A 144,179-nucleotide genomic window follows, 5' to 3' on the forward strand; every position below is an offset into this window, starting at 1 on the left:
ACTCCAGCTCCCAGGTATAGGCATACAAACTGGGGAGCAAATAATGGACATTAGGGAGAGCAAGGGCTATATGACCGAGTCAGACTTGGATACGATCTCCCAACTTCGAGTAACAAGGGGTCTCTTATCAAGGCTGGACTTCAGACCAAATGAAGGTGGCCCAAATATTCGGCCACCACCTCAGTCCCAAGTCAGGCATGGTGAGATGTTAAACATGGCACACATTGCCCCACAGGGCACACCATCCCAAGTACAAGGCCAATCTGCATTTAGGCAAGAAGCATGGCACCAGGGGCAAAGTCCCGGGCCCTTGGAAGGGCCCAGCCAGAGGGACTCTACCTTCCTTGAATATAGTCCATATCCTGGGGATGCTAATGCTAGACCTGAACCCACAGGGAATTGGGATGAGGGCTACAGGGAACCGTTACAGAAAAAAAAGTGGAGTCCCCATGATATTGGTGACCCAAACCAAGGTAGTCCCCCTCACCACATGTACAGGGGTAGTATTGGGAACAAGCCTGATTGGCCAGGTAAAAACAGTGTGTGGGACAAACGTACCCCAAACTATTGGGGCACACCTTCACAACCCATGGGTCACGCATGCAACTATGCAGGTCAGGGGTCAGCACCCTGTACCCAACCAGCTTACACTGGTGGGGGACAGTATGAGATGGCCTGTAGTAAGTATGGCAAGAGACAAGACAATAGGGGTGCAGACACAAGGCAGACCCCATCTCATGAGTATGGGGATAGGCAACCCAATAACCAGTATAATCAAGGATATACAGCGGTGCCCCCACAAGGGGTCACCGCAGGGGTGAGCTATGGACAACAGGCCTACCCAGTACCATATAATGAGGACAGGCCTATAAAAAACCCAAGGGCACCTGACAACAGAGATGGGGCACACGGAACTTTAGGTGGCGTCTCTAGAGTTACCAGTGCCCCAAAAAATATTAAGTATGACGGAAAGGGTAACTGGCAGGCCTTTTTCACAAAATTTGCTAGATACGCAGAGGTTTGTGAATGGGGTCCCCAGGAATGTAAAGACCAACTTTGCTGGTGCCTTGAGGGGAAGGCCAGCGAATATTATGCCCTCATAACGGAAAGGGACAGGGAGGTAAGTTATAGGGAGCTTGTGGAAAAGCTTCACAAGCGCTTTGGTTTCAAGGCACTCCCCGAGACCGCCCGGGTTCAGTTTAACAATGCTCGGCAAGCCCCTGAGGAGTCTCTTGAGGACTGGGCTGATCGGGTGTTATCCTTGGCCACCAGGGCATTTAGAAACCTCCCTGATGACTATATGTATGAGCAAGCCGTAATGCGGCTGTGCCAGGGTATTGAAAACAAACAGTTGGGAGTGCAAGTCTCTAACCTTCAGCCCCAAAGTATTGAGGAGGCCGTAGATAAAATACGGCTGTTCCAACACAACACACAGGCAATATATGGCAAGCCAAACAGGCGTGAGGTTAGGCAAGTAACTGATGGGCAGTATGAAGCCCACCATGAGGCCTTCCACGAGTATCAGGGGCCCCATGTAAGGGATACAATGGCCATCGAGGGGGCCCCAGCCAGTACATGGAAAGTGGAGTTAGAAAAGTCTAATAAGAAGTTTGAAAACAAACTTAGTCAAGTCAACGAAAAATTAGACGACATGATGGACCAATTCAAGCAACTCCTTACAAGCCCCATTGCAGGAAGTTGTTCACCTGGCAGACAGTCAGGGACAGAAAGTTGCCACCACTGTGGGGAGAGGGGCCATTCCAAAATGGAATGCCCAAACTTAAGAGGCAAGTCCGTCTCAGGGAGTCCCTCCACTGATAGAGGGCCTCCATTGGAGAGAGTGTGCTACCACGGTTTAAAGCCTGGACATGTTAGGAAGGACTGTCTTTATTTACAGGGGAGGAATAAAACTGTTTCCTTCATAAATCAGTCAAGCAGAACTGCAACAGTACCATTAAACTTAAACGGGACTACTCAGGAGGCCAGAGTGAGTCCCCGCAAATGAAGTTAGGCCTCTCGGTAGTTGAGTCTGTACCCCAAGGCAGAGTAGTGGAGGTAGCTATAGGGAGCCCAGGGGTATGTGCAAGAAACAGAGAGGGAAACAGAGAACCCCGTGTGTCGGTACAGGTTAAAGCACAGATTGAGTCAGAGCAGTGCTCCGATTCTGACAAAGAGGCAACTCCTGCAGGCGGCTTGGACTGCTACTTATTAAGATGTCTCACGAACATATTGAGGCATTGTGCACCAGAGTTTAACCACAGCTTTCTTCCAGGTGGGTATTTGTTGGTTGAGGAAATCCTTAAAAGGGACCCAGGCTTTGCGAAGTACTCCTTACTTGATATTCATCAACTGATTAAGGTTGATGTGGACAGTAGGTTCACTTTAATAAAGGACACAGACAGTGACTGTTGGAAAATAAGGGTCAACCAGGGGTATTCCTTGATGGTGGATACCCCAGCTACACCATCATTTGAGAAATATGAGGTGCCCCAAGGCAATTTAGTTGCTCCAGCATTGCTCACATCGGACCAAGAGGGTCCAGTGGCCAATATAATGAGAAAACCCATAGGAGCTGCTATTTTGGCCATTGAGAATAATAGTGACATTCAAAAGGTTGCTGCCCCAACAGAGACAACTTTGGTAAGTGATGCGGAGGCCCAAGAAAGTTGGGACTCCACCTCCGACGGTGAGGCTCCTACCACTTTGGTAGAAGGGGCCAGTGATGAGAAGATAGTCACAGTTTTTCCTACTCCTGTTGTTGACGGAGGAATGACTGACAATACCGAAAACAGTCATACATCCCTCACTTTTGATGACCCTTCCTCAACAGGAGGAACTGACAGAAAAGCCGCAACAGAAAGCAACAGTTGGCTCAACAATGAAAAAGTTATAACTTTCAAATCATCTGTCAACCAGGAATCTGTATACATTAATCCAGAAAGCCCTGATTCGGGATTAGGGCTACTTTTTAAAACAGATAATGTTGGCACTAGGTATTTCAATCTGCAGCAGCCACCACCAGTAGACAGTGGGACGTCAGCCTTTTGTGTGAGCACAGTTAGATCGGGTCCCAACAGAAGACAATGGGATCCTGGAATTCCCTACCCAAACAAAGGTATAAATCCATTGCAAGTGAGGAAAAATGAAACAAGACTCTTCACGACGGAGAATGGATCAGCACAACCTCCTGGGTCCAACTATGTAGTGGACACGCAGCTTCTAAATGGCCTGTTTCTAGTTGGTATAAAGATGGTGAAAAGTTGGCATACGGTCCAGACTAGAACAATTCACAGTTTTCTGGGTTCCCAATTTGTAGGGAACCCATTGTACTAAATTTTAGTTAATCAGTAGACCCATGGATACAAAGGGTCGTTTTGGGGGATAGGTTTTATACTTTTTAAAAATTGTTAGGGGGATAGGGTGTATACTTTAAAATCGATGCTTATTTTTTCAAAATTTGGTATTATTTCAGTATTTTATTGATTTTGGGCGAAAAACACAGGGCCCCCATCATTAGAGGGGGCCTTATTAATAAAACTGGGGGGAGTGTAGTATTCGTAGGGTTAGTTTTAGGTCATCAGACAGACCATCGAGAGATGTCCGAAGAACTACCCAGAAAGCATCCTCTTCCGGTTGAAACTACTAATGGCTACAGACGCTAATATTCACTAGAAGAGCAATCGGCCGTTCCTGACTGCAGGAACGACCATCCAAGGTATTTATCGGTCTCGAGATATACTCGGGGTCACAACACTCATTTCTAAATACAAAACTGAAAGTCACTTAGGTTTATATCTATATAGTGTTCACATTTTAGATGTCCATGTATCAATATGGACATTGGCAATTCAGATGTTCTGAAAAATAGTGAAAAGTCATTTAATACCTGTATTAATCTGTATCGAGCGTATTTACCTGTAATATTAGCGCAAATGAAAGGTTTAATTATTGGCGCAAATGAAAGATTTTTTTGGCGCAAATGAAATGTCAATTTGCGCAAAAGCAAAGCACCGACCAGCTCATAGTAGCCTAAATGATATAATTATGATCTACTGCTCTATTTTTTTTTGTTTTTTTTTTATCTTTTCACCAGTTTTCGTGAGTGTCAACATGAAAGGTTTTAAATCAAAACGTTGTAATATGCTGTACGATATATAACTACTAAAACAAAACATGAAGCAAGTGAGTAATTCTCATCGTACAGGTCAACTTATCCGTTAAGGCGACCATAATACCTATTTCGTTTATTCTCGTACATGTAGCTCTATTTTGTTGTTGTTTTTTTTGGGTTTTTTTTGTTTTACGTCATAAGTATCATTTTACTTATATGACAAAAAAGAATCATTTACTAATGTTGACAATGACGTCGTCCTGGTTGTGAACATGCATGACCGTTATGTATCAATATTAATATATATATAGGCCATACGATGGGGCAGAGGGTATTTAACTGTAGAAAAATAAGAAGTTGAAAACAGATTATAGTTTAAAATTGACCATTTTGACTACTGCATCAAATTTAACATTAAAAATTATGCATCTGACATTGAAATTAAAGAACTTTGTTAGATGCTTTGTTTTTCTTTATTTTTCTTTGCAGAGGCTCTGAATGAATTCTGCTTCATATGAATAAGAGATCAAGTCGGCTAAAACGGATGCACAATCAATTATAACCATTGGAGTACTGCTTGTCTGATAACATATTAGTCTTAGGCCGTGTTCACATTGACCTAAATTCGGTGTTGTGTTAGTGTAACTCACACGTAAACTAAACACAATTGCGTTCCCATTGATAAAACTCAATGTTTACATGAAGTTTAAATCATGTTTTACCTACACACAGTCGATAGTCAATGTAGGCCTTGTGTAGGTTAAGCGTACACAAAACTAGACATTTAGGACATTAGTTTTATCGTGTATATATTTTTGGAGGAAACTATTTTTGAGTAAAATTGATATTTTTGATAATTATTAGTTGTCTAAATTTTACAGATTTTTTTTTGTTAAAAAAAAAATTAACGTACTTTATTAACTCCTAATCAAGACTCAAAGCAGCATCATTGCCGAACGCATAAGGCATTTTCGGGGGGGGGGGGGGGGGCTATTATAGTTGAGTATAAAACATAAAGACAAGGGGTGGGTTGGTGAGCTATGTTTCCAGTTTTTTGGCCCTAAAATTTTTTTTGTTTGTTTCACCCTCAGCTGCCACTATATATAATGCTAAAATTGATTTCGACTTGTCACCAAAATTTGTCCTGAAAAAAATCAATAGCTCACGCCCCCTCCCCCTCCACAAAAAATGAAGTAAATAATTGCTGCCTAATTCATTTGAAAAGGTCTTCCAGAACCGACTTGACGTACACAGAAATATTCGCCACTGGTCTTTACTCAAAAAACGATTCACGCATAAATGCATGACTAAAAAAGTGTGAGGTAAATGATATGTTTGTCTAGTATCTTTGATCCGTTAAATGACACGTAAAATAAATTAAAAAAACCGTTACCCTATTCCTTTACCAAATACTCCTTGGAGAAGAAAAACCATTTGAAACGAACAGAAAAGTTAAAATGTAGTGATCCCTAATATCTCAATCCTTTTTTTTTTCGGCTGTAAGCACGCTGTTGCAGCTATCGTTTTCGAATGCGTTATCGAGACATCCCTAGTATATCCAAACTACTGCAAATTATAAAAATGGCTTTCATAAAGTAGCAACCACTTGACTTAAAAAAAGGGGGAGGGTTATTTTTTTTTTTTTTTATCTAAGTCCCATTTTTTTTCGCGCATACGTTTTTATTCCTTTTTTTTTCGATGCTGGTGACCAAATACTTTTTTATCAATATTCAACACTATAATGTATGGGGAAACTCTTGATTCAGAATAATTTTTTTTATCATCTGTATGATCATTTTTTTTTATTATCAAATTGGGGATCGGAATATTTCCATTCCCATCCCCCACCCCCCTTTTGAAGTCAAATGGTTGTTCCCTTACCGCTAGAAATATTTTCCAAAAATTTTGAAGTCAGTTCTACGTAATGAACATTTAAATGACATATAGTTTACAAGTGGGAACAAATCCTATGTACAGGTAGCTAAACAAGGTGTATAGATGTGAACAAATGTAATGGGAAACCAGTGTACACTACACTAAACTAATTGTAAACATGTTTACTCTACACGGCGTTTGGTGTGAACACGGCCTTAGACTAGTACATTTAACACATAATTTGTGTAAAATAAAAAGATCAACAAAAGTGGTTAAAATAAAATTGTCCCTTTAAATTAACCATTCTTATATTTAAGATTTTAGTATTGTAGCAAGATTCAAAATATTGCGTTAATTATTACTTAATTAATAAACTTATTTTTGAACAGTTTAATTATATTACTAAATTTGTACGATCATACATCATTCAGTAACTTTATTTCTAAGACTTATATTCTGGCCTTTGTTTTGGTTCCTTTGTTCTCAGACAGTATATGTGCTTTTCTGGTTTCCTAAATCCAATGTTTGAGTATTGTTTGAAATTCAGAGGGTTTATTTTCGAGCAAGTTTAACCCAGTCGTTGTCGTTTGTTTTCTGCTATGTTGTTTTTTGCGTTCAATTTTGTGATATTTATCTGGCTGATTGTTTTTCTAGTTTAACATTTTGTTATACAAGGGCTTTTATAGCAGAACTTACGGGACGACCTGTAATTATCCACATCTTCGTCTTTTGGTCTTTATGGATAATTGTCTGGTTTGCAATCATACCACGGCTTATCTTTAAAAGAAAGAAAAAACTTGTTATTTGTGTTATTAACAGATTAGTCACGATATATAAATTAAACAAATGAGATATCAAAGATGTTATATATGACAACACAGCTGTGTTGACAAAAATTAACCTCTCATTACATTATTTAAAGGTTATAAACTGTATTAAAACATATAAACATAATACAAAGAAGGCGTTCACCAAAATCTATGTCAACTTCGTAAAAACATACAGCATTCATTTTCCAATGATGGAACACAACAAGTTCAAGTTAATGAGGAGAGATATTTACAATAATAACAACTTAATACCCACGCATCATGTTATATTATGTTTATTATAAAACCACAAAGGTTATAAAAAGTGCATGTTATCATTTATTAAGTAAAACAAACAGTTTTTTGCAATTAAATCATATAAAGATAGGATGTACAAGTGATTCATTTATGTCCATAGACCAAGCTGTGGGAAGGTACAGATAATGTTTAAATCAATCAATTTGGTGACAGAAACATGTGAACAGCAGAATTTTCCGCCCAAACAGTTTGCATCTTTAGTGATCATCAGTTAAATATCAATACTGATATTCATGCTGACTAAAAGGTGCGTTCGAATCCAATCGTAATCGACCGGGATTTCGTGCCGACTGTTGATTGTTCGTCTTCCGCTTATTTAAATGGTGTTAACTTCTTACAATAGAACAGTTTTCTATAAAAGAACGGCGAAAGATACCAGAGGGACGGTCAAACTCATAGATTTAAAATAAAAATATGATCTAAGTTTACTTCTACATTTGTTGCATCAAAACTGATTTATGAAGTTTACACGCCACAGACAATTGTTTCTATACATTGGAAGACCCACTATCAACGTAAATGTACGTTAAAAGTGTGTCTTCCAATGGAAAGAAACAATTGTCTGTGTTACACGATACCGGTATTGAAATTTTATGTAATATTGGAGAAAAAGAAACGTTATATTGGTTTTTAAATTAAAAGAAAACCCATATAAATTAATTTGTATTTTCAAGGTTAAAACTAGTGACCTAATTTATAAAACAGTCACTTTATTTGTAAAAAATTCAGAATTGATGTTTCGTCTTTTTCTGATATCAAACAAATACCCAATTTAAAAAAAAATAACTACTTGTAAAGAAGTGAAATCGAGTTGTTCTTTTAGTCGTTAATTGTGTCGAACACTATTGTAATCAAATAGTCGAATACAAATTGTAAGAAAATAATCGCCTCGTCTACGTCAAAATGAAAGAGAACGAGCTATTTGGATGTTGGCAGGAGGAATGACTCAAATGTAGATTGAAATCATTTTAATGTCTCTAATGACGATATTTAAAAATACGGACCTGAAACGGGAAAGAGGGAAGGGGCAAACTTGTGGAATCAAATATATAGAAACTGAATTCAAATATAACAACATAAATCCGAGTCTGAAATAGAAGGTTGTGTGACGTATTTCAATGCTTCTATATAGTGGGTGTCACTGTGTATTACTACATAGGTATTGTTGAGTGCAGGTGTATTGTTTGCGCAAGGTTTCCACATGTACTGAGTTTAAAAATCTGATACTAGGTTCTAAAGTTAAAAAGCTGATCCAAAATAGAAGAGGGTAGGCATAATCGAGATATTTTAGAGAAAAAATAATGAGGTGTAATTGAGCATGAGTATTCAACTTAATTTATACAATAATTATTGCTTTTAGTCAAGTTATTTCTATTTATCCGATCAACAATATTCACGGCATTAGGTATGTCTATTGTAAATCTCTATAAAACATAATTTATCTACCGTCGCTACCCTAGAACGACGTGCATTTATAGCAGCGCTTAGACGCATACACTTCTTACTGAAGAAATGTAATACCACTCACCTCGAATTTTTCAAACTTGCTGGACTTGGTCAGAGAAATGGTTTCACTTAACATAGTAAAGTGCTTTTGACCAATGAAATGCAAGACTTTCACCTTCTTAATGGTAAAGAATTAATGACACACAGTATGCTCTTAAAAGCTAATTACCTTAATGTTCTGTAAAATATACAAATGACCATTTACTGTTGCAAAAATTGCACTGGGACATTTGGTCAGGAAAGAGTGTTGAAAGAAGATTTTATAACCCCTGGCTATCTGAATAGACATTAATTATTTGTATAATTATAAACAAAGATAAGTAAATTTTTAATACACAAGAAGTTCAAATTTCCAAACTACATCTTTTTCCCTTTTAGATAATAACAACTTTGTTGATTGAATTTGGCACATTCATTGGCATTGTATTGTCATCGTTTTCTTTATTCTCACCTTCATTTTGATCATTTCCGGGAACAGACAACTCAGTTTCCTTCTTTCTATGCTTATTTACGGACGGCGTCTGTGATGCCTTGCTTACATTATCTTGTAATGCTTCTAAAGGACGCTTATATATATATCAAGGACCGACGTACGATTACCACTCCTAGACTTTACAGTCGAATCAGAAAATATTCATTAAAGAGTGTAGTGCATCATGTAACTTTTCAAGAATGATTAGATATATTTCGATCGGTCATAGAATGTATAGTAGCCTTGAATAATGCCTTCAATTTAATAGATAGTGTTTATTTCTAAAGTCTGTAAACTGAATCGGATGGAACCTTTTTAAGTTTTATGGGGTAAAGGCTTACGGTAAAAACTACCCTCATGAAGAATTAATGATACATACTTTTCAAAAATCTTTACTAAGTATCTAGGACTTGATGGATACTTTTTCTGCTTTATGCATTTAACATCAATATTTCTATTGTGAAGCCAAACTGGTACATTCTTGCACAGTCTCCCGGTATAATCAAGTAACTTTTTTTAACATTCTATCATTCGTATCAACGGAAATGCGATACTGACTAGCGTCAAGTTCTTTGTGTTTTTGTAATTATAGAAAAAAAACAAAGTTTGTAAGGACTACCGTTTCACAATTGAAAACCCCACTATCCCGCATGGTTTCCTCGTCCGATATCAATATAAGGTCTGCTCTTTTTACATCGGTGCCAATACTTTTATTTGTAAGTTCGTTCATTTTACTATCTAAACATATTTTAAAACACGAAAATGGAACGGAATCTATTTGAAATAGGTTTATGTTATTTCTGTTACAGTCTGTTCTCAGATACCTACAAAAATATGCGGATTTGTAATTCTTGTAGCTATATAATAAATCGTAAGCAGTGTTTGTCTTTTCATTTGCTGTTTGTTTACTGTCACAATAACAAAGACATTATATCTCATTTTTTATTGCAAATCGGTAAAATTAATATAAAAAAACACCAAAAAAATTTAACCAAATTAAAACAAATAACCGATTTGAGTTAAATAAGTTTATAATATATTTTTTAACTATCCTAATTATGCACTTAATCATATAGAAACATCAGGAGCATAAGGCTAAAACATAACAAACAGGGTTTTATCTCTATAAAAACAGTAGGAAGTAGGTGCATTTAAACAGGTACCCCTCCCCTTTTTTCCCGCCATTTCCACCCACCATTGAAGTTTTAAAATGTTATCATACCTTTAAATGCCTGATGCAATCTCGGTCAATACATCTGGTGGATAAGGGCTGCTATTCATGCGTCTACATTCTTGTATATAGTGTGCCCTCCAATAATTTCAAAGTTCATTTGAAAGGCAGTTTAGAATATAAGGATTTTGCTGATATCCTGTATCGGAAATTATGATTTCCACTCTATTTTCATCTGTGTCATTTGTTCTCTAGCACGGATTGATTTACACAGTAAAGTTCCGTGTGGTCTCGTTTCAAGAGAACCGTTTCACAAAAGGTCAGGGTACTGAACTAAAATTCGGGACTTGGAAATTTTGCGGACAATCTTTTAAGACATGACCGTTATCACCACAAGAGTAACACCTTTTTCCTGTGGTTAACCGTCATATATAGTTGAAACTGACTGACCTTAAATTAATAAAGTTTTTTCATTCGCACAATTCTAACTCCCGATTGTATTTTAGGGAACTCTTTGAAGGTCGGAGAAATAGGTTTTTGGATTTCTCCATAAAGTCAATTACATGAATGTAAACTTTCTGACCTAGGTTCAGAGGTTCTGCACGCCTTGCTCTAAAAGTAGTGTCATTAACTAAGAAAGTATGAAATTCATTTAAGAAAGTTTCTAAAGAATGTTCGTCTCGACATATTGCGAGGTAGCTACTTGTCCTGAGTTTTGAAAGCATATAATGAGGTCTGTAATGTTAACAGAAGATTAGAGTGTGAACAAGACATCATTTGTATTTATTAACTCAACAGTTTCCCTCTGGAAATCAGTATTGGACTCATTGGTCAACATATATGACTAAGGTGGTATTTCTTGTTATTGTGGTATCATTTTCCATATATTTACTCAATAAAACATCATTTTCAGAAACCGTTATAATCTTTTTTTTTCTTTTTGTAGCACTCAGATTTTTGTTGACTTTGTAGAATAATACCGATCATATGTAAAACAATAGACTGAACACAATTTAACAAAAGAATATACAAAGTAGCGGGTTATAAAGTTTAGTTGGAATTACATATGCCAAGAAGGAAGTCAAAGGATAGAGTTAAAAATAGACAAGTAATCCTGTGTTAGGATGCTAACACAAAAGTCACCAAAACGGACCCCACATCATTGTTCTGCGGTATCATTGATGCCAAATAATGTGTGTGTAAAGTTTAATTCAATATGAAGAATTACATTTTTTTTGACATTTTTGCTGTTTCCATGGCAACGGCGGCCATTTTGAAAATTTCAAACTCAAAATTAAAGGCTACACAAGTTAGGCAACATTTGTTATAAGTTTCATTAAATTTGAAGCATTTTGATTTTTTTAATATTTTTGCTGTTTCCATGGTAACGGCGGCCATTTTGAAAATTCCAAACTCAAAAGTCAATTCTACACAAGTTAGTCAACATTAGTTATAAGTTTCATTAAATTTGAAGCATTTTGAAGTTTTTCATATTTTTGCTGTTTCCATGGTAACGGCGGCCATTTTGAATATTCCAAAGAGAAAGTGCTGCTGCAAATTGTTCTCTCCATAATTATATACCATCATATACCATTAAATGTGTCTAGAATAAATTAAACTTTGATGTTCTGGAATGTTCTATGAAAATTCACCCCCCTAAAAATATGCCAGGAGACCCCCTACTGAAATAAAAAAAGTTCCATGTTGAAGCAGACATGTGTCTCTATATATTCATAGAAGTAATCATTATTCCATCTACTCTACATACAGTAGGAAATTTAAGAAATGTAAAAAAAAATTGACCCCACCCATCTTTGAGCCCCCCTAATTATGCCAAGATGACACCCTGGTATCACCGACATTGGGTTCTGCAACCCCCATGATGCAGACCCATACCCAGAAAAAATATAAAGTTTCCATCCTCTACTGCTTCCCAGAAAATGGTACGACAGTTTAAGGGGTCAGAAAGAGAAGAATAAGAATAATAATAATAAGAAACGATACAAAAACAATAAGTCCCCAAAACTCCGTTTTGGTGACTTAATTACAACTTTAATATAATAAAATTCCTATAGCAAAACACATTTTAACATCACTTCGATCACCTATACTAGGGATACTGATGTTTTTATGGTAAACTTTCTCATCAATGGGCTTTTTTTTTAATTTAAATTGTATTTTTGTAAAAATAAACTACTGTACAATAATATTCAAATGTTTGTATAAAAGTTAATCTTTAAAGCATGTTAACATAAATATTTCTGATAAGTGTTCTTGTTTTGGCATATATCTACAAGCCCGAATACTATGTACATATCCATAAATATATGGAAACAAGTCTATATCAATATCAAATAGTATACATGTATTTGTATTCATACTAAAATTTGGGAAATTTTTCTCATTTTTTATGATACTTCAAACTAAAGTTCTGAAATATGTCAAAGTTACACATTTTGTAAATAAATGTTCTAACGTCTCAACATGTTGATTACAAAATCTACATTTATATGTTTGTCTGTAAAAAAAAATTCCCTGAGAGCCACGCCCGTGTTGGCAGTATCATATGTACAACTTAAGGGATAAAATATCTTATTTACAACATTGTTAACCCTTTATAAGTTAATTCATATATATTTCAATCTTGTTTATAACTTTGTTAATTGTTTAATTCTAACAGCTGTAAATACATGTCTTTAAAACTATTCTTATTAAGTGATATTTAAGATATATGCATCTTAATCTTTCATAGTGACCACAGTATGTCTATACATATGTTCTGCTAATTTTGGAAGTATGGATCTTGTAGTGATTCCTATGAAGTATATATGTAATGATGTCCATAGACATGGATTTCCAGTTAAAACTTGAGACAAAAGTAAGGCTTCACATTTCATTCTGATATCTTTATATTGTTAGATAATTGTTGTACCGTTTTAACAGCTCAATGTTGTCCCAGAAAAAATCATAAATCACTTTATTTTTTTTCTTTATATAAAATTCACAAGGTGGATATATTATTGCAGTATACAATAATTTACTAATCATTTAAGTGTTGAGAACTAAAACTTTATGTTTATATCGGGGTTTTTTCATATGTCTTTATGTTGTATTAGTCCAAAATATTTCCTTTTCCAATTAATTTCCACTGCATTTTCTCCATACCATATTCCAAGGACTTTAATTTCGTCTTTGAATATTTTGTTGATGAGCCAAACCAAACCAAAGTGTTAAAATTCGTCGAGTAATTTTTCAGTCTGTAAGATTCGTCGATATTATAGAACAATCGTCGGCGTGCTGAAAAAGTTTTTACATTCGTGTTATGATTAGGAATTTGTATTCCCTGTATATTATTGTTTTTGCGAACTTATGAGGCTAATGTTCCTATTAGAGGTTTCTCAACATCTTACGAACGATTGAAAATCGACCTAACTTGCCGTAACGAAAAATGAGGGAGCGCTTATTTATTCATTAATTTTGGACTATCGGCTGTGAACTTCCGTAAGAAATGTCTTCCGCATAATCAAAACAAAACCAAACAAAAACTTACATGCAGGTTTTTTTTTAAAGCATTCTGAGTTTTAGAAATATTTTATTGACTGCAAATAGTCTCAGATCTGTACTTTAGAGTATTTTTGTTGGAATGGGAAAGGCAATAAATATTTTTGAAAACTTATTTAAGCTCAAATTAAAGGTGACAATTTCAGGGCAAAAAAGGGGTAAAATAGATCCCGTACGCCTCTATGAATGAGCCGGTTTTTAATTTGAAAAAAAACATCCTCGCATCCGAGATAACTTTGTTGCCCCAAACCTCTTAAATCCAAAATGTGCACTTCTTCGCCTTAAAGGATTTATTTTGAAGCTAAATTTGCAAGAAAATAAATATAGGAAAATGTTGAAATAAATGTTTGAATAAACAAAGCCAGCTGACTTGTAACAGTTGACTTGTAAATGGTGTTTAGTAATGTATATTGATTGGCCTTTGGTTTGTGTTGATTTCATGGCCATTCTTATTTCTCTATTTGTATGATTTTATTCACATTAGTTTTAATATATTTCTCAGGCTGCCGAAATATTTCGGGCAGATGCAAGAGAAAAAAGGAGAATGAGAAAATTTAATAGACTACACAAGAGCAGGCGTGTTTATGTTAAGCATGTCATCAAAGAATTGAAAACATTTAGGGTCATTGGTTCCTTGTACCGTCACCCAAGATGGCAACTGTCAAGTATTGTAGAACTGTGTGCTGGGTTAGCGCAAAGACGTGTTGATATAATAAATAAAACATACTAAAGTTTTATCATCTCAATCACTAATCAATTCTTTAACAAAGTGAAACTAAATGCTTATATCGTCGTGATATACATTGAGTTCATGTCACTGAGCGTTAAACATCCAACAATCAATTAATCAAATGCTTAAATTAAGTGGCACACTTTGTGCTCCATTTATAATAATCTTGCTTGATATGTCAGTGTAAATGATCTCAATCCATCTTATAAATTTTGACGGCAAATTCATCGCTCTTTACACTTGTATGATAAATTCATGCTCCGCCCCATCACAAGCCCCTGTTTCGATTTTTATCTTATAATTTGAAAATACAAAATATTGCCGGGATAAAGAATTCCCAACAGAATTGTGGTGCTGATTGAAAACACACTAGAAAAGGCAATTAAGAGACATCATATTGTATTTCTGGTCAGGAAACTGTGACTTTACTACCAAACATGGAAACAAGTTTGTAATTTCTTAATGTCTTTATTTATATTGCAGAGGAATCCACATTCTAGGAAATGAGAAAACAATCAGAGAACAACCTAAATTGACAGCCTTAAGGTTCATCAGAACAAATGGACAAATATAGCCGTATTTTCATCTCAAAATCTAATCTGCGTACAGACTTACATTTGCAGTTTGGAAAGTTTTAAGGCCTGATATTTTGGAGGATGTAAACCAGCTACAGGCTTCTAATGCAACAAGGTAGAATTCACAGTTGTACATGTACATGCTACAATCAATTCTGAGAGTACCTGAAGAATATATATATCAAATATGAAAAGGCAACGTTACTTGTCCAGACGGAACTAACTGTTAATGACAGTTTGACCATACTAGTAATGCTTGGGTTAAAACATCAGGTCAACCAAATTTCAGTGGGGTATAGCTCAAAAATGGTTACTACTTTGAGTAATTCGATTAATTTTCGATTACCTCAGTTTGAAAGTGAGGAATGTTATATACTTGCTCCATCATAGGTGGTGTGAAACAAAAGAAAAAGTTGACAAGTTGTGTGCTCTATGGTCGGGTTGTTGTCTCTTTGACACATTCCCTATTTCCATTCTCAATTTTAAATATGTTGATATTTCGAAGAAAAAAGAGTAAATCAGTTGGTGCTAAGATGCATGTACTTCTTACTGGAGACAGAAATGCCACACACCTCAAATTTTGCATACTTGCTGCACTTGGTCAGAAAAATGGCTGCACTTTTGTGGACGCACTGAATGACGAAGGTAGGGCGAAGTACCAGTCTCAACGAGCAGTACATGAGATAATTTGGTGTTGAGGTAATTATAATTATTTATTTATTCTTTATTTTGAATTCAAGAAGTCGGTTTGAGATGACTCTACAATTCAGTAGCATGTTCAAATAACACTAGACTTCTTGTACAGTCGGCTATCAATACCAGGAAGATACTTCAATGAAAGTGAAGGTATGATAAGCATTTTATAGAGGAAAATGGCTTCTCCGTTACTGGGAGAGGAATTCATGATAAAGATGAATTCAAACAAAAGGTAGGCAGTTTTATTTTTTCTTTCCTATACTTCACAATTAAATATAATCAGTCATTGTAACAACTTGGACAAATATGAGCTAGACTTTTATGCAGAGGAAACAATTATTTCGTTTCCTTTTACAATATATTTCATTCCAAATACTAAATAATATAAATACCAATAAATTGATGTAATAATGATCTTCATAGACACTTGGAGCTCATTTCAACCAACTGATTGATGAAAAACTGTAGTTCGATAGTACCAGTCCTTCAATATGGCAATACACAATAACAAAGAGAAGACAACACAATTTGTACTTCAAAACTTTATGACGAAATACAAATCTGACAAAAAACTACCAGAGATGTCCATGCTCATTCTAGCCCTTACAACAATCAAGTATCTTCTTTTTATCTGCAGTGGCATATTTATATATATTGTTTAACTGCATTACATCCAAATTTTTAAAATATACACGTTTCTATTAAACAGGTAAAATACTTAGTTTACATTTTTTCTTGTTACTTTTCATGTTGTGAAAAGAGGATTTAGTGTCCTTAACAGATCGGGGACTAGGACCAGGAACAGAATAAAAAGTAAAATCATAAAAATACTGAACTTAGAGGAAAATCAATTCGGAAAGTCCATTATCACATGGCAAAATCAAATAACAAAACGCATCAAAAACGAATGGACAAGAACTGTCATATTCTTGACTTGGTAGAGGCATTTTCAAATGTAGAAAATGGTTTATGACAAAAGCAATTTTTTAGGCATGTAAATTTGATTTTGATCGCATTCACGATCGCGCCACTGCTTTGTTTCTGACTGAACTTTTCTCCATCGTTCAATTTCATCTATGGAGATCCCTGTATTGTAAAACAGATAGAGGCGCATTGCATGTGCAAGATTTCCTGAGGCGCCATGTACCAAAATCTAAAAATAAGGGTCGAAAAAACTAAAGGCTCTTAAGAGCCTGTGTTGCTCACCTTGGTCTATGTGCATATTCAACAAAAGACACAGATGGATTAATGACAAAATTGTGTTGTGTTTTGGTGATGGTGATGTGTTTGTATATCTTACTTTACTGAACATTCTTGCTATCTACAATTATCTTCATCTTTAATGAACTTGGCCCATTAGTAACAGAGGAAAATATTTTGTTAAAAAGGTATTAAAAGGCTATAACTCCTTAAGAGGTCAACTGACCATTTTTGTCATGTTGATTTTACTTTGCTGAACGTTATTGCTGTTTACAGTTTATCTCTATCTACAATAATATTCAAGATAATAACCAAAAAACGGCAAAATTTCCTTAACAACTACCAATTCAGGGGCAGCAACCCAACAACGGATTGTCTGATTCATCTGAAAATTTCAGGGCCGATAGATCTTGACCTTTAAACAATTTAACCCCATGTCAGATTTGCTCTAAATGCTTTGGTTTTTGAGTTATAAGCCAACAACTGCATTTTACCCCTATGTTCTATTTTTAGCCGTGGCGACCATCTTGGTTAATCGGCTGGGTCACGCCACACATTTTTTTAAGCTAGATACCGCAATGATGAATAAGACCAGGTTTGGTTTAATTTGGCCCAGTAGTTTCAGAGGAGAAGATTTTTGTAAAAGTTAACAGACGACGCCGGACGCAAAGCTAAAAATCGAACACATATAGGATTATAAGACATTACAAGGATAATTTGGACCCATAGAATCGTGCCAGCCCACTTATACTAATAGCCCTTTATACACTTGAAAGTGGTTTGGAAACCGAGCTCCATAATTAGTCAAGACGAGAAAAGTTGAATGATGTATATATTTTAGGGCCCTGACGTCATTCTCATCTCAATAATCCACCTTAAACAAACTTAAAAATGATTTTTGATCCCACACCAGCTCATACATTTTGTTATTCATCATAAAGAGAAGGGTGATATTGGTAAATTAGTTGGACTTGGTGACTGTTCTCACACCTTCATACCAAATACCTTTAGTAATCTTGAAAGTGGTGACCCAAACCATATATTTTCTTATTGGTTATGAAGAGACAAAATGTATCCTCAATTAATTGCTAATGTTTGTTTGATAACAGGAAAAGGGGGTTCTTCTTATTTTTAGAGAAAATCCAAGCTGTAAACCGTTCTTATCAATCGACCAAAACGTTTTTCAAAGCAGGAATTATTAAAAGCTATGTACTAGATGGTATTTTGTTTAGAAGACGCCACTATTTCAAAACTGTAGTTTTTGTTTAGATTTAAATTGAATACTTTGTCCGAGTTTCTTTTATTTTTGATGTCATTCCACCAGTGGCTATGTATTTTGTTAATATATTATAAATTTCCAGTTTAAGGATTGATTTCCATTATTTTTTTTTTTTAGGTTTGTGGATATGTATTAAACTGTATTGATCGCAACTCAAATGGCCAGAACATCCACAAGTAAATTGGTACGGTTTAATCAGACGTTGAAAGTTATCATTAAGAATACAACCTCTTGACCATTCACAAGACTCGGAGCGGAAAATGTCTATTCAAAAACAAATAACATAACCTATCATCATTCCACCAAACTCAAACCACTGTGTGTAATGTATCTAGGACAGGTGGTACTGCCGAACGAGTCACTATACAATTACGTGGACATTTTAGGGGATGGAATAATACAAAAGGCATATAACATACGTCATTATGCTGATACTAAATTTTACGTAATTAGTCAGTATGTCCTGCTTAAAAACATCCGACCTCACTCTGGTATGGTTTTTATTGAAGAAAGGAAATATGTTGATCCGTAGAAACTTTCACAAATTGAAGCTAGAGGAAACTTTGTTCTTTGAAATAATGACCAATCATAATATAGATTGTGGTCATAATCAAAAGAATATTTTACTAGTTACCCTGAAAGTGGCAGTGATAATACAGCTGGATATGAGCAAAAGTATGCGAGAGGCTTCATAGTACAATATCCCGGTTTGAAATGGGAGAGATCATATCAGACCATGGAGGGGTACAGGAATTTAATTAATTACATTTGTGATACATTGAGGATAAAGCACATTACTACATCTCCATACCATTCACAAGAAAATGGTAAGGCTCAGAAGACAATCTCAGACCAATCACAAGACTGAGATAATCACATACCAGAACATCTTCAGTTTTACCATGTCCAGCCTGTGTGGATCATCCCAGTAAGACAAGAACGGAATTGAGGAAACAGCTGTGCCATCGTCACCACTACACCGTGTTCGCCGCAAAAAGAACTGCTGATGGTACAACTAGAAGGACCCTCATGAATCCCATATATATGTCGCCAGGACTACATATTCCACCAATTAAGGAGGAAATATATATAACAGAAGAAATAGTTGGTGTTGTGGAAGTGGATGATAATATAACTAGAGAAATGGACACAGATATGGTGGAACAGGATGGGAAACTTGTGATAGTTGTCAAGAACCAAAACTAAGATGAACAGTTAGTTGTGACATTTGTATTGTGACATTTGTTTAATTTGATATATTTTATAGTTATGTTTAATATTGTTCATCTGATTAATTCATTTCTTGATTATTTTATATATGTTTTTGGTATGAACCAATACATTTATATATTGGTTTAGGTGGGGGGAATGTTGCGAAGACGCAATTGTTTTTTTTTTATAATCTCGACTTAGTTTTCAAAATAGACCGAGGTTACTTACTCTGTGTCCTGTCAATTTCCCGTTTCACTTTTATGAAAATTAATTTACCCGGACACTGCTTGTCGCTTTGTAATACTTTTTAAAAAACTTATTTGCCACAATTTACTGTATTTTCATGAAATTATTTAGAAATTCTTCTCGTGTGTAAATGGCTGCTATTTAGAGAGGTTCCGAATGTCGTATCTCGGAATTTTACATTTTAATAACAAATAAGTAAAGGTAAATTTAATTGGTTTGATTTCTAAACTTAAATCCTATTGGATACCATTATGTTACTAAATTTAGGTGCTCCTGCACTATATAAACAATCATTTACCGAAACATTTATCAAAGTGCTTAATCATTGAGAGAGCTACAGTCTGTTAAAGAGACTAACAAGGTAGGTGCAATTAGATGTAAGGGAGATAATTTTGTAGGATTTGATATAAAGATAGGAATAGGATTTAACGTTACAATTAAATAAGAATTAAGATTATAATTTTGAAAATATAACTTAGGGGAAGTTATTTAAGGGAATAATTTATTGTGAATATTGTATGTTGTCTTGTGTAGATATACTTGCGCAAATATATATGATATAGTGTAAATGGAAGTAGTTGTTGTTATGTGGTCTTGGCATCTTTCAGTTAAGTAACTTGGTTTGACTTCAAATCTGAACTACCATATTGTTATATTGAATGTATTTTAAATATATGGGCATTACTTAGGCATCACACATGATTACCTCCGATTACAAAATGATGTAAAAGTGACTGCAATATGTTGTACAATTCTGGATCATGATTTAACAAGTAACATCAGAAATCATCTCACTAATAATAATATATGAAATGACAGCCAACATGGGTTAAGGATCAAAACGTCTTGCGTGACCCAACTTATTATCAGTCAACAAGATCTAGCAAAACCATTGTCAAATTGTTATCAAATAGATGCTGTACGTTTAGATTTTCTAAAGCATTTGATAAAGTCTAAAATTTGGATTTTTACGGTATTAGGAATTAAACCTTTCATGATTTTTTTAGCTGACAGGCAACATCAGGTAACGTGACGGTACCCAAATTGCACCTATTTTGACAGTTTTTTCACCTACGTTTTTTTATGATCCGGAGAAAAATGTCCATACTGTGTTTATTTTGTAGCCCTATCCTTCTTTGTCATATAGGTACACCAATTTAATTTTTAGTCCATATTGAGTCATTAAAAAATGGGTTTGAATCAACCTCCAAACTATCTGTATCATGATTCTGTAATGAGGAGTACCCAAATTGCATCCATGCTTAAATTTACATCATCAAAAGTCTAATAACCGAGCTTTTGTTTAATTTCTTCAAATATTTTGAACAATTGGATATTTGTCCATGCTTACTATTCATATTTTACGAAATGGATACTTATAATATATTGTATTTGCCAATTTTAAAAAGATGACGTTTTGATGACGTCGCATGGTGACGTTTTCGTACATTTTGTTTTTTTCAGTAAACAGTCCATCTGTTGATAAATACTGTGAACGTTTTCTGTATGACTAAATATGTTTACCTATGTTGAAAGACGGGCATAATATCAAATCATAAAAATACAACTTGTTTAGTCTCTAGGAAATCTTGTAAGATTTTTATTGCTATTTTTTTCTAAATAGGTGCAATTTGGGTACTCGGTGCAATTTGGGTACCATTACGTTACTCTTAAATGGTGTTAAATCTTCTAAATAAGCTGTTGACTCTGGTGTCCCGCAGGAAACAGTACTAGGCCCAACATTATGTCTTGCTTTTTATTTATGACTTACAGACATCGCTGTGCATGTAACGGAACTACCATATCTATTTTGCTTTTCCAAATATATGTTATAATATTTTTACAGTTATCAATGGTAACACTATTAGACTTTATTATATATGTTGTAGTAAAAAGACATGGTAGTTATATATATATATTAGATAATGTTTACTCTTTCTGTCATCTGTAATGTTACTGTATTATGTAAAATTGTAGCGCAGTAACTGCCTCTAAATATAAAATTGTAAAGAGCGTACAACAGTTTTGCAGGAACACTTTGATACTGTTGGTTCAAATGTAAATCGTAAATTTCAACCTTTAATCCGTTTTTATGAATCGTAGAAGGTGAATTTGAAATCAGGAATTATTGAAAGCTATGTAGATGTTATTTTGTTAGAAGACGCCTCTATTTCATAACTAATTTTTGTTTAGATATTACTTGTAATGAATACTTTTCCTTAGTTATATTAATTTTTTTTAATTTCATATCACAAGTGTCTAGGAATTTGTAAATGTGCGATAATTTCAGTTTTAGGTTTGTTGTCTATTATTTTTTTATTAAATTTATTTTGTTTTGTAGATTTGTATCAAGCTGTATGGATTGCACCTCCCTTAGGCCAGATGCATTTCCAGTATACTCTAAATCTATAGCAAAATATGTGACAGACTACACAGTACAATATGCCGGTTTGTAGTAATGAAAGAGATCGTATCAGACCAAGACGGAGATTTCAACAGACAAGTTTATCAATTACATAAAAAAATTGTGATATATGGAAGATAAAAGCACAACACCATCTCTCCAAAGCCTGCACAAGGAAATTGGTTTGTTGAAAAATGTAATAAGACTGTAAAAGGTTTGTTAAGTAGACAATATCAGGCCATTCACACGACTTGGATAAAACATTTCTATTTTAATTATATTTACTGATACCCCATTCCATCAAAATTGCACCATTGTGTAAAATGTATTGACGACAAGTGATACTGCCGAATAAGACACATACAATTATATGTAAAATTAAGGGGATGGAGTAATAGAGACGAATACTGAAAATGTATCAAATTTAGAATCTATTCGACAACGGTTACAGCTCACTGAAAAAATAAATCAAAATGTACAAAAGAGGCAGAAAGAGCATATAACAGACGTCACAATGCTGATACTAAATCATACGAATTGGTCAGTATATGTCCTGTTAAAAGAAAATCCGACCGCATCTGGTATGGCTACTATTGAACAAAGGAAATATGTTGATCCGTAGAAACTTTCACAATACGAAGCCAAAGGAAAAACTGTTCTTTGGAAAAATGAACAATTGAAGAACCTTTGGATTAGTAATCCAGAAAGTGGCAGCTGATTATACCACTGGATATACCGAGCTTGTTTATCATACTGTTGAAACTGATATCAGTTCAGACCAGGATGAAGATTTTGTAAATGTTTGTACAAAAATGTAGACGCATTGGAAGCTGGATGGCGTATTAATGATAAGTGAGTTTCAGACTCGGAACAAATTCACTGATAAATATGATGTACACTCAGATGATAATACCTTAATTAATTATTTTTATTAAGTGGACACTGCTATTCTCAGATTTGGGTCGTTTGCTGAGCGAATATGTATCTTGCCACGATAATATTCATAACATTGTAATTTGTGAAAATCATTCAGTGGAAATTTACAATCCCAAATACAATAAACAGCAATAGACAGTAAAATGTTTAATAACTTCATGCTTAGCAATTCGCAACAATTTCAGAAAACATAAACGCCGTTTGACTGAGCAACAGGCTCAACAGATTTTTATGCAACATGCGTTTTGCAACTTTTGGACTAGTTTAAATCTCGGTCTATTTCTGAAATTTATTCTTACAAACTTTTGATCTTTTACATTTTTGGCTTACATTGCCTATGTAAATTTTAAAATTGTTTGTATGCACATTGAACGACAAATTTATGTGACGTCAGACACTAAAATCAATCAATGTGTTCGTAGATAGTAGATGCTTTTGTGTTCTGGACTGGGTTGCACAAAGGTCTTTTAAATTTAAACGTGGTTTAAAGTTAAACAGTACTTAAAACTGTAATTCCAAATTAGTTAAAGAAGACTTTAAAAACCGTTGCACAAAGCGTAATTAGTCCCACGTTTAACTAAATGTAAATTAAAATGATAATTCGTACTTAAACCATGTTTAATTTACAATTTCCCAATATGCAACAAAATGGCCGAGTTTCCAGACGACGCTGAGAAGAAAAAAAAATCTCATATGCAACTATTACAGTCATAATTACGTTCGATAACTCTGCATGTGACTGGTTCAATTAGGATTTTTTACTGGTTACCTGATGAATTATTTAAAGAAAATTGAAAAATATATTTAGTTCACCTCGGTTTATATCCATTCGATTTCTTCTTTTATCAATATAAAATAATATTGCAAAGAATTTCTCTGATAATCGGACAACACATTCCGGCATAGGTGTTGTCAAAACATGCATTTACATGGGTATTGTCAAAACTTACATCGTGATTAGGTGCCTTGTTTGTTTTCTTTGATCATGTTAATGTTATGACTTGATTAATATCTCCTTAATCTAGCTATGTCTAAGGCTATTCTTATAGTTACAATAACGTGTCATATTTAATTGCAATATAAACAGTGCAAATAAATTGAGTTATGTGCATTAACAAAATAAGTGTCGAACATCCTCTACGTTTGAAAATCATTTGTTCGCCATTTTCAAAATTTTATAAAAATAACAACAGCATGTTTAAGCTTGATAAAAGGGAACCAATGTTCGATAACATGCTGCTTTGAGGTAAGACAATGACTGAAAACGCGAGCATCAAACAGTTATTTAATTTTCATTGTAAAAATCGTACAAATTATATTTTTACCATGTCGCCCCACGCTGTCAATCTGGTCGCCATCTTGAAAAATAATAGCAGATTTTCTGAAAATAGCTTATTTTCAAATCAATTTGGAAGGGACATAATAGAAAATTAAACTATTCTATATACGATATTTCAAATATTTATGAGTATAATAATAAGCACAAAGACCCACAATTATTCCATCTGTTTTGTTTAAATCGCAATTTAAGGTTAAAGACGACAGAAAATCCAATATTTATCGTAGTTGTATGATTTAACAGTGTGAATTATCGAGACAACAAGACAAATTTTCAAAAGCATTTGGAAGGGAGAAGATCAAAATTTAAACTATTCCAAAAGGAATATTTATATTTTTAAATATATGAGGAATTACTATATAGACCCACACTTTTAGTATCATGAACTTAAAGTAATGTATTTCATCGATTCTAGAAAGCCCCTATGCATTTCTATACATTTTACTTGGGCTTGATACGGGGATGTGTGACGTCACCAAAGTCACGTGATGACTGCTATAGTTGGATATGTCAAACTAGGATTCAGCGGAGATGACCATGCTGCAACAGTTGGTCAATGACAATATTACTGTTATAATGTATACGGAGAAAATTGACTAATTCAATTACAAATTCCAAGAAAAACGGCATTTGGAAAGACATTTCGTCCAAAATAAATGCTCTTGGTTTGCATTCTCGTTCAGATAAAGAAGTCAAAACAAAAATTTAAAAAACTTACAAACAAAAGCAAAAAGGAGTATGCGGAAAGTATGAAATATAGAGCCCAAACTGTGGCACTGCTCCCAAAGCCTTGACAAGTGAGACAGAGAATATTGTGGAAATGATGAAGGATTGTTCAAGTTTTGTTGGTTTAAAAGGAAGCGAGTCTTCAATGGTCACAGTAAACCTTGAAGGTATAAAGCCGTGTATGCCGTTAAGAGTATATGAAATGGAATCGTATTTGAATAAAACATAAATGCCTACCTTGATCATGTTTATGCATAATGATATCCGTGCTCTGACATTCAGACAATGTTGCATAATGTCCTAAGCGAACCCAAAGTTACTTTCAGATTTAACAAAATTGTGAAATCAAAACTAAAAGTATCTAGGATATGGTTAGGTTTGAGAAAACTCCCCTGAAACTCCTTGAAATGTATTCTTTTCGACAGTTTCCCACCACCTCCAATCATGCAGACAAAGTTCGGCCTTCCTGTGTATTAAGCACACACTATCGCACGCCAGCACAGTGCGCGTCATAATGCATCGGCCCCATAAAGGGTTTCCAAAAGACAATTACTCCCACATTATAACATTACTAAAACACGGACCTTTTGATTGGGGGTTTGGGTTATAAATTTCCGAACTTAAATTTCTAGCAATCATGCATAATGCTAAGGAATCGACTACCAAAATTCCAATGAAGGAAAAAAAGGGGCTTGGGTATATGTTGTCGGGCATGATGGTTTTTTTTATAACCTTTACGTCCCTTACAGTACCAGTAAATTATGTGGCCAAGCAAGTGAACAAAAACAAACAATCTTATTCTAAATTATCCCCGTACGCTTCAGAGCTATTTAACATTTTTTTTTAAATAAATAATAGTTAAAACATCAGTGTGTACATCATTGTAGTAAAATATAACATGCTTTGATACTCGTCATAAAAAAATAGGGGAAAGCTCGAACAATATTTAGATTAAAGCTTGTACAAATAAATTTTTTTTTTTCCGACAATAACCGATTTTTGTATTTGCAACTGGCAACTTTAAGGGGATATTTTTACATTAATAGGCTGTGTAAACGGCAAGCTACATCCAATACGCCCCTCGTCCTCAACATTCAAGAAATATTTGCCACTGAACGAAATCCAACAATCAATCCAATACGCCCGAATTGTTAAAAATTTCATTTACAAAAAGACTTGTGTTTAACACTAGTGCCCTTGAACTGTCTCTTTTGTTCCATCGCACTTTATATTAATAGTGTATTAATTTGCGTTTTTTAATTGAGTTAAGTCTTCCAATTGATAATTTATCGTGCGTTTTTCTATATTGTGATGATAAGTTATTGTTTCAGAAAAAGGGAGAAGGTTTGGATACCATTAAAACGTTTAATATCGCTGCAAATGTTTGCACTTGTCCTAAGTCAGGAATATGATGTACAGTAGTTGTCGTTTGTGTACGTAATTTATACGTGTTTCTCGTTTCTAGTTCTTACACTAGTAATTTTGGGACTCTTTATAGCTTTTTGTTCATATCTTACATACATTTAATTTCTCCTGTGTTTTTTTAAGATTGAAGACTAATTAAAAAATGAAGTCTACATGTTAATCTTTTAACTGCTAAACGGAGGAGAGGGTGTATGGGTGGCCCTCATATCTTTTTTGTATGGTAGGACAGGGAGGATCATGTAAATTATCATAAAACTATACAGGAGAAACAAATCTAATCTACTACTAAACGAGCGATCAAGGCAACATTTAAATAGTCAATTCAGACAGTCAGAGATTTTGGGCCTTGCTTATAAATAATAATTGTCTGAGATAGGAGGCGTCGTACAGGGCGGGCGATGGTACGGGGATAGAGGTAGTAGGTGGAGAGGTCGAGAAGCGGGGTAAAGGGGCGAGATTGGTGCATGGAGAATTATCGAAATGTTCAACGGGCAAATTGAAAAAGGGGGAGGTCCGGGGAAACGGGGTTTAGGGTGCCGGGAGTAATGATGGAAGGGATGGGAAAGTAGGGTTAAGGAACGTCCCTGCCGCCGACAGTTCAATTGAACTATACAAGTAGATTGACGGTATTTGTTTTTAAAAATCTCAAAAGGAACCTCATTTACCATACCATAGGAGTTATTTCCCTGTATACATTCGCTTGTGTGTGGAAAAAAGAAAAACAAAGAAAGATTTGTGTGAAACGATACTTTTTGAAATATCCTTGGATTGTCATGTGTTCGTCAACCAAGAACATTACATTTCTGTTACAATAATCTGTAAAATATGTAGGATACTTCTTTGCGTAGTGAAATGTGTTAAAACTTTGAGAAATATCACACTGCATGCAAAGTTATTTTGTTTTCTACCTGCATCTCTGCACCAAGAGACTGACTTCTCTGGGTAGGATGTTCGATGTTCTTCCGCACTATGTCGGTAATTCTTATGATTGAATTTCTCCCGAACCTGTACCTTGCTCGGACGGGGCTCCTTGTCTGTGCGGTAATCTAATATAAGTAGCCTTTTATATATTTTCTGGGTGGCTTTGGATCGTGCAATATATTTCTAAACAACAACATTTCCTCCATTTTTAATTCCCTATTTAAAATTTAAAAGTGCCCCCTTACCACTTTTAACTTTAAGTAACGTTAAGTCACATTTAAACGTTATTTAACTCTAATAAACCTTTGTGCAACAGACATAACGCTCATTTAATTTTAATTGAGGTTTAAAATATATTTAACTAGTACTTAAAGTTAAATTGTTCCTTTTAAAATTGTTATACGATGATGACTGATACCCATATTTTGACTATTTTATTTATTGTATCTTTTTGTTTAATGCATCAATGTAAATACAATGGAATTTGACGAGACTGTCATTAAAGTGAGAGGGTTAGCGCTATGGAACCAGATATAATCCACCACATTTGAAAATGCCTGTACCAAGTCAGGAATATGACAGTTCTTGTCTGTTCGTTTTTGATGCGTTTTGTTATTTTTGCAATGTGATTATGGACTTGCCGAATTGATTTTCCTCTAAGTTCAGTATTTATGTGATTTTACTTTGTACTTCCCTTTGACACAGTTAAATATAAGTTGCATTCATAATTTGTCCATCTCTCCTGTCATCCCCTCAAAATAGCAACCAAATAAAACAGTTTGTAATTATCTTGATTTGATTGTAACGATATGTAAAGGTACATGCAATACATATGCATGCGAAGTTGTGAAAAGGCTTTACAAATACCCCAAAAGGTATAATGCATAGACATCAGAACTTACCATGTTTTGCTCAACCTATTTAATGCTGAAATACCTTTATTTTAAATTATTTTTAGGATCATTTCTGGTTTAAATGTATCCAACTTAAAAGCAGTAGAATTTGCGCCTAATAATTTGTAATATCAATTCTATTACTTACAATTAATTTGTGACTGGTTTTACATAATGTCCTGATATTTGCTATATTCACAAATTTTTTTTAATTTATCAGTACATGGGCTTGTACAGATATACAGAAACAACAGATATAATAGTTTATATTTTTATTGCACGCTGTGTTTAATATTTTCCATATGATTAAATTCAGGCCATTTAATTGCACTACTATATTGAATAAGTTGGTTTTGATTGCCCTTTTTTTTTTTAAATCAATTGATTGTTTTTTCCGTGTTAGTTTTTAACATACAGTTTTACATTATCATTTGTGGAGAAACAACAAATGTAAGAAACACTGTTATTGTTACCTTTTGTTGTCTTAGCCCTCTGCGGTTCTTAAAATCATTGCACCAGGAGCTAGCTTTTATTTATAAAGGTATCGTTATTTTTTTTAAATTTCCAAATGATTTGCTTACATAGAAAATTACATGCAGGTCTTGAAAGAAATTCATGTAATTTCACAGGTGATTATATGCATACAAGAACTAATTTTTTCATATTAAGTTTTCTTACATTAGGAATATGTCATAGCTGACGACAGGAAGAAAGGTGAAACAACAGAAAAAGCTTTAACTGATATTATGATTGTTTGTTAATATACACGTGTTACAACTATTGCAATTTTTGGGATTAATGAAAATGTTATATTGATGTCGGAATTTGTTAATTTAAATATATCGATGCAAGTTGGTAGAAAAATAAAATTGAAAAGTAGAAAATATCAAAGCTAGAGACGACAACCAATCCGCCCACCAATAGAGTGTCAACACAACAAGATACAATTGTAACACACAAAAGAGTAAAAGATGTAATTTTGAAAACTAAAAGTCTTCTTTACAATTTTGGTTGACATTTACACACGAGAGAAGTGCACCAGACATACAAGACGAAGGAGGCCACAATAAGGATGTTGATTGTACAATACCTAAGACCAAAGTAACGATGTTTGCTTTAAGTATACTTGACGGATGAACGTTCTTCTAGTGATGAAGTTGAGCATACTATTATACTCAATTTATCGATTATCGAAAGAATTTGGACAACCAATTCAAGTATAAGTATTTCGCCCTCGACGTTCCCAGTGGATTATTGTATTCGACAGTAAATCAATGGATCGAAATAAATGATTGAAAAGTGAGGTGTTTGAACAGATGCTGGTAACAGTGATCAATGTCATTGATAACACACATCTATGAATTAGCTGAGTTTGTTTCATCGTCAGACAAAATTCCATGCCTATCCGATTAAATGTACCCACAGTGAAATGGTAGAGAAGATGTTCAAATACGGACAAAAGCCATATAAACATTATCTGAATAAATTATGTAGCTGCCAATGTTTCTAATTTTAGCAATTTATTAGAAACCTTTCAGAAAGTTGCAAATGATTCAAAATATAAAAACAAAATAAAGAAGTCAGCATTAGTCATTTTGTCACGGAGCTGTTCTAAGGCACTGGCTTTTAAGACTGTGTTCAGATATATACAAATTTATTATAGACAAGTTCACTATATATATACTTTCATTAAATTACATTGTTAATCCAGAGACACGTCCATTCTCTTTCACTAACTCTCTCCAATCCTCTCGCATCTCAACATTTACCAAATTATATTCACGTGAAGGCCTTCACTTCTTTCATCACTTTCTCACACATAAAATCGTCAAACCTCCCCAGACCACACAACCAAAGGGACAGAATATAAACAAACAGAGACATAAATTTTACGGCTTCGAATTATAAATGATACAGTTAAAACACAGTTGCATTATACATTAAATTTAATGGTCAATCAGACGGTCTGCGAAAGTTCACTAAAGTAATAAATTTACAAATACTTTAGACTCTTTACTATAGGAAATTAATGTAGTCAATTAAATACTGATCTGAGATAACAATAAATATTGCAAAGTTTTCACCCTATGACAATTTTTAGCTGAAAATAATCAGAAGAGAACTATGTTACAGGAACACTTCCAAGGTTTATAGGATACATAACCATTTTACCTCCATATATGTTGTATATTTGACACAATTAGGAGTTTGTCTTGCATGACATTGCAAAAGAAAGTGTGTATTAATTTAACGCTACTGGGACAATTGTAATTTCGAGAGTTTATCGTACGTTATTATTTAGACATGTTACAATTCGATTCCCGGATAATCAGCGCTGATTACTTTTCGATTGGCGGACTAACGTAGAACATTATAGTTAAATAGTTGGTCATCAAAATGCTTTCGTTCTTCAAAAATTGACTAGTGATAGAAGTATGACATTAAGTCAGGCGATATTATCTACATTTCCCAACGAATCTTTGAACGGTTTTCGTAGCAAAGAATATCAACATTATATTTAACGTGAAACAAGGTTGAACCATTTCATTGACGGATTCGACCAACACAAATAAACCATTCTAAAAAAATAGTTTTATTAGCTCACTTGGCCCAAAGGGCCCTTATTAAAGGAGTTTTTGCCCTTTAGAGTTATTTTTTTTCACAAGGTGGCCGCCACGGTGGGGGAATTATAGATTTTGGCTTATAATTCTGAATCCAATGCATTTAGAGAAAATCTCTCAATTGATTAAATGGTTTATGAAGTCAATATATATCTGCCGTGAAATTTTCAGATGAATTGGACAACTGGTTGTTGGGTTATTATCTTGAATACTATTATAGATACGAGATAAACTGTAGACAACAATAATGTTCCGCAAAGTAAAATCTACAAATAAGTCACACATGAACAAAATGGTCAGTTGACTTCTCAAGGAGTTATTGCACTTCATAGTCATTTTTAAACAATTTTCATTATGAGATAAATATTTGAAAATTTTACAAAATATTTTCCTGTCTACCTTAAGAGCTAACTTTATTATAGATAGAGAAAATTGGAAACAGCAAGCATTTTTAATGTTCCGTTAAGCAAGATCTACGAACACATCACCATCACCAAAACACAATTTTGTCATCAACCCATCTGTGTCCTTTGTTTAATAAGCACATAGACTAGGGTGAGCGACACAGACTAATAAAAGCCCCTAGTTGAAAATGTCCTCAGATGGTTGTTCTAGGATTCTTAATTATCAAATATAAGCCTGGTACACAATTTAACTCTTTTTAACTTGCGTAGCAATCAATCAACACTGGGCATCGAATTTAATGTCGATTTAGTAATTTTGAACAGCGGTATACTACTGTTGCCCCTATTTTTTATTTCACTCTTATCGGCACGTGGCTGTGTACTTGTACATCCCGTACAAATGACCATATTTTATTCCCCAGTCAACCTGGACAATATACAACTGAAGGCTCTTCTGACTCAACTTTGTTATTGAAAATCATGTAAAATAGATAAAAAAAAAACTTAAACGATACCTAAATAATGATGATTGCGACCAAATGTGGTTTAATATTAGCCCCGAAATATAAAATAAAAAATCCTGGTAGCCATCTAGGACAGTAAATCGGAAACAAAGTAACAACACTTCATCGTCACATAAAAAGGAACGTTCGTGTCATGTTTGGTTTCATTCCGTTCATCGGATCTCTAAAAGAAGACTTTGTTCAACGAAGTACTAGAACCCCACTGGCGGCAATCCTGGAGATGGATCGCCTTTAAAGTAGCAAAACTGGGTCCGCACATTGTAAGAAACATTCATTTCATATTTGGTTTCATTCCGTTCAGTGATTCATGCAATGCCAAATAGTTATCAAAGGTACCATGATTATAATTGAGTACGCCAGACGCGCGTTTCGTCTACATAAGACTCATCAGTGACGCTCATATTAAAATATGTATAAAGCCAAACTGGTTCAAAGTTGAAGAGCATTGAGGATCCAATATCCAAAAAAAAATTGCCAAATACGGCTAAGGTAATCTATGCCTGGGATAAAAAAAATCTTTGTCTTTCGAAAAATCCAAAGTTTTGTGAACAGAAACTTTATACAGGTGACCAAACTCGCAAATTCTTTTATTCAGTAGACCATGAAATTGAGATTTTAAACTGCATTAAAAATTAGAAAGATCATATCATATCAAATTGAACATGTATGCTAGGTTGCAAGTTGATTGAACTACAAAAACTAACTTTACTAAAATCTGTTTTACCTAAAGCGGGATACTCTTTTTGAGTGCTATGGAACAACCAACTGTCTTAGGGGTCTGTTGGTGCCCTAATGCAATGCAACCTACAGTCATTGCCTAACAATAACCCCATTCCCCAACCCATTATCAATAGCTTTAGGCATTCAGGTCACTGAGTGTGATGGTGAAGTGAATATTGCTATTCCGTAGTGAACAATTATATAGGAGTTATAATTATGGCACCCTCAACGGAGTTGGGGTGGCATATTGTTATTCTACGTTTCTTTTTTATGTCACCCCTTTGAAAAAGGGGGGATATATTGTTATTCTACGAATTTTTTCTTCCACACTTTTTGTCCAGCCGATTTCTCGGAGATGCCTATTGTTATTCTACGTTTCTTTTTTTTCTTATTATGGCACCCTCAACGGAGTTGGGGTGACGTATTGTTATTCTACGTTTCTTTTTTTTTCTTATTTTTCTTGCAACAGATTTTGTCCGCGCGATTTCTCGAAATCCAATGGACCAAAGTTGATGGAACTTTACTATATTAAGGACCCCCATGTGCAGTGTTGCAGGAAGCATGGAATGGTTCAAGATGGCTACCGTTACCATGGAAACAGAACAAATGTGAAAAATTCCAGTTTTAGGTTTTGGTGAACTACTTGGATGTGCTTTAACTCAGAATCATTATATTTTAATACAATGTAGGTGCCCACTATATACAGGTGTTGGATGATTTTGGCACTCATTGGAACTACTATGTTGCCATGGAAACTACACCAAAAATTTCTAAAATATCAAAATGCTCCAAACTTCATGAAACTTCACAGTAACGATGAGCAACATTGGAAGATGAAGTATTTGGAGTTGGAATTTCCAAAATATCTGTAGTTACCATGGAAACAATGCGTAAAGGTCAAAATTTCAAAAAAAAAATCAAAATGCTGCAAACTGGTTGAAACTTTACAGAAATGGTCACTGGCATCCGCAGAGTTGACTTTTGAAGTTGGAATTATCAAAATGGCCGCCGTAACCATGGAAACAGCAAAAATGTCCAAAATTTCAAAATGCTCCCAACTACATGAAACTTTACAAAAATGATAATTTGCATGTGTAGATGCACTCTTTTACCTTAGAATTTCCTAAATTTGCATGTTCAGATGCACTCTTTCACTTTGCAATTTTCTAAATGGCTGCCACTCGCCTGGCAATGGGGGAAGGGTGCCATCCGCTATTGCTTGCAATGGCAAATCTAGTTATTATTTTTCTTGCAACAAATTTTGTCCAGGCGATTTCTCGAAATTCAATGAACGAATGTTGATGGAACTCTTCTATAGTAAGGACCCCCATGTGCAGAGTTGCAGTAAGCATGGAATGGGGTAAGATGGCTACCGTTTCCATGGAAACAACAAATGTGAAAAAATCCAGTCTTTTGTTTTCGTGAACTGTTTGGATATGCTTGAACTCGGAAACATTATATTTTAATACAATGTAGGTGCCCACTATATACAGGTGTTGGATGATTTTGGCACTCATTGGAACTACTATGTTGCCATGGGAACTACACCAAAAATTTCAAAATTCTCAAAATGCTCCAAACTTCAGGAAACTTCACAGTAATGATGAGCAACATTGGAAGATGTGAAATTTGGCGTTGGAATTTCCAAAATATCTCTTGTTACCATGGAAACAATGCTAAAAGGTCCAAACTTTGAATTTTCACAGAACATTCCAGAACATCAATGTTAAATTTATTCTAGAGACATTAAATGGTATATGATTATAGAGGGAAAAAATTGCAGCGGGGGTTTGACTTTGGAATATTCAAAATGGCCGCCGTTACCATGGAAACAGCAAAAATATGAAAAACTTCAAAATGCTTTAAATTTAATGAAACTTTGCAAAAATGTTACTAGACATCTGTAGATGCACCATTTGACTTTGGAATTTTCAAAATGGCTGCCGCTCGCCTGGCAATGGGGGAAGGGTGCCATCCGTTATTGCTAGCAATTACAAATCTAGTTTGCTTTATATCTTGTTTTCTATGTGCACCAGTTTATTTTCAAATGATGCAAACACCCGAACAACGTTCAATTATACTTGCTAAATATTGGTAGTGGCAAATATTGGAAAAGTCGCTAAGATAAGAGTTTAAATGACCTAAATATCTCATGAAATTTCTATGTCTTAAAATGTCTATCAATTTGTCAGCTATAGCAAAATGTTTGGTCGTAATATCAAATGGTGCTGACAAAAGCCTACACAGACGTTAGTTACCCAACTTGCATCGACTACGCATCTGGTAGACAAATTTCATAAATTAATGTAGTCAAACCAGTTAATCTTGAATTTCATACAATTTAATGGCATTTCTTCGTGGTCCTTTGGTTGAAAATAACATTGAAAACCCTATTTTGATTCAGCATTAATTGCACGTGCAGTATAGGTGTATTTTTAATGAACAACAGTATACCTGCTTGCTCTATAACACTTTTTGAAATTGATTAGTAATATAGATATTTGGGGTCCGTGTAACACTTATCAATTCAAAGTTTTAAAAAGTTTTGAAATTTTAGATTTTTGGAATTTTGATCAAAGTTTTAAAATATCAAAATTTCAAATTGTGTTAAAGTTTTGAAATTTTGAAATTTTAACCAAATTATTAAAATATCAAAATTCTTAATATCGTTTATAAATTTGATAGTTTAGAAATTTGATCAAAATTCTAAAATACTAAATCTAACGCGCAATTTTAATTATTTCACTTTTTGAAAGTTTGATTTTTCAAATGTTTGCTTAAAATATCAAAATAGAAAAGGGGCAATAAGAGGGATACCTGTAAAAAGCGAAAGGAAATAAAAGCGGAACGAAAAGAAACAATATGAATTAAAAACATACTGATACTTAAAAATTTATGTATGAAATAAAACGGACAGTTGTAAGCGGTGAAAAAATAATGACAAAATTAATATTTCTTCAAAGAAGATAATTTATTTAAAAACCAGACGTACGGCTCTGGTATTGACCATTTTACCTGCTGGTTTTTCTAGCACCCATATTTTTGGAGAAACAGGAGTAACAGTAAAAACTGAACAACTCGCAGTAGTTCATATAGTATGGTTATGTTGAGCATGTATATATACATTTTCTACTAAACTCTTAAGCAATAAAAAAGCCAAATACACGATGTATTACTTCTTTTGATTTCATTTTTATTTCTGTTTTGCTTTACGACTTCTTACTTTCTGCAATCATGTTGGCTAAAGAATATGTCATTTCATGTACAGAATGAACGATCATCTTAAACGTTTTTATCTATTCTTTGTAAGTTGTTTGCCCTAAATATTCAGCTTTAAGCGTTCCGTAAGAAGGTTGGTCAAGAAAAGCGCTTCATGATACTGAATGCATGGTGTCCTAATTAAGGTTGTGCTAGTCCACAACGTGGGAGGTTTTTAATATAATCGTATTTACGCTGAAATTAAGACGGTACTAAGATCCAATATCACAAAATTGGAGCCAAGATATTGTTACAAGTATCTACAACAACTCATCATAGATTGATACCAGGTTATAAATTTTACCGCTTTTTGCGCCAGACGCGCGTTTCGTCTACAAAAGACTTATCATTGACACTCGAATCAAATTAAGTTAAAAAGGCAAATAAAGTCAAATGAAATTGAAAAGGCCAAATAAAGTAAACTTTTAAATCCAACGTATAGCTCTGGTTTTGTAAAAGTTGAAACCTTTCATATCATATATAAATGTATACCATAAACATTATTTTCACGAGCATTTATATTTATGTAATAGTTACCGCTGTACTACATTTAGCACCCAACTTTCATTCATGTTTATGTAATATTTGCCGCTGTACTACATTAAGCACCCATCTATCCAGTTGTAGGTGTTGGCATTTTGAAAGTTGAAAATTGTTTTCAAAAGTTTATATCAGCGATAAATAGTAATCTTCTGGGAAACCAATATTTAGATAGTCACTATTTTTTTACTTGATACTACCACTAGGGGCTTCGATAATGGTACATTAAAATTATTATGATCCTCAATTTGATGATATAATATTCTGTGCCAGCAGAGGACAAAAGAAAAATTCTCCTTGCCTTTTAATGTTAGATATGAACCAGATAAGTTGATTAATAGCGATGAAAAACTTAAAAAAAAGTTAGCGCTTCGACAAAACAACCTCACCCCACTTTTAAATTTAAATGGTTGCTCCCTTAAAGACAACGTTTGGACTGGTTATCACACACGTAGCTCCATTATAGGTTCTAAATCAACCACTGTTTTATAATAGTAAACAAAAGCAATAGATTTTTTTGTATTAAAGTATATTGTTGTCCCGTATTTGAATTTTGTTATTTGGGTATTTTTAAGTTATCGTACGACAATCGACTTTGAGCAAACTAAAAGTTCACATGTACACCCAGTCATAATGGAGTGTGCAAAGAGAAGCCACACTGTCAGCTGCATGATGATTTTTTTCCATGTTTGGCCGTACACCAATGTTGCTCTCGAAAAACCAGTCCAATGTAAAACGCTGAATTTTAAGTAAAGAATTCACCTACGGAACGCTGAAACTGAAATTTGAAATTCAAGAAAAATAAGAACGAAACAATTAAAGAGGTTTTTGACCAAAGTGAAGTTAAAACATATCTACTAGTAGTTTAATTGAGGTATCGAGCTGGCGTATGACAGTAACTGCTAGACTTATATATAGAAGTCCTTTGTTAGTTTATTATCATTGTCATATTGATAAGTTTCTTTTGTTTCCTATTCTGACATATGACTTGTATTTCCTATTAAAGTGCGTTTTACTGTTTGTATTACTGTGTGTTTTTCATTCTTTATTGGCTAGAGGTATAGGGGAGGGTTGTGATCTCACGAAACATATCAAACCCCGCTGCATTTGTGCGCCTGTCCCAATCCAGGAGCCTCTGTCCTTCTAAGTCTTGTATGATTTTGATTTTAGTTCATTGTTATATTTCGGAGTTTAGTATTACGTCTATAATCACTGAACCAGTACACTTTTTGTCTAGGGGCCAGCTGAAACACGCATAGCACAACTTTCATTGCGACGCTATATATTAAGTATTCCTTCCGTATCATTTCTGGGAACTGAAATAAATCTTAAAAGGCAATATATATTCATCAGGCAATCGATAAACATGAAGGAAAACTTTTAAGTTGTATATGCGACCGAAGCGCTTTTTCTGGATCTACCTTCATCAGGAACGTCAAAAAGGCGAATAATGCTATTTGGTTAACTGCATGCGAGTTGGTCATTTTTCACTGGTACTTCCAAATGTTGGGCACTGAGAACACAAGATAGCTTTGAATTATTTATCTCAAACACTAACCTTATACATGTATAAGAGATTTAAATCAACGTAGTTGATTCCGGATTAAATAGGTTTAATTATATTTTTTTTTGATAGATGCACAACCTTAAAATTTAGGATACTGTTATCCCATGTGATGTCTAATATATGTTTCATAAAAAAAACCGACTTCTTCTTTTCATTATTTATTTTGTTATTAAGAATGATTTGATATATTTCATTTTATTTATTTATAACTAAGAATAGTTCTTATCAGAGCCGTGTTTACATCAGTGTTTACAGGTATCCCTCTTGTCGCCCCTTTATATTTTTGATATTTTAAGCAAACATTTAAAAAATCAAACTTTCAAAAAGTGAAATTATCAAAATTGCACGTTATGTTTAGTATTTTAAAAGTTTGATCAAGTTTCTAAACTATCAAATTTATAAACGATATTTAGAATTTTGATATTTTAATAATTTGGTTAAAATTTCAAAATTTCAAAACTTTAACACAATTTGAAATTTTGATATTTTAAAACTTTGATCAAAATTCCAAAAATCTAAAATTTCAAAACTTTTTAAAACTTGGAATTGATAAGTGTTACACGGACCATTTGGCTATTTCAAGTCCAAATATTTGTCACACTTATTTTATGTTAGTTATAATCACACGCAAGGCGATTTAGTGAAGGTCATCCAGTACATATATCTTCATTATTTGTTTCTGTTGGACTTAACCGGGAAATGGATTATCACTGTATGGTTCCTTCCGTTTTCAGGTGTGCTTGAATAGTTTTTTATTTAAGGAAATTGACCATTTCACTGTCTCGGTAAAACTGACTGCGCCCGATTAAATAAAAACGACAGGCGAGTTACAATTGGGGTTGACAAATGCATTATTTGCGATTTTGTTGTTTATGAAATTTTATTTGTATCGAGAAGAAGTCTTGTATATGCTGCAGTAAAGACCACGTGATGATTTTTTTTTTATTTATTATGAAAATATTTTGTAACTATACAGTAACTGAATAAGTCGTATTTAAGGTTTATGTACCCTTCTGTGGCCATTTTTGTAAGAATTTTTCAAACCTCAATTGTATCAAAACTACAGATATAATGAATAATAGAGATAGGCCATTTAGTACATATTCCGAGGAGAAACTTGATGCAAAGCATTATTTTTTACTGTTTCATTGCATTTGATAGAAAAAGAGGACTTTGTAGCAAATAAATCAAGATTTTTATAGAAAATATAAAAGATTGAAAACATATTTCCAAATTCCCCCCACCTTAGCGGTAGTAAACCAACTTCACCTGCGCATCAGTATACATTTTCAAACTTATCTGTATTCAAGAGATTGCAGCTGCTACTCACACTTTATAAAATGTCATGCGTGTCTGAGCAGAAAGTTGATGAGCCAAGGTGATTTCTAAAAGACCTTGATGTAATTTTCCGTATCAACTTCACAAATAATTTTTGATGGGCTTGACGTAAATATCATAGGTACTGACGCTGTTTATCAGCTTAATTTCGTGATAAAGTTTCCTTTGTTTGTCCCTGCATTTTATTAACCTTAACTGTTCAGTCCTTTTTTGATTGAATACTAATGGTGTTGATGGGTACTTCTACATCCCGCCATTTGGTTATCGTGCTAACGACAATTTTGAATTCTTATCTTTTATTTTTGTTTATGTCCTGTGTCTATATTGCATGAAAACACGAATATCGCGTTATTTAATTTGCTGTTACAAAATTTTGGGAATTATGATAAGTAAAGGAATGTACCTCCCTCGTGTAAAGCTCTGATTCCTTACCCAGATTGGCTATACTACTTGGTCCTTTTTAGGTTTATTGCTCTTCATATTCAAATCAAGCTTTGGATTTTCAAATATTTTGGCTATCATCATAGTGAAAAAGATTATATTACAATGTTGACATATGTATTCTAATTGAAGACTTTTTACAAAATACTTGCATGTCAGGTTGGTTTGCTCACACATTGTTTCCAATATAATGGTTTTTTTATATAAATGCTGAAATATTGCTTCAATTTGTGAGAAATTCCCGATTCATAGGCTAAAATCGTCGCATTTGTGTTTATGTTTAGTTCACAACCGACTCCCGTTTTCAACTTACGCAACTGTTTGTATTCTCCTCCACAAGATGGTGCTTACTGTTCGGTGTATTGCTTTTCGTGATTCCTCTAGCGAAAATCCACGATACAATGCATTTGATGCCATACCTAACAATGACTGGAGGAACACGTTATGAGAGAAGAGAGGTTGTCTTGCGCTCGATTTAAATAGCGAGCGTCACCTTACAGCTCTTGAAAAAAGTGGTCTCCTACTATCGGTTTCAGGCCATCTATCTATAGTCTAGTCTATTAACAACTCATACAGAGACAAGGTTGAAGAAATAGAGCTAGTCTTATATCTCTGATAGACGTTATAATTACCCTATGTAGCCAGAATATGGCATTTTTGGGGAATTGGAAGATTGAAATGTCATGTTTTTTTGTGAGTTGGAAACCTTCTTTCGGCTAGATCATGTAATAAGTAATTTATTGAACATATTAAATATTTTTAATGGGAAATACTTTTCACTCTTGGCCCAAAATGAATTCATACACTGTTGCTAACTGGAAATTGGAAGTAAAAATGTGAGCAGATGTTATAAATCAAATTTCTTCAGTGTGATGACAAACGAATACGCAGACTGCTCGAACCAAACGCAGCTTTCTATCTGCAATTCGTATTGTTATAGATTAAACGGTGCATTGTATGTGACGGCAGATTTCATTTGTTTTGTACTGTATAAACATGCATCCTAAATATAGCTTCGACCTGACACGTTTTAGAGGACGTGTTTTTCAAGACTCGGCATACCAATGGGAACAAACTGTGTCCCTCTACTTGCCGACTTGTTTCTTTATTATTATGAGGCTGACTTCATGCAAGAACTTCTTAGGAATAAAGATAAGAAGTTAGCAATATCCTTTCACTAAACAATTCAAAATTTGGTGACTATGTGGAACGCATCTATCCCATCGAACTAGAGATAAAGGATACTTCAGATACAGTTAAGTCGGCTTCATTTCTTGACTTACATCAGCTTTCCAATTGTGGTCTTTCCATTTCTTAGTAGCAACATTCCAGCAGCACCTGCATATGAGAGGAGCATTTTATAATCCTGGTACCTTTGATAACTATCCTATCAGAAGTTCGGGTTTCTTTATAATATTTTTTTGTATGATGTTTGTCGATGGTGTATGAATTTGTTAATTCTGTATGAAATGTGTCGATGGTGTAGGAATTTGTTAATTATGTATGAATTGTAATAGTTTAAACCTAATTTTGATTACTATTAGACGTGTCACGGTACTTTCCATCCCAAATGTATGTATTTGGTTTTGATGTTATATTTGTTATTCTCATCGGATTTTGTCTCATGCTTTAATTTTTTATACTAATCTGATTTTGTCTTATGCTTAGTCTGTTTCTGTGTGTTTAACATTTTAATGTTGTGTCGTTGTTGTCTTTTTTTAATGCGTTTCCCTCAGGTTTATCTTGTTACCCCGATTTTATTCTGTCCATAAATATACGAGTTCAAATTTTTGATACGTCGAATTGTTTTACATGACTGCTTAATTGTAGACAGTGTTGAGTTTGATTAACGGGAAATAGCTTTTAACACATAGAAAGGTGCTATCTAGTGCTATAATTTGGTCCTTTTTAGGTCGAATTTTGCGAGATTTTTTTATTTTTGAAACTGATCCAAATCCCATTACGATTAAAAACATCTAGTGTTGTTTGCGTCTCAACATTAAGTTTGACCTGTCTGTTATTTTTTTCAATTTTCTCTTTCTGATTGTGTCAAGTGTTTGGTGAAAGTAAGTTTCATTTGGAACTTACATTTTCCGGTAGGCATGAAATCTTTAAAAAAAATAATGCAAACATTTTACTTTCAGATCAGAGCAAAATATTACCATAATATCCGTGGTCAAAGAATCTAAATGGTTTAAACAGTAATAAATGTCAGCATCTGGAAATTCTGGTCCTTAAAACAATTTAATTCCATTTTCTGTAATAACAAGCTCTGGATTTGCAATACAGATCTCTTTAAAATTCCACAAGTCTGTTGTAAATGTTACCAATTCCTAATGCTGTTTCAATGTCACCAACTGTTTTCCTATATGGTTCGGTAATTTTTTTAGAAAGCTCTTTATTTAGCCAAAATGTTGTCATTTGAAAGTGCACGAACAGAATAATCTTGAATATAATTTAAAGTTGATTTTGATGTTTTCAAAAAAGTTATTAAATGTTTGTGTAAATAATATGTTCCAGCTTTGTAATAAAATAAATAGTTAAAACGATTGCTATGCAATTGCATTTAAATTGGTAAGCAGTTTATATTTTGACTTTTAGTATATATTGTAGCAAGTTTTTGGTCTCAATGCTAACTTCAAATAACAACTTCAAGTCTACCAATAACTACTATGAGCTACATGTGTTGACCCCAAAATCATAAAAGATGTAATAATTACCTCATCCAATGAGTTATTAGATCATGAATTTAAATTCCGTGATTACCTGTATATATCTTTGATGGTTTTTGTTAGATATATTATTTTGATATACTCAGATCAGTTTAATGTTTTTTTCTGGTGTTGTACTGGTATTGAATCTTCGTTAAATAATGTCAGTTCTTCCATATTATTGCTTGGATTTATCACCGCATATTCATCTGTTACAATCTTAAGATTAGGCGTAACATGGTACAAATTAGGAATAGATATGATAATTTCATCTCTATGATGGATTAGCCTCATACTTTTGTTGTTGTTTGTTGGAAGATGCTGCTGATTTTGATGACCCAGTTATGGGCATTATGTTTTCTGGTCTTTGCGGCCGCCCGTCAGTTTGTCCCGCTTCAGGTTTAGGTTTTCGGTCGAGGTAGTTTTTGATGAAGTTGACGTTGAATCAACTTGCAACCTAGTACACATGTTCCCTAAGATATGATCTTGTTAATTTTAATGCTTAAATTAAGAGTTTTTACCCCATTTTCACGGTCCACTGCACATAGAAAATGATAGTGCGAATTGGGTGTCCGTGAACTTTGAACACATTCTTGTTACCAGATTTCTTTATTTTATGAAAATTAATATTTGATTTCTATTTTTTTTTAATTTATTTCACATGAAAGTTAAGAGGTACATGTGATATAATTAAGAAATAGTATATAGAAATATTATATCATAGGGAAAATTATGTTTTATAAATACATTCTTTTCCAAGTTAAGCAAGAGGATATTATAGCTGATTAAGGCCACTCGGGACTTTGCTGTTCTAAGAAAGAAAAAAAACCCAGCTTGATTTCTATACTGCACAAATATGATAGACATGAACCTACAACAATAAGTAATCAAAATTTGTTTTCTCTCTAATGATAATTGAGTAATATTTATATATTTATTATTGTTAAGTTACAAATAAATCACGGTTATATCCATTCTTCCCAAAGAAAAAAGAATTTGTACAGAAATAATAATCTGATATCTTAAAATATAGATGTGATATTTATTTTTTAATATGAACATCTGTACCAAGTCAGGGAAATGGCCATAGTATTAAACATGTTATAAATCGTTTCTGTGTGTGTGTTGTGTCGTAGTTCTCTTATATTTGATGCGTTTTCCTCAGCTTAAGTTTGTAACCCGGATTTGTTGTGTTTTTTTTTCTCTCAATTGATGAATTTCGAACAGCGGCATACGACTGTTGCCTTTATTTGAAATAGGGTCTGGAAAATAGAAGAGAAATTAAATTCACATGTTTCCTTCCCCATCCCAAATGAAAGAAAATGACCAACCCCTTAATGAAACAGATAATAGTAAGAAAGGAGGCAACTCCATGGAAACTTTCATATAAGTCTTCTGTGCATAAGGTGAAAATGTTTATTGTTCTTATGAAAGTTAAAACTACAGTCTGTGTTTATGTCGTCCTAATAAAGTGTTTTTTTGTCATCATCACTAACGATAATAATATCATCGTTTTCTTCCAGGTTGTCTACCATATCTGAACTAATAGAATCAACAAATTATAGAAAACAGACTAAGGGTCGAGTGCCCTCATTCTAATTTCAGTATACTGGTCTTAGAGGAACGGAATATATTACACTTGTGTTAAACTGATATCGTTATTGGAATTACGACGATCCCAATATGGCGACGGCAGAAATAGAAGAAATGTTAAGTCATTTTTCTTAAATGAAGTCGTTGCTGCAAAAAAACATTTTGAATGAAAATCGTAACTCGATGGCATTTTTCTTGTTTGATAATCGTAATTTCTTTATCGGATAATAGTAACTGAAAAATAATGTCTTTTCAATGATATATTGTGTGCAAAAACGACAATATCCAGTTAAACAATGACATTAACACAAAACATAAATAAATGAAGCAATTCGCAGGTTAATGTCTAGGACAACTTTTCTTTTATAAGGAAAGAGTAATGCAACCATCCTCATTGTAAAGCAGATCTAGAAAATACACCAGGTTAACTTTAGACGAATTCATGAGGGGCTTTTGGAGGCCTGCCCAACACCTCTTTTTGTAGGAAAAAATAAGTTGATCATATTTGAAATCAAGTGAATCATGACTTGTGCCTCGCCTAAGGCCAGTTAGCGCCCCCGGTTTTGAAATGTTCTGGACCCGCGACTGGGTATGAACCTAAGGCATTCATTTCTTAAGGTATTTCATACATGTAAGAGTGAGGATAAATGATCAGATACCAGTTGTTCAACTCCCTTGTAAACATTATCAAAATAATTCTGTTCTTTTAAAGTGTCCAGACCAGGCGCTCTGGAATGTTAACGGCCTGTAACTCTACTCCCATTTCGCAGTTGATGTCACGCATTACTTCATTGTTTTATGATATACGAATATTGGTGCAACGGTTCATTCACCTCTATTCAGTCTATTACGCATATATAGTTATCTTGCCTGTTTAACCATACGTTGGATTTACTTCCTTGATTGTATTGTTTTTTTAGGTACCATTCAAGCAAGATACAGCGTATTCTTATTCATCAATACCATCTATAAACTCTAAAACACAGTTGTTGGTTTGAACTAGCTTTGTTGGCCAGTAACTTATGACATGCGCCAACTCCCATTTTTGCCAATTTCCGTTTACGCATTTCGTTAGATTTTCAGCGTGTCGCTTCCTTTTCACGTTGAATTTCCGAAGCTCGTGTATATGCTTACTCGTATATGAAATGCTTAGCTTTATCCTCATTTAAATCCTCTGTTTTTTTAATTGGTACTTAGTGTGTCTTTAGGTTTTTTGTTTAGTTGCTAATCGTTCGTGACACTCTTTTAAAGTATAAGAATTCTCCAATCCACCCAAATTTTCGTCCCCAGTTTCACCAAAACCAAAAGCAAGTTTCTTTCCGTCTATTGAATTTTTAATATCTTGGTCTAACTTTTTTTGAACAACTTTTTTTTTACTGTAACACATACAAAAAGTAACAAGTTTCTTCATTATAACGTAATCCCTGTTTACAGTTTGTAGAATATTATTGTCCAGACAAATGAAAATGTTCAATAATCCAGTGCTGTTTATTGTTGGATACCATGCATCTGAATACCTTTTTTTCAAACGTAACAATATCTTTATTGCATATTGCTGTAAAAAAATTACTAAGTTGGCAGCTTAAACTTAGTATTCCCTCATGTTAGCTTATCTAGTAGTTTAGGGAAAGGGAAGCACTATTTGGCAATCTGCCTTTTCAAGTCGGTCTTGCTCTTTGCACACTCTCTACCACCTGTCTTATGGATTACCAGGTTGCATCCACATTTTAGTTTTTTTTCTATTTTAAGCCTCATGGATGGACCCCTCCTTTCCTTTATCTTTTCTAAATCTTTCCTTTGCCAACAAAGGTCTCGATGGCGTCAACCTAGGCAATATCCTTCATCATAAATTAGTTCAATCAAAAATACCTCCTTATTTCAAAGACCAGTCTGTACCAATAATTTCTTATACCTATACCAAACCTATTGCAACTAAAATTTTCAATTACAAACGCGTTTTGCAGGATCTCGATATTGACGACTTCAAGTCTAAACCTTCTGATTGCACTTGTGCTAGTTCCCAATTCACATATAATCCTGCTGGCCACGTTATTACCGGTGACCTTAACATTGTTAATAACACTTCTCTACGAAACGTGTTATCGAAAGGTCCGAAATATCGTGAGCCTAAATCCATCAATTGGAAACACAACTTTAAAATTATGATGGATTCAGTCGAGGATTATGCCAGGCAATGGGCTAAGCGCGAGAAGGAAGACGTAGACACTCTATCCGAATGGATTAAGGCAGTGAGGTCGTTAATACAAATCAGAATTAAGAAACTGAATGGGTCCATCAATGCCCATGCTACGTCAATCTTCAAAGATCCAAATGTTGCTAAACACCTATCTGACCTCCATGATGAATATGTTGTTGTCCCGCAGACAAAGCCCCAAATAACATCGTTTTTATCTGTAAAATTCATTACATTAATTGCTTGATAAACGAATTAGGTATAGACAATTCACTTGGAAACCCAACATATACCCTCACGACACTTACCAAAGAGGAAATCCTGGATAATCATAGGTCTGTTCTTTGTTCCTTTGGTATTTCATCCAAAGATGAAGAACTGGATCTTCCATCACTGTATTGGATACCTAAACTACATAAGTGTCCTTACAAACAACGGTATATTGCTGGGTCTTCCAAGTGCTCCACGAAACCCCTTTCTAAATTATCAACATCCATTTTATCAGCAATCAAAGACGGGCTTCAAAGTTATTGTGAAACTGCCTATTCTAGAGGTGGCGTGAATCAGATGTGGATACTTAAAAATTCCAAAGATCTTTTAGAGTACATACAATCTAACTCTCTTTCATCTTGTAACAGTATTAAAACATTTGACTTTTCTACTCTTTACACAAGTATTCCACATTCCAAACTAAAAGACAAATTAAAAGAGTTGGTATTACTTTGCTTCATAAAAAAGAATGGCCAACGTAGATACAAGTATCTTGTCTTAGGGAGGGATAAATCATACTTTGTAAAGAACCATTCTGATTCAAACAAAAAATTCTCTGAAACCGATATTATCCAGATGCTTGATTTCTTGATTGACAACATATTTGTTACGTTCGGAGGACGTGTTTTTCAACAGACTGTCGGCATCCCAATGGGAACAAACTGTGCCCCTCTACTTGCTGACTTGTTTCTTTATTATTATGAGGCTGACTTCATGCAGGAACTTCTTAGGAAGAAAGATAAGAAGTTAGCAATATCCTTTAACTCTACTTTCCGCTATATAGATGACGTTCTTTCACTAAATAATTCAAAATTTGGTGACTATGTGGATCGCATCTATCCCATCGAATGGGAGATAAAGGATACTACAGATACAGTTAAGTCGGCTTCATATCTTGACTTACATCTAGAAATTGACAATGAGGGTCGGTTGAAGACAAAACTTTACGACAAAAGAGATGATTTCAGCTTTCCTATTGTGAACTTTCCATTTCTAAGTAGCAACATTCCAGCAGCACCAGCATACGGGGTATATATCTCCCAATTGATACGATATTCCCGTGCTTGCATTTCTAATCATGATTTTCTTGATAGAGGGTTACTGCTCACAAGGAAGCTATTAAACCAAGAGTTCCAAATGGTGAAGTTGAAATCATCCCTTCGTAAATTTTACGGACGCCATCACGAGTTGGTTGACCGTTATGGAATAACCGTTTCACAAATGATATCGGATATGTTCCTTACGTCGTAACTACAATCCCCTTCCCTTTCATGAATTTGACCTACCGAATTAGACTATTTACCGGATTTGTAATCACATAAGCAACACGACGGGTGCCGCATGTGGAGCAGGATCTGCTTACCCTTCCGGAGCACCTGAGATCACCCCTAGTTTTTGGTGGGGTTCGTGTTGTTTATTCTTTAGTTTTCTATGTTGTGTCATGTGTACTATTGTTTTTCTGTTTGTCTTTTTCATTTTTAGCCATGGCGTTGTCAGTTCGTTTTAGATTTATGAGTTTGACTGTCCCTTTGGTATCGTTCGTCCCTCTTTTCATACTAAATTCCGAATAATACACAAGAAGACAATTCAGCTGATCTGTAATATTCCATCTTCATGCCTTATTTATCATTTAAAGTGTTTCGATGCTATATAAAATCTGACGAGGAAATGTAACATCCGGTCACCGAATGATAGATAAGACGAGCCGAGAAGGTCGAGTGGTCTATGTGCCGAGCATAGCGCCAGTCAATTCAGGGCCACGATATCTCAGGAGCATGATTTGGAATCCTGGCCAAGGAAGAACAAAAATAAAAAGGACGAACCATTAAATTTAATTTGTACCGGATCGTCTAGAAAAAAGTAAAATCTAAAACATACTGAACTCCTAGCAGAATTTTAAACGGAAAGTTCCTAATCAAATGACTACATCAACAGCTCAAACGATTTGATAACAACGGTCATATTTCTGACTTGGTACTGGCATTTTCTTATGTAGAAAGTGATGGATTAAACCTAGTAGTATCTATTAACGTCTCACTTGAATGACAGTCGCATCAAGTTCAATTATAATGACAAATACAATTATAATGACAAATATGCTATACAAAATATCAGACATATCGGGTAAAAATGTAAAAAAAACTGCAGCAACATTTTGTTATCTTAATCAGTAAATAAACAAATACAAAACAAAGAAGCACAAAATGGCATATACACCAAGCACACTAGCAAATATTAAAGAAAGACGAATTTCCATAGTAATATAGACCAATGACGAGATGTTAAAGTACAGAGCCCCGTCATATTTCTAAGTTGGAAACATAAAATTATATAGACAAAGCACATAGCAAAAATAAAAGACGACAATGAAACATGTTTTACAATTGCACAATAACGGGATGAATCAGTACAAAGCCATGCTTTGTGGAGTGAAGTGACACCAAAAGGCATGTATACAAAGCAAGTTCGCAGATATGGAAGGCAAAAATATGATTACTGATGTACAAGTACCACAACTATCTTCATTACAATAAAAACAAACCAATATTTAACAAAGTAGGACGTAAAGATATATACATATAACAAATGTTTACTGCCTGAATACACCATGCTATGTACATTAATATAAGTTGCAATTGTTGTTATAAAATCGTGTTGACATATATTTCGACTAAACAAACAGCCTTCGTCGGGTCAATAATTTTTAAAACCCTGATTGTATGTGTTTAAAAGCACAGTAATGCAGGTAAGTTTTGGTCTATTAATGTGATACCAAATCTTGAAGATCATAAAATAAAACAAAACTCGATACATTTCAAAAGGAGAGAAACAAAAACTTAGTAGTATGTCGTTTGTGTGGTGCACAATTAGATCCTTTATCCAAAAGCTTTCCCGAACCTGTCGTTTGTCATTACTCTAGTGAATTTTTGCTGAATCACTTGAATTGCCATGCAATTAAGTCACTTGACTTGTTGAGCAATTGCATACAGCTGCCGATCCATCGTTTAAAAAGCGTGTTTTTGACACAACACAGTCGCCAAATTCTGACAATTGTGCATTGCAGTACTTACAATGGTCATGTCGCCTGGATTATTGTCGATTATAGAAACTTAAGCAACAATTGTTCTATTTGGTTTAAAGACCGAAAGTTTGCTGAAAAAAAGTAAAATCACAAACATACTGAAACGAGGAAAATCAATTCGGAAAGTCCATAAGCAAATAACAAAACGCATCAAAAAACGAATGGACAAGAACTGTCCTATTCCTGACTTGGTACAGGCATTTTCAAATATAGAAAATGGTGGATTTTACCTGGTTCTATAGCGCTAACACTCTCACTGTAATGACAGTCTTATCAAATTCCGTTATATTTACATTGATGCGTTAAATCAACATAGTCGAAATATGGGTACATCAGTCATCATAAACCAGACTAAAATGGAACAAGAAAAATGGAACAAGATGTTCTGAACAAATATTAGACAATGCGGCAAGACAGATCAATTTCTGCATATCATTCTACCAATCTACCCTCAAAATATCAGGAATCTCGCCAATTGGATATGTGCAAGTGTTTATAAGTTCGAGTGCATTTTGACGATTCGACCCTTATTTATGGTTTTAATTTTGTATAGGGAAAACACTGCATCAGCGAGAACACTTTCGTCATATACTAATTATTTATCCTGTTTCCGTTTAAACCGTTGTCGGATGATTAATTCGAAAGTTCAATGAATAACTGAATTTTGGAATATAGCACGCGCAGTCGAGTGAAATGTGTTTTTACCTTCAATCGGTCGTAAGGTATTAAGGTCAATATTAATCACTGGCTCCTGGATTATGTGACCACAATTTGGTTTACGGGATACCGCGTACATCACCAATTTGTTTTTGTTTGTTATTTCAGCATTCGCTTTCCAAGTTAAAAGCCGAACCTCGTCATACCAAACACAGAAACTATGTTCATTTAAATTATCAACTACTTCTATCCAAACTCATGATTCAACTATACTGCAAGAAGAAAAGAAAAAGGAGTGATATAATGTTCAGCTGTTCATTTGATATTTATTTCCTCCTAAAAACGGAGCACATTTTTTAAGTACTGAAACACCCCTTTTATTGATAAAAGACTTGTTAAGTCATGAGATAAGTATACCTTTTTTGACAACCCTTTAATTGAGACTTGACTCATCCATTTAGGCAGTAAACAAAACCGCAGGGAGAGCAGTTCAGTGTCAGTGTATAGACCATTCTGGACGGATATATTCATATAAAGTGCATAGTGATTATAATTTGTTCTTTGGATTTAAATAGTGAATTCTAAGTGTGGATTATTAGTAAAAGTTCTAAGATTCGAAATTCTAATAATATATTCAGGGAATAAATTAGTGAAAGCTATTTGATAGTGAAAGTATATAATGTTCAACTTGCTACTTTGTTTGGTATACGTGGGTTAATTGATTTGAATAGTGTATAATGTAAAAAAAATCATTTCAACAAGTTGGAGTTATTGTTGTATCAAAGTGATTATAGGCTGTTGTATTTTATTTTGCTACCTAATGGTCAATTTGATAGATAATGCGAATTGATAGTGCCGTTGACTTGTTTCGTTCCATTGCGCTGTGCAGATTGACAGTGCCATTTGACTTGTTTTTTTCTTTCATTGTGCTGTACAAAGATATATTTGAAAAGTGTGTGTGTTTACTAAATTCGACCTGGCTGTGGTAAAAATCCACCGTTTTAAAGTGCGCTTGCAAGTGTTTCTCGTGTGATACTTATATATATATGTGTGTGTTTTGGTTATCATTGTTTAACAGGTCTTCTTCTAATTATGAAATGGTACTGATTGTGTTCACTCACTCACTTTGAGAATATATACTGTGTTTGTTGTCTTTCTTCTTTTATATAATATACTTTTAGTTGTATTGTCATGTATTGTAATTTCAATGAAAAAAATCCCAACAATTATTTGTACACTTTAATTTAAACTAATTGTACTGCTTCTCGGGGCGTCTTGATTGACAAATAAAAATTGTTGTTGTTATTGGAGTGACTTGCAAATAACGATTCTGATTGGTAATTCTGGATATACTTTAGAAACTAGAATTTGTCTACTTCGGTACTATTACAATTTGCCACATTTTATTCGAATGTTAGGCGAGATATTCCTTGGTACTGAAGAAAAAGTTTCAAACGACGTTTTCTCATCTCAAAGGGTGACTAGGGTATAGAAATATGGTCACTTGGTCTTCTCCCGACCGACAGTAAACCGTTTGCCGGAGTGGGGCGTCCGTTTGGCTGTGCAGGATGTATCAAGTTCGCAGTCACGTCCGATCAGACGGGGAACGTTAAATCCGATGCCTCGTGCAGAAAGAGTGCGTTGAGAACCCTTGCAACACCTCTTTGAGGGGTCTGTAGGTGGCCTGTTGCAAGGCTAAATGTCTGTCCCTGTCCAATTTACCCTCATTTTCCAGTGGCAGTCCAAATTTCCCCGACAATCATCTCAGATTGTCTCTATGTATCAACCTACCTATTGTATTTATTGTGAAAATGTTCTCGTTCTGAATATGCATGAATTATTTGCCACTGGACGTTAAGCAACCAACAATCAACCAATCAATCAAACGACATTTTGTCAAGAAGACAATTAAGAAAACTAATACGGTAGGGTGGCAACATTGCATCTGACATTTCCAACGATACTGCTGAAACACGCGCGTTGGTCACATATTCTAAAAATCTACCTACTGACTGTTGTGATGCTTCATTTATTTTCTTGGGGTGAAGTCCAATAGTCATTTTCCATTTTGAATCAAACGGAACTGTCTCCAGATATGTTTCTGGGTCACAAAATATTAACAGGCCACCCTTTATATTTACTGGCACTGTAGGTGGTCTTTCCATTTGCTCTCCGAGCCAACACTTTATGGTAATAGCGGTCGGATTACCAGATATTCTTGTACTTGCACGATCCAGATGAAAACGGGAGCCAAAGACACCAATCACACTCCTCTTCTGTACCCGTAGTTCACTGAAGTGCTCCTGTTTGGATCTTTTAACAGGGATAACTGGTTCATCTGATGTCTCTCTTTTACGTACCACTTTTTTGTCGAACTCTACCAGTGTTCCCTTTATTGTCGGTGGTTCTATCTCATTTGTTTCTTCATCTATGTCGACATTCAATTCATCTCTAATGGCAAGCAATCGCGCATAGAGCGAGTATGTCTTGGTATTCCGGTGGAGATTTTTCCAATTTGTCAATATTGTTCATGAACTCCAACACAAAACACATATACGCTGATAGCTGTTAATTCAGCAAATACTGGCTAAACACAACCTGGTATCTCCAATGAACTAGTACACAAGGCGACGCAATTTGCCAAAGAGCATACCTGTCTGGTTTGCGCCATTTTAGATCCTCACAAAGCCCTTCCATTTGGATTCTTGCATTAGACAGGATCTCACTTCTTTTGGGTATCATTCTGGCAAGGTTGTTATTTGCCAATCTTGTAAGGTCAGTCATAGAACTGTGTCTAGTCAGACACTCACTTAGATACTGTAGCATATTACCCCTCAGTAGATGGACCTTTTCTAATCTTTCTTGCCTCACTGGTGGTTATGGATTGTCCCAAATGATGCATAGCAGGTGGATATGCTGCACATGAAACTTGAGTTTTCTTCCCACAAAATCACATCCCTCAAATGGACATGGTGAGTTAAGAGGATCATCTTTATTTTATCCAACTTGTAAATGCAAGCTACCTTTTGATATTTCTTCGTATACTGAGTTATTATCATCCCTCGAGCTGTCATCCCAGTTGCTATCATTCTCAATCGCATCCAGCTTGAACGTTCTTCTTACTTCAATATTTAATTTGTTCTGCCATCTTTGGTCACCAACGAGATTTTGATGACTCAATATTCTCATACTGAGACAGTACATTTCTTATATTTGTCAATACAAACTAGAGCTGGTATGTGCTATATGCAATAAACTACAGTTAAAGAGGAGTACATTGTTTTCAAACCATCCTTTTTACTCACCATTAGTACACAAACTAGAAATCTTCTTAACATCCGTTTGTAAGTCCTTCAGTTCCATACAAAGAACATCAAATAGTGTTTGTGAATTGGCAGAATCAGAATTTTCAAATAAATTACAAATGAATAGAAAATCAGTGTGTACTTCATTTGAATCCGGATCAACATATTGTACGTAGCAAATCGTTTGTTCCATTCATGTAACTTCAGACATATCGTCATGAGTAATCTGTAGCTGTTTGCATAATGTAGTTTTTCAAGCTTGTTTGTACTGAGTCGTATAAATTCCAAAAATATTTCTCTACAAGATTATACAAGTCTGTGAGTAAAATACTCGTATCATTCAATCCAATATTCCTAATACAAATATTAAAAATTGAACAAAGGTCCTGATGTTTTTATCATTTTATATGATCATACATTACACTATAGAAAGTGCCCCGTTTCTACTCATATCAATGCCACCTACATTTTCCCGTATTTGCTCTGTCTTGATCTGTTACAACACCATTGGTCAAATCTTTCAGAATTGAGGTTTCATTGTTTCCTGCTTTGCATCTAAGTTCAGTAATTAATTATTGAACTTAAGTATCTTATTACATCTGACCCAGTAAAAGATGTCGCCCTCTTTTTTGTTGCATCAGAATTGTCATCAACTAATTTCCGTTTTTTTTCGTTTTTTCCCTTAGACATTTTGCTTTAATTGGTTATCAAAGGTACCAGGATTATAATTTAGTACGCCAGTTTAAAACTCCTGACTGTAGTTGCTTTCAATTACATTTGTCTTTAAAATAAGCTAATGTTTGTGATGTGGAATGTTTCGGTGCATGTTCCTCATTACAGAGGTCGGTAGTCCGTTTGTAAACATTTGACGATTCAATAAATATATCCTTTGGTTTTGTGTTAAAAAAATTGCAAAATTAACTTGGAACACATAGTTCCGCCTTGGTCAAAATTTTCTGCACAACTGACCTCAAAGTAATAAAAAAACTATATCTCTATATATTCTTCAGAAATTTACCCAAAAGAACTTACTTTAACTAATTCTAACATAAACAACAGCAGTTGTCCTTTTTTAGATTTAGACATTTCAATTTCAAACGGGAAATTTCATACTAAAATTTACGACAAAAGAGACGATTTTTCATTTCATATTGTTAATTTTCCTTTTTTAGACGGCGATGTGACTTTGGCTCCATCATACGGTGTTTATATATCCCAACTCGTTCGGTTTTCCCGTGTGTCTTCTGAAGTCATAGATTTTCACGAATGTAATCATGGCATCACTGGAAAATTGTTATGTCAGGGATTTCGATACCATACATTACTTTCACATCCTAAAATTTATGGTAATATTGTACTTAAAGCGAGGAAATCACTATGTGATCTGTGTTAACTCATCGAACCTTTGAACTTATAAGTAAGGGTTATCGTACCAATATTGTAATTAGATCTCTGAATATAGTTTACATTGGCACTAATATCAATTTTGTCATTAGCAAATTAAAACATTACTAAATTGTATCTTCTTTTGAGGCGAGATATATAGAGACACAGACACGTAAATTTTTATCTCTATAGAAGTCGCTCCTCACTATCCTACTACCCGTCGATACATTTATGCTTGGCATTGCACAAGTCATGTCTTCTCTGACTGTTAATACCATTAAAATACTAAGTCCTTGAGATGTGTTTTGGTTGATACTAGTCTATTGCATGATTTTTTATTATGAATTGGTTTTGGCTTTTAACTAGCTGTCAGTAACTGCGAGTACTCTCAAATCGTATTCTCTTGTTATTTCAACCTGTTGTTGATACTGTTTAAAATGATTTTTTGTTATTTTATTTTAAGAATTAATTGATATGGATCTCGTCTATATACCAGCTTAGATTATGTTGAATATCTTAAATTGTAGAAACTTCAAGATTTACCTGTATTTGTTTTTAAACCGGTTTTTTTTCTACAGTGAATTTTGATTACTCTTTCCGAAGGGTTAAATATTTCTCAGTGGGGTCTTGTCATGGCTTTGTTTGGACATGTTTGTTTGCTTTTTGGCCTTGAATGTTTGTCTCTAATATTTGATTAACTGCATTTGCATTCATTTATGGCAGATTAAATTTATTCGTTCATTGTGTATTAATTTACGTTTTTTTATCGAGTTAAGTCTGCCAATTGATATTTTATCGTGTGTTTTTCTATGTTGTGTTGTTATGCTATTGTTTCAGAAGAAAGGAGAAGGTTTGGATCCATTAAAACGTTTAATCCCACTGCAAATGTTTGCACCTGTCCTAAGTCAGGAATCTGATGTACAGTAGTTTTCGTTTGTTTATTTAATTTATTCGTGTTTCTAGGTTTTTTTATATAGATTTAACCGTTGGTTTTCCCGTTTGAAAGGTTTTACACTAGTAATTTCGGGGCCCCCTTATAGCTTGTTTGGTGTGAGCCAATGCCCAATATTGAAGGCCGTACATTGACCAATAATGGTTTACTTTTTTTTTTATTGTTCTTTGGATGGAGAGGTGTCCCAATGTCACTCACACCGCATCTTCCTAAATCTAGTCACATTTATATTACAAAAAATTTGGAGGGATTTATATTTCACTGTTAACACATGTTTGATACATGTACTTGTGTATTATTCTCAACAGTTAACGGGATTACGATATTGTCATAAAGGTACGCAATTTTGACGTTATAAAACTTAGTCATATCCAACTATAGCAGTCATCACGTGACTTTGGTGACGTCACACATCACCTGTATTAAGCCCAAGTAGAATGTATAGAAACGCATAGGGGCTTTCTGGAATCGATAAAGAAACCCATTACTTTAAGTTCATGATACAAAAAGTGTGGAAATATATAGTAATTCTTCATATATTTAGAAACATATTTCCACACTTTTGAAACAGTTTAAATTTTGGTCTTCTTCCTTCCTAATGCTTTTGAAAATTTGTCTTGTTGGCTTGCCTCGATAGTACACACCGTTAATTAATCCTACAACTACGATATATATTGGATTATCTGTCGGGGCTTACCTTAAATTGCGATTTAAACAAAACAGATGGAATAATTGTTGAAATGTGTGCTTATTATTATATTCATAAGCATTTGAAATATCGTATATGGAATAGTTTCATTTTCTATTATGTCCCTCCCAAATTGATATGAAAATTAGCTATTTTCAGAAAATCCGGTATTAATTGTTAAGATGGCGATCACATTGACAGCGTGGGGCGACATGGTAAAAATATAATTAAATTTTTACAATGAAAATCAAAAATCTGTTGGATGCTCACGTTTTCAGTCATTGTATTACCTTAAGGCAGCATATAATCGAACATTGGTTCATTTTGATAAAGCTTAAACATGTTAAACATGCATTTTAGAAAATTTTGAAAAATGGCGACCAAATAATTGTCAATGCAAATAATTCAATTTAATTTTACTGTTTATATTGCACTTCAATATGACACTTTAATGTCACTATAATAATAGCCTTGGACATAGCTAGATTGAGGAAATATTAATTAAGTCATAACATCAATGTGATCAAAGAAAACAAACGGTAAACGGACAGAAGGTCACAGGTATAAATTCACAAATTTGGTAGACCAAAATGTCACAAATAATCTGTTGACAATTATTTGAATATATAAGAAAAATATCTTGAAATATTTACTTTTTAATACATATATACATGTATATGTTAAAGTGTAGGAAATGTGTCATTATACTTGAAAAATGAAGATTTATTATTATTTCCCCCCTCTTTCTGTATTTATTTTTATTTTATTTAAATAAACACATATTCACACAGGTCTTTCGACATTGTCTTCACTTCTCTAACTAATGGCTGCAGTGAACCTGGGTTAGTCGCAATATCTATACAAAGAAGCAGAAATCCCAAAGCACCATCATGGTCTTTTCACAATTTCCATACAAGTATGTACTTCTTTTTTTCATTTTCAAGCTTTCGTTGGGTATTAAACATGCGAGTACTCAGACAAAAAACTCCTGTCTGTTATTGTTATCCTATGAGGACGCGGTATGTCAGTGTATTTATGACACCCCCTTCCTCCCCGAAAACGCGATGTTTAAATATGATACCATGACAATGCCTGACAACTCGCCTTATTAATGAAAAGGATCAAAATCCCAATGAATAAAAGTCTGCAAACTCACCCAACTTATGAAAATATTTTGCTTCCTTTAAATATGTGAAATAACGAGAGTTATCAGTCATCCTGGTGGAGGGGTATGTGTCGTGGTTTGATATGCAAAAGGTCTTGATTTCGAATCCCAGCATATACAATGGATTTGTTCTACATAAATTTTGAAAGTGTGTCTTTTCTCAAGAATATAAATTATTCTAAGTTTAATTGTATATAAGGCATTCCAGCTAAAATGTTCCAAAACAAAAGAAAGCATGTAAACCAAAGAAACTCAAGCTGTGATTATCTCAGCATATACAATAGATTTTTTTTACATAAATTTTGAGTGTGGATAAGCAATTCCCGCTAAAAAATTTCAAAACAAAGGAAAGCATGCAAAACAGAAAATCAAGCTGGATTGATCTGGCAGGGATGGTCCGACTCATATCACCCCTGGTAGAACAAAGAAGCTGTGATGTAATTTAGGTGTTCGAGGAACGCTTCCTCTTTCTCAAATTCCATTTCACAATCGATGCAAACCATATGATTTTCACCGACTTTGCTTTCTTATTTTGTATGACAGAGCGTCTCGGTCAAGAATTGACCATATCCCAGTTGTTTTAACCAAACCATCACAGATCCCACTCTTTATCTAAACCTTGCATCCCACATCCCAAATGTGTGTCAAACTCCCTAGAGACTATTTTATACGCTACGTTAAAACTGACAAGGAAAGGTACCACCCGGCCATCGAAAACTTAATCCTGACCATAGGTGGTTAAGTTGCCGAGCTCGAGATTTTGCGAGTTACCGGAAATTTGGTCATATTTAAACCAGAGTTTAGAGGAAATCTTTCTTCAAACTGTAACAGATTATTTGCATTTGCTATGACGTTAATGATGATTGTTATCACGCTGTTTTCAGATTTAAAATATGTAACAACCATTGATAATATTTACAGCATTCCACATTGCATTCACTTTTGATATTGATGTTTTGCAGACGCATTTTATGTATTTTCTACATTGTTCTCTATACTTAATGTAGTATAAATATCAATCAGACAATCCCGGTGACTGGAGACAACATAAATTGGGTAACTATGAGAAGTAAGTTGTTACGTCCATTTCTTCAGGGCACTGCAAATCTGCCTTGCTATATTATTTAATACTGTTGGTAACTGTGGTAAAACTTCCAGATGGACGATCAACCAAACCTGTTTTGCTGCCTGTGATGTAGGTCAGCAAAGATTGCATGAAGCTGAGTGACGAACTGAACATGGAGTTCCTCAAATAATAGCTTGCATCTATGCATCCTGATGTTCTCAAGGCCGTGTTTTTCTTTGCTGGGTTGTCGTCAATTATGCCATCGAAAAGCTCTTGGTAAAAAAACACATTCTTTCAAATATATATATAATACATTATTTAAAAGGAAATTGAAAACCAAAAAAAGAGATGTGATTATACAAAAGCAGAAAACAAACATAAATATTAAGTGCATTTCAATTTTATTTTTATACCACTTAGATACGATCAGAAATAATTGTTTTATTCTATTGTCGCATATAATTATACTAAGATAGATTTACTATTCATGTAACAATAACAACTGATATTATAAGTCCCCTTGATTTTATACTAGATAACAGTTTGGTCGCTATGGAGATTCCGTATATCGTCAGGTGATCAGTATTCTTATGGGGACTAACCGTGCACCATTTATTGCGGTATTGTTGCATGTGTTGTATGAGTTACAATTTATGACTTTGGATGATATATTGGCTTTCAATATTGACGACCTCAGTATCTACATTAAAGAGATGTATGCTGCCTTACTGATTTTAAATAAAGTTAAAACGAACAATAAACGCTGACCTTTCCTGGATCTTGATATATTATACATCTTGAACGGGAAGCTTGATAGCAAGCAAAATTGATGATAAAAGATTTCATAATTTCAATTATCCATTTTAATACAGTGACATTCCCTTGTCGCCATATTGAACTTTTTTTCGATTCTCTGTGTATGTAACAACGTTTTGTTTGTGTTTGTAACGTGAACACAAAACATATATGCAGGTACGCACATGTGATAAATGTTTTACCCCGAACTAACAAAGAGCATGTAAAGGTTTAGTTTAAACATATTTTATTTGCTGAATTAAATCAAAATGGATTAGACACAAGTAAATCATACTTATGAAGTCTTCTCCATAATACAATATAAATTTACAATAAAAGTATAATATAATGGACATGCATATAAAACAAACAGTATTTACAATATAATACTAGCTTTCATAGGTAAACAAAGAGGAGAGAAAGTAAAAAGGGAAAAAGAAAGTTTGAAAAATCGTATAATTCTGTGACGATGACTTGTGAATTGATGACAACGATGACGTTCCGTGTCCGTAATAATAACGCTCTATCAAGGCCTAAGCAATCTGTTTGACCTTTTTATGAAATTTTGAACGTGTTTGAAAATTTGAATATTTTGTTCGTCCGAAAGTTCCAAGTGTCCGCAAATTAATAGTTTTGTATCTAACACAAAGTTTTCAGATAGCCAGTTAAGGTTATGGAATAAGGTTTTTCTACATATTGTGTTATTTGGGCAAACGAAGAAGTAATGGTAGACGTCCTCAATATCAATATCGCAATTGCGTTAAGATAATATTTACTTTCCTAGGGCCGTACAAATAAAACGTTTCAATTTAACATGATAGACTATCGTTTTTCAATTCTTTCTTAAAGGAATAGGTCCGGTAAGGGCCAATTTTGGCCTCAAATTTCAGGTTCATCTGACAAAAGATTTTGACCACTTTTTAAACACTTAAAAGTGTCTATTTCATTTGAATCAATTAGTTTATGTGAAAGATTTGAACTGAGTTAGTCATTAAAAACGATCCGATTCAAGCTCAAATAGGGAAAATCAACCAAATTGTCTATTTCATTTGAATCAATAAGTTTATGTGAATGATTTGAACTGTTTTAGTCATTAAAAACGATCCGATTCAAGCTCAAATAGGAAAAATCAACCAAATATGCCGAAAAATGGCACTTTTAGATGTTTTTTGTCAAAAATGAAAGTGGCCGCATCCGTGATTATCCTCAGCCTTTATATATGTTATGTATTATCATAAAATACAACTTCCATTTCAATATTAAGGATAAACACGAATCGAAAAATCAAAAATCGTCTAAAATTTTACTAAAATGCTAGAATTGTGAAGATTTCAGTAAGTTAACATGACTTTGAGGTTCTAGTACCCGATATATGTTCATTGTAAAGTCAAAAATAGCCCATATGTATGGAGCAGAAGCATTCTACTGTTCAATAAATAACTAAAAGTTTACATTTTATAAATTTTGTAAAACTGCTTTATTTTGGGGCCAAAAAGGGCTCTTACTGGAACTACTCCTTCAGAAATCGACACTGCGAATTTTTTATCAAGTTTATTCCATTCACGTATAGTAGAGGGAATAAACGATTCAGTAGTAAGGGCAAGTCTACAAAATGGAACAATAATATCATGACCATTTCTCAACAGGTAGTGTGTTGTACTTTGTACACAAGGAGGTACAATATTACAAAGATATTCTGGTGCATGCTTTTGGTTCATGTTATAAAACATCTGTAATTTTCTTCTCCTCCCTCTTTAGAAAAGAGATTCCCAGCCAACCTCAAAATATAAAGTTTCAGTTTTTGTAAATATTGGTAGACCTGTTACTATTCTTACGGCCTCTAATTGCAAATTTTCTAATTTATGTGAGTAGCCTATCCTACAATTATCCCACACTTCTGTGGCATATTCAAAAATGGGTCGAATAAAATCTAAGTATAGTTTTTCTAAGATATTTTGAGATAATCGGTATTTAAGTTTACGTAAAACATTTAAGTGCTTCTTTTAATACACTTGTAATTATACTTTCAATATGATTGTTCCATTTAGCGTCACTACTGAAATTAACTCCCAGGTGCTTATGAGATGTACATAAAGGTATATTTTTACCATTTAAGGAAAAGCTGAGGTCTGGAGTCTCAATATTTGAGAAAATAATAATTTCGGTTTTATCTGGTTTAAATGACATAAGCCATTTAGAAGACCAAACATCCAGCTCTTTCAAGTCGCGATCGATAAAAGATTTAATCTGTTCTCCGTCGTTTCCAGAATAATTGAATGACTTGTCGTCAGCAAATAGCCGATACAGTAAAGTAAGCTTATCAGCAATATCATTTATATACAAGACAAAGAGAAGAGGCTCAAGAACTGATCCCTGGGGAACACCAGCTGAGACATTACAGAAGGAAAAAGACGAGTTATTTGATTTTAAACATATTTTATTCATTAAGATATGAAAAGGATTGAGCAACAGGTACAGCATATAAAAGCTCTCTCCATATTACATGTCCAAGGTATAATTCAATTATAGCAACTGTATTTAAAATAATGCAATATAGTGGAACATGCATGCTACTTGTGAGCACACACGAGAAAATAAATGTTGACAGTGTTACTTACTAAATGCAAAGTATATTCAAGTAAATATAGGCAATTACTCATCATGTATTCAAGGACCTTGAAACATGCAAATATCCTTTATAAGTCATTAGAAATATATATATGGCTTGAAAAAGACACTAAGCTTGCTTAGTGGATAAAATGAATTAATGTTTAAGTGGAAGAAAAAAAAGAAAAAAGAAAACTAAATGAAACAAAAAATAAGTAAGTTTTAAACAAAACGATGAGTGTCACTTTTATATTTATGAACAGATTTAAAAATAGCACTATTCATATCATATGAAAATAATCTGTTTCCAAAAAGTAATAATTCAATATGTATATCAACATTATCACCAATGGAGTTAATGGAATCAAGAAGGATCTGTCTTACATCATTGTACTTAGGGCAAATGAAAAAAAAAGTTTGTTATCCTCAACAGGGTGATTACAGTTTACACAATAAGTGTTCTCTGATAAGAACTGATTAAGCAGATGAGATTTTAGGTTGCTAGCATTATTTCTGAGTTGACTATGACCTCTATTAAGTTTCCTTATCCAATAGTTGAAAGGTTTAAATATATCATTAGTCCTATAAAACTTTTCCAGTCCACTTCTAAATATACCCAAACTTGGGGATTTTTGTAAACTCAAAGGAAGACTATTCCAAAGTCTTATAGTGGAAGGAATGCAACTATTTAAATAAGAGCTAGTTCTAGCAAGAAGCGGATGAAAAGTGTTATTTTCATTCCTCAAAGTATAAGGGGTTTGTCTTGGAAGATATGGCTGGACTAACTCATAGTATGCAGGTGTCATCCCATTTAATATTTTATAGATTAGTATAAGCTTATGTTTATTACGTCTATTCTCCAGAGTTTCTAAACCTAATTCAATATAAAGTTTTTGTCTGGAGGAATTATGTCGTAAGCCTGTAATAATTCTAGCGGCTTCTATCTGAATAATTTGAAGAAGCTCAGACTCGTGCTGGAAGACGAGTTATTTAATACTACTCTCTGTTTTCGGTCGTGTAGATAATTCTGAAACCAGTTCAATACGTTTCCGTCAACACCATAAGCTTTCATTTTACATATAAGGCCCTTATGCTTAACTTTGTCGAAAGCTTTAGAGAAGTCACAGGATACAAAACAATTTATATCTTTTTTATCCAAGGAGTTTAATATGCAATTATATATTTCTAAGAGTTGATGAACAGTTGAATTTTTAGGGAGAAATCCTGATTGATACTCATAAATTTATTTATTAGGTTTTAAATGATTGTATAAGTGTTTAAACATAACTCTTTCCATAACTTTTCCTACACAACTAATTAAGGATATCGGTCTATAATTTGATGGCAAAGATGAATCTCCCTTTTTGAAAATGGGTATCAGATTTGCTATTTTCCAGCTAGTTGGGTATATCCCCTCTCGTAATGATTTATTAAATATAATATGGAGTGGAGCTGCTACCTTTTCTGGACACAGCTTTAGCATCTTATGACTGATCACATCAGGACCAAATGATTTGTTTGGATCTAATATCTGAATGATATCTATTATTTCTTTTATATTGACTTGGATATCTGAAAACTTACTATAAGTTTTTGTACCAAATTCGGGCAAATCAAAATGATCTTCGTCTAGTTTTGAAATCATACTAAAATACTTATTTAACAAATAACATTTCTCCTCATCTTCATATACAGTATCATTCAGTTCATTATCATTTATAATATTTTGGAGAGGGGGTATGGTTTCTTAACCTTTTTTGGATTTAATCAACGTTTTCATTAATTTCCAATTTGAGTTTGTGTTTTGATATTAGACAGTCCAACTTTATTTCAAAATTTTCTTTGTCAATTTTTTTCATATAATTTACTTTATTTCTCTGTTTTTGTACTTCATAATATTATTTTCACAATTATATTTAATCGCTTTTTTTCTTTATCTGTCTCGGATTCGAATTTCACGTCTTATGTCATTATTGAACCAGTGTTTGTCATTATGTCGTACAGTTACTATTTTTCTAAGTAGGAATGCATTTTTTAGCTATTTTCCAAAATTCTATGGTAAAACATTCACACATCTCATTAGTGGTTTTACTTTCGGGAATCATAGTATTCCAGTCTATTTCGTCTAATTTCGCAGCAAATTTAGATGTATCAGCCCGATCGTATAGCCATATTTCTCTTTTAAAAGATTTAAAGTCGGACATTGGACATTCGAGAAATGCAATAGGTGCATCATGATCACTAATTGCAGATGGAGTTTTTAGAACATTTGAAAAGGAACATGACAGAGTCACTAATAATAATCGGATCTAGCAGAGTGCTACTATGGTCAGTTACTCTAGTAGGTACTTCAATAACGTTGGTTAAATTGAACAAATTCAATGTGTCAATCAGTTTGTTATTATGCGTAGTAAGTAAGTCAGAGTTCAAATCGCCCGTTATTACCATTCTCTCATTGACCTGCAAACCCATCCCAATTGCATGATTCAATCGTGTCCAGTGGTTATTATCTGAATGAGGCGATCGATAAGTGTGACACAATAAGAAGCTTTGACCTTTAACATGTATATTGACAAAAAGGGATTCGTCTTCTTTCGTTTCGAGTGCATTTATTCGACTGAGTCCAATACCATCTTTGACATAAATGAGTAAACCACCACCAAAGCTATTCCTATCTTTTCGGACTATATTTGAAGAAAAGGAATCAAGTTTTATATCGTCATTAGCAATGTTGGGATATAAGTGCGTTTTCGATAACGTAATAATATCAAATTCATCACAAAAATTATTTAGAAATTTTGGTTTATTTCTCACGGATCTTATGTTGAGACTACAAATGGATATACAATTTTCTTGTGGTTGTGTTTCATTCACCGACCTTAAAAGTTTAAGGTATATCAAATAAAAAAAGCTTTATACAGCTTATTATTTATTAATAATATATGAATCCATGAATTACTGCTTTATGTAAAAAGTAAAATCACAAAAATGCTAAACTACAATTTTCATGGATTGTCCGCCTGTTCTTCCTCCGTTTCTTCTTAGGTAGGGAGCATCCTTTTCAATGATTATATCATTTATATCACTGTTACAGACAGTTGATCGTATGTCAGGGTATTTTTCTTCCACAATTTAAAGGGTTAAATCCCGAGTTTATAATTTGGAATGCAACTCTCACATATTCAGTACATACTGGTGTGTTTTCCGAAATAATGTCCATGTTCATAACCTTCTTAAAGCACTCCTATTCATTTATCGTCTGTGCCATCGTCTCTTCACAATTCCCTGAAATCGATTACAACAGGAAGCTGTTTCACCTTTGCCAAATACAATTGACTATCAAGAACGTCTATTTGTCTGCTGATATCTCGCTCAAAAGCTCGTTTTGCGTCTAACTTGTAAACCTTCTTCGCTTCTAACAAAACTTCAATGTCCGACAACCAGCTTTCGATTTGACATTTTGATTCCTTTGCAACCATCCTTGGGTATATACCAAACGTAAACCGTAACCTGCTATATTTCCTCAACTGATGTCGGTCCTTGCTAGATGGCTAATTACGTGGAAAACAATATTTGAAAATCAGGAACCAAATTTCCACGTTGCTGTCTTGTTCTTCCCACGTTAACGATGATAAACCAGAATGTCTGGTCTCTTAAATACAATAACAAATGAAAATGGCTATCTACTAGTAATATTGATTGGTTTTTCTTTGAGTAATTCAAGTTCCTTTACAAACGAAATTAGATTTCCTCCAGATTCTGTATGAGATATTACAAGTGCGAGAATTTTCCAGTAAAGTAGTGAATGTGGATCAGTAGGTGGATAGGCCGAATGGGTAGGATGAGACGGCTTGTCTCGGTTTACCTCATTGAACAGTTTTTTATAAAGGCATATAGGTATATATAGAAAAAGCACGGTGCTCATGGACTTATGGATTATTGATATAGGTTTACAAATTTTATCTAACACACAGTTCATAAGGTATATTCATTTATTCCCATGCTTCAAGATATCAAATGTGTGTCGTTCTTCTCGGCTACTGTGTGTGTTAATCATATGTACCTGCACTAACTTCGTGTTTGTCAACTGTGTAGTCTACAGGTTTAACAAGTTGTGATTGGCGATATATACATTGGAAGATGAAGGAAGGCAAATGTTTTCTCACATTAGTAAATCTGCCTGAACAAACGGGACAAAATTGTACGTTTGGAACTTCCTCTAATTGTAAACCGAGATTCAGGAATTTAACCCGCTATAGGTTCATTATCTTGTTCCAAAGCATCATCTATACAGATAAAAATGCATATTTATTATAAATTGAGTCCATAAATAAACATAAGAACGCAAGCTAAGACACTTAAAATCTTGAATAGTTCGTCAGTCAAAACAAATAGCAAACCATTTACAAGACCAGACAAAGAGCTCCGATGATAGGTCGCACAAAGACAATATAAATTAACAGGACAAACTAAAAATATACAGGACTAATCAATATCTATACTGCAACACAGATAATCGTATTTTATTTTGATGAAAGAAATCTCTACTAACGGGAGGGCTTGTACTTGATTTTCATATGATGAAGACGTACAATGTAATCATTAAAAGTTTATTTGAAGTCGGGAGCTGACCTATAAGTAACTGCTAGTATTCCCTTTTCAATTTATATATCATTGTAATTTTGCTTACTTTCTTTCGTTAACTATTCAGACCTCGGATTTGGAATTATTTAAAATTAAGTTTTACTGTGTGAATTGCTATGTGTTTGTTTATTTTACATTGGCTAGAGCTAAAGGGGGAAAGGTGGAGCTTTCTCAAAACATGCTTAACCTCGCCGCATTTTTGCGCCAAACCAAAGTCAGGAATCTCTGGTCGATGTTAGTCTTGTTTGTTTGGTGTTTTTAATTTGAGTTCATTTATATGATTTGGAGTTGAGCATGAGATCCATTTTCACTGAACTAGTTTTTAATTTGATTTTCAAAATTAATAGAAAATGTGGACTTTACGTGTTGAAGCCCGTACATAGACCTATAATGGGTTACTTTTATAAATTGTTATTTGGATTGGATAGTTGTCGGAACTAAACACATTTATTCAAAAACCAGTTGTTGGCATGACACGGGTTAAGTTCCTCTCATATATGTTATGATGATATGATACTAACCCCCTAACGGGAAGGGTTGTGCCTGATATTCATATGATGAAATCATAATCTTTCAATCAGTTTAATTGAAGTCTGGAGCTGGCATGTCAGTTAACTGTTAGTAGTCTGTTGTTATTTATGTATAATTGTCATTTTGTTTATTTTCTTTGGTTACATCTTCTGACATCAGACTCGGACTTCTCTTGAATTGAATATTAAATGTACGTATTGTAATGGGTTTACTTTTCTACATTGGCTAGAGGTATAGGAGGAGGGTTGGGATCTCATAAACATGTTTAACCCCGCCTCTAGTCTTTGTTAGTCTTGTATTATTTTAATTTTAGTTTCTTGTGTACAATTTGGAAATTAGTATGGCGTTCATTATCACTGAATTAGTACATATTTGTTTAGGGGCCAGCTGAAGAACTTTACATTAAAGACCTGTTGGTGACCTTCGGCTGTTGTTTTTTTCTGTGGTCGGGATGTTGTCTCTTTGATACATTCCCCATTTCCATTCTCAATTTTATTGATGCATTCTGTTTATACAACTGCGTTTGTATTACATTGATTAGACTGCAGTTGTGTACTCAATATTCTATTAAATAATCTGGTCATAAGGTCACAACGTTCGGTTGGGGAATTTAGTTATTGTAACCTTGTAAATGTTTTAGAGTATAAGCAATGCAAACTAAGACCTTGTTGCTCTGATAATTTTGGAATATATATGTTTGTACCTTTGGGTGTACTTGCTGTTGCAATATAGGAATATGGCTTGCCCTCAATAGATTTTTTGGTTGTGATTTTCTCAATGAAAGCCTTATTTAGTACCTTGAGGAACAATCTTTTATTTTGGTTATCGTACCAATATTGTAATTACATCTCTGAATATAGTTCACATTGGCACTAATATCGATTTTGTCATTAGCAAATAAAAACATAACTAAATTTTATTATCTTTTGAGGTGAGATGTATAGAGACACAGACACGTTAATTTTTATCTCTATAGAAGTCGCTCCTCACTATCCTACTACCGATACATTTATTTTTGGCATTGCACTAGTCATGTCTTCTCTGACTGTTAATGACGTTAAAATACTAAATTCCTGGGGTGTGTTTTAGTTGATTTTAGTCTCTGATGCATGTTTTTTTTTATTATTAATTGGTTTTGGCTTTTAACTAGCTGTCAGTAACTGCGAGTACTCTCAAATCGTATTTTCTTGTTAATTCGACCTGTTGATACTGTTTATAATGCCTTTTTGTTATTTTATATTTATATGGATCTTGTCTATGTACCAGCTTTGATTACTTGGAATATCTTCAATTTTTCACTTATTCCTACTACATTTGTATAAACTTCAAGATTTAAATTAATTTTTTTAAAACCGGTTTTTTTCTAAAGTGAATATTGATCAGTATTTTCAAAGGGTTAAATATTTCTCATAGGTGTCTTGTCATGGCTTTGTTTGGACTTGTTTGTTTCTAATATTTTAATAATTTCATTAGATTATGTGTCATTATAATACGTTATTCTGATTGGCTTACCGCACATCACATGTTATTCCGTAAACAATTGCATGAGACATAACATGTATCATGCATGATGCCACGAGATCCCACAATTAAGTGCACAGGTGAATTAAATAAAACTGGATAAAAATCGTGTTTTCCTGATCCTAGCTAAAAATGAAATTATAAGTATTGAATGCTTCTTTTTGTAACTTTATAGGGTTGTAAAAGCGTTGACCGTGCGTACATTTTTATACAAAATGTACTTCGATCAACGCTTTTACACCCCAATAAAGTTACAAAAAGAAGCATTCAATTCTTAATTAATAGTGCATTTGCATTCAGATATCGCAGATCAAATTCATTCGTTCATTGTGTATTATTTACGTTTTTTGATTGCGTTAAGTCTGCCAATTGATATTTTATCGAGTGTTTTTTCTATGTTGTGATGTTATGCTATTGTTATGCTATTGTTTCAGTAATAAGGAGAAGGTTTGGGTCCATTAAAACGTTTAATCCCGATGCAAATGTTTGCACCTGTCCTAAGTCAGGAATCTGATGTACAGTAGTTGTCGTTTGTTTATGTAATATATACGTGTTTCTCGTTTCCCGTTTTTTATATAGATAAGATCGTTGGTTTTCCAGTTTGAATGGTTTTACACTTGTATTTTTGGGGCCCTTTATAGCTTGTTGTTCGGTGTGAGACAAGGCTCCGTGTTGAAGGCCGTACATTGACCTAGAATGGTTTACTTTTTTTCAATTGTTATTTGGATGGAGAGTTGTCTCATTGGCACTCATACAACATCTTCTTGTATCTATTTACTATTTGAGGCATGTGCACCTTTTCAATTTATAAACTACTGTGAGGGAGGGACACTCTTTAATTTCATGTCCAAGACCACATGTACTGTTCTACAGATTACATTGTTCGTGCATATAGAAACTCTGTGTATATCATTCTTAATGTTAGCTACTTTTGTCCAAATATTTGTAGATTCAATTTCTTTATTTTCTTCTTCTACTGTTACTAAATTTTTACTTTGTTCAATGATTTTTTATTAGATATCTTTTAGAGTTATGTTCTCTGTTAATTAGGTTGTATTTCTGTGTTTTATACATACTTCCTTTATTTTGTTCATATTTTTTTCGAATTGTTCTGTAGTGAGATATTTATTTTCAGATAATTCTTGAATTAATTCTCTAGTTGTTATACCTAAGACATACGTATATAGGGTTTTCCAAATTGTTGGTTTTCCTATGATCATGTCACTTATATTTTTGTAGCCACATGGCATTTACATTTTCCTCAAAATCAGGCATTCGAATTCCTCCTCTCTTTTTTCTTTTTATTAATTCTGGAACATTCCATATGAATTTATATAACGCTCTATTTATCCTTCTTTTTAGCTCACCTGGCCCGAAGGGCCAAGTGAGCTTTTCCCATCACTTTGCGTCCGGCGTCCGTCGTCGTCCGGCGTCCGTCGTCGTTGTTAACTTTTACAAAAATCTTCTCCTCTGAAACTACTGGGCCAAATTGAACCAAACTTGGCCACAATCATCATTGGGGTATCTAGTTTAAAAAATGTGTGGCGTGACCCGGTCAACCAACCAAGATGGCCGCCACGGCTAAAAATAGAACATAGGGGTAAAATGCAGTTTTTGGCTTATAACTCAAAAACCAAAGCATTTAGAGGAAATCTGACATGGGGTAAAAATGTTTATCAGGTCAAGATCTATCTGCCCTGAAATTTTCAGATGAATCGGTCAACCCGATGTTGGGTTGCTGCCCCTGAATTGGTAATTTTGTGGAAATTTTGCAGTTTTTGGTTATTATCTTGAATATTATTATAGATAGAGATAAACTGTAAACAGCAATAATGTTAAGTAAAGTAGGATTTACAAATAAGTCAACATGACCGAAATGGTCAGTTGACCCGTTTAGGAGTTATTGCCCTTTATAGTCAATTTTTAACCATTTTTCGTAAATCTTAGTTATCTTTTACAAAAATCTTCTCCTCTGAAACTACTGGGCCAAATTGAACCAAACTTGGCCACAATCATCATTGGGGTAACTAGTTTAAAAAATGTGTGGCGTGACCCGGTCAACCAACCAAGATGGCCGCCACAGCTAAAAATAGAACATAGGGGTAAAATGCAGTTTTTGGCTTATAACTCAAAAACCAAAGCATTTAGAGGAAATCTGACATGGGTAAAAATGTTTATCAGGTCAAGATCTATCTGCCCTGAAATTTTCAGATGATCCGGTCAACCCGTTGTTGGGTTGCTGCCCCTGAATTGGTAATTTTGTGGAAATTTTGCCGTTTTTGGTTATTATCTTGAATATTATTATAGATAGAGATAGACTGTAAACAGCAATAATGTTTAGTAAAGTAGGATTTACAAATAAGTCAACATGACCGAAATGGTCAGTTGACCCGTTTAGGAGTTATTGCCCTTTATAGTCAATTTTTAACCATTTTTCGTAAATCTTAGTTATCTTTTACAAAAATCTTCTCCTCTGAAACTACTGGGCCAAATTAATCCAGACTTGGCAATAATCATCTTTGGGGTATCTCGTTTTTTTTGCCAAAAGAGATAACTTGAAATTTCTCTGGGTTGGCCTGCATTATATAAAGAACATGTTTTTACAAAAAAGAACAAATCGTTAATAAAAATATTAAATAGGATGGGTCCAAGGATAGAACCTTGTGGTACCCCTTTAAATATGTCAAGCATACCACTAAAATTTTGGTTTACTTTCACACATTGTTTTCTTTTTGTTAAATAACTATAGCATATCAAGTGAGGATTTGGATAGACCATAAGCTTTTAGTTTCAGTAGCAGTAAGTCATGGGGAGGCTGTCAAATGCTTTGGACAAGTCCATAAGGATAGCTGCAAGGTATTTGTTTTGATCTAAGGCTAATTTCCAATCTTCAAACACTCTTAATAAAGTTGACTGACATCCAAAACCAGATCTAAAAGCTGCCAAAAAAGGACTGAACATTTTATCAAAGTACTGTACTAATTTTACTTCTATGGCATTTTCAAAAATTTTAGAAATAGCCGGTAATACACTTACCGGTCTGTAATAGGTGCAACTTGAGCTTCCTTAAGACGGTCAGGGAAGGTCGATGATGATAATGACAAATAAACAATATCAGTAAGGGGTTTTACAATAGCAGGTTTAGCAAAATGCAGTAATTTAGGTGAGATGCCATCTATTCCAGTGGCTTTTTTAACATTAATTTTACGTATACGTTTCTCAACAAAGTCTTGATCAATAGGGGAAAAGGTAAAATTGTTTTGATCAAGATCAGGAATATTATCTTTAATGGCCAAAATACTCGGGTGATCATCATAAACCTTTATTTGACTGCTTCCTATATTCTTTGCAACATTTACAAAATAATCATTAAATATCTCACACACCTCCTCCTGTTTTGTAATTAAAACATTATTTTCAGAGAGGACAGTTTCCTTTTGGTGTACATTTCCCTTATTTGTAAGAACAGGTTTCACTGTTGGCCAGAAATCTTTCGACTTCGGGCCTCCAGCACACCTCTCTACAAAATATTGGTTAATGGATTTATTTTTTAGTTTTGTAACATAGTTGCGTTGCCGCCTATATGTCTCCCAGTTCTTACTACCACTGAATTTTTGAAATTTATTATACAACATTTTTTTCTTATAAATGGCACTTTTAAGCTCTGCATTCATATATGGTACTTGATTAGGAAAAAAATTCCTTTCCTTAAAAGGTGCGTGTTTGTCAGCTACCTCAATGAAACTTATGCTAAAATTATCATATGCTGTATTTACATTATCAAATTCAGATATATCAAAATGCTGATTTTCTAAATCATTTAAAAAATTTGAAGCATCAAAATTCTTAAAGCTTCTGCATATCTTTTTTTTTTGGTAGAATTTTAGGTAATTCACAATTTAACTGCACAGATATAAAGTTATATAGCGTGTTGTGTTTATTTAAGACACTGAGCGCAAACAATTTAATCGTGTTCAAAGCTAGTCTTACTTTTGATGTTATATTCATTTTTAAAAATAATATATTTATTAAAATGATGAAATTAATACATTCTATGGGGCTATGAAAGTGTTGGTTACTATTAATTGTATTATCCATACGCGTACGGTGTAGTACCAGCTTGACCATACATGTATCTGGACCATTTTAGTTTATTATCAAAAATCTTTAAATTTATTAAGGATTACAAATTCTTAATATTAGAATTAGATGAATAAGTTACATTAAATCAATTGAAATTAAACAATTCTGTATTTAATTGTCTATCTTAATCCTATTTTGGCACTATCGCCCCGGGTGACACATGGTGCCACAAGAATATCTTACATTTACATGTTTTGTTCATTCGTGTTCCTTTTGCATTTGCAACTCTTTCTTGCAAGAGACAAATTTGTTTGTTTTGCGGCAGCATACAATGACATTTCCTCTGCAGTTTCAAGTTTGCGTGACAAAATTTCTACATCACCCATAACAAAACAAGAGTTTAATATGTCAAATTCACCAAATAGTTTGTAAAAACTTGCATAAATACCAATAATATCATGAACCCTACATCCCAAGATACTTTTCTCACAATAACAAAGCTACCTTTTGCATTCCTTACATTATTTTTCGATACTTTCTAATGTATTTATCAAAGTTTTACAAAAACCGAACATGTAAAATTATTTTGGTTAATAGTTGACACGTGCTTGGTAAATATTAGTAAGGTCGGTTCGATTTGGATATTGAGTTCATGCACGAGTGAACTCAGATTGTTTAAAGTCATTCGAGCCATTGCAGTCCAAGTGTACAGTAGCATTTTGTCAAATAAATAATGTTATTATTGATATTAGTTTTCAGTTTTGTAGAACGCTTATATGGATAACCAGTACATTCTGCTTAATACCTGTGTATGTATACCAACTTTCCACAATATTATACTCAGATTTTTAGTAAAATTTGCGATTGTCTTTGCAAAGTGGCGTCCTGTAAGAGTTTGTGGTTACTTGATATATATTTTATGTTCGTTTGAGTATACGAATTAGAATTTAATTATATTTTCGCATTGTATTTAGAACTAATTTCTGTCCAGTATCTTCCGTATGACTATTCTGTCGTGATATACCGGAGATTAACTTTTAATGGAGATTTCAGTTGTGTTGATCTGTAATATACATTTGTATCTAAAAAACTAGACCAACTTCTTAACGTCTGGCAGACTGTATGCGTATTTTGGAAAAGTACGCATACGGTCCAAATACTCATATGGTATGGAACTTAGTCTCACCTCTCTAGATGTACAATATGAACATAAAATCAATATATACAGCATGTTTCAATTCAAAGTACAAAACAATCTCAAATCTTTAAAAGAAAAAGAAAAAACAATCTGAGAGCCACTCTCAATAGAGTTATGACTTGTACATCAAAATGGACAAATTGATAAAAAAAAAAAAAAACTTTTTTTATATATAAAACATTTTTCTTTTGTATTAAAATATCATGGCAGATATTGCCAAAATAAAAGCACACATTTCCGTTTGTAAATAAGAATATAATTTTTTTCATTAACTAAGTCTACAAAATAACATAAAGAAACTGTTCTAGTAAAAAGCTCTTGTCTTGCATGTGAATGTAAAGAGCATTCGAGTAAAACCTGTTTCTCATCTTCAATGAGTTTCTGTGGCATACATTAATCATTTAAACAAAAAATTATTTCCCTATTAAACCCCTTCATATCTGCCTGTTTCAATTCTAATTGGTGCCACGCGATATCAAAGGCGCTTTTATAGTTTCTTGTCATATGAACATTTAAACGCGCGTTTAAACTTTTAAATTAAGGTATCTGTGATGAGTCTATTTAAAACCACTGGGTCGATGCCACTGCTGGTGTTTTAATTTCCCCGAGGGTATCACCACACCAGAAGTCAGCACTCATGTGTTGACTTGAGTTATCATTGATATGTTCATAATAAATCAACTGTTAACAAAACTTTTAATTTTTCGAAATACTAAGGGTTGGCTACCTTAGGAAGAGATAACCTTATCTGTATCGGGCAAAGCGTTTTGGAACTTTTGGTCCTCGATGCTCTTCAACTTTATTTTGCCTTTTAACATTTTTCATTCAAGCGTCACTGATAACTAACGCGCGTCTGTCGTTAATTTAAAATTTCAAACTTGAATATTGTGTCCATTGTCGACCCAACTGTTCTGGGTTGGACCTTTTAGGGCGTATCCAGCTGTGCTAGCAAAGTAGTTTATTTTCAATGTGTTATAAACTTTGAGATGATGCAATGCTACATTTTGTTCATGGTTTACCTGCCATAGTTGTATCATCAATGATCTGTGTTTAATTATAGTATTTGTGAGCTGTAACATCCATGATTAAATAATAGGTAATAATAATTTTTAACATATTGTATTGTTTGTCATGTTAAATTGTTCTTGTCATGATTTGATTGTTCGGTAAAGAAAAAACAATTCAGGAATGAAAATTGTATTCAAATAAATAAAAATCTTTTAGCCAAGTCGACCAGGTTCAAAGCCAACATATTGCTTAACTGGATCAGGGTATTTTCCCTTATCTTCCAAGCAACACAGCTTGGTGTAATCCGCATGTTGCCTGCTCCAAGGAATTCATGGATGTGACGGTTTGTCATGTGGCTAACAAAACCAATACAGTAAAAGTTGATAATTTTATTATTGGCACCAGACGTATTCAATATAATGAAATAAACGCCCAAAATTATGGATATTAGGCTCACTGAGCACTCATACTTCGGTGTCAAAGATGTGCATTCACTGATATTTTCAACTATAACAATCGCATGACTTTGGACAAATCTTTAATATAAAAGAACGTCCACCCCTGTCAACTTTCAGCAGCGAACTAACTAGATAACTTTATGTTCTTCTTCGCTATACTCATACGAACATAAAAATTGTCTTAATCATACGTAAATAAAACAAAAAGCATTTTGGGATAAGAAATTGTACTGATCAGTTTAATAAATAATAGAAATAAATTGTGACAACTCTGGTCATGTAAATCGTGGTCTCTGGATCTGCGAACAATGGTAGGAATTCTACAAATATAAAAATGTTCAATCAGAAAAAGATATAACTGCAATTACATATCATGAATGCAAAATATACGTGTCGATCTGATCAGTAATTTTTTCTCGACAAGAGAAAAGGCGCGAAATCTAGATATATATGTGTGAAAACCGAATTACTGATTTAAGCGTATGCGAATATTTATACGCCAAAATAAGAAATGAATTTCTACCCGTAAAACGAAAACAATAACCAAGCGTGCATAACTAGCGGGAAATCTATCCGGACTAAACTCATTTGCATAATAATGTAAAGGTAATTCACATGATATAAAGAGACCAGTTTCTATACAATAAGTTCTAACACTTTATTTAAATGATTCAAACAATTTATTGAAAGATTTAACCGCTATCTTTTTATTATTTATTTTCTTACTTTTATTATTTATAGCAATGGTTTCACAATAAATTATTTTGATTTGTTTAGTAACTTTTATTTCATAAAATAAAACACATTATATAAAATTATATTCACAAACATCACAAGACCACTAAAAATGTCACTATTACATGGATCCATAGGACATAATGCCTATTCCCTCTGTTGAAATTGTCATCATAAGGATCAATCATCAGGTCCTTCTTCATTCGCCTGGCAACCTCCAGGGCCAACTCAATTAACACCACGGTGTTAAACTTCGACAAAGGAATGTCAGTGATAATTTTATATACTAAAATTTAGAATAAAAATGTAAGCTTTTCTTATTGAGAAGTAACGATTTTTTATCTTAACACCAAATCCAGTATTTTGATGGTTGAAAATTGTAAGTACAATAATTTTATCAAAGTGTCATGCTTGCACAAGGTCAGAAATATACAATTTATGCAAAAGGTCACATTAACCAATTTATACAAAAGGTCACATTAATCAATTTATACAAAAGGTCACATTAACCAATTTATACAAAAGGTCACATTAACCAATTTATACAAAAGGTCACATTAACCAATTTATACAAAAGGTCACATTAACCACTATTGTCTAAGATCTATACTTGTCTAAAAAAAAAATGGACAACAACCAGGCAGGCAAGACAAACATAAAAAACAACAGATTTACTTAGCTATTTCAATAACCACACAAAATATTCTTGCAATCATAATAATACTATTTTTGAAATTTTTTATTTAAAAATGGTGAAAATACTAACCTTTGTTGGGAGTGACAGTTGACTGGTGTCTGCTTGCAGCACACTTTTTCAATGTGATTGGGCATTTCTCGGCAAAAACTACATTTGCATCATGACGGAACCTCTCTGTTTGGTGGTATTTCTGGACTGCCATTTCCAGCATCCCTTACATCAATTATGTCCAAAATAATTGATGGTTGCCTATTATAAATCCTCATAACCAATCTTTTCAAATTATCATTTGAAATGTTATACAGATGTTCCTTGGAAAAAATATTGTTTAAAAGTGAAAAATCAAGCATATTTTTTTAATAATGAATGTCTTAGCAAATATTTTTGTCCAAGAAATACATATATAATATCTAAGCAAAACACTGCATGATTCACGGCCTGCTACATAAAATAATGAAAATGATTGATTGATAGTGCGTTATTTAACGTCCAGTGGCAAATAGTGAAATAAAATATTTAAATGAAATTCAACATGCAGAAGTATTAGTAAAATACAGTTGAAGAAAAGGTAAAACAAAATATACTGAAAAACTGAGAACTTATCAAAACTGTTTCTTTGTTTGTTGTATTGTTAAACCAATGATTTATTTGAAAGCGATGGCTTGGATCCAGCAATGTCCTTGAAACCTGTCATAGTCTGTATGTGCCTGTCCAAATACAGGACCTGTAGCAACATTTTTTTTATTAGTTGTTGACTTCTGCGTCATTGGTCATTCTGTATTTAGTGGAGAGTTGTGTCAATGGCGATAATACTACATCGTATTTTTATATTATTTTGGCATTAGAGTACATTTTAGGATGATAACAATCACGATCTCATTACAACCTAAGGTGCCTTTAGTGTGGTCTTGTCATGGCAGTGTCTGATATATATGGTGCTAAAAACTTAATTTGAATATTCGTTTAAGTGTGATTTATATCATATATATATGTATTTTGGTGAACGTGATTTTGACAGCTAGTTCCCCTTTAAGATGTAGGTATAGGTATTTTCGTTTTATAAACTTCTTTTTACACATCCTACAGTTCCAATGTTCATAATCAGGCTTGTGTTTTTCAATCGCAAGAAAGGCTCTTCTTATATTTGTACTAAACATTTTTCAGTTGTAAAAATAAGGTTAATAAAATTCACTTTTATATAGTAGGTATTCCAGGTAAAAATTAAAAGTTTCCCAAATAGTTATTAAAACTCGTCTCAAATTAACTTTATACTATATTAAGGTATATAGGGAGAAACTTTCGGAGACAAGTGTCTGAGTCATTACAAGGAACCTTACCATCAAAACTAAATGTTCCATCATCTATATCTTCCAATATTTTAGAAAGTTCCAAACAGTATACTTCTCCCGTGTTTTCTGGTAGAATACTGTCCCAGTAGCTAATCTGAAATAAGACATTGGTATTATTACGCTATTTAATTGAAACTTTAAAAAATCGTGCTTCTATCTACATTTTATTCTAACATTTAAAAAAAAAGCATGTTCAAATAGCAGAAAGGCTTACGCAAAAAAGTTATAAAAACATGAATGCAACTAGCAATTTAAGCAGCAAAATTTTAAAATAAATGATTGATAACCTCAAATTCCCTATCGTTGAAAGAAAGAACTTTGCTCCTCCATGTAAGGTCACTCCAAGTATGTGAAACATATTTTCAATGATTTTTAGATGGCTGATTTCGTATGGTCGTTATGAGATCTACTGTTTCCTTATTTTTCCATTTTTCCACTTTTTTTTTTTTTTGTCTCATCTTTATTTTTCTGTTAAATAATAAAGCTCTGAATTGTTACAACACGTGTTTTTATAACCTCACTTTATCTAGACTTAGCGGTCAATTTTGTCAATATCTGGTTCTATTTTAAATGAAAGTGAACTTTCATACTTCAATACAGTTTTTCAATGAAAAAAATATAACTTGTAGCACCACAGACCCCCAAGTGTGTATAAAACAATAGTAGACTCTTGATTCAATCGGTAATAAAAGGTTGATAGTCAGCAAGAAATAATAAATTTACAGTCGTGCACCTAATGACGAACATCAAAGTCTCCATTTCAGGTTGTTTTACAAATATCCATCTCACGACTCCAAAATATACGCATGCGCACGAAGATACATTCCAAATGATCAAGGGCCATAACTCAATAATTATTAAAGTGACGCCACCAAATTCATCTTGATCTGTATTTTGTGGTACGTAAAAAACATTGTGTATAATTTCATAACATTTGGTTGAGGCATCTTAAGTTAGAGAACAGAAACTAAAAATTTTGCATAGTTTTACATTTGTTCATTAAATTGATAAACTGTCAATTAAATCTTTTGTGTCATGTTGTTTTTCCTTTCTTACTAAATTGTATCGAATGTTTAAATAATTGTGACAGGGATTGATATACTTTTTCTCTATATTAACTTGGGACTTCAAAGCCAAAATTCTGTCTTTTTTTAGTTCTAATTTTGCCAATAATTTCTTCGATTAACTTTTTATTTTTCCGAATTCCAATGGTTTCCATATATTTAAGCAATTTGCATTTTGATTGCCTTCTTTTTCCCTCTATTGTTGTAATAACTTTTTGTCCTCCTATTTTTTTACGATTTTCAATTTGGAATTGTTTAGAAATTATTCTGCATTATTGCGTACTGCTTTGTTTTTACGATGTGACCTTTTTTCTTTCAACCATTCTGCTGATTTGTTGTTTTTATACAATAATTTAGATTCTACAGTGCATAAGGTAGTTTGGAACAGGTTTAAGTTCAGCGTCAAATTGACCAAATACTCACTCCACTGAAATATTGTTGGATGGGCATGGTTTTTTTTTATTGTCTCATCTTTCAAAACCACTTTATTTTTCTGTTAAATAATAAAGCTCTGAATTGTTACAACACGTGTTTTTATAACCTCACTATTTATAGACTTAGCGGTCAATTTTGTCAATATCTGGTTCTATTTTAAATGAAAGTGAACTTTCGTTTAGTCCACTTTCATACTTCAATACAGTTTTTCAATGAAAAAAAATATAACCTGTAGCACCACAGACCCCCAAGAGTGTATAAAACAATAGTAGACTCTTGATTCAATCGGTAATAAAAGGTTGATTGTCAGAAGAAATAATAAATTTACAGTCGTGCACCTAATGACGACAATTAAAGTCTCCATTTCAGATTGTTTTACAAATATCCATCTCACAACTCCAAAATATACGCATGCGCACGAAGATACATTCAAAATGATCAAGGGCCATAACTCGATAATTATTAAAGTGACGCCACCATATTCATCTTGATCTGTATTTTGTGGTACGTAAAAAACATTGTGTATAATTTCATAACATTTGGTTGAGGCATCTGAAGTTAGAGAACAGAAACTAAAAATTTTGCATTGTTTTACATTTTCACATTAAATTGATAAACTGTCAATTAAATCTTTTGTGTCATGCTGTTTTTCCTTTCTTACTAAATTGTATCGAATGTTTAAATAATTGTGACAGGGATTGATATACTTTTTCTCTATATTAACTTGGGACTTCAAAGCCAAAATTCTGTCTTTTTTTCCTTCTAATTTTGCTCATATTTTCTTCGATTATCTTTTTATTTTTCCAAATTCCAATAGTTTCCATATTTTTAAGCATTTTGATTGCCTTCTTTTTTTCCTTGATTGTTGTTATAGCTTTTTGTCTTCCTATTTGCGTGCCGATTTTCAGTTTGGAATTGTTTATAAATTATTCTGCATTATTGCGTACTGTTTTGTTTATGATGTGATTTTTTTCTTTCAACCATTCTGCTGATTTGTTGTTTTTATACAATAATTTAGATTCTACAATGCATAAGGTACAGTTTGGAACAGGTTTAAGTTCAGCGTCAAATTGACCAAATACTCATTCCACTGAAATATTGTCGTATGGACATGTTTTCGTTGTCTTTTTTAAATCATCTGAAGATGGACAACAATTCCAAATTGGAAGAAAATCTTTAAATAAAATGTTAGATTTTTCCTGTAATTTATTACATAAGCGTTCCAAATTAGACTCAGTAACTGCATCAAGAGAATGTGTTTGTTGAAATAAAAGTTCAGTATCCAGTGGCAGTGTTGGTCCAGGAAGAAGCTGTTTAATAATACTGTGTGGATTTTCGGAAGCTGTTTCTTAGACATGTATTAAAAGTTGGTAAATTTGTTCCATCTGTAGAGCATTTATGTTCTCATTCACCGTTTCATTCCAGTATGATTGAGAAATATTTTTACAATAATTCCTAATGCTCATAGATGGCCAAGATATTGTTATGTTGTAGTGCATTCAATATATAATTTTCTGTAAAATTCAATGTACATCTTGAATTTTTAAAATAATTCATCAAAATGGAAAGGTTCCAGCTGTATGGACGAAAAGTGAGTTAAAGCGATTGCCACGAAAACTTAACTATATGATTGTTGTTTATGCCCTTTTCACTTAAATAGGTAGGAGCATATAAGGGGTCGAATGTGCCATCTTTGTTAATAAGTTTATAAATCGACCGAATAGGGTTTTCTGTAGGGGGTTTTGGTCTTTCATTATTTTTGATTGGCCGAACCGTTTTATATGGAGCGTTTCTTCTATATCTTGTAGTTCTTTCTTGCAAACATCTGAAAACTGTAACAACGGATCTACAATGTAAAAGAATTTGCGGTATTATCTGTTGCTTAATTTAAGATGTTATTTACTTTACGACCAGTTGCACTTCTATCTGTCATTGAACTTGACACTTTACATATCTCTAAATTGTCTAATAGGAATAAACAGATGCTGGCAATGAGCTCAGTAGTTAACATGTTTCTTTCTATCAGCTTTTTAAAAATTCCATTTAAAGTTATGACTTTCTTCGCTATTGTTTACTTTAATATCTTTTCTTAGTGATATAGAAAAAGTATCACAGTAGTGATTTGGTTAACTGGTGTAAATTTATACTACAAAAGTCTAAATCAATAAAAGCAGTTTTAAGGTAAGAATGATTCAAGCGTGTGCCTAATCCTTCATTTAGTAGACAAATATTATAATTATATAAATTTTTGCTAACTCTCTGCCTTTAGTATGAACTATTCTAAATACTAAGGAAGTTTATATCCCAGGCAGAAAACCTCAGCCATTTAGGCAGAATTTTTTTTTATCTTTGGTTCTCAATTTTGAACTTGTTTTGGCTTTTGATTTTGTTTTTATCTTAGCGTCACTGGTTAGTCTTTTGTATAAAATTATAAACCTGGTACCTTTTGATAGCTATTATTCGTGTGTTTCTGAGTCCTAAATGTTCATCCATTTGTTTGTATTGTAGTCCTGTCATGTGATGGCGTCATTTTAATGTTATATTTAACCTTGTCATATAGGCGGGAGGTAAGGCTAGCCACAAAACCCGGTTCAATCCACCATGGTCCTGTACCAAGTCAGGAAAATTGCCAATATTATATTATAGTTATTTTCTGTGTGTGTTTCTTTTAAGTGTTGTGTCGTAGTTCTCCTCTCATATTTGATGTTTTTTTCTTAATCGAGTTATGAATTTCGAACAGCGGTATACCTCTGTTGTCTTTATCTAGTGTCTATTCTTTCACTTCCCATTTACTGTGATAACCATTGAAATCTCCACACAAAATTAAATCTGTATCAAATTGGTTTATTAAAGTATATTTCTGGACTGTATCATATTGAGGATCATATATGTTGACAATTAATAAACGTTTCTTGTTATAACTTATGATAATAGCTGAAATCTCTAATTTACTGGTTAACGTGACCTCAGTAAAGTTAATACGATTTTTACACTAAAAAGCCGCCCTCCTCGTTTTGTGCCTCTTGTGAAGAAGGCAGCTAAAATATATCCTTGTATATCTATAAAATATAACTCATTTAAACAAAATGCTTCCTGTAAACAAATGATGTCAGGTCTATGGTTAACAGAACCTAGCTGCTATAAAAGTTATGTGCAAGGGCTTTGAAACCCTGACAATTCCAATGGGATATTGTACAGTTTTGCGCCATGACGAAAACTTAGTTTAAATACAGATATTAAGTATACATTATTAAAAGAGATAGTATGTACAATTCACTCTGTGAAACAAATATTTACTTATTTTGTTATTGTATTTCAAACCTAAAAACTTTCTCAATTAAATCTGATATTTGAATGAATTGGTCTATTTCTTCCTTGATACCAGGTTATTTCTTAATTAATTTAGTTATAAACACTAAAGTATCTTTTGTGACAAACTTCTGTTCGTGCGTCTTTAAAACTGTAATTTTATTTAGCAACCTTTGTTATTTTTTCATATTTTCTATCCTCTTGGAACAAATTGTTGTTGTATTTGCTCCACCACATCGGACACATATTTCTTTAGTCATTCATTAATTGTGCATGTGGCCGTAGCCTTTACATTAAAAGCACTGAATATGTTTTAAACAAATATCTTGACTTTATATGATCTAAAACCTAAATGAATTATTTCCGGTAGTTTCGTAGTATTGAAATATAATTTGAGAGTGGACGAACGTACCATCAATCTATTTACTTTATCATAGTATAACGTGCCTTCTACACTGAAAGCATTATCTGCCTCCAGGGTTTCCTAAACCTGTTGAGTATCTAAATCTGTGAGAAGTAGACATAGTTGTGAGAATGTTTACTTGGATTTCGCACTAAGCAAACTTGTTGAGCTTTTTTAACTCATTAAATTGAGTGTTGTCAAACTACTATACAAACAAATTTCCTGTTTTGCTTTTATTTAGATTCTCAATTATACCAACAGACTTGTTGAACAGTTTGTGTATTAAAATTGAGTTTTGTAAGCCCTGTTTAATTTCTGTACCAACAAGTAACAAAGTAACAGGAAAACCTTCGTTTTGTTCACAGTTTTAGTCACCTCTAATATCCTTCTAGTAATGTTTTTTTCTAACAGAACTTTGGAAACTTTCACTGTAACTCTTTATACCTTGAAAGATGTTAATCTTCCTTTTTAATTTTCGGACAAACTGACTTCATTGTCAGTACCCGACCTAACACAAGTAGAATCCACATCAGATATTTAACTTTGTTGTGGGTTACTAACATAAGTATCCTGTAGAGTATCGATGTATTGTTAAAGGGTATCGACCTCATACTCATTCCTTGACAGAGTTACGTCTTATTGTTATTTATGGTTTAAAGATTAAAAATCATTTCATAGCTCATTCATGTCATAGCACATTGACATATATTTACCTGGTTAGTTTTCGCTTGATATCTGAAGCCCAAGAAGTAAAACAATTTAGCCCTTATTATCTGTTCTGACTAGTGTTTCGTCCACATTTCAAATAAATAATCAAGTTTTTCTTTCTTAATTCTTGACTGTGTTGCTTGCTCAATATAACTATTCTTAAAAGTAATTCACCGACTGTTGTTCAATGATACCCTTCAAAAAGATGAAAATAACAGGATGATTCGAGTAAAACTGTTCATTATAGTGAGCATGGAATTGTTCTGCACTTCTACTTATCTGGCATTACATTGTGAGTGATGATGTTAAGTTTTTTAACTCAAAATAATTCTTGCATTTCAATTTTTGACGATTTATCTCCATGAGAGGTTTCACTTTTGAGGTTTTGATCAAAACGATATAAAAATCCATCATGACATATACATTGTTTTCCTTAACTAGTCTCTATAACTTGAAACTTTATGTCTAAGACTGTTTATGTGAACTAAAAAAACACAAATATAAGTTAATTTATTTACGTAACTATTGCAATTCATTCAAATTACAGGTAGACGACTACAGCTAAAAAGCGCAAATGTCCGGTCAATTTATTACAGGTGAATCAAAATTTATAGCGCAAATGTCCAAAGTGTGTGGAGCGAAATGTCCTTTTGTTTACAGGCAAAATAGTGCAATTGTCCTGTGTCCGTCGGAAAAGCCAGACTAGCGAAATAGAAAATGCAGGATTAGCTCGACGACACAATTTTTAACGGAATTTTTGTGACAAAAATGTCGGTTATTGATTTGGGGATGCTCGGCTGGCGGGCGTGCATTAACTCAAACCGTTCAACCAAAGCTTTTAATTTTTTTTGTTACTGACAACTAAATGAAGGTCAAGTTCAATAATTGCGTTTTTGACTTTTACCGTTCAGGAGTTATGGTTCTTGAAAGATTAAAAATGGTGTTTCCAGTCGTGTCCGTGCATTTTCTCATGAAACATTCAACCATAGCTTTTCAAATTTTAATATGTTGTTACTAATGACAAAATAGAGGTCAAGTTCAATAATGACGATTTTGATTTTTACCGTTCAGGAGTTATGGCTCTTGAAAGATCGTAAAATGGTGTTTCCATTCACGTTGTTGCATTTACTCACGAACCATTCAATCTAAGCTTTTCAAATTTTAATATGTTGATACTGATGACAAAATAGAGGTCAAATTTGATATTGACGATTTTCACTTTCACCAATCATCATTAACGGTTCTTGTGATATTGCCAGGACACAACTAAATGCTAATAAATCCGGTTTGCTGTCGTTGTGACAGCCTCTTGTTACAGTTGTCATGGCAAGTTTTATGTTATCCCCCTCTGGTGGATCGCTTTCCTTGTCGTGGTCCGGGGTGCTTGCGTGTTTCAGTGACCCCAAGAGCTATGCCAGCTGGAGCTTCGTCTCCTGCTAGGGTTACTCATGCTTGACAGGTCGAAGGGTAGAGACCAGACAAAAGTGATCAGAAAAATGCTTTGAATAAAATAGGCTCTCCAACCCGTTTGCTACCCGTGTCGGTGGTTGAAGAGATCCTTGTGGATGAGGGCTATAGCCAGACTTCTTACGGTCACAAAAAACCCGGACGGACGACACTATAGTTCAATAAGCTGCTTTTGCTCCATTAGCATCTAAACGGGAGGTCGGATGGACCCGGTTCAATCAATCGGCTGGTCATGTCGAGCCCTTCAGTTAATCCTCAACAATAAGCTTTCTTGTAACAATTTTTATTATATACACATGTTTAAATTAAGCTATGTATATTTCGGATAAAAGTGGGACGATAGATACCAAAGGGACAGTCAAACTCATAAATCTAAAACAAACTGAAAACGCCATTGCTAAAAATGAAAAAAGACAAACAGACAAACAATAGTACACATGACACGATCTGTTATGTATTTTTAAACGGTGTTTATCCTGAAACCAGACATTATAGACTTTGGTCAAATTCCCTGTAATGAATATATAATATGACCCTGTAATATTACTCAGCAAAGGAAAATATATTTACCTTATCATTAAGCCAACTTGTGCCTTGTAATGTGCTCTTATCTTTTCCCTCTATAATTTCACCACCCACATCATATCTGATTAATCTATTCTTGTACAACATGAATGGAGAGGTTTTGAGGAGGCCATTAGATTTCAAGTGGTCTATGAAATTCCCTGAAAAAAGATCATAATTAGTACAGAGGAAGGGTTGAAGTGAATGATGGTTCATTTTTATATATACTCTAAAGATTATTGTTAAATTGGATGCTTGTAATACACTGATGTATTGGAGAACTGTTTTTGTACTACATAAATCACATATAAATGTGTGTCACAAGATTATATGTTACATACCTTCTATACTTTACTTTCACATTTTGTTTCAGTAATGTCTAGAAAAAAAAATGAGTTAACATGATTATCATAATTATGTAACCCACTACTAATGCAGAGAATTAAATGGTCATTTTGCAGTTCATGAATAGAGCAGTGACATTTTAATAATAATAACAAAAACATGATTCGACTCAAAATTCACTATTGAGTTCATACAAAAAACATCACTGCACAATAACAAAATTTTCATTTATCATTCAAAATCGTCTTTATTAAATGAGTCCAGAATCCTATATTATTATTAATATTGATATTCTTCACCAGCAGTTTTCTTATTATAATTATACTTCAACAAGCTGTCTACCTCAAGATCATATGCAATGTAATGTGACAAAATATGATATAAAATGCACACAAAACAATTGGTAAAACAGAGACTCTTAAATAGCTATTTTGATAAATAAAAAATTTAAAATTTAAGTTCCCACCTTGAGTTTTAAAAAACTTTATAAGATCTACATAAGCTTTTTGAGCAAGTTCATCTGTTCTTTTTTGGGTCTACATCCAGTTCTCAGTACCCCTCATCCACTGAAAAATACAAGAGTGTTCCAGTAATCAGAATTGCTCCATGATGTGATTGATTGTACCCTGTATTAGATCCATCAGCAGACATTTCATGAAGAGAACTTTATACAGATCAAACAGACGTGGTTCCAGATTGACACACTAAACTTTATTTTGAGTGTGCTATCCCACAGGAAACCAACCCTCAGGAAGATATGTTACTATACTTAGACATATATATTCTTACTCTAGGCCAACCAGTCATGACTTAAACTCACAATGTTACATGCTTAGCAGAGAAGCAGTGCATACCATATCTGAAAGTCTTTGATATGATTACGAAGGGGATCAAACCAACAATCTCCACACTTGAGTCAAATATGCTACCACTGAACATTAAAGTGGTGCTGCTTTATATGATATCAAAATAAAAGAAATAAACAATCAACAGTTTAATATTTAAACAAGTATTTTTGGTCTATCAATTGCTTGTATATAATTATTATTAGATTTTTTAAGACATTTTTAAATCATATGCATGCACACATATTGGTTTTGAAAATAACTTCTGGGTATAAAATAAATAGATATATCAGAAATCTAGAAAAAAAAAACACAAAATGTTACTGGTATATAAGAATGTATATGTAATATAAGTACTACTGTTTTCATGAAAAAACTTTGGCATTAAAGATAACATTCTTCTTGCCCATCTTTGAAAGAATATGAAAAAGAACATCTACTTGACACTGTGGGGTAACGCCAAAAGGAATTATTCTTTTCATTACAAGTTGTAACTTTGTTGGATCATCCACAGTAGAATCCAAAATAGCACCTGTTTCTTTTAGCTGGTACTCCATATATGTGCTTTGATTTTATAATGATGTCTTTCCATTCTTTTTTCTGCAAGCTATTCATATAATCTAAAAGAAATAAAATATGTTGTTATTGCAAACATTCTATATATGAAAATTATGCACTAAAATGCATAACATCAAGTGGTTAACTATTCACAATTGAAGTAGAATGGAACATGTAGCATAATTGCAAAGTATTTAAAAATATCTACAAAATTTAAGCATATATGGTGAAAAAAACCTTTTTAACTTAAATATCAGCAAAAATGTCAAGCTGTTTCAGAAGTAGATATTGGAGAAACATTGGTAGATTCTGACTGATTGTAGACAATAGTTACAATAAAATATAAACATCAACCTGTTTTTTGTTTATCTGATGACACCAGGTTATTAGCTGTAAAGAATGGAAAAATATTTTTAGTGGCAAACAGTTGGTTTATGAAGTCCATCCATATCAAATTATAAATCTTAATATCTTTTCTCAGCATTTATAGCACACTCGTCATAATTAAGTGGCTTGATAGTTAAAGCCTCTGAAAAAAATAGTGCATACTGCATTGTGTGCATGGATTATAGCAATTATGATATATCATAGTTATTGATTATAGGCATTTAATTGAATTTATCACTAGATTTCTTTAAATACAATATTACTATTTTATTAATCAAGGATCTTTAAAACCTAAGTAAATCCTACATCTATCACTAAACATGTTACTTGTTTGATGCACAAGCCTTTATTATGATCATACACAGGGATATTTATTAACCTAGTTAACTATCTGACAGGTATAGGGAAATAAAATAACAAATCATTAGAAAGTGTTGTTTGCCCAAAAAATAATGTAAAACAAATTACATCAATATTCCTTTTTCGCAAATAAAATGATGTATATAAAATTCACAAATATTCTTTTTTGTAGAGTTGTAAATTTGTGATATCCTTTTGCAAAATGGTGATTGAAACATTTATATTGTGATATTGATCTTGATTGTATTTATATCTCCTTAAAAATCTTTTTGACTGAAAAAGCTGCTTATAACAGAAATTTCCAATTTAATTTTTACCATTTTCATTTTTGTCCTGTTTAGTTGCATGTTCTTCTGTGACATTCTGTCCCTTTCTTTTTGTTTTCACTGTGACATCATGTCTCTCTCTCTCTCTCTTAATTTTCAATGTACCAGTACAGTCAGAATTATCATTTCTAGTAGATCTTACTTTTCTTTTTTTTTCTGGATGGTAATTTTTTCAGGCTCGGTGTAGTCTTCCTTTTCTTTGCTGATTTGGAAGGTTGGGTTTTTAATGCCAAACCCAGGTCATTTCTACATCCTGCAAATAGATTTTTTAGAATGGATTCCAAATCAGTTTTTGTCTTTTCTAATAAGTCTTCGGACTCCACCAGATAAGTCAAAGTCTTCACTTTTGGTAAAACTTCTCTAACTCTTTTTGCTGATTTTTCCAACTCTTGTGTTTTATGATCCAATTCCTCGGTTTGGCTGTTTTCTGTCACATTTGCCTCTTCCTCATTTATGACACAGGTAGTTTTACAGTCTTTTGAAGACGAAACGCGCGTCTGTCGTAAATACTAAATTTGGTCCTGGTATCTATGATGAGTTTATTTATATGTAAGATTAAAGACAGTGACAAATAGTAAGATGGGTTTGTTGAAAAGGTTTCAGAAGAGAAACAAAGCTGGGAATGTTTTGTGAAATACTGTAAACAAACTTATTTCCGCGAGCGATTTATTTTCGCAACTTTCGCGAGAAGAAAATTAACGCGAATATAAATCGTCGCGAATATGTAAAACTTAGATCTTTCCTTATTAAACTATATCCAGAAATTAGAAAATCGCGAAATTAAATATCCGCGAAAAAGTTTACAAAAGGTAAAACGCGAAATAAAGTATCCGCGAAAATAAGTTGGTTTACAGTATCTTAGTTGGATAGTGTTATTAGTCATCCAATTATGAACTGTCATTATAACCTCAAACAGGCCTCCATCATAACAAAATTCTTCCGTTCCATTGTTCATCTTGTCCATTGTCTGTCCATGTATGTATTTTCCTACTAGTAGGTCGGGTTTTAGAAAAATATATTCTTGCTTGACGGTTGTTGATGGTGTATTAATTTGCTGATTTTGGATGAATTCAAATAAACTTAATTTTGAAACGTCGAATGCTTTTCTATGACTGCTAAATTGTAGAAGGTGTTTTAGAGTTTGATTGACGGGAAATGGTTTCCTACACATCGAAAGTTGGCTTCTAAGAGCTATAATGTTCTTCTGTGACATTCTGTCCCTTTCTCTTTGTTTTCACTGTGACATTATGTCTCTCTCTCTCTTTATTTTCAATGTACCAGTACAGTCAGAATTATCATTTCTAGTAGATCTTACTTTTCTTTTTTTTCTGGATGGTAATTTTTTCAGGCTCGGTGTAGTCTTCCTTTTCTTTGCTAATTTGGAAGGTTGGGTTTTTAATGCCAAACCCAGGTCATTTCTACATCCTGCAAATAGATTTTTTAGAATGGATTCCAAATCAGTTTTTGTCTTTTCTAATAAGTCTTCGGACTCCACCAGATAAGTCAAAGTCTTTATTTTTGATAAAACTTCTCTTACTTTTTTTACTGATTTTTCCAACTCTTGTGTTTTATGATCCAATTCCTCGGTTTGGCTGTTTTCTGTCACATTTGCCTCTTCCTCATTTATGACACAGGTAGTTTTACAGTCTTTTGTAGACGAAACGCGCGTCTGGCGTAAATACTTAATTTGGTCCTGGTATCTATGATGAGTTTATTTATATGTAAGATATAGACAGTGACAAATAGTAAGATGGGTTTGTTGAAAAGGTTTCAGAAGAGAAACAAATCTGGGAATGTTTTGTGAAATATCTTAGTTGGATAGTGTTATTAGTCACCCAATTATGAACTGTCATTATAACCTCAAATAGGCCTCCGTCATAACAAAATTCTTCCTTTCCATTGTTCATCTTGTTTATTGTTTGTCCATGTATGAATAAAGGATGTTCCTACTAGACCTTTTCAATATCTCTCGATACCTACAGTTGAGAACGACTACGACAAGTAAAATGTGAGGGGTCGTCTCAAAAATTAAAAAAGGGAGATCATTATTGATTTTATTGCTTTCATTGACAATGATATAACTTTCCTACAGAGTCCAAATGACATGGATTTTTTAATTTATTTAAGTCACATTTCATGTTTTAAACGTTGAGCTTTCAGCTGTCCTGTTGAAATTTGGAAAAATGAAAAGAACAAAGCACGTTTTATTTTAGTAAATTAATGTTTAATCAAACAATGTTTTATGTCTGTTGACAAGGGCAGCACATGTTTCCACAATGTCTGTCAGTTTTGGCCTTGAGTGCCTCCATAATGTACTCAATACTTTGTATCTTTTCAATTCACCAATTTGATGTTCCACTTCAATTCTGTATTCACCAATCACTCGATTAAGTTTTCCGCATTTTTGCGCCTGTCCTAAGTCAGGAGCCTCTGGTCTTGTATGATTTTTAATTTTAGTTTCTTGTGTACAAATTGGAGTTAAGTATGTCGTTCATTATCACTGAACTAGTATATATATTTGTTTAGGGGCGAGCTGAAGGACATCCCCGGGTGGGGGAATTTCTCGCTGAATTGAAGACCAGTTATTGACCTTTTGCTGTTGTCTGCTCTATGGTCGGGTTGTTGTCTCTTTGGCACATTTCTCTTTTTTATTCTATAACCAAAACTTTATACCGGAATTGAACATAGAGAAACAAATATTGACCCGATGAAAACAAAATAAAATATAGCAATGGCAGAGTAAAAAAAAAATCAACACATTTTTTTCAACTTCTTGTAAAAAAACAAAAGGTCATTTTCAGGAACGGGGGAAGGACACTACGACGGAGGGACAAGGTATGCTGTTTTCTTGTCCAAAATGAGTTTGAAATGTTTTAAACAAACTCTATAGTATAAACCAACAACTTAAAATATAAAATTAATATCATACGCAACTATGTACCAAAAAAAAATGCACTTCTTAAATGTTGTAACCTTGAAACGAGAAGTCAATTATATATTTTGTTCAAAGTTCATCAAGGAAAAACATCAACTCTCACAAGATATCTTGAAGCGGAGAACTCCGTCGATGAAAAATAGATGTGATATTTTCATTCCACTTTAAAAATCATTATGTGATTGCTCCAGAAATTGAATATGTACATCAGCTAAGGTGAAGATCGGTGAAAAAACACCAGGTTGGTCGTGTTCATAAGTGTGAAACGGACGGACGGACGGACAGTCTTGAAAGTAATTATTTTTTACAAATTTTGAAAAATTTCATAAAACCTATTACGACAACGATCATTACTAGCATGCGGCAAATATTTGGTGAAGACTCACATAATCATTAAATTGAAAGTGCATACTGATTGCAGTATATTTTTTTTTCAATTCAACATGAAATTTCTTCTAAATACATACAAAATAAGAAGATTATATGATAGATATAGATATAGATATATATATTTATTTATTTGGTTAATATATATTCTGAAGCTATATATTGTTAACTCAGTATATAACCGCCAATCCAATATGTTACGCAATGAGAAGCGGGATGTTTTTTTGTCTTTGAGACGACCCATCCATTTTACCTGTAAACTGTAGGTGTCATTAGTCGGTGTCGAGAGATATTGAAAAGGTTTACTAGTAGGTCGGGTTTTAGAAAAAAATTCTTCTTGCATGACGGTTGTTGATGGTGTATGAGTTTGCTGATTTTGGATTAATTCTCAAAAAGATAATTTTGAAACGTCGAATGCTTTTCTATGACTACTAAATTGTAGTAGGTGTTTTAGAGTTTGATTGACGGGAAATAGTTTTTTACACATCGAAAGTTGGCTTTTAAGAGCTATAATTTGATCATTTTTTTGTTGATTTTCGCAAGTTCGTCCTTTCTTTTTGAATCAGTGTTCCAAATTCCATTACGATTAAAGACATTTAGCGCTGTTTGCATTTCAACATTGAGTTTGACCTGTCTGTGACTTTCGTTAATTTGTCTCTGCCTGATTGTTTCAATATGTTGATCAAATAAATCTTTTTTTCTACATTTAATATTGGATACAAATTTATTTTGCTATCGTGTATTGGCAATGATTTCAGTTGTTTCAGCATCCGTTTTGTTATGCAGCCATTCTTGTGTATTATTATTCTTAAACATGATTACACTTTCCATAGAATTAGTGTTGTAAGTTGGAGCGTTTACAATACAGTTGTCAAATTTAGCCATCAAACGCTCAACAGAAATGTTCTTAGATGGACTTGATTTGCATATATTTAAAATTTCATCATTTGGTTCATAACATTTTCCAGTAGGCATACACTCTTTCATTTTACTATAAACCATTTATACTATTTATTTCTAAAATTTCTTGGTCTCTTTCCACTTAAAAGACTAACAGAGTGAGAATCTGTTGAAGGCCGTACTTTAACCTATAATGGTTTAATTTTTAAATTGTTATTTGGATGGAGAGTTGTCTCATTGGCACTCACACCACATCTTCCTATATCTATTAACAGAGTGAGAATCTGATTCATCACTGATCTGAAATTAATTTTTTTTGTCACATTCGCTATTTCCAGTTGTACTTAAATCTGAAAACAGACCACATGACCCATCAAGACCTTCCTCCGCTGACGAGAACAGATCTTGTGGAGACGGAAATTGAGAATCACTAGCTGTCGATGTTTTTTCTAGTGTTGTGCATGTACTGGTATTGAATCTTCATTAAAGTATTGCTTGGATTTATCGCTGCGTATTCATTTGTTATAAAACGAAATAGTATGGCATTTTTTGCGCTTGTGAAAATCCTGAGATTATGTGTAACATGGTAAAAATTAGGAATTGATATGATAATTTGATCTCTATGATGGCTTAGCCTAATATTGTTGTTGTTGTTTGTTGGAAGATACTGCTGATTGTCATCAAAACTAATTTGTGATTGCTACATTTCTTTAATTTTCTGAAAATTAATATGAGTATTCTATTTATTTAATATATCACATGAAAATAGGGATATACATGTGGTATGATTGCCAATGAGAAAAAGTATACTTTATATTATATCATAGGGCAAAATTATACTTTGTTACAGAAATTTTTCCTAGTAAACTAAATGAATATTCTATTTCGGGTATTATATTCCAGCGAGGATATTTAAGCTAATTTATTAAAGGTACTCGGACTCACCTGTTCTAACCAGAAAACCAACAGCTTGATTTATATTCTTAAGAAATATGATATACAGCAACCTACAACAATAACCACTCAGATTTTTTCTCTGATTATAATTGAGTAATATTCATATGTTTATAGTAGTTAAGTTACTTGTAAATCACTATTTATATATCCATTCTTCCCAAAGGAAATAATGATCTGATAAATTTGAATTATAGCATGTCCAATGTTATGTGATGTTTATAAAGTAAATGGTCAACATTATCATGACTACTTATAAAACTTTTAAAATTGTATGTTTAGTTTTTAATCTGACGACAGTGGCGAATCCATAACTTTTCATAAAAAGGGGGGACTGACCAGTCATGCTTCAGTGATTCCCTAAATAAGCTACCAAATTTTTCCCACAAAAGGGGGACTGGATCTGCCTATTGAACAGGGTGAGAGGAAATTGATGGTGTTCTTAAAATTGCAAAGGGCCCGTTCAATATTTCAATACTTCAGGAGGCTTAAAGTTGGGGCTGGGACCTTCAAAAAAACATTATTCCAGCAATACTTTAAATCAGTTTGTGATTATTGAAGTGTCTATCATTTGAATCAAATGTTAAATCAAGGATTTTTTTAGTACTTATTTTTGTCACTAATCTTTCCTCCCTCACCTCAAACCTTGTATGAAAGAAAATGATGAGTCCCTTATGGTTAGAAGGGAGGCAACTCCATGGGAAATTTCATACAAGTCTTACGTGCATCGTTGTGAATCAAGTGAAAATTTTGAAAAAAAAGTATATTATGTTCATACTAATATCACTATCTATCAAACCATTCAGGCACAAATAATAGTATGTGTGGTTGTATTTCTCATTGATTGATGATGCCTGAAGATGACGATATTTTTTGTGTTGAAAATTGTCTTTTTTTCCTATACATTGCAAATATTCCCCCGCAAACTTGCAGTAACATATAACTGTATGTATAAGTTTGGTTTCCAAATGTGTGAAACTGCGTGACATTGTAGGTAACCCAAATAAATACCCTTTTTTCTAAACATGTGTCTTCGAGTGCATGATTTTCGTAAATATATGATTAGGATTTGATCAATATTTCAACTTCCGGTAAAAAAAGAGTTATCCACCTTTGAAACCCGAAACACTAGCGACATGTAAAAAGGCTATATGTGGTATTGAATTTAGAGGTCAAGTAGAATCGACGCAACATACGAAACATGCGTGAAAATCGACTTCGATTAGTGGAAATGGACTTGGATCAAAATGAGCCGAACAAGTGATAAAAATCTAAATAGTATGGATATCTTGAGGAATTGAAGATACAAAACAAGTACATTAGGTTAGTCTTTTTGCATACCATTCAAGTCCAAGTTTGCTGAAAATAATTCGATTGTGAGACAGCAAACGTACTAGATCCGGGAATATGAACGAAAATTGAAATTTCGATCTGTCTACCTTTTGAAAGATAAGGCTAGAGGTGATTTGTTTACTAATAGTGTTAAACAAATTGAAACCGAGACTTCAGACTTATTTTCAGATAAAACAAACAAATAAAAAAAAATTAAATGTTGCTGCAAAATTGTCAGCAGATCTTTAAAACTTTTTAAGAGCTCAAATCTGATTGACACCACTCGTTGAATATATCTCATCCCAATATTGCTGAAGGCCATATTTTACTGCAGAAATGATAGTAGTCGGCATTTTAGAAATATATTTAATCGAACATCTTGATGATCCAGTTAAGCATCGGAGTTTTTTTAAGTTGAGTATCCAGTATAATGACTGTATTTTCTTCCTTTTTGTTTGATGTAAATACATGTATCATAAAGCACATCTTCGCTAGCCAAGGGTTACGATCCACTCCTGCTATCTTTACCCTTGGCGGATTGAGCCAACATTTGTGATAACAATGTTGTGCCATCTATCGGAAGATAAAAAACCGCCCATTCCGAATACATTATGCTTGACCAATGGTAGCACTTGAAGTCTTCAATTTGGAGGTAAAAACACGGTAGCGTCTAGATTCTACACACTTGGTAAAGCCGGAAATGAAAATATACGTCAACATGCATGCATTTGTGCATGAAACATACACAGGAACTTCTATTGGTTGATTAAAAACCTTCAAGTTTTCACTAAATTTAGTCGTATGTTTAGGGATGTAAAGACTTGTTGCACAATAAACACGTGGTAATTGTTTACAAACACTCTATACATTTACACGTGATCATGTTATAGGCGCTATTTGATTGGATGCAGAGAGTTTTGACTGCAACCAATAAAAATCCTTACCTGTTGTATCCAAAATTTTAACTCAATCCGCCAAGGGTGAAGAGAGCGGGAGTGGATCCTAACCCTTGGCTAGCGAAGATGCATAAAGCAAAGAAACTTAATTTCTTAAATCAACATGTGGTTCGTTTGATCTCTGTTCTTTATTAGTCAAAATTCGATAATGACGTCGAATTTTCTTGTTTTCTTCTGAAATTTCTATTGTGACGACATGAAAAAGGCGACCATGTCTGATGACGTCACAATGAAAGGTCACATCGTTTTTCAGATCATTTGAATAGAAGGAATATAGGGCCAGTCAAACTAAGATTGAACCTCAAACTAATTGCAACAGAACATGTTTTAGTTCTAATCTATAGCATCAAGCCCTAAATATACATAGAGAAAAAAAGTCCCATAAAATCTAACTTGAGGAAAACTTAAAATCAGCATTTTTAATTTCCTATGGAAATAAACTCATCATAGATACCAGGACTAAATTTTGTATATACGCCAGACGCGCTTTTCGTGTACAAAAGACTCATCAGTGACGCTCGAATCGAAAAAAGTTAAAAAGGCCGATCAAGTACGAAGTTGAAGAGCATTGAGGACCAAAATTCCTAAATGTTTTGCCAAAATACAGCTAGGTTAATCTATGCCTGAGGTAGAAAAGCCTTAGTATTTCAAAAATTCAAAATTTTGTAAACAGTCAATTTATAAATATAACCATATCAATGATTTATCATGTCAGCACAAAAAGTGCTGACTACTGGGCTGGTGATACCATCGGGGAAATAAATCTCCACCAGCAGTGGCATCGACCCAGTGTTTAAAAAAATAAACTCATCACAGATGGAAATAAACATCGGTAGGGGAGATAACTCCGCAAAAATTAGTATTTTTTGGGTCAGTTTTAGGTTTATTTTCTTTTCATTTATATGAAGTATGAAACTTTGATGGGTTATAAGTTTGTATTTGACTAAATTATATAATCATCTGTTCATGAAATGTGCATATTTCATTAAAGAAATTGCAGATTTGAAGCTTTGTGACCATTTTTAAAAAATAATGTGAAATTTGGTATTGTTTATATCTGTATTTTATTTTTTTCAGCACATTACTTGTCTAAAGAAATTTTATAACTCAAAAAGAAGAATACATGCTTAATTATCTTTATTAAATTTGAGATTATTTACCTTGACATATTGAAAATTCAATAAATGGTCAACTAATGAATTACGAAATCTAGATTTTAGCTTGATAAAAGATATAAAAAAAAACTTTAGAGTTGTTTGCTATACTTTAAAGACCGCATCGATACATTCTGATGAAAAGAAGCGGTAAAGTTGTGATTTTGTATCTATTTTTATCGATATTTCTGCCCTTTTTGCAAGAGTTATCACCCTTTTCAATGCAAATCTCCATAGGAATTTTAAATTGTGATTTCTTTAGTCTTCCTCAAGTAAGATTTTATGGGACTTTTTTTCTGTGTATATTTGCGGTATAATGCTAAAGATTAAAACTTTAAAATCTTCTGTTGCAATTACTTTCAGGTTAGGGTCAAATTGATGCTAGACTGACTGAACTAATATGTTTGGCTGCATATTGTTTAAAAATCATTAGAGAAACAGATTCCGCCACTGCATCCCGTGTCATACGATATTAATCAAATAATCAATACGACGAGTCGATATCTCAACTCAATAGTGACATGTTTTTTGCGATTTTAAATTTTAAGATACTAGTTTAGTTGTCTGATCCGAATTTGCTATTCTCAATTGTGACATCTGACAGAGTGTCAATTCGAATGGCAGGCGACGCAGGTACTGTCGATGATCCCTGTCTCGCTTCTTTTTTAGTCCTGTTATTCCTTTTGTTTTTGTTTGTTACCTTCATTAGTTTCTTCCTTTATTTATTTACGGGATTTCAACATCTGTAAACCAATGTCGCTTTATTTTATGCATATTTGTTCAGATATCAATATGAAACGAATGTCAAGATTGCAAATTTAAACAAGGGAGCGAATAGGAACATTTTAATTGATATGGTCATAATTATAATAAATCAACTGTTAACAAAACTTTAAAATTTTAAATACTAACGTTTTTTTCTACCTCAAATAGTTATCAAAAGTACCAGGATTATAATTTTATACGCCAGACGCGCGTTTCGTCTACATAAGACTCATCAGTGACGCTCATATCAAAATAGTTAAAAAAGCCAAATAAATACAAAGTTGAAGAGCATTGAGGACCTAAAATTCCAAAAAGTTGTGCCAAATACGGCTAAGGTAATCTACTCGTGGGGTAAGAAAATCCTTAGTTTTTCGAAAAATTCAATGTTTTTCAAACAGAAAATTTATAAAAATGACCATATAATTGATATTCATGTCAACACCGAAGTGCTGACTACTGGGCTGGTGATACCCTCGGGGACGAAACGTCCACCAGCAGTGGCATCGACCCAGTGGTGTAAATAGTTATCAAAAGTACCAGGATTATAATTTTATACGCCAGACGCGCGTTTCGTCTACATAAGACTCATCAGTGACGCTCATATCAAAATAGTTAAAAAAGCCAAATAAATACAAAGTTGAAGAGCATTGAGGACCTAAAATTCCAAAAAGTTGTGCCAAATACGGCTAAGGTAATCTACTCCTGGGGTAAGAAAATCCTTAGTTTTTCGAAAAATTCAATGTTTTTTAAACAGAAAATTTATAAAAATGACCATATAATTGATATTCATGTCAACACCGAAGTGCTGACTACTGGGCTGGTGATACCCTCGGGGACGAAAAATAGATTACCTAAGCTATTCTTTGCAAAACTTTTAGAAATGTTTGGTTTTCAATGCTCTTCAACTTAGTATTTTATTTGGCCTTGTTAACCTTTCTTTATTCGGGTGTCACTACTGTAACCTTTTGTTGACAATAGTTATCAAAGGTACCAGGATTATAATTTAGTACGCCAGACGCGCGTTTCGTCTACATAAGACTCATCAGTGACGCTCATATCGAAATAGTTATAAACCAAATAAATACAAAGTTGAAGAGCATTGATAATCCAAAATTCCAAAAGGTTGTGCCAAATACGGCTAAGGTAATCTATGCCTGGGATAAGAAAATCCTTAGCAAAACGTGCGTCTGGCGCAAATACAAAACTTCAAACCTGGTATCTATGATGAGTGTATGTGTAGTCTGAATCGGCCCATCAAATTAATGAATCATTCCTATACAGGAAAAACAATTATTTATTTAAGAATCGAATGCTTCTTTTTGTAACTTCATTGGGGTGTAAAAACGTTGACCGAAGTCCATTTTGTATGAAGCGCGGAAGCTCTGCGTTCTAAAAATGTGCTCACGGTCAACGCTTTTACAACACTATGAAGTTACAAAAAGAAGCATTCAATACTTATAATTACGCTTTTTAGCTATGATCATGAAAACACGAATTTTATACATTTTTTATTCAATTCATTTCTGTACTTTATTATGGGACCACGTGTTATTATGAATGATAAGTTTTATTGAGTAATGCAATTGCTTAAGGAATAACACATGATGTGCAATTAGCCAACCAAAATAAAGTAGTATAATGAAACATACATCTAATGTAATTATTTTTATTTAAAAAAAAATGTATGACATAAAATCAAACAATCTGAGAATGAACGTTATACGTTGTATGTCTTGTATGGTTTTCGTCCATATATCTAATTAATATTTTACGACCAAGAAAAAACCTGCTCCCTAAATGCGATCGTCGGCAGTTTTTCCTAGTTAGCTGAATTTATATTCAGATATATATACGAAAAACTGCCGCCTGAAAGCGATTTTAACGTGGAGCCTTTTATGCGATTTCTGGCACAGGGAGAATCAAGGTAAGGAAAGCGATTTGCTAGTCATAAAAAAAATAACAAAGACGAAAAGAAACTGTATACAGCCAAACTGATCAAGAAATATGCATCTGCAAGTAAATTAAGATAACCAAAATTTTCTTTCTATCACAAATTGGAATCATCTCGATTAAATGATGATTTTGTTTTACCATTGTTGTAAGTTCATGTCTAGTTTAACAACTTTAAGTTTTAATGTGTTTTTTTATCTGGCATTTTTTTTTTCGAAACATGACATGCTGCATAGATAGCTAAAAAACAAAATACCCATTTTCGCTATATTACTTTTATGCAGCTCCTTTCCATAGTAAAATATGAATAAACACACATTAATAATGCTCTCTTGGATTAAACTGTTTCTATTCTCTTGAACTGTGTTTGGTTTTTGTTTCTATCTTCAAAAACCCCCCAATCAATCATTGGGAAAAATGATTTTAAAAGCAAATATATCACTACTGGTAATATTATGTTTCGTTTATTTATAAAACAGTGATGCGCAATATTTCTCAGGTTTAAGAGCAAACTTACATGTCGCTTGGAAGTTATAACCAAGTACATTTATATTGGGTTTTTTTAATTAGAATTATTTGTTTTTGCATTTATTTGTACTCTGTTCCCGTCATGTAATGTTGTCATTTAAGGTTTATGTACCCTTCTGTAGCCATTTTTGTATGAACTTTTCAAACATCAATTGTATCAAAACTATAGTTATAATGAATAATAGAGATAGGCCATTTTGTACATATTCCAAGGGGAAACTTGATGCAAAGCAATATTTTTTACTGTTTCATTGCATTTAATAGAAAAAGAAGACTTTGTGGCAAATAAATCAAGATTTTTATAGAAAATCCACAACCTTTATCCTTGTACTCTCATATTTGGCAATTTGATGACTAGTAGAAATAGGATTATTGCATGCAGTGCTAGCATTGATTTCCTTAAAACAACTTTATAAATGTAGTTATTGGTTAAAACAAATATAAATATGGCCAAAATCAAGTACACCTTTTAGGGTGCGCTCGACTTTAATGACTCAGCACGAGGTGTTTTGGAATTCACAGGTTGCTTAGAACTTTTGGTAAAAAAAATAAACACTAGCACTTCATAGAAAATCAAGTGAGTAATTTATGTTTCAAGTTTTATAACAAAAATCTCTGTATTAAAGGCTGTGGATTTTCTATAAAAATCTTGATTTATTTGCCACAAAGTCCTCTTTTACTATCAAATGCAATAAAACAGTAAAAAAAAATGCTTTACATCAAGTTTCCCCTTGGAATATGTACTTAATGGCCTATCTCTATTATTCATTTTATCTGCAGTTTTGATACAATTGAGGTTTAAAAAATTCGTACAAAAATGGCTACAGAAGGGTACATAAACCTTAAGCGGTATATTTAACATTTCTATCAAGCGCGAAGGTTTGTCTACCCACGAAACCAGGTTCAACCCACTTTTTTTTTTCTTAAAATGTTCTGTTCCAATTCAGGAATATGGAAATTTATAGTTCTTTTCGCTGAATGTTGCATTGGTATTGATTTTTTGTTGCACTTCGTTGTTTTCCTCTTATAGTTGATGTGTTTCCCTCGGTTTTAGTTTTTAACCTGGATTTCTTTCTCTCAATCTATTTATGACTTTTGAACAGCGGTATAGTACTTTTGCCTTTGTTTATCAGGCACATTTACATATTTGGGAGATTAACCAAATTATGTAGTATTAACCGTCCCTTTTTATTAGTATCCAACTGAATTTAAATATAAGAATTTTCAATGGAAAAAAAATCTTCATCTCTATTTCAAAATAACTCTTGCGTGTTTGCTGTCTCGGGATGTCGTTTAGTACGTTTATTTTCCTGCGCTATTCAACAGATTTTGTAAGGGTTCTTTTTCAATTGGATATTTTTTTAAGAGCGGATGTCTTTGAATTAATATTTTAAAACTTTGATGTCAAAAATTAAATTACCATACATAGTTATTTGTGGATTCCTCTTACTCTATTATAAATATGGATCCTTTGGTATACGCTTTACCATATAGGTTTATATTGGCTATGTTTAAATAATCTACATTTTTACGTTTGAAAAGGGTTTTCTTTTTATAACCTTAACTTAGTACTGTAGTTAGCCTGTTAACGTGTTTGGTTCGAGCGACAATGAGCAGTCGTATGTCGTCTGGATTATAAACTTGAGCGGCACTGGTAAATCTGTTGCAAATGAAATGCGAGTCTGGCATAAGCAATTTTTATCCTGGACCTTAAAATAAAAAATATATATTTGGTTGTCTATTTATATGTTTTTTTTTTGTTCTCATTGTGATCCGAGTAAGAATGCAACATGTTTGTTATTAATACAATTTACACAAAATATATACAAACAATGCATTCAACAACCTTTTACTGGAATATATTTGGTTTCCTTTTTTGTGATGATTTTATCGCATTATAATGTACTATGTTAAATTTTTTGTGGTGCCCAAAATATATATTGACAAAAATGAATGTGAATTATTTCCCTTTGATCGGAAGTTGACAAGATGTTGTTTGTTTTAGGCGTGGTAGAAAACAATAACAGAAGATTAGTTATATGAGAATCAAATGACACGTCTCAAACTGAATATTATCAGTAAATGATGGGAATCAAAACATGGGATGACATGTAAATCATCAGCCCCGTAGTCGGTGCTTTGAATCTTCCTCGGAGTTCAGTATTTTTGTAATTTTTTCTTTTTTTTGGTACTGGCATTATTCATTTTGAATATACATTTCTTAATTTGTCTGTTGGTAAATTATGAAGAAACTAGGGATCTAACTCTCGCAGTCAAAGTTGACATTTAAGGGCTTAAACTTTACTTATAATGTTTTCTTTTGGTCAAACAGATGTGTATTAATTCAGTATTTGCTAACCTTAGATATTTGAATTTAGCGTTCCTGGTAAAGGTTAAGTCATCAAAATAGCGTTTGAACGCAGGAAGAAGCGAGTGCAGCGGAACTGTAAAAGAGGGACGAAAGATACCAAAGGGACAGTCAAACTCGTAAATCTAAAACAAACTGACAACGCCATGGCTAAAAATGAAAAAGACAAACAGAAAACAATAGCACACATGACACAACACAGAAAACCAAAGAATAAACAACACGAACCCCACCAAAAACTAGGGGTGATCTCAGGTGGTATCGCCAGTTCAGTAGTCAGTGCTGCTTTAATTAAATATTTTTTGATAAATTCGACAACAATTTTTAAAACATGCTTGGTCACATAGTACCTTACGTTTTCAGTTACATGTACATATCATTGGCTTTAAAATATTTCGGATTTGAAATACCTGTAAAAGTATAATCCACACTAGAAGTTCTCATTTTCTGCACCAGATGTACATGTTGATGAGCGCGGCCACGATTTAAAAAAAAATATAAAATAATTGAAAAACTAAAGATCTCATAAACCAAAAAGGATTCCACAGAGCAGACAAAGCCGGGCGAAGAATCAGAGCTTTATATAATGGAATTATATTTCATTCGTTAGACGCATGAAATTTATAAAGAGTTGTTTTAAATGTATATTTTCTTTCAGAAAATACTGCACAAACTTCTATGAATCGCAATTTGAAATATTTTCTAAGAAAGTATGATACTTTCTTTATAACGGATTATATTATGCTTTTGGGTTACGGTTAGACTTATTTGAAAACATTTTGTTATATTTTTGTAGTCTTGTTAGTGTATGTGCTATAACGGAAAGATTTTGATCGAAATCAGCACTAACCGATATAAGGATATTTTTTTTTATTTTTCGTATAACAGTTAATGTTTATACGCCTGTATATTTTTGTCGTTCCAAAGTTTTGGCAATTTTACATTCAGATTTTAGACAATTTTTCCACATTTTGTTATAAATTGAAAGGTAACTAAGAAACTGAAAATTCAACTCGTTACGAAGTTGAATATTCGTCTTCAAAGTTGGTATTTGATTGGTATCATTAAAATAAAACTTTCTTTTGAATGTTTTTAATTTTGTTACATGTCGATCGCAAGTTGAAGATTTAAATTTTAAATATTTTTTTCTCGTCAAGCATTTGAAATTTAAATCTGACTTGGTAAATGATTTAATTCCTCAGTCATTGCTTCCCTGAATTTGTCAAAGTTGTCCGACAAATCATTTGTTTTGGGCTCTATTTTTTCCTGTCTTACTTCGAAGGTTCGATGGCTGTCCTTCAACTCGTGTATGTGTTCATGGATTTCCTTTTTTCTCCTGCCTCGGACGGACACTGTATTTGTATGTAAGCTATTTTTGACCGACTTTACGTATTCCATTTCATGTTGCAAACCTTTCATATCATTTAAGATTTGGTATTTTTGAGCAAGTGTTAATGTCTCATTTTTTAAATCCGTCAATTTGTCTTGTATTGCAGCATTAGAATTCCCCATCAATTAAGACTTTACGTTTTGTCAGTAAAACTAAATATTTTTTCATAAAATTGTAGGTAATTGGAACTATTATACATTGTGAGCATTTGTATGTTTTAATAGAAACTCTAGCAAAGATCATAATGGTCTTCTTTAATCGAAAAAAAAAGACACAAATATGCATCTACCGCTAAATAAATAATTTGAAAATTTCATTCCTGCTGTAAAATTCGAATTCGGATATTATTTTTGAACAAACACGTAGCACCGTTTCTATCGCTGCTATTGAAGGATATTGGAAATTTACTTTCCGCGTTTCGAAGTATTGAGAAAAATTATTGTATTAACGGTTCTTTCATATACATGTATGGACACGTGATATTAACTGTAGTATCATGTGAGGTTTGGGGTTTTTTCGCGGGTAATATTCCAATTAGACAATTATTTGGCCAACTTCGAACTCGTCAAGTTCATATATTATAGTGGTTCATTTTTGTTTGATATTTTCTTGTTTAGCACTATATATAGGTATAATGTTTACCAGTATACATTTTTTTGTATTTTATTTATGTAAACATAAGCAAATTTTCAGTATTATCCAATGTACTCCTCTCGAGACGATCTTCTGAGCATTAGGGTTTGAACACAGGTTTCCAAATCGACTAAATTTACTTAATTGTTTTTCTTGGCCGGCCAGCTCGTTTATGACATAGTAATTTTTCAAGTTCAATTCGTATTAAAAGCTTGAATATTGTATAATACAAATGTATATACTATATATTATTTTCATAATATTAGTATGTGTATTAATGATATAATGTAATCAGCTATCCTTCTAGTCTTATGGGCAATCAATTGTAAAATTGTGTTTGAGATACATGTATCTTGCCATATATTAGAATAGTGCGTACTTTAACATCCCAGGCATAGATTACCTTAGCCGTATTTGGCTCAACTTTTTGGAATTTTGGATCCTCAATGCTCTTCAACTTCGCACTTGTTTGGCTTTATAAATATTTTGATATGGGCGTCACTGATGGGTCTTGTGTAGACGACACGCGTGTCTGGCGTACTAAATTATAATGCTGGTACCTTTGATAACTACTGATACATCCAAACCATAAAACAAAAAAGTGTCCCTTTACATCAGTAATTTAGTTTTTACCATAATAAATACTTATCACATAAATATTATTCTTTGTAATATTGTAGCTTTCATAGAATACAATCTCACAACAATAGCTTAAACAGTATATTTATTAAATGTTAAGCTACATATTGTGAGCTGTCCTAATATAGAAGTAAACCGTTTGGATGGAATTCTTTCCGAAATTTCAGGAATAGATAAACCTATTTAACATAGCTCGTAAGTTATCTTTTGAGAATCCTCTATTTCTTATCAATTTTCTATTACGTAAATAAAAGGTGTGCTAGAAATGAAAAAAACAAAGTAGGACATATATGACCGTTGAACCAAAGGAATTCGGAAGTAAAGTAACCAAAATACCAAACTGCAAAGGAAATTCAAAACGAAAATCTTATAAAATGGCACGACCAAAAGCTCAAACACAATTAATGAATGCCCCTAAATATCAAAACATGTTTGGTGAGAATAAATCATTGTGTGGACTCTTTTGCTGATTTGAGCCATTTGAAATTTATCTTTCAATATTATTGATGTAAATGTTCAACATTCTTAAAGTTCTTTCTTTAAATGATTTAGAAATTAAGTACGTATATGTACCCGAGAAAGCTACACTATTTATTTGTAGTATTGTAATTATTCTCTGAAATATATATGTATCCATAAATAGTTTCTTTTAGAGCAAAGACAATAAAAGAAACAAATCTCATCTCAGTAATTGCAATCAAAAATAAATAAAAACATATTGGTAATAGCCTTTTATTTCCAAAACAATACAACATATATGCCAAAAGTGTGCCAAGTAAAATATGAACAATAACAGTTAAAACAAAAATCATTTCAGTACAAATAAATATATTAAAATACTATGATCCTACTTTATAGAGATCAAATAAAGTATTAAATTATTTCATTGGAATTGTTGTTACTGTGGGTGTTGAGTATAAAGTCAAAACTTCTTTTGAAACTATTTCATTGTTCTAAGATAGTTCGTCCACCAATCCTTCTGTTAGTACTAAATAAGTCAGCAGTAGCAATATATTCTATCAAACAGCCAATCATACATAATGTCAACATATCAAAAACGTTGTAATAAACAATTTTACTAAAATACTCAAGACAAAGGAATAATAGTTTTTATGATCCCCTTATTATCTCTGATTCACTCCCAGTTATTTTCCCGAAGTATATTACAATGTTTTTGATGATAAATGACTATTTTAAAGCAAATATTCCATTAACCATATTCCATATCATACTTTAAATAAGAACTTAATGTTTTACGGACTTTACTGGGTAATTATCAAACACCATCGTATTCCGAAAATATAATCAATCATTCGGAACACTATTAATCAAAGAGACAATGCTGATTCTTTGATGTTCGTGTAAGCTATGATTTTCTTTTGATAAATGCGGTTGTATCGAGCTAAAAACCACAAATTGGTGCATCCAATTCAATTAGCTTAAAATGTATAAATTGAACAATTTAGTTATGTCACATCATGTGTTGTTGTCACAGAATGCCAAAGTTTCCCGCGCATTGAGAAACGAGGTAATGTTTTGTGGTTCTTACAAAGGAACGTTTTATTATGATCTTTGGTTAAAATGGAAGCTACTGCAATTACAAAGATTATTGTAAAGATATTATATTTCTACTTGGTTCAAAATATTTCCTTGGATTGGGGCGGTCCTGGAGAAATGTACTAGATTTACAATAATATAAATTATGTTAAAAGGCCATTTCTATAAATTTATAATTCAACATCGTTGATTTTTATATTTGTTTATATTTTCTGTGCAATTTAAAATTTACTTATTTTGGTTACAAAATAAAATCATCAAGATGGAATACAAGTATCTAATGTCCGAATATAAATATAAAAATGAACTAATCATGACATGGTAGTTTATGAAATTGATGTTTTTGATGCATTTCTTTTTATTTGATTTTCACATATTTTATAAAATTGTCTTCATGAGAAACCTTTCTTAAATTGTGCTTTATGAATTTGAAATTTATAAAGAAAATTACTCACTCGCTTAAAGTTGAACGTAGACTGATTTAGCTATTATGTATGGTCCTTTTCTAGTCATGAAGCCTTTCACTTGTTTCGGTTCTTCTATTAATATATATTATAGATCCATAGCTTTCATATATTCGGGGTTTTTTTATGTTCCTGACTCCAGGAAAGCGCTTTGGACGCATGCATTTTTAAGTGTTGTTTTATTTTGTTTTTCTTCCTTCAACTTCTCACAATGGTTACAAAGACCTTTTAGAGAGAGAAAACCCAGTGTCATGATAGAAAAAAATACTAAATAATCTTTGCAGCATTAAATTTATTCAAAAATGTGATCAAATAAAATGTAATTATATTTAATTTTTTATTGGAGTTAAACTTATGAAACTTAGTTTCTTTGAAAAGATATCAAGGATGATATATAATATGCTGATGCATTCATAATATAAAACATGGATGAATTTAAGAATTACAAAGACTTCATTTTTTTATCGGTAGAGTTTCAGATAGTATATACGTAACAGTTCCATATTAAAAAGCCGGATAAACAATATGATTTATAGGAATTGATAATAATGCAAATTTGAGGTCTGTGTTTTCTACCTTTTTGATGTTGTTTGTTGAAGTATAGTTTGTCGAAGGTTTACGACTGTCGTTATACAAATCATAAAGCCACGTTACAACTGTCAAGTTTAATTTCAGAATATAGCTTTAAGTTCATTTGGTATGAGTTCTCTTCTTTTGTTGTCTTTCAGCTGAATAAAATTTCACTGAAAATAATTTCTTTTTTGTTCTCTCATAAATGAAGCCATATCATAAATTTACTGGTTATATCTTTGATGTATCGACAAACATGACTTAATGAAAATCTACTTTGAACATTGTTGAAAAAACTACTGCCTTTCTCCTATTATCCACTTTAATTATTTTCAAAAACGGATGAATTTGCTTGTGTTATTACAAATGGATAATTTCAAATAACGTCATTACCGAAGGTTACGTAAGGGTCAGGTTCTTCCTAATGGTCTGTTTAAATGATTCTTTAATTATGTGAAGTATTATTGGAGTCTCTTTACAAATGAAACTAATCTGCCGTTCTCTTATAACTCAATAAAAGAAAAAAATAAATGAAATTGATAGTCTATCTAATGAGTTTTCGTAACCAATATGATCAGGGTTTTTAGTTTGTGTTGACGTTTCTGGTATCATTCAAGAAATGTTTACAACATAATAAAAATTAATTCTCCCACCTCGCTCTATTCCGCTAGCATGTAAAAAGAACATAACAAAAATACCGAACTCCGAGGAAAAATCTAAACAGATCGTCCCTAAGCAAATGACAAAAAATTAAAAGCTCAACCACATCAAAAGAATGGATAACAATTGACATATTCCTGACTTGGTACAGACCTTAGCTATACGTAGGGACTACACTATTAACTTACATGCGATTTATTCAATTGTGAGGGCTTATCCCTAGAGGAAATCACGGTTTTAAAAAATATTTTGTAGCAGGCTTTCCAATTAAATCGTTAGCTCATAGAAAATTATGTAAGCAGAAAAAGAAGAATATATATATCATTGCTGCTTCCTTATATAACAATAAAATAAGGAAAATGTATTTATCCTACCGAATACCGTTTTATTATTTAATAATTCATTTCTGAATTACAAAATAATAATGATTCACATACTTACCATTATCAGCACTTATAATAATTTTATCATTAAAATGTATAAATGTAAGAGCAGTCATCGTACATTTAAGCTATTGCAATTGTTGCATTATTAATTATATTTTATTTAATTGATAATATATATTAAACAAATATAAAACATATCGAGCTCCATTGTATCTCCCCTTGCTTATTGTGCACGTAAAAAAAATCACTGACTGTTTTTTATTTATTAATAATTGTTTTAATGGTCATATTTTTCAAGCATAATTTTAAAGACATCATGTAAATCATGTGTACTATTACTGATGAAATTAAAGTTTTTGCAGATAGAATTAACATCGCAAACGGAGAACGTTATTCACAGTCATTCCATATCACCAAAACGATCTTGTATCTTTAATAAAATTTGTTACAAATTAACTTCACTATCAACATGTTGCAGTCAATATTTATATTTTAAATAAATAGATTAATCCCGATTGCGTGACAATTTTACACAAATTTCATTCACATCGCACCTGCAAATGAAAGCATACAAATTTGTCTGATTGCTTTGCCGCGTGTATTCGTATTCCCTAAAGACATGATCTATTCAACAGACAATCGCTGATTCTTATTTAACATTTGTTGCGGTTCTGCTCTTTTTATTTCCGCGTGACGCGCAACATAATAATAATGCCATAACCGTGTGATGTTCCCTATAATAACAATATCATAACCTTTCATCAGTGGAATATGAAAGCCATATTTTAATTCACTTTTAATAATTCTGAAGTACCTTTTTGCTACTATTGGGAATTACTGTCAAAGTTAGAAAAGTACATAATATCAACCTCATTGTGGGCTGATATAATGATTGGGCCATATTAACAGGATTGAATTTGTAAAATATCTTTGTTGTTTTGGCCCTGGAGAACATGGTTCAAAGCGACAGTGCACTAATATTGGTAAAGTTGGAAACCTTTGATGGTAGGAATCACGACATATCAAATGGGACATTTAAGTGCTCTAGTGTGTAACTATAATCAAATTTACATATGTGACTCGTCATATTAATGTCAGGGGATTGGAATTATTTTTTTCATCTACCTTTAAAAAAATAATTCAAATAAATGTCAATCAATAGCAATCAATTTATCAAAATATTATTGATAATAAATTACTTTTTGCAATAGCGCTATGATAATGAAACGGAAAGAAAAGAGAGGTTCACAAGACATTACTCAGACTCTGGGGTGAAATTGTGCAAAGGTTTGTTGGTATAACCTCGCTCCAGTAGAGAAGGATTATACCTTTGGCATATCTCTAGATTCTTCCTAACATCAAAGATAAATTTGCAGTAGGTGGTAATCAAATGTCTGATCTATTAAATGCAGTGTCGTGCTGTTCTGTCTAATTATTCAATGTATCTTGTATGATACTTTTGGTCCTAATTCAAAATGACAAGAAAAGATCAATGGCGATTAATACCCCGGATTATGCGCGGTTCACGTACACTGTTGACTACCATTTTTGATGACCGCTGTATTATTTTAGGTATTAATTAACTTCAGTTAAATATTCTATAAGATTAGGGATAAATTATGCAAGCTATTTTAGTGCCATTATTTATTAATATTAAATGAACAGCCTTTAATGTCGATTCATTGATAAAAAAATAATTATAATGAATAATCATATCTAAGAGTTAGCAAAAAATAAAATCACAAACATACTGAACTCTGATGGAAATTCAAAACACGGAGATACCCTAATCAAATGGCAAACTGATCAAAAGCTCAAACACCTCAAACGAAGAAAAAACAACTGTTAACCTATTCCTGATTTGGTACAGGCATTTTCAAAAATAGTAAATGGTACAACTTACGTCGTATTTACCATAGTACTGCAGACAGGCGTTAATCCATAAAGGGTTTAACCTTCCTAAAAGCAAAAGTTATTTAGAGAAAGATAAAGATAATCACTAAAATTAATTTGATGTCATTGAGATTTTTCATTTCTTTCAATCAAAACAGCACGAAGGAATATGGTCGAGTTTCCTGGTCTATTACTTACTACTGAACATTCTAGTCGGTAAGCTTCTTTTTTATATGAAAGTAAAGTTTGATATAAAACTATAATACTGTGATATTATTGATGGTTGTTAAACATGTCTCAAGTATAAAGCTTCATGATATTCTTTAATTCGACATTTTTTACGTGCAATTTAACATTTGCCGTTTAGACTTATACAGTAAAAGCATAGATTGGGTTTTCAAAAATGGATTTGTGGTGCGAATTAGATGTAGTACCAAATATTTTTGTAATATTTATAATTTTATTATGTTATATGATACTTTTTTCAATTGTTCTTATTGTATTGTGTTTGTTAATTTTCTGCGTTTTTTCTCTCTCTCTTATACACAACTTAATCTTCTATATATAAGAATGTGATCTTTTTTAGAGTTTTATTCGTCGCTGAAGTTTTGTACATTACTTATTTGCTATAGTTCTACGAAAATTTAAGGAAATATTACGCAGCGTATCATTTGTTTTTGTTCATTTCTATTATCATTCTCCAATATTTACAAACATATTCCTGATATATAAATATAACTTTCAGTTAAACACAACACGTAGTAAAAAAATCATTTCCATTCCTTTATATGCATAAAATGCTTAAATTTTATCTGTAAAATTTGCATATTCTTTTTCTGAATATTTGTGTTCGGAATGTTTAGCTGTGTTTCAAAACTGATTTTTTTTTTAAGGAAGGCAATTCTTGGTCATATATGTATACGAGTTCCATAAGTCGTGCACAAAAAAAGGCGAAGTTCTGTCTCTAACTAAGAAGCTGTGGTTATAATTATTAAAATTTATATATATATTTTTTCACATGCAGTATAATCATGTGTTAGTTATTGTGTTCATATTTTAGTCCTTTAAGAGAACAGCTACATAATTGAGATTACTAAATTTCTTAAAAATTTCTTAAAAAACGTCTATTCGAGGTTTAGAGTACTTAAATTTTCACTATTGAAAAAATATGTAAAGTTCTACTTGTGAATATATAAGAATAAAATATTTATATCATTACATTCATAATAAGCATCAAGTTAAGTTTACGTACGACAACCAGAATTTATTAATATTCGCATCACAAAAACAAATTCCATAGCATCAGCGTTGTGATTCAGTTGTAGACACGAATAAAATAAACCATTTGTAATACAATATTTAATGAACATGTTCAAATGCTTTATGTAATAAAGAAATGAGATGTCATTATCATTGCACATCAATGAAATAATATCTATATTAACAATAATATAAACATTCATGTTTCAAAATGTTTCTGGAGTTATCTTCATAAGTTCTAAAAAGAATATATATTTGGACAATATGTGTAACTCAGTAGTCCCTATATACCGGCCTTATAAATATGCGGCAGTAGAATTTGTTTACAACCATCATATAATATTTCCTTCAGTAAGAGCATTCATCTTGAGACACCTAAATTTGTGTTTTAAACTTAGGACGATGCATGTGACTTTTCCTAAGTTGCAGCAGGTTTGATAAACCAATATAGTCATGTCCTAGTCCTAAGCAGAAATGTTGTAAGTGTATATGCTGGACATAAAATATTACGACTTGAAAAGCCGGTTTTTTTCTAATATCCTGAAACTTTGATAAAAATTATTAAAAATTGTTATACAAATCTAAAGCATACTTATGTGAAGAAGAGTTTCCTAATGTTTTAACAAAAACTCTCTTGTATTTCGTCAAAAATTCAACATGGGATCGAAACTATCGTACGACCTTTTCACAAATCACTCTTCAAGAGATGCATTTATTTGAAATAGTAGATCTGATTCTATCCAAAACCTTTCATTGGCATTAAACATCTTTAGTGTTCCCCTGCTTGAAATTGAATTTTTCTCGTTGTGTTTTGTATTAAGATAGTTTGACGGAGAGCTCATTGTATTCCTTATAGGCTAGTTACCAAATCAAGAATTCCGGTATAAAGTATGAAGTTCAAGATTTTTGACGTTTTTCGGTAGCCGTTGCATATGATTTTCGTGTATCAAGCAAGACGACATAATGCATAGTCACATATGTCCATTGCATTAGGATGCATGCATTTATTAAAAATACATATATAAGGTCTCAGTGTATTCTAAAACTACTATTAAGAAATGAATTTCTTATACACAAGAAAATAAATAAATGCTTCTAAACAGTTTAAGATTTAAAGTGACTTATTTGAATACTTAGCATTTTAAAATATATTAAATTATTCATATGTAGGTCCTACGGATTAATTGAGAAATATGGTTATGTTTCTTTGGAAACCAAAATTGACGAACTATATTTCTTGTTTAATTCTCTATTCTAATACCATTGCATGGCCCAGATTTAAAATTTGGTACAGTTTGAGATTTTTAGCAGGATTATATTTGAATTTAGAAATATATTTATTCCCTTAATATGAAGAATATATAAATATATATATATAGATATTTCTTTCTTTTTCCTCAGCTTTATTTGAAACATATCATAAACTGTTTGGGGTTATAAACGTTACACTGTAACGCACGATATTGTGAAAGTTAATGCTATTCTATTTCGGAATATTGTTAGCAAGATTTATAATCTGACACATCCCTTCCTGTATCAAATTAATGAATTAAAAAATTTATGATTTTAAATATAGTAAGTATTAATTTTATCTCCAAGGCAGAACATTCTGCATCCAGTTATAAAATCCAAAGCATCATCTAAACAATTAAAATCAAAAAAAAATATAACAACTGTAGACGTGACAGAGTGATCAAATGTGCCTCTGTACTACCCGGTACTCTATATGTTGTTGAAGACTGCATGTCTGTAGCCCTTTATAAAATGTTTTTTTCTGGAGCTAAAGTACCATGGAAGCATACTATATTTTACTCTTATCTATTGCTGCCATCTTATAACATGTAACTGAAAGAAATCAGTGTTATGGTTTAATTTTGAATTTAGAGGATAGAAGCTGATAAATGAAATCACCAATCTTTTTCTATATCACAAATATAGATTTGTACTGATATTCTATAAACGAATGGTTCTTGTTTTCATAATTGACATAAACGATAAAACAGGATAAAACAAGAAAAAAATAAATAGGCCGAAACCCGAATGTTCCGAAGTTTGTTAATCAGATAAATGTTATTTTTTTCTCTGTAAACTTTGTCTGTTTTCTTTCTTCTCAGTCATTACTTTCCTGATTCAAGTAAAAAGGTTGTAACTCATAGAAAAATGACGGGACAGAGAGGCAAAAAGTTAGTTTATGTAATCAAATAACGGGCGAAACATTTACAATTAAACAGAATAGATCAAACAAACCTCAAATGTTACGAGTCATGGTCATAATAAATTTGTGTTATTCTGTGTCTAAATATGAATAGTTTATAATATAACGTAATTTATTAAAATCTCAGTCTTAATCTTTGATGAAAAAGTGGAAGTCTGCTTGTATTTATTAGCAATTTTATTACAACAAATCAAATATTAGATAGAAGAATATTAACTTAGGGTGATGTTTTGCCGATACGTAACGCGAGATAGTCATCTATACAAGACTAAATGTATGTCCCAGGAAAAACAGAATCTGATTGGATTTTCGATATTGAAATGAGTAATTAGGAAAAAGCTAAGGATGACGACATAATTAATTACACATGTCAATCATACCAGCAAAAATAATTTTCTTAAGAGTAGCTATTTTTACAAGTAAGTCAGAGATTAAGCAAACAATTATTTTAGAATGTTTCCTGAATTAAAATATTCCTCTAGTTGATACTCCAATGATATTAAGAATTCTGTCTTTAGTCGTTTAAAGAATCAACTTTTAACTTGGGAGCTTATAGCAAATTTGTTATAGTGGTGTTTCGACCCTACGAGATAGAACTTTCCCGTTAAAAATTTGTGTGTATTTTTGTTTTATTTAACATAAACTAACAAATATAAAGTAACAAATAAACTTTATTTCTGTTTGCACATTATTAATAATAGAAATGATATTTATTTAATTCAATATAATATTCACACATGATAAATAATGAACTAAATATATAATCATAGCATACATATTGATCTCATTTTATAGTTTTATATATTTTTCAAGCATTTTGAGAGAAAATTAACCTTTTTATGAGGAGGAGACTTGGAAACAGTGCTGCTCATATTTCTAACAAAATAGCTTTTATGTCCTCCTTAAAACGCTAAAATGCAAATAGAAAACAATATAATTCCAACTTAGATATATGAAGTGTATGTCTGTTGCATATTTAGGACTGCACTTTGACCGATAATTTCAATTTAGGATAAAGAAAAAATTAAACAAAGTTTCAGAATTAGCCTATATGTACATTTTGGAGATCATCGATATAGATCTAGGAAACATAGTCATACACATGAACAAACATTCTAGCGTTAAGTACAGTCGCAATGCCATTTGGTATTCGTAAATGGATTAATTTGTATATCATAGATTTCATAATTATAATGTTAGGCAGTGATTCACTTGGCTTTCGTTTTTTTACTCATGTTTTTTGAATTGATATATGCGGAAAAAATTCCGAAGACAGTTATAATTCGTTTTGGAAATGTTTAAAACTGTGCGTTTTATTTTGTCATAATCTTTTTTTAGTCCCTATATTTAATACAGTGAAAGTACACGTTTTGCAAATGTGTTTATTTGTGTTACTTCAGCACTGCATGCCATTTTGAATTGACGTATGTACATGTATGTCATTATATTCATAAATATTTGAGAGATACTAGGAAAAGTATATATATAAAGTATAAAATATTATACATTGTATATTTATGTAACTGGCTGCATAAAATATTTATGCATAGGAAGAAGTAAAGTCGTATAGTATAATGGCACATAAACATGCCTTTAAACCCATACATCCAATTCATTTGAACTTTGGTGGATAGTTGTTTGTTTGGTTTCATCACATGCCTCCTTATTTTTATATGGAAGGTGCCGTTTAACTTTGGCAGAAATGTCTTTTTAGTATGTTGTAAAAATGTCTTTTTGTTTTTATTTAGTTTGCTTAAAGTGATATTTTTTTTTTGCATGACTGAAATATTTGTCACTGACGTTTGACTAACAACAAGCCTCCGTGAAAAAAAATTCAATCACGGTTCAACTCTGTTTTGGTATATTTGTCAAACCTGTGTCGTGTTTTACTAGACTCGGTCTTTATTGTAAAGTTTCTACTTTTGCATATGAAATGGTACTTTTTGTTTTATAATATTGTCTACATGTATTAATGTTGTCCATAATGCCATGCACGTAATGATATAATGTGTCGCTGTTTTATTTACTGGTTTGAATGACCTTTTATTAAATAATATGCATGTACCAGTCAAAACATGTTAAAGGTTAAATGCCTCGTTTTGATTACTTACATGTATACGCTTTGCAATACATGTAAGGTGATATTTTATAAGGGGAAGACATTCTAAATATGCACCAAAAATTATGTTGAATCAGTTCTAAAAAAAAAATTATATTTGACGCTATCAAAACATACGTTTAAAATTAATATTATTATTATTATTATAAGTTTTATGTAAATATACATTAAAGGAATAACAGAAATCGTCTAAGAAAAAATCAAATGACAACAAGAAAAAACAGGTTCCTCCGAAATTCAGACATAAAAACAACAAAGAACAGGTTGATTTGATAGAGGCTACAAGAGGGGCGAAAGATACCAGAGGGACAGTCAAACTCATAAAATCGAAAAAACTGAAAGACGAACAAACAAATAATAGTACAACAGACACAACATATAAAATTAAAGACTTAGCAACACTAAAAATGCAGGTGACCAGGGGTTCACTAGTTCTGTCCAGCTTTTTTGCCGTAAAAAAACATTTAAAACTTTTACATCGCAGCAACTAGCAGGCTGACCATCAACTCGACAAATAAAAAAAACTGAAAATGATAATAAAAGTGGCTACAGAACGCTGGCTAAAGTAGACTAAGTTATCAGTTTGTATCATACAATTCAAATTTTGAATACGAGAAACAAAAACAGCAAAAAAAATGAAAATTATTAGACTTTTAAAATAATCAATTATCGGAAAATGGTATACTGGTAGTTGATTTTTAGACAACATTCAAATAATATGATGAATCTATGTCAAAACATGATTTCGATGTTGTTTCCTGATAATGACTTTAAAGTCTTTTAACAAATAACTCAATCGAACAGAGACATAGACGGCGACAACAAATCGGTAGCAAAGAAATGAAATAGATTAAGCTTGTCATAATGGTTCTGCCAAAACGTATACATGTTTAACGATGAAATGTTCAATTGAACTTTGGTACTATAGATAATCTAAAGAATGCAAATATGTACAAATATGACCTTTTTTATGTATAGTAGACCGTTCGTTTCCCCGTTTGAAAGGTCTAATAGCAGTTAAAAAAAATGACCTTCTATAGCTTGCTGTTTGGTGTGAGCAAAGGCTTCGTAAAAAAGACCATACCACATTCTGTATGTAAGTGCCTGTCCCAAGTCAAAAGCCTGCATTGCAGTGGTTGTCGTTTATTGATGTGTAACATATTTATTTTTCGTTAATTTTTTGTACATAAATTAGTCCGTTAATTATTTCGTTTGAATTGTTTTTTACATTTGTCATTTCGCGGGGCCTTTTATGGCTGACTATACGGTATGGGTTTTGCTCATTGTTGATGGTCGTGCGATTACCTACATGTATAGTTGTTAATTTTTGTGTCATATGGTCTCTTGTAAAGAGTTGTCTCATTTGCCATCATACTACATCTTCTTTCTTTTTTTTTTCTTTTTTTTTTTTTTTTTTTTATATCTGTCCTATAATGGTTTACGTTAACAAGTTGTGACCTACATGTAGATGACGAGTTGTCTCATTGGCACCCATACCACATATTCTTGTATCTACTAATTTTTTTTAAATCATATTCCCGAAAATGTTTTTATCATTTTAAACTGAAAACAATTACATGTTTCTGATGACGCATTGCTTTCATAGCTATTAACGGAAGTCGAAAAATACTACATTAAGTAAGGCATATTAAAATTAAGGAATATAATACGTTATGATGATATTTATTAAAAATGAAAATCACGACAATCAAAGATTAGTTTCAAATCTTTACTAAAACTGAGAATAAGAAGGCTCCTATCATCCTACACAGGATGCCCTTTTGATTCTTGTACACTGTTAACAAGTATCTTTTTTCCAAGCCAAAGTTCTCGACTTTAGCTGACCAGTAGTAAAACCAATGTTAATCAGACTTATTCTTTTCGCTTTATGAAAATGATGTTTAAATACGCAGTACGTCTAATCGGTGTATGTAAAAATCATGGTAAAAAAAATTGCAACAACACTTTTTTAAAATGGGTTCACACAGACTAACGCGATATATTTTTTTTCAGTTGCAGACGTTATTTACCGACCTTCTCATATCGACACACTTTACGAATTGTATAACTATATATATATTCGATTTATTTTTACTTTGTTAGCGTCCTGGATTTTTTGAAACATTTGCCACTGACCATAAGCAAAAACAATTACTATTAGTCTAACCTACCGATGACTTTTATTTCGGAAGTGGTTCAATACCCTTTAAGCATACTAATATAGTAAAAATATTAAGCATGTCAAAAACTAACTTTTTAAAACGCAATGTAAAATTAAACCTACGTGATGGCATAAGTTGAAGTTAATTAATTTGTCTTTTGCGTGTAGACTTCATTTAAACACTTTTATTTCTGGATTTACTGTTGTACATTTGAATTGCATAACGTGCAAAGGTCATTGTAGTAATAAACCTATAGCTATTAGTGTTACTCATTGTTTGATTAAATAACCTTACACAGAATTAACACAAACTTACATTACACATCTTATTAAGGATGATTTATGGCTTTTTATTCTTTTTCTTTGTATTTTGACATGGCAATTTACAATATTTAGTACAATTAAAAATTTCTACATTTGATATATTATTGCAGCGGATACATGATCTCGAGTTTTATGACTAACAAAGGTTTTACAAATTAAAATTGCAAACACCTAGACATGTCACTCCTATGACACTACATTTTCCTACATCATTCTTCTATTTTTGTTAGTCAAAGAAGTTACTAATATGTTGTCAAACATGACCTTTGAGCATGTCTAAATCATTAGCAACAAAACACCCAACAGGTAAAAGTAAAAAGTGTGAAAGCTAAAGATATAGACACGGGCGGAGCTTGTAGGACATGCAGCGCTCGCAGATGCGCTTGACCATCATTACTAGCGGTCAGTTAGTATGTAATGGCGATGATAACCGGCACACAGAACCACTGGCTTTGTTAGGAAAACTTACGATTGTATTGAAGAACTCCTCTTTTTCTCTTTAATTAGGTGAACTATACGTAGACAACTTAAGCCATCGAGACATAAATGTGACATGTGTCGATATTTTAATGTAGGTCATTTATTGCGCCTGTCCCAAATCAGGAGCCTCTGGACTTTGTTGGTCTTATATGATGTTTAATTTTAGTTTCTTTTTTTATAATTATGAGTTTAGTATGACGTAAATTAGTACTGAACTAGTAAACATTTTGTTTCGGGGTGTTTTTTGGCTGTTATCTGTTCTTTGGTCGGGCTGTTATCTCTTTTGACACCTTTCCAATTTCCAATCTCAATTTGCTAATTCCATGAAAACCGTTAGTATATTGTTTTTGGAACATACATTTATAATGTTAAATTGTCTGCTATACTGCTTCATTCAATTATATGTTTTTCACAAATATTGCTTAACCTGGTCATAAACGCCATGCTACATGTATATCTGCATGGTCCTACACAATGTAAGTGCCATGCATGTTATAAATGTTCTTTTTTTTCTAGTTCGCTCATATTTGGAAAGTAATCCATAATGTTATAAAATATTGACATCATTTTAAATTAAGAAATATATTTCCCTTGTGCATATCTCTGGTTCCTAATCAGAATTTGACTTTACGTTTTGGTCCTTCTTGGTTTTATCAGTACTTTCACATTTGAATTAAGTCAGTTTTGCTTGTTGCAACGGGTCTTAACTTGCAGAGGCGCGAGATTTTCAATTTTGATTTCTGTTTTGACGTGACCGCGTACTTGTACAGCCAAACGGACGCCTTACTTCGGCTTGTTTTTTACTGCTGGTCGCGAAAACAAAGTGACATACTTCTATATCCATGTCACCTTTCGGGTGTAGGGATTGAAAGGACACTCTTAAACACGTTTAATACCAGGAATTTGATTTGTTTATGTATCTGTCTCAGTCTGTCTAGTCATTGAAGTTGGTTACTAAATGTCGTTATTTATGCTTTTGTTAAAATTAAAATGCGGCAGTTGATTTTACCTCTTTGAAATGTTGGCCTCCGTCGAAGGCCTTTTGTAGTTTAATATATGGTATGAGTGTTGCTTATTTCTGTAAGACTAACTATATCCTTCTAGATATAGTGATATATACACATACGAAATAATACATTTTATTTTTATCATGAAAACCTTTGATTTTAAAATTTATTTCATGTTATGTTACACATAAAAAGAAAACCCGGATTCATCAAACATATCGGAGAGGATAACAGATAACAACGAACAACAAACGCCCGAACTCCGACAATATAGTCCACACAGCGACAATAACACAAAGTTATGGTCTAGATGCAATGGTGTTTCAGAACTGGACTTTTGTTTCTTTCTCTTTTGTAAATACACTGCTTAATTAGCTCTTGGTATCTTGTAGAAGTTAATGCTCCAATACCAATTCAAGAACCCCTCAAAGATGTCTTTGTTTATACTAAGTGTATGTTCGGTGTTGACAAATCTTTGTTCGTCCCTGTTGAAATAAGTCCCAATCTTTCGACAAGATTATCGAGATTTTTAAGCTTTATTATTTCTTATATTTAAGATATCGCATGTTAGTATACTGTCATTGTGATGGGTTTTGTTTTGTTTTATTGTGTTTAAAACTGTGAGTCAAGTCTCCGTTTCAGAGACCTATAATAATTTACTTTTTACACATTGGACATGGATGGAGAGTTGTCTCATTGGCACTTGTACCACATCTTCTTCATGCTTATTTCAGATATGAAGTAGGTCATGTAAAACAAACCATGTTGTTTTTCTTCAAAATATATAAACAGTAATTCATTTTTGTTTCCAAAAAGAATAAACAGATTGATTTTTTTCTTTTTTTAACAGAACCAAATAATTCCTAAGACTGTGACGTTTCAAAACGCCTTCTGTTCCAAAAGAAGCGGAACCCAATATGACTTATCAAAACTTATGAACTCATGTCAATGGAAAAGTAGTCAACGAATTAGCGCAATTTCAAATAGAAAAATTCCAGAAAATTGAAACAGTTGCAATTAACCTTCATTCTTTATAAAAAAAAAATGAAATGCAAATGCTTGTACATAATTGGCATGTAAAGGAAGATATTATATGTGATGTCGTCGGACTATTACTTTTGCATTCATACAATTCGAAAATTGAGTTAAAAATGACTATAAATAAAATCTGCATAATTATATACATTTCTACTCACTAATTACATTTTTATTAGAAATTCTTATATTTTTTATTTTCTCGATTAATATCTATCAATTTCGATTTTCTGACACATGAATTGTTTAATAAAAATGAGAATGGAAATGGGGAATGTTTCAAAGAGACAACAACCCGACCATGTAGAACAGACAACAGCAGGAGGTCACCAATAAGTCTTCAATGTTTGCAAAAAAAAAAAAAAATCTTCAGAGAAAATTCATGTAAACTATATACAAGTTGTATTTGTTTTAAAAAATATTTTTTGTTAAGATTTTTTTCATATTATCATTATGATAATTTTAATGAAAAACTATATGGATAGAACTTTAGCAAAGTTGTTAAGTAGATCCAGATTCAATATTTTATGTATTGCATAACAGTGTGAAAGACTTTTATGCCATTCCAACTTATGTTTCTTTTCTGAAAGTTTTCTTGTGTAAATAACGACTTACCATTGTCCAAAAACATATGATAGATGAATTAGAGGACGCCAAACACGCTTTTATCACTTTCGAAAGGTATGTGAAATTATTTTTATCTGGAAATTTTGTTTAAAAAATAGTTTCAATTCGCAGTTTTGCAATTATCTACTAGTATTTGAATTGGCATTCCGGTGTGTATGCTGTGTGACAACCAAACCGTCACTATTTTGTTTCTCCACACAATCGTGTCTATCTCCTTTATTTCCGTAACTAGTGACCACTCACTCATATTTCATCTCCAAGCTAGTTTCTGTTTATATTTATTTAAATCTTAGATGTTTAAAAATGCGGAAAAAAGGTATAGAGTCTATTATGTTTTTTAATTTCCTTAAATTGACAGGGCCATATAATTCCAATATATAATATATACCGTTTTAGTATCAGAACATATATACAGGTTGGATGGGACACCTCATTTATATGATAAATGTAGAAAAAAATCGTTCTGATATCTGGAATATAATTATTTTATGATTTGGATAGTACAATTTATTGTTCATCATAGAGTTGAGAAAATTCTGACTTTCTTACACTTTAGTTTTTCACATTTCATAGAAACATAGAATTTCCTGCGACACAGGGTCAGGCTGAAGGATGTGATGGATAATGTTTTGTCAATAAGGTGCGGCAAATGTAAGGTTTGATTGGCTTATAGATGTCAGTTGTCTGCAAAAAATTATATCTCGCGATATCTCACACGCCGGTTTGGTCAAATGAGAGTTGACATTTCACCTCAATTTGCTCTGATTACATAGTATTTTAGAATATAGCGTATAATTAATCTGTTTTTGTATTGATCCTATAGTTTTAGATGCACGAATCATTCATTTTTAGACAGTAATTTTCAAAAATAATATTGCCTATCATTCTTGGTGTGATTTTCTTTTTTGTTGCTGTTGTGATACCACCAATCATATTGACAACCAAAAATAGCATTTGTCTGAAAACAAATTTGTTTCCTGGAGAAGTCTGTATTTTTTCTACTTGATTCAAAAAGTAGAAAAAAAACAATAGCTGCAAAAAAATACAAAAATAAAATGAATCAATTCAGACTTCTGGACTGTATGAATATTTTTTTTAAATACAAAATGAATATATATAAATATATAATTTTCAAGACTGCAAAGTATTTTAGTAGAAATCCCTACCAGACATAAATCATTTATTTACTGATGCAATACCATATTTAATTTTGAATAGATCCAGGCACTGAAGTTAATAATAAGCCAACGAAAAGTTAATATTCGTTTGTCATGTAAATCAGGGGCGACCTTCGCGAATTAGTTACAGAAGAGATAGTCTGCATATTAAGAATAATTAAATTGTTATCTTTACTGTTCATTTCCAAAACACTTAATTACAGAATATTACACTAAACTTAATTAAATCTAAGTAATACGGTCCTATTATTATACAATGACAGCTTTTTACCTTTTATAATGCAACAAAAGCGAACCATGCAATGGGAATAGATTATGCAATTGTGAGGTTTTTCCAGCGACAATATAGTAATGTTTACAACTTGCAAACATTTGAAATACGGAACTGGTTTTTGAAAACAGCAGGCGGTTATAGAACTAATCACTTTTGATATTTCGTAGAACAGATTTTTAATGGTTGTACCATTATGTCAGTTGGCAAGTACATTATGAAGACATAATGATTTATTTATTCGAATGAATTAATTCAAACCAAACCCCAAACAAATAGATCGAATTTATTAAATAATATCATCCTAATTTTCAAAAGAAATTCGAGTTACAATAAATGAAATTATGACATGTAGTCCATATTAAAATTATCGACAATCATGTATTAATAATTTATAACAGGGAGTGGAATGGAAGTATCAAGTATTCATAGGTTTGTAATGCAGGGTGGGTTATATTTTTATATTGGAAGATTGTAGGGTGGCCTGTAGCTGCCAACTTTAACATCATTTGAATTCTGATTGAGTTTTCTCATTTGGAAATAATACCTCATGTTATATGGAGAAAGCCATATTATGTATTTAAATATCTTTTTTGGCGAAAACTTCGTAGTTTTATTTGGCCCTTTTAATTTTTGTAGCTCGAGCATCAAAAATGCTTTTGTAAACGAGTTGTAAACGAAACGCGCGTCTTGACGTGCAAACGTTTTATCCTGATTATTTTATTTCCATGTTGAATGTATACTGCAGCTACTATGAAAGAACATTTTGAAAACAGTATAAATGAAATATTTTCGAAACAAAACGGATCATTCGAAAGAAAGATCGAGATTATGTTCAGACAACCTCAGACAATCACGTGATTGTCATTGAATTTTCATATTTTGTAGAACCGGCTATCCTAGTATCAGGTATTTTCGTGGGTTCAATTTTTTTTTTTATTATAATAATCTTGTTATCTACATTGCGCGTATGAATGTTCGTTTCAGTTGTTTAATATATAGTATAAGTATTTTTATATCTCAGTTGATTATTAGTTTTATAAAGGCATATAATTTATTTGACCGTCTATTCTATATAAAAAAAATCAAAGCTACAACTATACATTGTAGTGATGCTATTCCGTTATTATATAAAATATCTAAATTGAATGAAAATTATTCATGGTAATATTTAAAGTATTTTATTTATTCTTTTAATGATACTTTCCATACTTTTAGGAAATCTTTAGTTCCATTTATACACTCTTCAGTATCAGATAATTCAAACGACATGAATAACTGGAACTCTGAGACAAATTCTGTTCAAACTCGCAAAAATCTTAAGACCTATATTTCTATGTTTGTGGTTACAAATGAAGAATTGTATGACATCTGTTGTATTCATTAAAATCACCAACAAAAAACCAGCGATAAAATCTCACAGATAATAGAAAATTATTGACAATACATCTTCAAAGAAACCATAGAACCACAAAAAGTGATTTATTGTCCTGAAACTTGACAAAGATGAAGTAACATTCAATTTTAGCTGCCAAAAAATGATTGTGAATCTGTCCAAACGATCGGTAACGGCGTGAAATGGCTTCATTTCAAATTACGCGTAATGGACGAGGGACTTTTACGAAATTTAATTAAGTATATGCTTTGTTGAGATGTATGAAAAGGAGAAACAGGGAAATTGAGTTTCAATTGACCATCGTTTGGGATTTAATAATTAGTGTTTGACGACACTGTCGTTTTTAATTATTTTTGTCAAAATTTCTTCTAATTGACATCTTTATATTAGAAAAATCAGAAATAAAATAAAGCTCAGAAAACCAAATAAACTTTAAGACAATCTTACATATGTGTAATTTGTTTTAATCAAAGTGTTATGTATTGCTCTGTAAAAGGTGAGACGTTAATAAAATATTGTATTGTATTGTATCTTCTTTTTAAAAAGTACACAGTTAACTGAGCGAGGAAAACATAATAAAATCTTCCCATATTTAATGGAAACTATTTGTTCATGCAGTTAAAATATGTTTCTCATTATTTTATGTGGAATTTAGCTTTTACTTTTGGTTTAAGATTGATAGAACTAAACATTTTATATTTTTGTTTCATATTGAATTTTTATAAAGTATATAGTAGATAGAAATAAAACAAATAATATAGTGTGAATCCTTCCAAAATAAACCGTACATAATACCTATACTTAACTATTCCACATATGTAGAAAAAATCATTTAGGTACGGCTCTGAGGTACGGCTGTGGGACTCACAAAACGAGTCATTTTTTTTTAATTCTAACTCAAACTTGAGATGTTTGCCTTCGTGAACCTCTTCCTAAGAAGTATACAAATATGGCATAAACTCAACGAAAAAAATGCTTTTACAATATTAAACTATTATTAAAATAGTTGAAATCTCTTACATATTTTTTTTTCAATTAAATAAATGTGTTAGGCTGGTTCTAGAACCGTCGTAAATAGAACTGTCCTAAGATAGCTTTGTTTTACATCCTAAGACATGTCTCCGAAACGTTATAAGACCATCCTAAATAATGTCCTTAGACCTATCTTAGGACATATCTTAGGATACTTTCATTAAATACGTGGTCTTAAAAGGAAGGAACTAGACTAAGAATAAAAATTAAGAAATATTTAAATTTGTATAAAATTTGTGTGTAAAGTTATATTATTTATGTAGAGATTTATATTCGGTATACGTAGTTATGAAATAAAAGTATCCAGAAATATGTCCATATAGATTGGAATTAAATTAAGATGTTTTTATTTATTTTTTAGACGTATTAATATAATGATTAACATAATTATGTGGATACTAAAGAGTTGTTTTATTCAATAATTTTTATTCAGATTCATTGTTTTTGAGCAATGCGTTTCCCTTTTTTTAAGTCTTTTTTTACAGAACAAAGAATACCTATACAATGTAATGCCAATACACTTTTCACTAGTTCTTATATAAACGGATGATCGCTAGATCCGCGCTACGAAATGAATTGCTTCGTTCAAATATATATTTTAATACAGAGTACAATGAAATAAAAGGCGTGGTTCACGATACTAAATTTTACTTTAACCACACAACGAAATAGACAAACACACATTTAAACAAAAAATGCCCAAAAAGAACAGACGGAAAAAAAACATATTTTTCTACTATTTACCAAAAAATATACGTAATATACATTATGATTTTTAAGGGGTAGGGGATGATTTATTTCAGTCAGGGAATTAAACATAATTTTTTGATTTTGTTGATACGATGAAATATTATGACATCGTCAAATATACTTTTTGGAGAGTTACTATAGATGCCCATTTCATACAAATTTGTATATAGAAAAGTGATTTTAGTTAGTAAAGCACTTCACCAAATGACTCGCCAATATATCAATATATTTGAATATGTGTACCATGCAAGTTCCAGAAGACACGCACAAAGTTCTTGTAATATGCTTATTATCCAAAAAACTCAAAATGAATACTATATAAATAATATGTAAACGCTCTTTTTTATATCCGAAAATAATTTTAATGATCAAATTGGTCTATAAATTGAAAAAAGTAACACAATTAAATCTTTAACAAATTTTAAATATTAAAAAAAAATGTTTAATTAGTTTAATTTGATATAAACAGTATAACCATTTAATATTGTATTAGTATCTTTTGTATTATTGAGTTTCTGACATATTTGTTGTTTTTATTTCGTTTTAGGACATTGTAACTATTAGAACTGTCCTAAGACACCTATTTATACATCCTTATTAGGATCAAATTAATGACATATCTTATATTAGGAGACTTTCATTAACCCGACTTAGGATTAAGGGATGTCCAAAGACCATTCTGAGACATGTCCTAGACCAAGAAAGCTTCGTTGATACGGCCCCAGTTTGTTTGTTAGAATAATGAGATCCATACGTTTAAATATTTTAACAAAGGAAGAAAATGGAAAGCATATCTTTTATATTCAATAAATAGTCGTGAAATAATTCTTTTCATCATTTTGAAGTTACTCAGTGGGTATAAAATACTGAGAAAATTAAACAAACGAATTAGTTGGATACAATGATAACCAATTAATATTTTGTAGACATTGATGCTATTTTACTGTTTTATTTATAATTTTTCTAATATAATCTAATTAAACAAAATTCTAGTACAAATACGAATTTATATGAAAATCAACATCTCTATGGTTTGTCCTTTGGTATAAATTATATAATGTGTCTTTAAGCCCAGTAAGACAAACCGCAATCCTTTTGTGTCGTCCCCACACGAGCTTGTAGGAATAAAGATATTTTTTTCTAACTCAGCAATCACTTAATTAATTTCCTGGCTGAATTAGAGTTGTTTAACTGTTACAGTAATTGATCAGATAATGTTTGTTGTTGGTCGATCGATCATTTTCCTGGAATGAGCTCTTCCGTTTTATCCTGGTTTGAATATAAAATGACATGTGGTTTTTACCGCCACGTGAACAATTCTAATCACATCTAGTTAATACATTAATACAGACTTGGTGTTTATTATGATGTTAAAAGGTTATTATACATCCTTGGCTTTTTGTCCTGTTTATTCATGTAGAAAATAGATTTTAATTATTTTCATTTTTACTGAGATATTATTTATAATGTTACACACCATGCGATATTTATTGATTGACATTATCAATAAGATTGCAACATTTTTTTTGAAGTTCATATATGTACGTAAAAGTCTCTCTTTTTCGTGGCTCTTCTACATGAATGATTGTTTTGCTTGAAAGTATAAATCTATGACATATAGATGGAAACATATAGGGGGAGCACCTGAGATTTAGTGAGGTTCGTGTTGCTTAGTCTTAAGTTTTCTATGTTGTGTCTTCTGTACTATTATTTGTCTGTTCGTCTTTTAGTTTTAAGCCAAGGCGTTGTCAGTATATTTTCGATCTACGAGTTTGACTATCCCTCTGGTTTTTTAACCATGGCATTTTTCGTTTGTTGAAGGATTTGTAATTACTATACAAATCCTTGCTTTGTTTAATGTGTTTAAGCCTCTCTTTAAATGTTGGTTAGTTGCGGTTGCATTGCTTTTCACTAATCTTTTTTAAATTGATGGTCATTAAATTTTACTGTCTCGTATGTACTCGAAACGTCAGACTTGAGTGTTTAGATTTGTTGAATCTGAGTACACTATCGCACGCCAATTGTATATAGGGTTTCTCCCGTCCGACAGTTAAAGCGTTGTATAGTTGACTGTCTTGTTGGCTGTTCAGGATTTATAAATACGCAGCCACGTCCGGTTAGAATGAAGACTTTTTAATCTGACAATTAAATGTGCAGTGCTAGTGTCACGCTTCAAAGCATTAAATAACCCTTTTACACAGATTATTTTGAAAGGAAGAATATCTGGTGGTATGTCATATTGCTACATGTGGTGTTCATAACCTTACTACCACTGACAGTCAAATTCCTGCCCTTAATCCTGTACAACTACCTTTTAGAAGATACAATTTGCAGCAACAATTGTTAGTTTGTTCTACATCTAAATATTGATGAAGTATGATTGATTGATTGTTGGTGTTTTAACGCCACTTTTAGGCTATTTCGTTGCGGTTAGTTTTTTATTGATGGAGGAAGCCGGACTGCCAGGAGAAAATCACCGACCTTCGATAGGAAAAATGACACCCCCTGTCAATTAAGATTAGATTCGAGTGCACCCGCACGGGCGGATTATGAACTCACAACCTCAGTATTGACTGGCTAATGAATACAGTAGTAGAACAACTTTAACCACTTGGCCACCGAGACCCAATATGTGTCTCTTCTCATTTCACAAGCAGCAACCAATTAATTAATCAGGTGTTTTACAAGAAAAAAAATGAAAGTATTCAACAATATCTGTAAAGTAATTCAATTTAAGGTTCCACTAAAGTCAAAATATAGGACACTTCATAAACATCTAAACTTTGCCTGTATTTTTCAACCTTGCCCTGCATTACATGTTACAGTATTCATCCATACCAATTTTAAGCAAATTAAGTCGTCTTGCAGGCCTGCAGATTTTTTGAAAATTTAGTGTTCACCTCAAGAACCGGTTTGGCCACAACATAACAATTTCAAGTTTATTTATAATTTACACTGTGTGTATATGTAAAGTATGTTTAAATGAACATATGTTTTCATAGTTTATGACTTTATTCATTATAGGTTGAAAAATACAGGCAAAGTTTAGATGTTTATGAAGTGTCCTATATTTTGACTTTAGTGGAACCTTAATATAGACAGAAAGCAAATATGATAATCATTGACGCATTTTCCCATATGTATTACAGTATTTTTTATCAGAGCCTGATATGAAATCCCTTTTTGACTTTTACTAAACTCTGGAACATGAGAAAAACGTCGATACAAATTTCTTGTTTTGGGTTACAATAATTCATCTAGTGTTAATAACCACACTGAATCTATCAGAAAATATACTGAGAATGATATGATCAAAATGCTGGACTTTTTGATCGACAATATATTTGTTGAGTTTGGAGGATTTATATTTCAACAGACAGTCTGCGAGTAATGAATTTCCAACAGAGGTATACTACTGTTGCCTTTATTTATTAACCAATGGATGAAATTTGCATTTTGTTGTAGTGGTGGTAATAATGACAACTCATGCACTTTTCGGATATCCTCTAATCCATTATCCTGAATTTACTTCTAAGTAGATTTTAGCTGTTTTGATGATGGAAGTGTTTAACGACCTTGACTAAATATACAGTACGCCGTTTTGGTAGGTCGCAAAATTGGTTTAGTGAGTTGTTTTGGTATTTCTATTTGTTGACTATTTTGGTGTTATGTCTTCACAACGTTCAGGGTCAGCTTGACAGCCCGCTAACTACGATGAAGACGTACTGGTGGAGGAGTCTCGGACGTAGTATTAACGATGAGTGGAAGCATTATCAGGACCACTGACGTGGGAACAGTATTCAACACCTCGGATGCATCCCTCGGACGTTAGATGGCATACCCCCCCCCCCCCCCAAAAAAAAATCCATAATGGGTTTCGGAGTGCAAGCTGACACAGGTAAAGCGAATGCCTAACCTATTCTGACTCTGTACGTTCAGTTTCGTCGTTCCCGTATGATATTTAAAAAAAAACATACCAAATGATCTTTTAACGATGTTTTCTAACTGTTTTTAATATGTGTTTGTTTTACGTCCAGTGGCAAACATTTCATGCATGTTCATCACATCTTTTTTTAAGATTTCTTGTTTAAACTAAAGAATTTAAGGCTTAAATTTAACCAAAAGCCGAGTAATTGTTTGATTGTTGGTGGCTTAACGTTCAGTGGCAAATATTTCATGCATGTTCAGGTGGACAACAAGTAACATGGTGGTCAGTGAAATTGGGCTGCCACTTAACGTGAAAAGAGCGTGTCACTTTCTTTACACGAGGCGTTGAATTTAACGTCCCCAGTCTGACTGGACGTGGCTGCAAACTTGATACACCCCGCACAGCCAAACGGACGCCCCACTTTGGCAAGCTTTTTACTGCCGGTCGGAAGAAAACCAAGTGACCATATTACGTTTTTCCAGTAACTCTTGGGGGCGAAATGTTGTAACTTGCCAATCAGCTAACTTACAGCAACAGACAACAACCTTTGAATAGCAGGGTTCTTACTTGGTATATTTGAAGGATGTGGCCGGATTAGGCTGTGAATGACCAAATCTTTTCTAACCTTTCACAATTAAAAGTGAAAAAAATATAAATGTTGGCCTTTATTTTTCATTTACAGTCAAACGTCCAAAACTATTGCTGTAATATAAAAGATATGCAACATTTATAATTGTTTTCACATTGTGGCTGGATGTACAGTTGTCTCATTAGCTCTCAAACCACATCATCTTATTTCTATATAATTTGTGGACATGAAAATAAATGGAGATTTGTCTCTTTGGCACTCATACCACATCTTCTTGTATCTACGTCTAATTTTGTTAACTTTATGTTGTTGGACTACCAACAACTTTATCTTGAATTATAACATTTCATTCGTGCATATTTTGATAGAAGCGTCATATAGGTAGAATAAGTATAGACATTGTCCTTGTGCATACATATTTAGAGGGGAAATTATGAAACTTAAAATAGATGTGCTCTATGATTGAGAGAAAACAATGTAATTTGATAATATACATTGCAACTGAATCTTATGTTCAATTACATTTTGTAAGTATATTTATGGATAATTACACAATTGACTTGAATTATCGCTGTTGCTTATTCGAGTATTATGGCTATAAACGGTTTGACATTTAATTATGCAGCTACAATGTGCAAGATATTTATTTATTCTGCCTTACTAAAAAAGTACAATACAATGTTGTGATACTGTGTCAGTGTCGTAACATTTTGACATTATACATATATTAAATACCTCCATGATTGGATCTGTAATAAACCTACGTATTATGATGTTATTTTAGTGTATATAGTTATTTAAATCACTTGTATTTTTATTATGAAAAAATACTGACAGAAAAGATAAAAAAACTAGTATCTCAATTGTTTGTAAAACAATTGAAAGGTCTTTCCTGTAAAAGTGATGCTTTCATAATGTACTTTGTACGACCTTTCGTTTGATATACGACAAGCATACCTTCTGAAACTTTTTACTTTTATCACTTAATGACCTCATCCGCCTACATTTTTGAGATCGGAATTATTATATATGTAACATAGAGTAGATGAGCTTTCATTTGATATGCGACAACGCCATATTCTAGAAAGTTTGATTTTTGCACTCAATAACCCTATCTTACTAATTTTTGGAGGTCAGGAATTTGCTATTTGAAATGTACACATCATGACCTTTCATTTGATATACAACAACCCTACCTTAAAAGAACATTTATTTTTTGCACTCAATGACCCCATCCTACTCATTTTTGGGAGACGTCAATTTGAAATTTGAAATGTTCGCTTTATGTTCTTTCATTTGATATGCGACAACCTTACCATCTGAGAAATTTGAATGTTTGCACTAAATGACCCCACCCGTCTCCCTTGGATGAAAAGGGGGTTTCAAATTTTCATTTTTAAGGAGAGTTTATTAAGACCTTCAATTTGATATATCAGATGACCCCATTTGACAAAGTGCAAATAATGATGCAATATCAACTATATAAATAGAAATTATGAAACTTACAAAGTCAATGCAAAACATGAAAATTTCAAATTGAATTTTTGGTGTTTTTTTCCATGGAATGTTTTTGGTATTTGGTCAAACATATAACTATGTCAACCTCTTCAATTTCTTAAACATTTTAAGTGGTAAGCTCTTGATGATTCAGAAATACATGCCTCCGCCCGCAAAACTTAAAACTGCATTATCTCTAAAACGACAATAGATATCTCAAATCTGTTAAATGATAAATGATCTACAGTTAAAGGACAACATTATAGAAAAAGAATTAAGACAATTTTAAAGTTCACTAAGGTCACAATTAATCATCAAATATATGATGCAATACAAAACTTGAGAACCGGAAGTCGTAAAGACATGGGACTATCACCATTCAACTCAGGACCACTTGACCTTTTAAATATCACAAGGTCAAGGTCATAGTATAATGTGAAGGTCAAGGTGAAATTTCATCATGACCTGACATTGACCTCAAATTGAAGGTCTTGAACTACTGATCATTTTTTAAGTTTATAGTAGGTTGATATCTGTTAACTTTAAAAAGATATACACACAATACTATACTTTTAAGAATCATCCCGTCGTAACTTTTGAACAGACGGTCGGACTCTTTTGAGCTCAGTGTATAAAATGTAGAGCTCGTCGAGAGGAACATTTTATACGCTGTAAGTATGCAGCAAACTCTTATCGTTTTCTTAATATGGAAGCTTAAAATTGCAGCGTAATTTTTTTTTTTTGCACTCTGTGACCTTTGACCTTGGGTGCAAATTAAAGGTCATATGAACTTAAGATAATTGGTGTAGGTCCCAAGTCTTTACGACTTCCGGTTCTCGAGATACAATTTTTCTCGCGGAGAGGAAAGACCTTAAAAATACATCACATTTTAAAAACCCTAAGCATTCTATAGAATAAACTCATCATAAACTAAATTTTGCATATACGCCAGACACAAAAGACTCACCAGTGACGCTCGAATCAAAATAGTTGAAAAGGCCAAATAAAGTACGAAGTTGAGGAGCATGGAGGACTAAAATTCCTAAAAGTTTTATTATTCAAAAACAGGGTATATATATAATAATGGAAAACTATAATGAGCATATCTACTTTTAATATCATAACAGGCAATGATTACAAGATCTGGGGTGGGGGTGTTGGGTGTTTCGAAGCCATCTTATGACTAGGTAGTGATATAAGACCATCGTATGAAACGCATTTTGTCCTACGGTGTGTTCTCGAATATCTCTCAAATTATGATATATCACATTTTTCGTCCAATCTTTAGCATACATAATTAGGTGTCTAAAGATCGTGTTATCTTCATCCTTACTCCAGAGACGTCTCAGACAATATTTTGTTAACACATATGGCTGTAAATGAGAACAAGGCACCAACATATTCGTAAACTTAGACTACTCAGATATTATACAGATTGTCGCGTCCAGTAATTCTTGATTTGGGTAAAAGATTTGACAATTATTTACCCAGACCACCAACGAGGTCCAGTGTCTTGCCTGTTTCTTTTGTCACAGTGAGTTGTCAGCTTGGGAATGCTGCTGTACAAAACATATTTCTATCTCGATCGAATGTTTCAATATGTGCACGAGATGTGATGCAGCGTTTAATAACAGAGACTCATGATTCAATATATTTATATTCGAAGATCTTCACCTGTAACGACTGCATGAGAAATTGTCCAACTTCGGAAAGTTTAAAGAGACATGTGCGTTATGCGTATACAGAGAACAGGGTTTAATTTATATGATGTCCTTATGATGTGTTTCCAATGCAACCTATAGCATGGAACAGCATGAGCAGACGATACACTGGAATAAATTCAAGGACCGAAATAAGCAAACAGTAGACCAAAACTAAAAGACACCTACTAAAAAGATATTATCTGTAGTTAAGAAGGTAGAGAAGAAGAAGAACTCCACAGATAATGAGACAACCAAATGCCCTCAGCAGAGATTATCCACTGCTGAGGGAACCGTCACCTATGACGGCAGAATTTGAGGAGCTTATGGCAACAAGACACACCACATCAGCAGAATATTTGTTGTTTGTATTGCCTCTCATTGCTGTTTCAGACATTTACCAGTCGTTGGATATCACTCCGCTAATGAGCGTTCATGAGGCGGATGGGCAAACCGTAGAGGATGACAAGTCAGTAAGGCTATGTAGAAGATTTGGCAATTATTTACAGATCAACAATTAGGTTCCGTGTCGTGCCCGATGATGTTCATAACATTTCTATCGAGTGCTTCAAGATGTGTACGAGATGTAACGCAGCGTTTAATAAATGCGAACAACAAATTAGTATGCCTACAGATGCAGCTAGTTTAGAAATTGTAAAGCGTGGGTCCTACGAATTTGAAGACTTTCCTAATGTAGTAGACACCGTTAATCGAACTCATATATGGATCAAAATTCCTTCAGAAGATGTGCATACTTTTAAATCACAAAAATTTCGAGTTTGTGTGATTCTAATTTTTGATGGTCTCACAAGGGCAAATTATTCAAGAAACGAAAAATATCAGACAGATGGCTTCTTGGAGGTAGCGGTTACCCTGTTAGATATTGGTTATTGACATCCGTTCAGAACCCCAATTCAAAAGGCAACAAAGTTACAACGGGATATATACGAGAACAAATACCGTTGTTAAACATAGTTTTTTGGTGTATTAAAAGCATTTTTTCCGCTGTAAAGATACTTATGCGGGAACTTTGTTGTATTCCACTTTAAAGCATTGGTGTTAATGCTTTATACTTACACTATCTAAAATTAGCTAAAATTATACCTTCACTTATTATCTGGACAAGACAGGCTTTCCTAGCCATAAATATTAACATACTCATCAGGACTCTATTTACTCTCATAACACGATTGAAGGAGTACATATATATACTTAACCGGATTACAGCAACAGCACAAACTTAAATCATATAAGGCAACTGGACCAAATGCTATACTATCTTGTATATTAAAGACAGCAGCAGATCATATTGCTCCAATTCTTACAGAACTGTACCAAGCAACCCTCATCACCGGAGAAGTCCCTCAAGATTGGAAAGATGAAAATGTAGTCACACTTTTAAAAGTTTGAAAGACACTTAGCATTAAACTACAGACCTCGAACACATTGTACACAGCAGTGTATTGGACCATTTCGGCAAAACAATATTCTTACAAACATACTACTTGGATTCCGAAAACGACGATCTTGCGAATCCCAGTAAACCTTTCAATTAACAACAAGGACGGTATGCATATAGGATGCCTTCTAAGTCTAGCTACTAAGTATCACCAAACCATTCTACTAGATACATACATTGAATGTTTCAACATAGATCAGAAATATGAACTTTAACAAATTAGAGTTGAACAAGAAGAACTGAACACACTACTTTAAGCAGCACCTTTGTCCGTTTTAGAGGACAGATGTACCAATGAACAGACAAGACGAGAAATAAAATTCTGAATCAGTTTATCGTATCATGTTTTACTACTTACCTTTTGAATTGGATCACTACCAAGATCAGCACTCAAACCCAAGTGTTTCTATTCCAGAAGTGAAGAATAGCTGATACTTGATCTGGAATACGAAGACTCAGTCTGGAGCTTCTTTAATTGAGTAAGTACCAATAGTATAAAATCTCATTACAACACAATGTTCTAATGTGCTATAGCTAAAATTATACCTTCACTTATTATCTGGACAAGAAGGCTTTCCTAGCCATAAATATTAACATACTCATCAGGACTCTATTTACTCTCATAACACGATTGAAGGAGTACATATATATATACTTAACAGGAGCTTTTGTAACCGGATTACAGCAACAGCACAAACTTAAATCATATAAGGCAACTGGACCAGATGCTATCAAATTGCTCCAATTCTTACAGAACTGTACCAAGCATCCCTCATTACTGGTGAAGTCCCTCAAGATTGGAAAGATGAAAATGAAGTCCCACTTTTAAAAGTTTGAAAGACACTTAGCATTAAACTACAGACCTCGAACACATTGTACACAGCAGTGTATTGGACCATTTCGGCAAAACAATATTCTTACAAACATACTACTTGGATTCCGAAAACGACGATCTTGCGAATCCCAGTAAACCTTTCAATTAACAACTAGGACGGTATGCATATAGGATGCCTTCTAAGTCTAGCTACTAAGTATCACCAAACCATTCTACTAGATACATACATTCAATGTTTCAACATAGATCAGAAATATGAACTTTAACAAATTAGAGTTGAACAAGAAGAACTGAACACACTATTTTAAGCAGCACCTTTGTCCGTTTTAGAGGACAGATGTACCAATGAACAGACAAGACGAGAAATAAAATTCTGAATCAGTTTATCGTATCAGGTTTTACTACTTACCTTTTGAATTGGATCACTACCAAGATCAGCACTCAAACCCAAGTGTTTCTATTCCAGAAGTGAAGAATAGCTGATACTTGATCTGGAATACGAAGACTCAGTCTGGAGCTTCTTTAATTTAGTAAGTACCAATAGTATAAAATCTCATTACAACACAATGTTCTAATGTGCTATAGCTAAAATTATACCTTCACTTATTATCTGGACAAGAAGGCTTTCCTAGCCATAAATATTAACGTACTCATCAGGACTCTATTTACTCTCATAACACGATTGAAGGAGTACATATATATATACTTAACAGGAGCTTTTGTAACCGGATTACAGCAACAGCACAAACTTAAATCATATAAGGCAACTGGACCAGATGCTATCAAATTGCTCCAATTCTTACAGAACTGTACCAAGCATCCCTCATTACTGGTGAAGTCCCTCAAGATTGGAAAGATGAAAATGAAGTCCCACTTTTAAAAAGTTTGAAAGACACTTAGCATTAAACTACAGACCCGGAACACATTGTACACAGCAGTGTATTGGACCATTTCGGCAAAACAGTATTCTTACAAACATACTACTTGGATTCCGAAAACGACGATCTTGCGAATCCCAAATGGTGATTACCATACATGTTGATGCATTAAAATTCCAAAGTAACAGCCAGATAGATATCATGATACTAGATTTTGAAAAAGCGTTTGATAAAGTGCCACACCATCGCTTACTACATCATTTGAGTATTACGGAGTAATCCCTAAAGCAAACAAGTGGATAAGATCATTCCTTCATCACACAGTTAAGCGTTATCCTAGAAAGAACTGTCTCTGAACAAGTACCAGTACTCTCTGGTGTACCTCAAGGAACGATTCTTTGACCTCTACTATTCCTGGCCTACATAAACGACATGCCTGAAGCAAAATCATAAGAGACTAAACATTTTGCATACGACAGCCTCTTTTTAGAACCATAAGCATCCAAGCAGAAAGTGACCTACTGCAGAAAGATCTCACATCATTATAGGACAGGGAAAATAAGTGGCAAATGAGTTTCAATGCGATAATAGTTATCAAAAGTTACAGGATTATAATTTTATACGCCAGACGCGCGTTTTGTCTACATAAGACTCAGCAAATACCTTGGAGTAACAATCAGCGATAATCTAACAAAAACGTTGGTAAAGGAAACAAAACACTAGGCATCATAAGCCGTTAATACCTAAAATATTGCACTAAACCGGTTAAAGCAGCAGATTATTCAACAATAATAAGACCTTCATTTACAAATGCATGCACGGTATGGGACCAAACACAACAGACTAAAATAAAAGCAATATAACAAGTACAGAAAAGAGCAGCCAGACCGCACTCCTAGTTGTGTAGCAAAAATGAGAAAGCCTTGCAGACAGCAACAAACAAAATAGGCTATGCATAAATATGATATAATAGACATATATCGGTACAATATCTGACGTCAAACGATAGTCTGAACATAGGTTAAACCCGCTGCTACCAAAAAAAGGCTACAAAAGACGCATTCGGCCAATAATTTTTCTAGGACCATCAGGGACTGGAACCAACTGCAAACATCAGCGAAGGCATGCTCTACTAAAACTTGGACAGTAACATCCTATACATAATTTTAATTGTATATTTATAAATAGAGAGAGAACGTTTTAACTTGTAAATAATAGTCAAGAGAGAACTTTCTGTGTTGTCCGACACTGCGTATAGTTTTCGCGGGACCTCATACATTCAACTATTGAATTCGGAAAAGTACTCTCATATTTGTCAATTCGTAGCTTCATAAATAGAGGATTATTGCATGCAGTGCTAGAATTGATTTCCTTAAAACAAATTTATATATTTCGATATAATATTAGATTAAAAAAAAAATATAGACCAATTCAAGTACGCCTTCTAGTGTGTGCTCGACTTTAGCAACTCTAACTTTAGCACGAGGTGATTTGGAATTTCAATGATCTTTTAAGGATAATGTACCCTTATGTTGCTTCAATGCTAAATATTGAAATTTTATAGAAAATCCACAGCCTTTATCCTTGTTTAATCATATTTGGCAATTTGATGACCGATAGATATAGGATTATTGCATGCAGTGCTAGCATTGATTTCCTTAAAACAAGTTTATTAATGTAGTTACTGGTTGGAACAAATAAAAATGTGGACCAAAACAAGTACACCTTTTAAGGTGCGCTCGACTTTAGTTACTCTGCACGAGGTATTTTGGAATTTACAGGTTGGTTAGAACTTTTGTAAAAAATAAACACTAGTACATCATAGAAAAGCAAGTGAGTAATCTATGTTTCAAATTTTATAACAAAAATCTCTTTATTAAAGGCTGTGGATTTTCTATAAAAATCTTGGTTTATTTGCCACAAAGTACTCTTTTTTTCTATTAAATGCAATGCAACAGTAAACAATAATGTTTTGCATCAAGTTTCCCCCTAGTATATGTTCAAAATGGTCTGTCTCTAATTATTCATTATATCTATAGTTTTGATACAATTGATGTTTAAAAATCGTACTAAAATGGCTTCAGAAAGGTACATCAACCTTAATCTGGTGCAACAAAATTGGTACCGTTGATTTTATTACTACCACTGGGTCGATGCCTCTGCTGGTGGACTTTAAGGCCCCGAGGGTATCACCAGCCCAGTAGCCAGTACTTCGGTACTGGCATGAAAATACGGATTTTTTTTGTGTTATTAAATTTGCTGTTACAAAATATTAGAAATTATTATAAATTAAGGAATGTATCTCCCTCATGCAAAGCTCTGATTCCTTTCAAGAATTTGACTATACTTTTTGGACCTTTTGGATTATAGCTCTTCATCCTTTATATAAGCTTTGGATTTCAAATATTTTGGCCACGAGCATCACTGAAGAGACATGTTTTGTCGAAATGCGCATCTGGTGCAACAAAATTGGTACCGTTGATTTTATTAAGAGTTTTGGTAAATAATGAATGCTATCACCGAAATACAAAAAAGTAATCTATGTGGTGAATTTAATAACAAAAATCTTTTTAATATCTGTGGATTTTCCACAAAAATCTGGTTGCATACGCCACAATCCCCTTTTTCTATCAAATCCAGTGAAACCATACATCATAATGCTTTTCATAAAGTTTTCCGTTGGTATATGTACAAAAAGGCCCATATCTACGATGCATTATGTTGTTGTTGTGATACTATGGCTGTTTAAAAATCAAATCTCGTGATGAACATGGCTACAGAAGAAGTCATGAACCTCAAGTATGTAGGGCTTTCACCCGGAAATCGGTATTAAGACTGGTCATATTAAGGGATAAAACAATTAACTATTGTCGTACAGTAAAATGCGTGATTAACCTTAAGTTGGTAACAGTTATTGCTCTTATTCACTAATAGAACCTGTCCTAAAGGCGAAGTGGACGAAGTGTCAGAAGATGGGGTCCATGTACGCTATTCACAGAAATACCCATTTGCTGCAAATTTAAGTTCCACTTTGTCATATATAGTTGGTATTTCTGTTCGTTGGTGAGAAGGGATTTTCTTTCTTTCTCTAGCCTTTGCTTCTCGGTTGCTAGTTTTTCTTTTTAAATGGATAACCGGTCCTTTTCTACTGTAAATCTTTGTCTTTCGGATGATTCTGTTTGCGTTGATGATCGTGTTGGCGTGAACAAACTTTTATCGTCTCACGCTGAACTGGTGACCCAACTAGAAGGAATGACTGAAAAATAGAACTGTTATACACTAGTACTTATTCAAAACGTAGTAAAATACATGCGATGGAATATTGGTTTTAACGTTACAGTTTCAATTGAGAGTGGTTTTTCAATAATGTTAAATCCAAATATTAATATACCTGCACCTCGTTGTTATCATTATAAATCACTCTGTTTCATGTTTCTATTAATATCTCGTTTCCTTCTCGTTCAAGGTTTTAATTTGCTGTAATTTTCGTAAGGTCACTATTGCAGGCAGACTTAATGTTACATTTTGATATTCGTATTATATCGGACTCAACCAAGTCGCTCATTCGAACTTGTTGATAATGAACCCAGTAACACTACCCAATCGGTTATATTTACTGATAGTAGTGATTCAATACCAACCGGTTTGTCTATTAACATATACACAAACACTTCACCAAGACTGGGACTGACATATGGGCAGACAGAGGAACAACGGTATATATTTTTTTTTCGAATTAGAGGAACAAAACAAATTGTGGCTCCCTCCTCTTTTAAGTTATGAATACATGTACGTGAATGTACATAATATGTAAAGTTTAGCTGACCCGTTTCGAGTGATAATATTTGTTTATTTCTTATGCAGCAGAAATACTGCAATCTGATTGGTTAATTACCCCGTTGTAAATAACACCCCACCCTGGTTCACATGGGGATAAATAAAATTTTGCCAAAAATTTTAAATATTAACATTTTAAATATTGAAATTTTGCCAAAAAAATCACCAAAAAAAATTTGCTAAATCAAAAAAAAATTTAAAAAATATTTAAAATCCCCCCATCCCCCCAAAAAAAATTGAGGAAAAAAAAATTAAAAAAAAATGTTTTTAATTCTTTTCCCCAGCAATTGATAAGAACACAGAAAAATTTCGGAATTTTCCCTAAAATAAACCAAAAAAAGTAGTTGACAATGCACAGCAAGTTCGCCATTGAAAAATTGTTAAACTGGAATTTTTTTATTACCATTTTTCAATTATTACATCCTGGTTTTAAAATGAGTAATAGTATTATTATTAAGAAATAAATTCGTTATCTTGGTGTAATCAGGGGTGTACGGAATTTTATACCGTTGTTGAAAATTCATACACCCATTCGGCTGCGCCTCAGGGTGTATGAATTTTCAACAACAGTGTAAAATTCTGTACACCCCTGATTACACCAAGATAACTAATTATATTCCGAAGGCATACTGAATGTTTTACGGAGGGGACCAACCTAGGATTAACATTCCTCAGTTACTCTGGTTTATAGGGATGTCAGCTGTCTGCAATCATATAAATCGGTTTATCTCCGATGATAACTACAACCCTGTCTTGAAGTTGTGTCATTTCACCTGGAGGAGGGCCCCACCAGCCCTTTTTTGCCTCAAATGCTGCCTGCGCTTTCGCGGTACTTGTGATCGACCATTTACGCAGCTGTCCGTTTATGTGTCCAGTTATAAGCATTCACCGCAAATGGTCTCGTGCTCTTTGTAACAACGTTTGTGGCTATAGTGATGTGCTTACTCAATAAAATGCCCTTCTGACTTTCCACTTGATATAAAGGAATTTTTTATTCCGCCTCCGTAAATTTTGCAGGTTTTTGCACATAGTCTTATAATATCTTGATTAGAAAATAAAAATATCATTTTCTGACAATCTGTAAAACTATTAAAATGTTCATCAATTTTAAGAGACTCAGTAAAAAGAACGTGTCTAAGATCATTTTAAACAGGACAATGTAAAATAACATGATATTCATTTTCGACAGTATTAAAACAATTAAAACAACATCTCTCATCCAGTGACAAATTTTCATACCTCCCAGTTTCCAGTCTAATAGCAGCCACCCCACATCTAAATTTTACAAAGGCTCTTCTTTATAAAAAAAAAAAAAAAAGGCATTAACAGTTTGCAGTAGTTTTCAACAACATAATCCTTCTTAAAAACATCATAGGTTCTCTATTTATTACGCCCATTTCCCCGTCTGGAAGCGAATGAACTTGCAATACTTTTCCATTCCTCAATATAATTATCAAACATTCTTGACATGACTATAATTAAACATATTTGTATTAATATTAGTGTTTGTATAACAAAAGTCAACCAATTCAAGTTCCGTGAAATGTTTTATAACAATGAAATTCCATTTTTTTTTTACAATTATATGTTTCAGACTGACCTCATCTGCCCATATGAATATTTTCCTGTTTATACGATCTGGCTCCATATTTACTAATCTGTGCCAGTGTCTTGCAATTACTTTTCATTGAGTATAGTAAATTGGAATCCACCTCATGTCTCCCATAATAGCTGGATTAGGTGTTTATTTACCAACACCAAGGAAGAACTTACAAGCTCTCATCTGAATCGCATTAATAAATGAGCAGCCCCAAATCGCAACACCATATTCATCCATAGGACTTACAAGTGAATCAAATAGTTTTATAGACGTCATATGAAATGCCACCAAAAAGC

This window comes from Mytilus trossulus, chromosome 4 (assembly GCF_036588685.1).
Source record: "Mytilus trossulus isolate FHL-02 chromosome 4, PNRI_Mtr1.1.1.hap1, whole genome shotgun sequence".
Lineage (NCBI taxonomy): Eukaryota > Metazoa > Mollusca > Bivalvia > Mytilida > Mytilidae > Mytilus > Mytilus trossulus.